We start from the raw sequence: 144,179 nt of genomic DNA, 5'->3' as shown, positions 1-144,179 counted from the left end.
TCCACACGCTAGGCTTCTGAGGAAACTACAAAGCCATGGGATTGAAGGGGATATACTACGATGGATAGCAAATTGGCTGGAAAACAGATTGCAGAGGGTAAGCATAAATGGAAAGTTCTCGGACTGGGAAAATGTGACAAGCGGTGTGCCCCAAGGCTCAGTTCTTGGACCCATATTATTCAATATATTCATAAATGACCTGGAAGAGGAAACCACGAGTAATATAATCAAGTTCGCAGATGACACGAAACTATGTCGACCAGTTGGATCACATAAGGACATTGAAGAACTCCAGAGAGATCTGAACCAGCTAGAAAAATGGGCAGAAAAGTGGCAGATGAAGTTTAATGTAGACAAATGCAAAGTGATGCATCTGGGTACGAAAAACAAGGAACATGATTATATAATGTTAGGTGTGACATTGGGCAAAAGCGAACAAGAAAAGGACCTGGGGGTACTGATAGACAGGACCCTGAAGCCATCGGCACAATGCGCAGCGGCAGCAAAGAAAGCAAACAGGATGTTGGGCATGATAAAAAAGGGTATTACAAGTAGATCGGCAGAAGTCATCATGCCTCTTTACAGAGCAATGGTCAGACCACACCTGGAGTACTGTGTCCAACACTGGTCTCCTTACCTAAAGAAGGATATAACTCTGCTGGAGAGGGTGCAGAGGCGAGCCACGAAGCTAGTAAAAGGTATTGAGAATTTGAGCTACAAAGAACGCCTCGTAAAACTAGGATTGTTCACCCTCGAGAAGAGAAGGCTGCGAGGGGATATGATAGAGACTTTCAAAATACTAAAAGGTTTTGACATAATAGAACAAGAAGCATCATTACTGACGTTGTCAAATGTGACTCGGACGAGAGGCCATAGACTAAAATTGAGGGGCGACAAGCCCAGGACTAATGTCAGAAAGTTCTGTTTTACACAGCGAGTGGTGGACGCTTGGAATGCTCTCCCGGAGGAGGTGGTGACGGAAATCTCCATTATGGGATTCAAGTGCAGGTTGGACGCACACCTGCTTGCAAATCACATTGAGGGATACGGGAAAACAGGGTCTTCATCAGGGAACACCTAGGACGTAAACAGGGAACACCTGGATTGGCCTCCGCGTGTGCGGGTCACCGAACTGGATGGACCAATGGTCTGATTCGGTGGAGGCATTTCTTATGTTCTTATGTTCTAATAGTTAGGCTTTGCAGTTTTTGTAAGTGTATCATCCCTTAACCATGACTTGGCAATTGACATTAGAACAGCGTTGCAAAATTGCCGCTTGCATCTGAAGGTTGCTGAAAGTTATCGAAAATTGAGGTGCTCACATGGAGGTATACAACTAGTCTTCGGGGCGTTGGAACGTGATGGCAAGCCTAGCAAGTAAAACTGCAACAACTTTTGTTGATGCTAAGAATATGAATAAACTCAGTTTCTTGTGTAATTTTTAAGAATTTATTAAAAATGTGTAGTGACTTTTGGGATACCCTGTACATGCATTTTCATCCCACACCCACAGGAAGGACAATCTTTACATAAAAACTAAGATTTCAAAATCAAATTTTTGCTTTCTCTCTCTGGTGAAGGAAACCAAGAGAGTGGCTCTTACCGAAATCATATCTTCAGAATCCTCACAAAACTTTAGTTTCATCTGATACTTTAACAAAGCATCATCCGGCTTGTAGTCTTCATTCACTACTCTTACATACCCTTTTATTAAACTGCGATAGCAGTTTTTAGCGCGGGGAGCCGCGCAGAATGCCCCGTGCTACTCCCTATGCTCATAGAGTTCCCATGAGTGTTGGGAGCAGCTCCTGGCGCTAAAAATTGCTAGCACAGTTTAATAAAAGGAGGCCTTAATTTAGTAGGAATATTAAAACTTTCACGCAACATAATTTGGTCTGCCTGAGGAAATGTCAACACTGCCTTAGAGAGTGTGTGGAAAAGAGGGTCTCAAGTGCAATTAAATGAGCATGAGAAAAATTATAGTGCACAAGTTTGAAAGGCAAACCAAAGTTATCCGTGATCCTAGAGCAGGGGTAGAGTCTTGATTAATATTTTTCTCCGATTAAAATCTTACTTAGATGACATCCATTCAGGCTGTTAGTGCCTCTAGGACAGGGGTAGGGAACTCCGGTCCCCGAGAGCCGTATTCCAGTCGGGTTTTCAGGATTTCCCCAATGAATATACATTGAAAGCAGTGCATGCAGATAGATATCATGCATATTCATTGGGGAAATCCTGAAAACCCGACTGGAATACGGCTCTCGAGGACCAGAGTTCCCTACCCCTGTCCTAGAGGCACTAACAGCCTGAATGGATGTCATCTAAGTAAGATTTTAATCGGAGAAAAATATTAATCAAGACTCTATATTATACTTCTTTCAACTTCTCCACTGTATCTTTAGAAAAAGTACACAGTTGAGTCACAGTGCCTTACAACATCAGACGAGTCACAACTTTCCAAACATCAGCTGAGGAAACCCCTTCATTGGGGGGATGACTTTGTTCTAATATCCATCACAGCATCAGGAATAGACTGTTTTGGGGTTTGGGACTGCACTCGGCTCTAAACTGGAAGATAATGTGATGGAGGCTTCATCTAAACCAGATGGAGAGCCCTCTGAGGAAACATGAGGAAAGCCCAACAGGTAGCAGGAAAAGATTTTAAATCAGAAACCAGTTGGAGAGCCCTCCGAGCAGTGACTTAGTAAGGGGGGGGAGGGCGGTCTGCCCCAGGCACCATCTTGGTGAGGGCGCCAGCACCCCTCTTCCTCCTTCCATGGGCATGCCTTGGAAGACCCCTAAACCATAATTCTATCGTTTGACCAACAACTCTAACCTGTTGCTCATGCCAGCGTCAGCTGTCCCTCTGACATCACTTCTGGGTCCCGGGCCTAGGAAGTGACATCAGAGGGAGAGCTAATGCCAATGCGAGCAGTGTGTTGGTGATGCGACTCGTGTTGGGGAAGTTAAAAGAGGTACGGGGTAGGGAAGGGGTGCGCATATGCAGCAGGGGGTGGGGGAGGGGTGTCACCACCCTGGGCGCCTCTCACCCTCGCTACGCCACTGCCTCTGAGGAAACATGAAGAAAGCCCAAAAGGTAACAGGAAGTGGGAGAGGAGATCTTAAACCAGAACTTAAAAACCTTACATCAGGAGAAGTGTGATCTGTAATATTAACATCAGTACCAGATGTTTCAACTACATCTGAATGTCTGTCCATGTGTCCTACCACCTCCAGGGACAGCACCAGTGGCGTAGCGAGGATAGGAGGTGCCCAGAGCGGTGGTGCCCCCCCCATGCCCTCCTCTTCCTCCCCCTTCACCCGCTCTTCCTGTGCCAATCCTTGCGCCCTCCTCTCCACCCCCAAGCCACACTTTCGCCTTTCCCTTCCCACCCCCTGTACCTTTAAATCTTTGCCAGCGCAAGCAGCTTCTCTGGCCTGCTGTTCGTGCTAGCCCTGGATTCCCCTCTGAAGTCGCTTCCTGGCCCTTGACCTGGAAGTGATTTCAGAGGGAGCCATGCCAGAGCAAGCAGCAGATTAAAGTAGTTGCTTGCACTGGCAATGATTTTAAAGAAGAACGTGGGGGTGGAGAAGGGAGGGCGCGAGTGTGGCGTGGGGACGGAGAGGTGCCAGCACTCCCACCAAGAAGGCACCCGGGGTGATCCGCCCCATCCCCCTCTTACTACGCCAATGGACAGCACAACTCGATTTTTCCTTTATCCATAGTTTATATACTCAGTGAGAGAAAAAGTGCCTTCATGGATATGTTAATCACTCAAGTTTCAAGTTTTAATAAAATTTGATGGATCGCTTAATTGCACTCCTTTGGGTTCTGAAAGAGTAGGATCTTCCTCTTGTCTGCCCCTTCTGATGTGTGCCCACAGTCATGTGCCACAGCACAGTAGTTGTTTCAATAGATCCAGGATGCTTCCTGATGGTTAGAAGGTGCAGCTCAAAACTCATGCTATACCACCTCACAAGGGACCAGAGCTCCATATTCTCCTAGTTTGGAGGAAACTATGCTCTTCACTCCTCAACTGCTCCTGGGTGTGGCAATTGTTTAAACAGATCCAGATGTCTTCAGATGACATTGCAAGGTGCCACTTGAAGCTCTCACTACACCAGCTCATAGAGGACCACAGCTCCAAGTTTTCCTGGCTTCCAGGACTTGATATTTGTTTGAATAGATCCAGGATATCTAGATTTTCAGCAGACAGTTGACAAAGTGCCCCATGAATGACTCCTGATAAAATGAAAGTCCCGGGGAAAAAAGGCAGTGTCCTACTGTGGATTAAGAACTGGTTAAAAGTTAAAAAACAGAAAGCAGAGTTAAATGGTCAATATATAAGAGATATATGGAGCCCAATTAACCCTTGAAAAAGCCCTTTCCTTCCCTTCTGCTTCCCCCTAGCCCTCACAATTCAGAACAGCCCTTCCCAGTTCCGACTTTCTTTTTTGTCCTATGTTATTCCGCCTCATCAGCCCCCCTCTAATTCCCTACATGAGAACTATGTTCTGGCTCCCCCTTTTGTCCTGGGTGTCTGTCATAATTAGATTGTAAGCTCTTTTGAGCAGGGACCGACTCCAATTAATTTATTTATTTAGATTTCTATCCCAGCTCAGAACATGTTACAAAAGGACATGCATAGTGTAGGGAAAGGACATAAGGCTAAAGACAGGGACTACAGAACTAAAAAAAAAGGAAGAGAGGATACCTATAGAAGCATACAAGGGGATAGTTTTCTAACTATATAGGGATGAGAGGTTAAAGAATGTAGCTTTCAAAGGGGTCAGTTTACCAGGAGTCACTTCACTCAGTATCATTGGCAAAAAGGAAGGTCTTTGTTGCTCTCCGAAAGGCCGTTAGTAAGTCCAGTGACCTGATCTGAGTAGGCAATTGGTTCCATAGGCGAGGGATAAAGTGGCTATATGTACAGCACTGCGTGTGCTTAGTAGTGCTATAGAAATAAATTATTGTTGATACCACCAGAATGTCATCTCAACCCTCCCCCCATGGTCTATAGGTCCCCCAAGCCTACTATAGCTCCCTAGTGGTCCAATGGGGGTGATGGAGGTCAGGAGCAAAGCCCACTTGTTTCTGCCCCTTGGTGGCTGCCTGAAGAAAATGGCTATTATGGCTGTCGAGATCTGATGTGATAAAACTTGATTTTGGAGCTAAGGAATATCCAGTAAGCTGGTCCCAATTTGTTACATGTGGTACAGGTATTGTTGCTGCCAATATTTAAAAGTCGTTGAATTTTGATTATCTAGCTATTTTCTTACTACCGTGTTTCCCCAAAAATAAGACAGTGTCTTAAATTAATTTTGGATCCAAAAAATGCATTGGGGCTTATTTTCTGGGATGTTTTATTTTTTTCATGTACAACAATCATCTCTTCCTTCCTCTCCTCCACCCCAATTCTTCCTCTTTCCTTTCTCCCCCTCCCCCAAATGCAGCATCTGTCCTCCCCTCTCACCCATCCCCTTGTGCAGCATCTTTCTATCCCTCCCACCCATCCCCCAGTGCAGCAGAACCCCACCGACCCTCCCACCATGAGACTGACATACCTCCGTTCCAAGGCCTCCAAAAACAGCAGCGGGGCAGCGCTCTAAATGGGCTGCTTCGCAGTCTTCCCCGTCAGGGCCGGGCCTTCCCTCTGCAGCATCTTTCTTTACCTCCCTCCCATCCCCCTGTGCAGCAGAACTCCACTGACCCTCCCACTGTGATGAGGCATTGGAAAAGCCCCAGCAGGGAAGACCATGAAGCAGCTCGTTCAGAGTGCTGCTGCTTTAGGAGGCCTCGGAGCGGAGGTATGTTGGATCTCACCGGGTTGGGGGTTGCTGAATTGACGAGTCCCATTTTTTCAACGAATCAGGCAGTTCTAGTGTCAAGGACGGAGTTGGGGAGTGTCGGGGACATTTGGGGAGGGCCTTCAGGGGTTAATCTTATCTAGGGCTTATTTTGGGGATAGATCTTATTTTCAGGGAAACAGGGTATCTGCATTTTGCTAATGAAACAGTTTGTTAAAAATCAGTGTATGTCTATCAGTATGTTTAATCTTATAAACAATGATATAGCTTCTGCAGCTCGCAGTTACACAAAAGGCTATTGTGAGATTTATTTATTTTCTTAGTTACAGTATTAGCCCTTGCTATTAGTTCTTTGATGATGTAATCATTGCCACTGCTGTGTGGAAAACACCTAGTTTAGCAATTAAAGTTTCTAATGTTTTAACTTAGGTTATGTCAAAATCCAACATTTTATTCCTGATGTATTATTTTTTTAATTTTTCTCTAGCAATTATCTCTATTAAATACTGTGTTAGTTTTAAGTAGAGGCCTTAGAGTTCTTATACCCATCAGGGCGCCTCCAACACAGCAAGAGTTATAGAGTTACAGTTCCAGAAGTTACAAAGTAATACTTTTAAAACTAATAGGAGGAAATATTTTTTTCACTCAGAGAATAATTAAGCTCTGCAATGCGTTGCTAGAGAATGTGGTAAGAGTGGTTAATGTAGCTGGTCTCAAAAAAGTTTGGACAAGTTCCTGGAGAAAAAGTCCATAAATTGCTGTTGAGATAAACATAGGAGAGAGCACTGTTGCCCTGGATTAGTGGCATGGAATGCTGCTATTTGGGGTTTTGCCAGGTACTATTTGGGTTTTTAGCCAGGTACTTGTGATTAGAGATTGACATGGGTACTTATGCTTAGAGAATGACACGGGTAACCCACTGGAACGGGGGGGGGGGGGGGGGCGGGGAAATCAACTGCTTGCTGCGGGTACAGGGATAAGGACATTCATCGCCCCATGGAGAGGTGAATGGCCTTGTCTCTTTCCACCCCTCTGGGTGAGCAGCCACTCTCTCTCCCTATCGCGAGTCAAACAGTTCCCTACCCTTGCACCCAGTGCGTTCACTGCCACCGCCAGAGATCCCATTTATAAACAGGCCTCCTTCCTGCCCTCCAGCTGCATGTCCTCCTCCACTGAAGCCATCCCGGAAGACTTCCCTCTGATGTCAGAGCTGATGTTGGAGGGAAGCCTTCCGGGTCAGCAGGGGATCCCAGTTATCTCACTCAACAATACTCCTTCCAGTTGGGCCGCTCCTTCCTGCCTTCAGCCATACTTGTTGTTTGCAGGGATGCGCTGCGGGCAGTGGCTCTTGCATGCTGTATGTGGCTGACCTGGAAGCCATCTCTCCTGACATCAGAGAGATGGCTTCTGGGTCAGCCACGTGCAAGAGCCTGTGCCCGCAACACGTCCCTGCAAATAAGTACGGCTGAAGGCAGGAAGGAGCAGCCCAGCTCGAAGGAGGTAAGTACTCCTACGCTCATAGGAATTCTAGCTCGTGCTAAAAATCTCTAGTGCAGATTGATAAAAGGGGCCCTATATTAGGTGCAGATCAGCCTTATTCTGTAACACTGCACACAAATCCAGGAATGCCTCAACCTGCCCATGGCCCTGCCCCCTTTTTAGATCTGTGCAAAAAAAAGAAAATTAAGTATGTATCTTTATAAAGTAGTAATTATAAAGATGCACATGTAACTTTCAATTATGGCCAATTAGCACCAATAATTGAATGTTGGCACCTGATTATCAGAGCTAATTGGCTCATTATGTAATTAAATTACACACATAAATTAGGCCCGCGCCTAAATCTGTACATTCAATTTTGAGCACCTTATATAGAAAGAGCGAAGAACTGATACTGTGTAAAGCAAGTAGTATGGCTTCATATTGCACACTTTAATCACACAGCTATGGGTCTCATTTTCAAAAGAGAAAAACATCCAGAAAGTGGCATAAAGGAGCAGATGGACATTTTTCTCGCCAAACCCAATTTGCTATTTTTGTAGTCTATATTGTAGATGGATATCTATGCTGTTGATCAGTAGTTCGTCTAAATCTCAAGGGGCGTGGTGTGAACAGGACTAGAGTGTGTTTATGACTTGGACATTTTTTTCTGCCATAATCAAATATTTAAGAATACATCCAGGGCACAGTTTGGACGCTTGGGGGCCAAGACTTGTTTTAATAACAAAAAAAGTGTCAAAAAGGTGCCGTAACTGACCATGACTCCTCCCCCCCCCCCCCCCCACACACACACACACACTGCAGTGGTCACTGATCCCCTCTCACCTCTCAAAGATGGGAATGAAATAGTACATACTTGCCTATATGACATGAACAGGTAAATCCAGACATCTGGTAACCCTACACCACTGATGATATCCCTGTCCTCAGAGCGATCTTCATTGACCACTTCCCTTTGTCCCCTTCCATAGACATAGAGCTCCCCCTGGTGACAAAATTGTGATCTTAGCAAGGTAACGGAGATACTGGAGCTCCAGAGACTCTGGCACAGTACAAAAATGCAAAAAAGAACTCCAAAATAAGAGAAAAAAGTGCTATGGGCTCAGCATGTTGCTGCAGGGGGACCAAACACAGGAAATTAACAGAACTGTGATTTATTACTTTGTGGTTGTGTGAGTGTGAATGAACTTGGGGACATGTAGAGGAATAGAATAAAGACAATATGAAAAATAATTAGTGACAGGCAGCATTGGAAGCCAAAGTTTGCAGTTATATTGAATGGAAACTTCTTGTAAAGGACTTGTGTTGTTGCAAGGGCTGAACATAAGCAGAAATATCATGAAGAGAAAAACCAACCATTAGTTCAGTAGAGGAAATGGCAAAAGACTGAAAACATCTCAGGGAGATTTCTGGTCATAAAAATAGAAAAACGTAAAAAAACTAATTTGATGAACTGAGAGAGGTTGTTACTTTAAATAGAGAAAAGTGTAACTGTTAGCATCACAGTTGGGTTTTTTGTGCATAAAAGGAAACATTTAAGAGACAAGAAATCAATTGCTGAAGCTGAAATTATTTGGGAACTTAAAAATAGGTGAATTAAACTGAGAATACATATAAAATAAAAACAAGTGACAGAATTCAAACAGCCATTTATGTTAAAAACCAGGACTGTGGAGTCAGTACACCAAACCTTTGACTCTCTGACACCTAAGAACATAAGAATTGCCATACTGGGACAGACTGAAGGACCATGATGCCATGTTTCCAACAGTGCCCAAACCCAGGTCCCAAGTACCTAGCTAGATCCCAAGCAGTAAACCAGATTTTATGTTGCTTATTCTAGGAATAAGCAGTGGATTTTACCAAGCCATCTCAATAATGGCCTATGGACTTCTCTTTTAGGAAATTATCCAAACCTTTTTAAAACCCCGCTAAGCTAACTGATTTCACCACATTCTCCAGCAACGAATCCCAGAGTTTAATTACACATTGCGTGAAGAAATATTGTCTCCAGTTTATTTCAAATCTACTACTTAGTAGCTTCATCGCATGTTCCCTAGTCCTGGTATTTTTGGAAAGAGTAAACAAGTGATTCACATTAGAGAATGACACGGTGAAAAAATTAGTCCCCGTCACCGCCCCGTCCCCGTCTCACCATCCCCGTCACCGCCCCGTCCCCGTCTCACCATCCTCTTCACCGCCCCGTCACCGCCACTGCCACCCCATTCACCGCCCCATCACCGCCACTGCAATCCCATTCACTTTTCTTTATTTACGTATAAGGGAAACATTCTTTAAAACTTAGTTAAATATTAGTTAATAACTATACAAAAACAAAACACGCAGAGAAAAAATTAATTAATATAAATTCTCAAAACTGACACATTTTGATCACTAAATTTAAAATTGTTATTTTTCATACAGTTTTTCAATCACTAATCTTCCACCACCCCTGGGGCTAGCAATGCAAAAACAAACACGACATGTACTTTAAATGCTTACAAAGTCCCACCTCTTTACTAGAGATCTTACTGAGCTCCTTCAAACCCCCAAGCTCCCATCCCATACACCTCATTTGGGCCAAAAGGGTTTCCGAAAGTACTTTAGCCCAAAGAATGTAGGGCCTCCCTTTAGGTACAATTATTCCAAGGAACCCCAATGGCCAAAATTAGAACCCATGAAGGGACACAGAGCGTAGAAGTCTGCTTGGTGTTCTCTTTAAGTCTCAACTACTGGAGTTGCCATTGAAGCATATTCTAATCTGTCTTGCCATACATGAGACGCACACTGTAGAAATCTGCCTGACTTTGTTCTAATGTTCCAACTACTGAAATTGCTGTTGAAGCCCTATCTAACACATCCTAATCTGTCTTACCACACATGGAACAAAGACCATAGAAGTCTGTTCAACACTGGCCTTACTGTAGTTCCTCACAGCCAGAGTCGCTGTATAAGCAGTGCTGCAAGTCTCCCCTCCCCCCAGCGATCACGGCAGGAGGGCACCCAACCCCTCCTGTAGACCCCCCCAACGGCCCTCCCGACAATCGCAGCAGAAGGGTACCCAACCCCTCCTGCCGGTCCTCCCAATTGCCTCCCCTAAGATCGCCAGCAGGAGGGTACCCAACCCCTCCTGCTGGACCCCCCCCCCAACGAACCCTCCCACCCCGGAACCCCCTTAGTCTTACTTTCCAAGTTGGACCGGACGGCTCCTCACCCGTATGGCCAGCAGGCTTGCCTCCGTCCAAATGAGGCGGGCCCGCCCCTACCCTGCCCAACCCACAGGATCCTAGGGCCTGATTGGTCTAGGCACCTAAAGCCACTCCCGCTATAGGAAGGGCCTTAGGTGCTTGGGCCAATCAGGCCCTAGGATCCTGTGGGTTAGGCAGGGGAGGGGAGGGGCAGGCCCGCCTCATTTGGACGGAGGCAGGCCTGCTGGCCAGACGAGCGAGGAGCTGTCCGGTCCAACTTGGAAAGTAAGACTAAGGGGGTTCCGGGGTGGGAGGGTTCGTTGGGGGGGGGGGTCCAGCAGGGGGGGTTGGGTACCCTCCTGCCGGCGATCTTAGGGGAGGCCATTGGGAGGACCGGCAGGAGGGGTTGGGTACCCTTCTGCTGCGATTGGCAGGAAGGGTTGATCTGACAAATGAGGAGCACGGTGAAACACAGGTAAATAGCGGTTCCTAGAAGGGGGTACATTGGCCCGCGGGGACAAACCTGTTCACCGTTTCCGCGGTCGGTGAATGGCCTTGTCCCCGTCACCGCAGCGACTGCTAGTTTTCTTCCCCGTTTTCGGCGGTGACCCGCGGCTTAAATGCGGTGGCCGCGGGTAAACCGTCACCGTATCATTCTCTAATTCACATCTCCCCTTTCCACTCTACTCAGTATTTTATAGACCTCTTATCAGATCTGAATTACACGAACTGGTCGACAAAATTGAGGACCTTGAGAATCAAGCCTGCCAAAACAATTTGTGGATCTGGGGAGTCCCAGACATGAGTTAATATAAAGATGTGATGACTAATTTAGCCAAATGTTTGCTACAGGACAATAACTTGCAGCTGGGCATTGAGAGGGCGCACAGAGCCCTGGGCCTGAAGACATCGAACCAGCCCCAAGATATTGTGGTCTGCCTTCAAAATTTTGCGCTCAAAGAGTGAGTCCTTCGCAGAGGTCAGGAACTGGGATCCCTTCAATGGAATGGGCACCATGTGAAACTATCAGGACCTTGCATCTAGTACACTGCTGAAAAGAAAAATGTTTCGGGAGGTGACCTGGGCATTGACGCGAGCCAATGTGTGGTACTGCTGGACATTCTTACAGGGCTGCTGGACAGTCTTGCAGGGCCCTCGGTAACCAGAGGACACTCGCTGAAAATCAGGGGAGGGAAATTTCAAGGTGATGCTAGGAAGTACTTCTTCACCGAAAGGGTGGTCGATCATTGGAACGAGCTGCCTCAGCAGGTGATTGAGGCCAACAGCATGTCAGATTTTAAGAGAAAATGGGATATTCACGTGGGATCTATAGGGGAGTAAAAGTCAGGGAGTGGGACATTGGTATGGGCAGACTCGATGGGCTATGGCCCTTTTCTGCCGTCAATTTCTATGTTTCTATGTTTCCCATTTGGATTGCTGAACACCTTGAATGGGGTTCCTAGACGAGTCGCCACTGTTGGAGAAGCCTGGGACTTGCTCACTAAAGAGGGACTCGAGATCCCTGCAAATTCTACTGGTGAGGGGCCCCAGCAGTCTATTCAACAATGCTTGTCAGCTACAGATAGCAGCATATGGATCGTAGATAGGGACCACCTGTGCGTACACTGCTCTGACAGCCTCGTCTGTGGGCCCTCCCTTCATCTTGAACTATCAAGCGTGGATACTGGACTTGGATTATCTACACCCAGTTGTGCCTTCTCATGGTGGCTGTCCTGACAGTTGGATGAGACTATAGTTTACAGTCCCATAAGTTCGAACTATAAACTGAGAGGCGTGAATGGGACTTGGTGGGGATTAGCGTGAGCTAAATGCTAACGTGCCCATTATAGTCTATGGACGCATTGGCACATGCTAAATCAATTAGCACGTGCTAAATCGGTTAGTGCGCACTAAATCGGCTAGCACGCCTTAGTAAAAGAGGGGGTATGTTTTGGGGGGCAATTATGGATGTCTTCAGGGGTTTGTTTCCACGGGGGCGCACTCAGTCTATGCTTGTTGATGGTCGCCACTCTTTGGGATGGCCTTACGTGTTTGAGGGGTATCAGGGACATTGTATGTGTTGTCCTCAACAAATTGGGGTGATCCTGGGATGAATACCCTTATAGTAGGGTGGATATCTGTACATGTGTGTGTTACTGTGTTTTTGGCTACTGAAGATGTTTGTTTCCTGTTAGTATGGTAGGAGATCTGGTTGATTCCACTGGAAGGGTTGTGTGGGAGGGGGTGGACGGCTGGACTAGGGAAGGAGGGGAGTTGGGAGAGGAGGGGGTGAGGGATTAACATAGTTTTCACAGGCAGATAACTCTACTTCCACTTTGATAGATGACGGGTTTCAAGGTTGTTTGTTAGGAAGTTGAATTCCCTCCCACAAACATACAGCCTTGTTTACAGAGCTAGTGTCTACAAGTGGAGGTATGCTTCTTGCAAGAATCCCATCTCCCCATAGATAATTTTACCTGTGGGACTCTAGATTCCCCTTGATGTATTGAGCATCCACTGGGGATTCCAAAAAGAGAGGGGTGGGTATTCTGTTTGCCAAGACCCTGCCACTAGAGCAGTGCCTCGCAAACTTTTTCGAACCGGGGCACACTAAACCTAGTGTCCCCAGCTTGAGACATCTAGAAGTATGCTGATGTCAGCGCGCCACTGTCAGCGCATGCACAAAGGCCCTTCAAATGGGCCTTGCACAGAAAGATCTACGCTGGAGAGAAGACAGGCAGAAAGACCCATGCTGGAGAAAAGACCGGCAGAGAGAAGAGGTGCCAACATCGGGAGATTGATTACAAGATGTGCCTCTCTTCGCGAGAGGCACGTCCTATAGATAGTTAACCGACGCCGGCACCTCTCCTCTTCCCCAGTGTACTGCGGCACACCAGAAATCTCAGGAGGCACACAGTTTGCAACACACTGCACTAGAAGTTAAGATGGTGGTTCGAGACTCTCAGGTCCATTATATTTTAGTGGTGGGGGGTTCTCCAGGGTCGCACCTATACCTTTGCTAATCTTTATGCGCCAAATAAGAGGAAAGGGGGACTTCTTTCATGAGATGACATCTAAGACACTGCAATACAAAGAGGGCTTGCAGATCGTTGTGGGAGATCTGAATATGACACACTTTCTAATCTTAGACAATTCTGCTTCCATCAAGGCACATTCTTTTAGATGTGTGGCTTCTTCATGTGCCAAAGCTAGAGAAACTGGGCCTCTTCTCCCTTGAGAAGAGAAGACTGAGAGGGGACATGCTTGAAACATTAAAGATATTGAAGGGAACAGACTTAGTAGATAAAGACAGGATGTTCACCCTCTCCAAGATAGAGAGAACGAGAGGGCACTCTCTAGAGTTAAAAGGGGATAGATTCCGTACAAATGTAAGGAAGTTCTTCTTCACCCAGAGAGTGGTAGAAAACTGGAATGCTCTTCTGGAGGCTGTTATAGGGGAAAACACCCTCCAGGGATTCAAGACAAAATTAGACAAGTTCCTGCTGAACCAGAACATACGCAGGTAAAGCTAGACTTGGGGCACTGGTCTTTGACCTAAGGGCCGCCGCGGGAGCAGACTGCTGGGCACGATGGACCACTGGTATGACCCAACAGCGACAATTCTTATGTTCTTATCTTTATGTTGGGGGTGAATCTTCAAAACTGCCCACATGGATGAAAACTCCATAGATACTTTCTTTTTTTTCTTAATAATTCTTTATTTATTGATTTTAACATTTGACAATTTTCAAATTTCAAATCAAAAGAAAAAATACAATGTATCCACAATCAAACATAGAATTCAAATTTAGGAATTTAAACAAAATATTACAAAGTATAGTTAGTCCACCATTTAAGTGGAAGCAGAGCTAATGATAGGCTGAAATTTTTAAACAGATAAGCAAATAAAAAAAAGGAAAATCAAGATGCGGTCTAATTGCTCTTAAACAATTCTTCCTGAGCTATCTGAGAGCCAGCCATAATTAATCAAGAATTACTCTTAGTAGAAATAAATTTAGATAACTGCTATGGCTCATAGAAGATGTGTCTGTCCTCCTTATATACCAATAAACATTTATAGGGAATTAGAGAACAAAAGTTGCCCCCAACTGAGTAACCTGTAGTCTCAAAATAAGAAACTGTTTTCGTCTTTTCTGGGTAAGGCGAGATACATCAGGAAACATTCTGATAGTATTAGTCAAAAATGGAACATCTTTATATTTAAAAAAACAGCTTTAACTCTACTCTATCAGAATCAATAGCACAGGCGGAATAGAAATCACTAATGTAATAGCAAATTGTACCATCAATGTAGCAGAGACCTGACTCTAATTCCGACTTAAGGAAATTAGTTAAATCCAACTATCAGCAGATAAATTCTGCTGGTTTGGATTTTGACGCTTAACTCTCTTGGGAAGGTAATATATCTTAGAGAGAGGTAGATAAGAGGTTTCTGGCACCTTCAGAATCTCACTCATATCTTTTAAACAACTAAAGCAGTTATTGGGAAAACTTTTGGGAAATTAATGATCCGCAGATTACTTCTCCTTATGGAATTTTCCAACATTGCTTGTTTGAAATGTAAGCTCGCACTGTCTTTAGCCCAAGTTAAAGCTTGCACTTCCAAAGTTTTCATCCGAGTTTCCAAATCATCAGATTTATTTTGCAAAACTGTTACTTTATTTTTAAGTTCCAGATTTTCTGAAAGTACCTTAGTGCATTGAGTAGAAAGTTGCTGTATTTGGTTCCCCAGTGAGACTTGCAATAGCATTCCAAATTGATTACCTCGGGTCTCTGTAGGGGAGAAAACTCAGTTCTAGGAGCCCCTGTTGCAAACAAAGTATCTGTATCCACAGTAGCTACCATAGAATTTTCATGAGCCGGCCGTGCTCCCCCCACTGATCGCTGTGATGACAAATCAACCAGCTCCTCCTGCCTCAAACCAGAGCCAGATCCCCACTCTGCATAACCAGCAAGAGTACGTCCCGGGCTGACGCCTCTTCCGCTGCCGGGTTGGTGGACTGCGCTCATCTGGGGACAGAGTAGCACCCTCAAAGGAAAACTCCTGCGCCCGTTCTCCAGCCGAGGAAGTTCCCGGTTGTGGTGTTCGCAAGCCATGCTCGAGGAAGAAGTCCATTGGGCTGGTCTGCAGCATAGTTTCATCCGGGAAGACCCGGAACTTCAATTTCCTCTTTACCATCTGGTAAGTAGTGAAAGATTCTAAGAATAACTGCGATGGCATCCTCCCGAAGACCAAAGACCACCATCTTGGTCAAGCTCCTCCATAGATACTTTCAACTGTGGGATTTGCTCCAAAATTAAGATAAAAGCCAAGTCATTTGAACTGCTTTTTTGCAGGAATGTTTACCTTTGAAAATAATGTGGAGTAGCCTAGTAGTTAGAGCATTAGGCTGACAATCAGGGATGACTACTTCAAATCCTGATGCCTGCTCCTTGTGATTTTGGGCAAGTTACTTAACTCTCCATTGCCTCAGGTACAAATTTAGATTGTACCATCTAGGGACAGGGAAATTCTTGTTTATTAGGATTTATTAAACATCTTTATGAAGAGATTTGCCTAAGGTAGGGTTGCCAGATTTCCTCTATGAAAAAAAGTGGACACCTGGTCCCGCCCCATTCACATAAAAGGTCCCCAGATACACATCTCACCAAACCCCCTTACATTGTATGATGAGCCCTCCAAATCCACCCAAAACCTATTGAATCCAATTGAACATCACACCAATAATCCTTATGCCTGCAGATGTCACTTATATGTAGGTACAGTGGGATTAGGGTGAGTTTGGAAGATTCATATATCACACCACACATGTAGTAGTTAGAGTGGAATATGGGCCTGTGTTCCCAACTCCATAGTTCATAACATTGACCACCAGACAACTCAAGAAGCTTGCTTGCTGCTCTACTAGGACTGGCCATAACATCTGAAGCTGTCATACAGGCAGAAACGTACTGTTTTATTCACAGCTTTGGGGAGTAGGAGAAGGTCATTGACCACTAGGAGAGTACAGTGGGGTCATGCCTTCATTTCTCCAGTGGTCAGTTTGGGCACTTTTTTGGCACTTATTCGTTAAAAAACAAGTTTAACCTCAAATGTTGAAATTCTACTCTACAACAGTGGTCTCAAACTCGCAGCCCATGGGCCGCATGTGGCCTTCCAGGTACTATTTTGAGGCCCTCGGTATGTTACCATTGTTCTGGAACATTGCCCGCCTTGATGAAGACTACCCCAACTTTGTTGGTTGGCCTGAGAACTTTCCAGTGGCACCTCATATATAGATCTAGATCCAATGGCACACAAATGTCAGTAGGGGTTAATATTCAGCCAGCAGCAGTCAGCAATTTCCTAGGCATTGAATATCTAGGTTTATACAGCTAGCTGTCTCTTATGCAGTTAAGTGCAAGACTCAGCACTTAACCACACAAGCAGCACCACATAAAGATAGGACCTGCTTTTATGTGGTTCTATTTAGGCGGTTAACCTGGCCAATTATGAACTGAATGTCAGCACTTAACCATCCAAGTATGGACTCCATCTTGGAACATTCCAAAAATAGCTGGTTTTTAGTTTAGAAAGAACCAGTTATTTTCAGCAACATTAACTGAAAATTACCGGTTTATCCGGAATTGGCAATCTAACAAGCCAGGAGCCATTTCTGGCCAGTTAAACCTGCGTATTTAAGTTTTCAAGTCAATTTCCATACATAAATATATGCAGTTAAACCCAGTAAAATTATGCAGGAAAGGTAGTACAAAACTTCCAATCAATTACAAGAAAAAATGTACACTTTTCAGAAAGAGTGTATACTGTTTGCAAAATGTGAATACTGTTTGTGAAAAGAGTACCTTCTTTCAAAAGAGCACGTACTATTATAATTATTTAAAATGTTGATTTTTTTGGTGTTATTTTGTGCAAAAAAATGTATGACAAACAAATGCATATTTCTAACATTCAAGGAGAGACCAAGAAATAAAAGCAAGAGTCAAGGAACAAAACTATTCAGTAGTACAAAAGAGCCTCTAACTAAATAGTCCACACCATTCTCTGGATCCTATAAAGAGAGCTCAAATCTGCGTGTCCAAATTTAGGTGCGATCCTGAGATACGTATGCAATTAACTTAGGTAATGAGTTAATTAAGGTTAATAATTGGGCATCAAGAATCAATTATTGCACTCACATCATGCCATGCACTATTTTATAAAACTGCATGCCCAAATCCCATAGTGTGCAACCCAAAGGAGGCATGGCCATTGGAATAGTATGGGTGGGTCAGGAGCATCCCAGAAATTTGAGCATAGTGTTATATGAGGGTGAATCAAAAACTAAAGGCAATTGTTAAATTATGCATAACCGGAACAGAGCTAGTGAAATGCAACATATGTACTCGTACATTGCCTGTTGGATAGTTTGTCCATGCACAGTGCAGCACTTGGCCTTTAGCTGTGTGACAGCCATGAGGTCAGAAACATGGATGCTCCATTACAAGATTGCACCATCGAAGAACAACGTGCAAAAGTGCGCTTTCTTTGGGCAATGGAGTGAAACTTGTGGAAATTCACCATCGAATACTGATTCAGTACAGACACAGCACCATGAATCAACGAAAGGTTTACGAGTGGATTAAAAGGTTTAATGCGGGAAGAACTGATGTAACCAACGAAGGTCATACTGGTTGTCCATCAACATCGCGCACACAAGAGCACACCGACAGGGCAGATGTCTTGATTAGAGAAGACCAAAAGATAACGGTGTCTCAATTGGCTGCAAATTTGGATATCAGCTATGGGTCTGCACTTTCCATAATGCATGATAACTTGCAATATTGGAAAGTCTGCAGACAATGGTTTCCCAAGCAGTATACTATCTGCACAAGCAACAGCATGTGGAGGTTGCGACCCAGTTCCTGAGAAAATATGAAGAAGATCCGAGTGTTCTGGAGAGAATTGTCACCAGCGACGAGACATGGGTGCATCCCTGTAACCTGGAAAGCATAAGACAAAGCATGATGAAGTAAAGGAATTGGTGCTCACCTGGCTTCGGGAACAGCCAAAAAACATCTTCTCTGCAGGAATGCAGAAGTTAACTGAACGATACAACAAATGCTTCCCCCATGTCTGTCTCAACAGCAGTCTATGGACTTTTCCTCCAGGAACTTGCCCAAACCTTTTTAAAAACCTGCTACATTAACCACTCTTATCACATTTTCTGGTAACGCGTTCCAGAGTTAACTATTCTCTAAGTAAAAAATTATTTCCTCCTATTGGTTTTAAAAGTATTACTCTGTAACTTCTTCGAGTGTCCCCTAGTCTTTGTAAATCTTGATGCAGTAAAAAATTGATCCACTTGTACCCGTTCTACACCATTCAGGATTTTGTAGACTTCAATCTTATTTCCCCTCAGCCATCTCTTTTCAAAGCTGAAGAATCCTAACCTCTTTAGTCTTTCCTCATACGTGAGGAATTCCATCCCCTTTATCATCTTGGTTGCTCTTCTTTGAAACTTTTCTAGTGCTGCAATATCTTTTTTGAGATAAGGAGACCAGAACTGAATGCAATACTCAAGGTGAGGTTGCACCATTGAGCAATACAGAGGCATTATAACATTTTTAGTCATGTTTACCATCCCTTTTCTAATAATTCCTAGCATCTTGTTTGTTTTTTTCGCCGCTGCTGCATATTGGGTGGAATCAGCTCATGTGAGTTTTGTATGAACAGTGAAAGCAACAGAACAGTCTGCTGAGGATCTATCAAAAAAATTATATTTGTTAAAAAAATATCATAGGGAAAGCTGTTATGAAGACAGGCATGTATTGTTTCATTCAGATCTTTGTGGGTGGGAAGGGGTCATTGACCACTGGGGGAGAGGGGGGTTATGACTTAATTCCTCCAGTGGCCATCTGCTTAGTTTGAGTACCTTTTTGGCGCTTAAACGCCTTTAAAACAGGTCTGGCTCCGGATGTCTAAATGGCGTCTTGGACAACTTGGTAAATGCTCATCACTTAAGACATCCAAACGTTAAGCATATCTTAAGTCCACCCATATCAAGCCTCTAACACCCCCCCCCCCTTAAACTTTGGATGCACTGCATACAAAAAGCTTATCAACACGCCTTACTAGCACAGAAAGCTCTTCTGATGCACAAAAGTGTTCTCTATGGCGGCCAATCATTCTCATAGTAGCCACTGAGAACTATATAAATGCATTACAAGGAGCTCATTAGTATTCTAATTAGCTTTCCTTGCAATGCACAAACGGGAACTCCCTCCATTTCCACAGAATCAGGGCCAACATTTTTTTGGCAGCTCTGGAGCTGCCAGTAGCTGCTGTGTATGTGTTGTGTGAGGCATAAAACATAAACATCAGCTGCACCCATGTAAAGGGGGGAGATAGTTCCTGCTATCCCTGTCAGCTCAACTGAGCAGGGGAAGCCCCGATCAACTGAGCCGCAGGACTCCCCAAAGCCAGCAGCGGCTGTAAGGCATTCACTCAGCTATTCAGGGGCATCCCCTGCCACTCAGCTATTAAGGGGCTTCTATTGCTGGCTCAGCTGACCGCAGCTCCAAAGCTGCGATCAGCTCAACTGACAAGAGAAGGCCTGAACAGCTGAATGCCAGGGAAGTCATGATTGGCAGCTTCAAGGGAGTCCTGCCAGCTCAGCTGATCAGGGGTTCTCCTGCCACAATCAGATGAGCTAACAGGGAGAGCAGGCCTCCTTCCCCTAAAGCCCTCTCTCCCATTGATCCCTCCAGTTATCTCAAGCAAGCAAGCCCCTATCCCCCTTCCCACCAAGCCCCCCCACCCACCCAAACAAAACTTAGTGGTCTAGTGGGCTGGGTCGGGTCAGATTTCCCCATCTCAAAGAACCTCCCCCCCATCTGACTGAATGGGTCAGGACCCCCTGACACCCCCCCCTGTACTGTTGTGTTGAAGATCGGCAAGAGGGATGCCCACTCCCTCCTCCCTCAAGGCCCACTTCAAAATAATGGCCCTGCAGCTTAGTTGATTGGGGCTTCCCTTGCTCAGCTTAGCTGGTATGGAGAGCAAGAGCTGGTTGAAAAAAAAAAAAAGGGTGCAGCTATTGTGCGTGTATTACATATGCAAAACAGCTGCACCCATTAAAAAAACAACAACAATGAGTCTGCAGCTGAACCAGCGGCTCCTGCTCTCCCTTCCAGTTCAGCTGATCATAGTTCTGGAGCTGCAATCAACTGAACTGGCAGGGAGAGCAGAGGCTGCTGGTTTAGCTGCAGGAAATGGAGCTAACATGAGGGATTGGGGGAAGGGGAGGAAGAGCTGTGTCTAGCAATTGCTCATCTGAGCATGCACCATGCAGTTCCTCCCCTTTTTACCAGGGCTGCTCCACACAAATAGAAACATAGAAACATGACGGCAGATAAAGGTCAAATGGCCCATCTAGTCTGCCCATCCGCAGTAACCATTATCTCTTTCTCTCTCTCAGAGATCCCAGGTGCCTATTCCAGGCCCTCTGGAATTCAGACATAGTCTCTGTTTCTACCACCTCTTCCAGGAGACTGTTCCACGTTATCTACCACCCTTTCCGTAAAAAAGTATTTCCTAAGATTATTCCGGAGCCTATCACCTCTTAACTTCATCCTATGCCCTCTCATTGCAGAGTTTCCTTTCAATTGAAAGAGACTCGACTCATGCACATTTATATTACATAGGTATTTAAATGTCTCTATAATATCTCCCTCTCCCGTCTTTCTTCCAAAGTATACAGATTGAGATCTTTAAGTCTGTCCCCATATGCCTTATCATGAAGACCACACACCATTTTAGTAGCCCTCCTCTGGACCGACTCCATCCTTTGTATATCTTTTTGAAGGTGTGGCCTCCAGAATTGTACACAATATTCTAAATGAGGTCTCACCAGAGTCTTATACAAGGGCATCAATACCTCCTCTTACCCCTCCCTATGCAACTTAGCATCCTTCTAGCTTTCATCTTTTCATTCTGTTTGGCCACTTTAAGATCATCACATACAATCACACCCAAGTCCTGCTCGTCCGTCATGCACATAAGTTCTTCACCCCTAAACTATACCATTCCCTCAGGTTTTTGCAGCCCAAATGCATGATCTTACATTTCTTAGCATTAAATTTTAGCTGCCAAATTTCAGACCATTCTTCAAGGTTCGCAAGGTCTTTCTTCATGTTATTCACACCATCCGGCATGTCTACTCTATTGCAGATTTTGGTATCATCCACAAAGAGGCAAATCTTACCCGACAACCCTTCAGCAATATCATTTATAAAAATGTTAAAAAGAACAAACCCAAGAATAGAACCTTGAGGAACACCACTGGTAACATCCCCTTCCTCAGAGCGATCTCCACTGACCACTACTCTCTGTCGTCTTTTACTCAATCAGTTCCTGACCCATGCTATTCGTGCAGAGCATCAACCACTATGGAAAAATCGCTCCCACCATGGTATTTTTTACTGTGATGTCAGAGTTTTGTGCATCTTGCCCTCAGTGGGAGATGCACAAAAGTCTGCCATGCACATAAGACTAATTGTATTACTGTCTTACTTGAATAGCAGTTCAGCCTCTGATGCACACAAGGGTTCTTGGGGGCTTTTACTAATTGCTGTAGCAGCCACTGAGAACTCTATGCAGATGTATTACATGAAGCTCATTAATATTTAAATGAGCACTCCTTGTAGTGCTCAAAGGGGAACACCCACCCCCTTATGTATAAAATTTACCGGCAGGTCTGGAGCTGCCGGTAGCTGTTTGTGCATGTATTCCGTGGGACACACGCTCTCACAACACATGCACAACTACTGTATTCATAAACAAACAAACAAACAAAAAAAAGAAAGCTGAGTTGGCAGGGAGAGATTACTGATTAGTTCCTCCCCCCCCTTTTACTGAACTACTCTGCACAAATAGCATGCATATGATTTGCGTGCTATTTGTACTGAGCATCACCCCCTATAGAAAAATTGCTCCCAATCTGGTACTTTTTATCATGTTGCCAGAGCTTTCTACATCAGGCTCTCAATTAAAAACATCCTTCCCTTACAACTGCCTCTCAATGGCTTTCATAGAAATATAGAAACATGATGGCAGATAAATGCCAAATGGCCAATCCAGTCTACCCATCTACAGTAACCATTATCTCTTCCTCTCTTTAAGAGATCCCAGGTGCCTATCCCAGGCCCTCTTGAATTCAGACACAGTCTCTGTCTCCACCACCTCTTCTGGGAGACTGTTCTATGCATCGACCACCAGAGTCTTATACAGGGGCATCAATACCTCCTTTTTCCTACTGGCCAAACCTCTCCCTATGCACACTAACATCCTTCTAGTTTTCACCATCACCTTTTCAACCTGTTTGACAACCTTAAAATCACACCCAAGTCCTGCTCTTCTGTCATGCATATAAGTTCATCACCCCTAAACTGCACTGTTCCCTCGGATTTTGGCAACCAAACACGTGACCTTGCATTTCTTAGCATTAAATTTTAGCTGCCAAATTTCAGACCATTCTTCAAGCTTTGCTAGGTCTTTCTTCATGTTATTCACAGCATCCTGGGTGCCTACTCTATTGCAGATTTTGGTATCATCCACAAAGAGGTGAATCTTACACAACAGCCCTGCAGCAATATTGTTTATAAAAATATTAAAAAGAACAGGCCAAAGAACAGAACTTTGAGGCACACCACTGGTAACATATCTTTCCACAGAGCGATCTCCAATGATCACTACCCTCTGTTGTCTTCCACTCAACCAGTTCTTGACCAAGCCTAGTTCTTGATCCAACCCGTCACTTTGGGGCCCATCCCGAGGGCACTCAGTTTATTTATTAGACGTCTGTGTGGAACACTTTCATAGTTTTCTAAACATTTTCTAAAATCTAAATACACCACATCTAGTGCACTCCCTCTATCCAATTCTCTGGTCACTCAGTCAAAGAAATTGATCAGATTTGTCTGACAAGACCTACCTCTAGTGAATCCATGTTGCCTCCATAGGATTCCAGAAACTTCACCATTCTCAGTTTTAAAAGCATTTCCATTAATTTGCTTACCACAGAAGTCAGATTTACCGGCCTGTAATTTCCTACTTCTTCCTTACTTCCACTTTTGTAGAGAGGGACCACATCCGCCCTCTCCAGTCCTCCGGTACCACTCCTGACTCTAGAGACTCACTGAAAAGGTCAGTCAGCAGAGCCACCAGAACTTCTCTAAGTTCCTTCAGCACTCTTGGATGTACATCGCTTTGGCTACTTTTATTTTAGCTAGCTCCTCACAAACACAACCCTCTGAAAATCGATCAGGGTCTACCACTCCTCCATCCTTATTCATGTTTGTCTTCTGTGGTCCCGCTCCAGGTGCTTCAGCCATAAACACAGAATAGAAATATTTGTTAAGCAATTCAGTCTTTTCTTTATCAGCTTCTATATTTCTCCCCTTCACCTTTGAGTCTTACAATGCCACTTTTGCACTTCTTCCTATCACTAATATATATTAAAAAATGTCATCTCTCCATTTTACCATGTCAGCTATTTTTTCTTCCATTTGTATCTTTGCTTTCCTAACTTCTCGAGCAACCTCTCTTAACTTTTCTAGATATTTTTGCCTGTCTTCCTCTTTCTGTGATCTTTTGTAGTTTATGAAAGCTAACCTCTTATTCCTTACCTTTTGAGAACCAAAGCAGCTTTCTTCTCCTGGTATACTGCGTCCAGCACTGGTCGCCGTACATGAAGAAGGAAAAAGTACTACTCAAAAGGGTCCAGAGAAGAGCAACTAAAATGATTAAGGGGCTGGAGGAGTTGCCTTACAGTGAGAGATTAGAGAAACTGGGCCTCTTCTCCATTGAAAAGAGGAGACTGAGAGGGAACATGATCAAAACATTCAAAATAATGAAGGCAATAGACTTAGTAGATAAAGACAGGTTGTTCACCCTTTCCAAGGTAGGGAGAACGAGAGGGCACTCTCTTAAGTTAAAAGGGGAGGAGTGTGTGGCGTAGTGGTTAAATCTACAGCCTTAGCACCCTGGGGTTGTAGGGGCAATCCCATGCTGCTCCTTGTGACCCTGGGCAAGTCACTTAATCCCCCCAATGCCCCAGATACATTAGGTAGATTGTGAGCTGGGACAGACAGGCAAAAATGCTTGAGTACCTGAATAAATTAATAACCGTTCTGAGCTCCCTTGGGAGAACAGTATAGAAAATTGAATAAATAAATAAATAGATTCCGTACAAATGTAAGGAAGTTCTTTTTCACCCAGAGAGCTCTTCCAGAAGCTGTTATAGGGGAAAACACCCTCCAGGGATTCAAGACAAAGTTAGACAAGTTCCTGCTAAGTGAAGGCATATGTAACTATCATACCTTAGGCAAACTTCCAGTGATTCATTTCTCACGTCCACTTTTCCTTGCACTGTATTTTTCTGTTGTGTTGTTATTTTTTCTTTTAAATTATTACTTCTGAATGAAGAAACCACTGTTAAAAAAGTCACACCTTATATGTTTGCAAGATCTAAAATGAAACCAGCTCTGTGAAAGAATTCCTGCTTTTCTTGTAGTCCGAAAACAGTAGTATGGTGCATCTCTAGAAACAGTAATTTAGTTCTAGTCCAATGTACAGAACTTCAGGAACAAGAAATTTATATCTTTCTTGAACAATGATTAAAGTACATGGTAGAAACAATGCATTTTCCCCATCTGAGGCATATGTTTTATACCAAACAGACACTCAGCATAGCTACATTTCTTCAAACCGTAAAAAAAAGGTTTCACAATCCAGTATTATTTTGTCTGAAAATTTTATTTGTTTTCTGAACACCCCTTCAAAAAAGACATCTCTGCTTCAGGTGCTGCACAGGTGTCGAAGATAAGATTTTTTTTAAAAAAGATCTAAATTAGTAATCTCAATTCTGTAAGAACTTGAGAAAAGAAATGGAACAACAACAAAAAAAAAGAAACAGGACACATGTGAGAAACTGTTTCATGCAATGTCAGGCAAGATAAGGAAAGTCACTCCTAATCACACGTTTGAAACACCAATCGTCCAAAAATAAAAGGGAAAATAAAAAGAAAAGGACTCTGTAGTAAATCTGTACATTCAAATACATTTGGGATCTACATCTAAGTTACATTATTTAATAGTATATACACTTAAGCCCCATTTATAATATCTTATGGAAAGCCTTCATTCAAACCCCAACAAAACAAGAAGATGATGTAGGACTAACTTGAGGGAACAAAAAAAGATTAATCACAGACATTCAGTTAAAATATTTGTTTTCTTTCAGTTTCATCAAGACCTCAAAATGCTGAAGAAAATCAAGAGGTTTCTTGGTTTTCCACCTGTATGTTAACCTGCAAGACAAAGGACAGGCCTCTTTGCCTTCCCCACACACTTCCCCTCTCTTTGGATGGATCAATGCCCATTTTCAACATGTGGCAGAACACTCATTTCTGCTCATCTAAAGATAAATAAGTGGGAAGCTGGTCCATAAAAAGGTGGATACATTACACACAGAAGGGCTTTCTTTTTAATTTTTTTTTCTTTTTATATATTTTTTAAACAAAAATGGGCTTGGGGAAGAGTGGATAACCCCCCAAATTGAAAAACACCCAGAAGGCAAACAAACACAAGTGATTTGACAAGGGCAATGAGACTACAAGAGAGGCCATACCTGGGCAGGAATTCTATCTGGTACAGAAATGCTGCAACTCAAGATGACTACTATTCAGCCAGCTGTAATAGACAAGAATCTTCCCCCTCTTTTTTTTATTAAATGAAACAGATGCTTTAAATAAACTGTTTGTCCTCTTCACTGAAGAGAGCTAGTCTATTCAACTAGATTTTTGGGGGGGAAGGTTAGCCATGTATTTTAACAATCCCTACTAAATACATTCCAAGCATTTGCTGTGAACAGATGGAGAAAGCTGACAGGAAGAACTTAAAGGTCAATGGAACTGACACTACTTTAAGTCATCCAGAATTTGGTGACCCACACGTTACCCAGTTTTAAGACCATCTCTTTCCTTTTCATTGTGCAAGTTTCCACCCTCCCCTCCATAAAAAGCAGTAACTCATTCCAAGTTCCCAGTCTTCCTCTGGTATTCTTAATCAATTTTCACATTAGTGTAGATTTTCCGGACAAAGGCACTTGTTCCCATGTAACCGATGGCCCCTGTGAAGAAAGTATATTGTTTCAGGCAAAATCCTTCACTGTACAGAAGAGAGAATGACTCCTGGAGCCTATTGGACTCTCAATATACTGTAATTAGGACATAGAGCGAGCCAATTTGCTTTAGCAGAAAAAGAAGCATTTCTTCTTGGGTCACAACGAACAGCAAATGGCAGAATTGCCAGTATAGCTTCTTTATTAATTTTTTTTTTTCAAATAAGATCAAGAAACAATATTTAATACAGACACAAATATTCTTTGATGAAATACAGATACAATATTATCAAAAGAAAATTAGACACCATTAGAGAAGATTTTCCAACAAATGTTTTGTAAAGCCATCACTCCTATAAACGGAAGATTGCTGTAGCTGTGAATTATAATCATATAGCAAATTTTTAATGCAAAATTGATTATTTTTTTTAACCTTTGGGTTCATTTCTATCCCTTCACTTTTTCTTCTTTATTTTTTTGCTGTTTCATTTTATTTTTTCAAATTCCATATTGTCTTTTGCACTTTTGAACATAAAAATAGCCAATGGTCCATCTAGCTCAGTATCTTGTTTCCACAGTGGCCAATCCAGGTCACAAGCACTTGGCAGAAACCCAAACAGTGGCAACATTCCATGCTACTGATCTCAGGGCAAGCAGTGGCTTCCCCCAGACTATGGACTTTTCCTCCAGGAACCATTTTTAAACCCATCTACGTTCCACAGCTTAACTATTCTTTGAGTGAAAAATATTTCCTCCTACTGGTTTTAAAAGTATTTCCCTGTAACTTCATTGTAATTTTTGATGGAGTAAAAAAATAAAATAAAAAAATAATAATAATAAAAAAAAATATCGATTCACTTGTACACCTTCAGGATTTTAGACTTCAATCATATCTCCCCTCAGCTATCTCTTTTCCAAGCTAAAGAGCCTTAACCTCTTTAGAGAATTTCTCATATGAAAGTTCTCATCTTTTTTCTCTTTTCCTTTCCAAACCAACTATTCCTCTCTAACCTTCTCACCCTCGCTCCTTTCACCAATTCAATCACAACCTTTACCATCATTTCTGTAGCTAAGCTCCCCTCAACTAGTGCTGCCCATCTCCCTGTGCAACTCTTCCTGATCGACTCCCCCCACCCCCCTTACCATGAGACCTTTCAGGCCTTCCAAAGCAGCAGCAGCAGAGACAGGCTGCTCGCAGCTGCCAACCAGGGATTCCCTCTACCGCATCATTGGTGACGTGGCAGAGGGAAGGCCCCTAGCAGGGCAGGCCAAGAGTAGCCTGTTCAGAGTGCTGCCTCTGCCCAATGGACACCACCATTGCTGGAGCCGCTTTAGGAGGCCTAGAGGTATTATCAGGACTCACTGAATTGGTGAGTCCAATTTTTCAAGCAAACGAATCAATTCAAATCGATTCACCGAAGTGAATTGAGCAGCACTACCCTCAACCTCACTTCTAATTTTTCAAGCAAACGAATCAATTCAAATCGATTCACCGAAGTGTATTGGTGAATTGAGCAGCACTACCCTCAACCTCACTTCTCCAAACCCTTCTTTCTAGCTCCACAACAATCCTCCAATTCTCTTAACTCTGGACTGCAGCACCCAAACTTTCACTGCTCTCAATTAAAAAGTGGCGGTAGGTGAATATTTCCATCTGGCCAGTTGGAAACATATCAGTACATAATAGAGTCAGAGTAAGCTCTGCACCCTCTTTTCAATTTAGGCAGGGAGAAGGCAGGACAGGGGGTTGTCAGCCTTATTTATTTTTAAATCAAACAAGTGGGAAAGGAACTTGGGGATCGATGCAATAAAGAGTGCTCAGATTTTGGACAGGGTTAGCATTGCTTTATCACAGTTTTGTGGATGCAGAAAGAAGTTTTACGCACAAGCTAACTCTGCACAAAGCCTTGAGCACATTTTTTAAATGATAATAAGGCCTATTCACTTTTCAGCATAGATGCAGAGAAGTGTGCTGAAGAGTGAAAGCCCAAATATGACACCGGGGCCTTAATGGTAAAGTCAGAGGAGACAAATAGAACCCACATCTTGGTCCTGGCACTTCATTACAGATCACCCTTTGGTCCAAAGGCCTCCAAGTTCACCCATCCTTCTCCCTAAAATGGAAACTGAAAAGTCCCCGGTAGTTTAGTGGACCCCAACGCCCCCCTCCATGCACCTGGAAGGTAGGAATTATGCTCATCATTTTCTGCCTCTGCACCATCTTGCAAAATAATGGTGTTTGGCCCTATACTGTGTATCCTTAGATGCATGTACTATACCAGGTCAGTCAGACAAATAAGGGCATTTTGCATTATTTGGCATTCATACCATCAAGAAAAGAAAAGTTGTATAACTAAATACTTTTAGTAATGGTCTCACCTGATGGAATGGTTTATCAAAGGAGTTTAGAAAGAAACGGATAAAACATTTTGTAATACGATCACAGAAAATATCTGATTGGGGGCTATTTATAAAATTTATTAGGGCATAAGTTTTACACATTTTATTTATGAGATTAAATGTGCTATTAGTTTTGTGTAAATTTATGAATTTTGTAAAATAGAATAAAGTAACTGTTGCCATTTGTGTTATATAAGATTTTTTTAAAAAATTCTTTATTTATCATTTTAAACATATATCAACAAGATTCACTCTTAATACAGAAACACGGAAGAAACAAATCAGGGAAAATTATCCCACATTTTTAATAATATGAAAAGAATTAGTATATAAGATTTTAAATAATGTATAAAAATTAAGCACATATACTGAACTTACCACACATTATTCCCAAGGCTGTGCTGAATACTGCCATATAGCCAAAATAAAATGATGTCTGAAATAGGCCATACATCCTAAAAAGGATACAGCAAAAATAACAGGTCAGTGATAAGTAGTTAGCTTGTAACAACATAGCTGAGGGGAATAAAGAGTTATCTCTGTTGTATGACCCTTGGGTAGTGAACTAAGGGGAGGAATATAATTAACTAAATATACAGTGTTATTATCTAAGTCAGGGATAGCAGCTCTTTTAGACAACAGTAAAATCCCTCGATAGAACAAATTTCCAGTTCAAATCCCATTGATCCCGTTACTGAATCAGGATGAAATAGCATAGGTCATAACACCGAGACATTATACTGAACATACATGAAAATTTAGGAATACTGGCAGTCTCCTCTGGCACTTTATGCCTAATTTGTATAGAAACTTTAGGGAAGAACAGTGATGGATGCTGATGTCAGCAATCTTCTCATACTCTCTCTGTTATGCATGCAACCCTAGGTGAAAACAGACCAGTGAGAGAGCTGGTAATCTCTTCTCATACTGCCTATATCTTGCTCAAGGCTGCAGATCTACAAAGCTGGCAGTCTCTTCTAATACTATATACCTCACTCATCTGTATGGTTCCAGTGCTAAGAGCCAGGTTACTAGGTGTGTAAGTACAATGTTCAACAGCAAATGCCTCAACTGCTGCTTAACAAATACTCAATATTTAGCCCATCTTTCCGATAACTCCCAGAATGAGTTACAAAGTTAAACATGCATCATCAAATAGAAAAAAACAAATAACTTTACAAACAAAATCATAAAAACATCAAATCATTTAAAATGTTGCTACCAGTGGTGTAGTAAGAGAGATGGGGGAGTGCGGATCACTGTGTTGACTTGGTGGGGATGTTGGCACCTCCCCTCTGCCCCCTCCCTCTTTGTCCCCGTTGCCTTGACATCGCCGGGCTCCCCTTTACCTCTTTTCAACTTCACTGGCATCGAGCAGGCTATCCTATATGCTGTTCACGCTGGCCTTGTCTTTCCTTTGACTTCACTTTATGTACACAGGGCCAGGAAGTGACATCAGAAGGAAGCCTCAGCCGGTGCGAGCAGTAATTATTCTAGCCTGCTTGCTGCTGACAAAGATGAGAAAGAGGTACGAGGGGAGGGCGCAATGCGTTAATTTTGGGGCAAAGGGTGTGGCGATGTTGGGCCAGCGGGGAGACAAGCACGGGGTGGTGATGCTGGGCACCTCCACTTCAGGTGCTAACTTCCCTTGCTACCCACTGGCACCTACTATGATTATATCTAATACCCAAAAATAGAGTCTAAAACTTACAAGTTATGCCACATATCCACCCTTAAGTTCAACATGCTTGGCACATCATGTCTGAAGTTCCTATAACCCGTCCCAAAAATACTCTGATTACTGAAATACTGCTCTGCTGCTGCATTCACCTCCGAATTACTCGAAAATCATTACCCTTTCAAACTCATTATTAGATTTGGAAACAGAAAATAGATGAGCAAGATCTGGCGAGTATGGTGCATGGTCTATGCACTGAAACTCTGTGTCAAAACCTCCATCGTTTTGCCAGCCTTGTGAGCAGGTGCATTTTCTTGTAAAAAGAGAACTCCATTCTGCAGCTTTCCTCTCCTTTTTTCTTTCAATGACTCCTTTAATCGCCACAGCAATATTCTGCATTAACTGTTTAGCCACTTGGAAGATAGCCTGTCATTACAACACCTTCCTGATCCCAAAACACTTTGGCCATGACCTTTCCTGCTGACTTTTGGGTTTTGAATTTCCTTAGCCTTGGAGAACCTAAGTGCCGTCACTGCATGGACTGTTGTTCTGTCTCAGGATCATAGTGGTGTAACCACGTTTCAACAGTAAGTAGTCATTCCAAAAAGTTGGCACCACCTTGCTGAAAATGCTGCAAAATCAACTTGGAAGTGTCCACTCGATGTCGTTTCTTGCAGGGCTACGGAGTTGGAAGCAATTTTTGGGTTACTGGAGTCAAAGAATATGTGCCGACTCCAACTCCGACTCCTAACAGAGTTAAATTACATGTCATGCAAATATTATAATGTTTAAATTTCTTATTTCACAGATTATAAGTTGATTAACCCATTTTTTTCAGGATATGTTTTACTTTTAGAATAAATTTAGATATAAAGTTCTTTGATTACAAAATATAATACATTTTATATTTATATTAGTGAAAGTGCAACCTAGAGAATGACACAGGGACAAAGTTTGTGTCTATCCCCTCAAATTTTGTGTCTGTCTCCACCTCGTCTCCACAAACTCTTGTCTGATTCCATCTGAACAAGCCTCGAATAGTTATGATTTTATACTGAAATTATTTTATTAAAGTATAAAAAGAAATAACATTCTGTACAACTGTAATTTTATAAATCACAAATACAGAACAAGGATCAACAAAGTCCTTGTCTTCTCTTTCCCTCACAAATATCCACTCCACTATCAGGACAACTGAACAAGTCAAATTACTACAAAATGCTGTATAGAAAAATCATGCTAACAGAATACATCGATTACCCATTAGACATATGCCAAATCCATAACAGCTGACCAAAAATGATAAACAAATTAAACCAAAATCTCAAGAAGCCACACCTTGCATGTAGTACACCAAAATAGATATATAAATAAAGGAGTCGGAGTAGAGATACGATTAATAAAGGAGTCGAAGGTTTTTTGTACCGACTCCACAGCCCTGGTTTCTCGTCAGTATTCAAACATTTGGGCACCCACTTGGCTGACAGCTTCTGTCTTCTTGTGGATTTTACACCCTTTTCCCTAGATATCTGTAGTGTCTCAGAAATTGTTTTAGCTGATATTCGTGGATCTGCCAAAAGGAGATTATGTTCTTACCCTGAGAAGATCTTTTCCAGTAGATAGTTGATACATTCTAGAATATAGGGTTATTTCCCTTTAACCGCATGGACTGTAGAACATAACCTTTCCAGGTTTTCCACTCCGCCTCTAGAGTACTTCACAGGCTAGCTTAGCTCCTTCTATCAGCCAGTACCCAAGCATGAAAGGACACTCACATCTGTAGAGGCACCTGTAACGACAGGCTAAACATTGTTCTGCTCAAAACAACTAAACATCATCCGTAACCGCCAACATAGGCGTCAAAGGAGCACAGGAACTATTCCCAAAACAGGGTGAACATATGTACAACTACCTCCCAGTCCCTAAGGGCTGACCGGTCTCTACAAAACAAGTTGGTAACAAAGGAGACTGAAATGAGACAAGGAAATCTGCAAACAGGTATGGCAAGGACAGGGCGGGGAGTCTAGAATGTCTCACCTTATCTACTGGAAAAGATTTTCCAGAGTAAGTACATAATCTTTTCCAGTGCAATAAGTGAGACATTCTGGACCAGTGTTCTTCAACCTTTTCACACCCATGGACTGGCAGAAATAAAATAATTATTTTGTGGAGCAGCAAACCCCTAAGACTGAAATTTAAAAAAAACATTTCCACCCTGTCTCCGCGAGCTTGGTCCCAGCAAACCTTCTGATCCCATCCGCACAAGCCTCAGTTATTATTTTATATTGAATGTATTTTATTAAAGTATAAAAAGAAACAATATTCTGTACAATTGTCATTTTATAAACACAAATATACAGAGCAAGGACCAACAAAACCCCTGTCTCCCCTCCCCTTTACATATATCCCCTATACTATCAAGAAAACTGAACAAGCCAAATTATTACAGAATGCTAACAGAATACTGCAGTCACACATGACAGGAATAATGTTAGGGGAATGCCCCTGGTCAGAGAGAGCCCTAAGTCAGCTGGAAGTTAAAGATGCACTGCCTGGGCTTTGCAGTCCCCAATTATGTCTCTAGCAGGATATATAGTTCAAATCTGATATATTCTAATGACAAAATAGAAATAAAATGATTTTTTTCTACCTTTTGCTGTCTCTGGTTTCTGCTTTCATCTTCTTTTCACTCTTTTCCTTCCAGCATCTGCCCTGTCTCTTCAATCGAGCATCTACCCGTTCCATCCACTGTCTGCCCCTTCCAGAAACTGTCTGTCTCCCCCTGCCATCTCTCCTCTAGACCCCCCCTTTAGTCTGGCATCCATCATCTTCCCTCTGTTCCCTCATGGTCTGGCATCTTTCTCCTTTCATCTCTCTTTCCCTCCCCCCTGTGGTTTTTAGCATTTCTCTTCTCATTTCCTCCACTCAGATCTGATATCTCTGTCTCCTTCCCGTTCTCTGGAATCTCTCTCTTTACTTTTCTTCCCTGGTCTTCTTTCTTTATTTTCTGCCTCCGTCTAAATTAAATTCTTTCTTACTATGCAGTCCTCAGTTTCCCTCTTTTCACTGTGTCTACCCACAGCATGCCACCCTTTTCCTTCATCCCTCCACTATCTCACTTACTCTATCTTCTTCCCCCATATGTCCTTTTACTTTATTCCTCCTTCCATCCAGTATGTGTTCTCTTTCACCACTTCCATTCAGCATTTGCTCTCCCTTCTCCCCACTTCCATCATTTGCCCTCTTCTCTCTCCCCCTTCTCCCCACTTCCATCACCTGCCCCTTCTGTCTCTTTCCCCCTACTTCCATCATCAGCCCCCTTCTCTCAATCTCTCCATCCAGCACAGGCCCATTTCTCTCCCTTCCTCTCACCTTTCTTTCCGATTTTGGCAACAGCCCCCCCCCCCACCCTGATGACACTCAAGATCGGCAACGGGCTTCCTTCTCCCCCGGCATCAACAGCACTACAAATCGGCAATGCGGTGCTTAGTCCAAAGCTTCTCTCTGACTCGCACTGCCTGGGCGGAAATAGGAAGCTGCGTCAGAGGGGAAGCTTTGGGCTGAGCACTGAGTTGCCGATTTGAACTGCTGTTGATGTCCAGGGAGGAGGAGGCCCGTTGCCGATCTTGAATTGAAGGGGGGGGGGAGGGGGCCCAATGCTGATGCCGCCCATCGCTGTTTCAGCCCAGACGCTGCTGATGGCCCCAATCGCTGGCCCTGCGTGGACCGGCAGGAATTTTCTGCGGACCGGCGGTTGAAGAACACTGTTCTAGACCGTAGGGAAGTACAAAAGCAGTCCCCCAGAGAGTCAGAGTGGGCTTGCTGCGCCAGCCTATAAGACTGAGGATCCGAAAGCTGAATCCAGTCTGGCAGTTATATTCACTCTGTAAAACTGGGTAAACATGTGATGAGATGACCATATCGCCGGCCTGCAAATCTCTTCAGGAGAAACCGATTGCGCTTCGGCCCACGAGGAAGCCACATTTCTAGTAAAATGTGCTTTAACAGAAACAGAAGATTGTTTTCCCGCCAGAATGTAAGTGGAAGAAATGGCCCTATGGATCCACCTGGAGATCGTGGCCTTAGAAGCGGGAGTACCTCACTGAATTGATTGCGTCAGCACAAAACAAATGGTCAGAAAGGTGAAAATCGTTAGTGACCTCCAGGTAACGCAGCAGAACTCTGTGCACGTCCAACCTTTTCAGGAGACTTTCTTGATGTTTGGAACCTGTTGGCTGAAAACAGGCAAACACACCTCCTGATTGACATGGAACGCTGACACCACCTTAGGCAAAAACGAAGGAACAGTCCGGAGCGAAACTCCCGTCTCTGAAGTTCGAAGGGAAGGGTCTCGCACCTGCAGCTTGGACACCCTATGGGTAGACGTGATGGTGACCAGAAAAACAATCTTGATTGTAAGATCCTGAAGTGAAGCATCATGAAGAGGCTCAAAAGGAGCTTTGGCAAGGTCCGACACTACCACATTAAGGTCCCAGGCCGGGAACGGATTTTTAACAGGTTGCTGGACCCGAAGAGCTCCTTTCAAAAAAACGAGCAACATCTGGATGCACCGCTAACGAGGACTGGCTATCCTGAGATCAGAAACAAGATAGACTGGCCACCTGGACTCTTAAAGACGCCAGTGATGACCTTATCCAGACCAGCCTGAAGAAAGGCAAGGACTCGCGATTAAAGAGCTGAAAAAGGGTCCACCTGATTCTGGTTACACCAATGTTTGAAGATGCTTCACACCTTAGCGTAGGCGGACACTGTGGATGACTTCTTAGATTTGAAGAGAGTAGCGATCACAAGCTCTGAATAGCCTCTACGTTCTAAGGCCGAACGCTCAAGAGCCAAGCTGCAAGAGCAAAGCGACCCGGATCTTCCATGGCCCTGAGTAAGGTGGTCCATGTAGGCACTCAGGCGCAGACTGTGTCCTACCCGCAGGCACATCATATCTGCGTACCAAGGTCTTCTCAGCCAGTTGAGAGCCACTAGACTGACGTGGCCTGGATGAGTCGCAATTCTTTGAAGAACCCTGCTTCTCACCAGCCAGGGTAGAAAGACGTAGAGAAGAACATCCGGTGGCCACGGCTGTATGAGAGCATTGAGCCCTACGTTTCTGGGCTTGAATCTGCGGCTGACGAAGCATGGCACTTTCTTGTTTTGTGCTGTGGCCATTAGATAGAGATGGGGTTGTCCCTAACATCTCATAATTGCCTGAAACGCCGGAAGTGACTGGGCCCACGCACCCATATCCAGATTCTGATAACTGAGGAAGTCCGCTTGAATGTTGTCCACTCCAGCCACAAGGAACGCCGTCAGTGCTAGACGATGACGTTCCGCCCAAAGTAACAGAAGCCGGGCCTCCTGAGCCAAGGGAGATCTCTTGGTACCTTCCTGTCGATTGACATATGCCACTGCTGTCGCATTGTTGGAAAAAACTTGAACAACTCGCCCTTCCAGATGCGTCTGCAATGTTCTCAGGACTAGACGAATGGCCCAGAGCTCCAGTAGGTTGATGGACCACTTCTGTTTTAGAGTGCCGCTTCTGATGGCTCTTGATATCAAGAAGACTGCTAAGATATGTTACATCTGGACAACTAACACACGAAAAGAAAATCCAACGGAATCTGCAGTAAACAAACAGCAAGCAAAAACAAAAACAAAAACTGCAGACCATGTGCAAAATGTAGGCACTGTTTATTACAATATTAATGCAGTATGGTAAATATAACACCTTATTACCAACCAGTGGACCCAACACGGTCCTTGCTTCAGACAGGGGTCCGTGGTGGATAAGGTATATACAAACCGCATTGACCAAATCAAACAAATGCTGCATTGTACTTTGGAGCCGGAACGGCATTTGTTTGATTTGGTCAATGTGGTTTGTATATACCTTATCCACCACGGACCCCTGAGGAAGATGTTGTCCGAAACACGGACCGGGTTGGGTCCACTGGTTGGTAATAAGGTTAATAGGATAATGGCATTTATCTAGTTAACACTGGGCTAACTGAACTCACGCTTTAGTGTTGCCAAATTTGTTGGTTTCCTTAATTCCTGTCTGTTCATTATGAATAAGTGGATGGTAGTATAGCTCCCACTATTATTCTCCTTCCTTTCAAATTATAAGGATTCCACATTGCTGTTTCCTGCAGAATTTTTATTGTGTTTGATTCAATCCCTTTAACACATAATGCCATCCCTTCCTCCAATTTGATCCACCCTATCACTAAATTTGTATTTTGGTTATCATAGTGTCCCACTGGTTATCCTTCTTTCACCAAGGCTCCGAGAAGCCTATTATATTTACCTTTTCTTTTAGGGCTCATTTTACAAAGGTGTGCTAGCGTTTTTAGCGCACGCACTGGATTAGCAAAACTGCCGGCTGCTCAAGAGGAGGCGGTAGCGGCTAGTGCGCGCTAAAACTGCTAGCGTGCCTTTGTAAAAGGAGCCCTTAGTGTTACATACTCTGTCTCATCTTATTTTTTAGGTTTCTAGCATATGTATAGCATTTTAAAGTGTCTGTAAATATCTGTAATAAATGGGCCCACTTCCTAAGCCCAACTGTTTTTTTTTTAGCTAGCCTCTTTATTCTTTCCCATTCTGCTGCAATGAGGGAGCCATCAAATGTAGCCTCCAGTATCTTTCATGTTTTCTGTTATATTCCCTTCACTTATGGTGGCAGCAGCAGCAGAATCCCGCATAAGCAAAGGCCTGACTCCCTCTATGATACAAAATAATCGCTCATGAACAGTCTCAAATTTGATCAGATTGAAGGTCATAATATAAAATTTATTTATATACCATAATTCAGTGTGGTTAACAAAATAAGACAACTAAGTAAATTACAGTGAAATATAAATCAGTTTTCCAAAAATGTACATATAAACAAGCTTTCAAGAGTTTCCTAAAAGAACACAGCATTAACTATCATGAGACCAACTAGCGTTTTAAACCCAATTAAATTTTAACAGAATAGAACAAATTTTAAAACAGGGTAATACTTACTTGGTTTTGAAGAAGTAATAATAAAAGGAGTACATGTAAACATAGATTGAAGTGGAAGCAGCCGAAAGAAAACTCGTCCATTGCCTGGAAGAATACATGTCTGTTTATTGCATATTCAGTAAGAAGTCTGGTGAATGTACAGAACATGAGGTACACTTCTTCATCTTATATCAAAATATACTGTACCTTAAGGTATATGCCCCAAATGCTAAAACTCTCATCTCATTGCAATAACACTCTTCCATTCCACTTCTGAATAGGTTACCAGCAATGACATTCTTTGTGTTATTAACAGAAATGCAGTCTTTCATCATCATCTGACTAGAGCTGAATGTGTTAAATGTGCTGACTCCAGGGCACAATATTCAAAAAACTCCTTTGTCTTACCCTAGGGCATTTTAGCTGCAAGAACACATCCCCCTTCCTATCACAAAACATAGTACATCTGTGCTAGCAATTTTCCCATTCTACCATACAATATGTTACGAGATCCATAACATTATCCTTTAATGCTTCTAGAATGGCATTTAAATTTTGGACCTATGTCTAAGTTGTTTGCAAGGGTAACTCTGCTCTTACCATCGGTAATCTTCAGCATTAAGCAGGAAGTACGTGCAAACAATAGTGACGCAGACTGTCACAATGCACAGTATCACCAGCACTAACATCATGAAGCCATACACATAGTAGATCTTGTATGCCCAGAAAGAAGTGAAAATGAAATACCTACAAAAAATGCAATCAGGAAAATTGAAATGTCAAAATACAATTCTGCTGTATTAATACCGATACAGGAATGACATGCAGCAAGGATACACATCAGATATCTGTGCTTAGCGTTGAAATGCAAATTTATCACATGAGCTGATCTTGCCATAAAGGCTTCTAACATGCTTCAATACTGTCAGAAAAGTAGCACCTCACCATGCCTTTCCAAATACAGATTAACAAGGAAAACAAAGTTACTCACTTGTAGCAGGTATGGTCTGAGGATAGTAGGATGCATATGTTTACAGTTGGGTGATATCATCTAATGAAGCCCACCAGAACACTCCCCAGCTTATTTTCCAGATGCCTTTGGAAATGTTGCACCGTGAATGTATGCATCTGCCCGCTTGCTGATGTCATGCAGGACCTACCGTAATCAGCCTAATATGTATAGCAGTGTTTCTCAATTTCTTCAAGCCAAACAACCCCTAAGTTGAAAAAATTTCAAACAAGTACCCCCGAGCTCCAATCAGCTCTGGCAGATGTATATTTCAAAACTGACAAATTTTAATCAAGAAATAGAAAATAAAAGTAATTTTTCCTATCGTTTGTCAACTGGTCATTTTATTTCTCTAAACATGAAGGTCATCACACGTATGTGGTGACCTCTACCTTCTCTTAACACTCTTGCTAGGGACTCCTCTGTGCCATTCTCTCTTCTCCTCTGCTATGCAGCCCTCTCCTCTGTAAAGTATACCAAAGTCTATACTGTCACACACTATACCCCTTACAAGTTCTTTCCACCAGATCCTCAGCGGCACCACTTTGAGCTCAAAAACTTTCACTGCCCAAAGCTTTACATGTCATATCTAGAGAAGGGGATCAAAGGATCACCACTCCTTTCCTAGAGCAATTAGCACCGTGGGTCATAAAGAAGAATCATTTTGAATACAATGGGGTTTTCTACCAGCAAATCCAAGAGGTGGTGATGGGGGCTACATTTGCCCCCTCAGTAGTCCCTTTATATGTAGAGTGTTTTGAAGCTGATGAGGTGTATCCATTTGAATTCTTTAACAACGTAATGTTATGAAAGCGTTACCTGGACAATATTTTTTTCTTGTAGGAGGGTTCTGAACAGGGCCTGAGGGATTTTGTAGAATGGATTAACACCAGGGATCCCAATTTACAATTACTTATAGTTTACATAAAATTGAATTTTTGGATATGAAAATCAGTAAACAAGGCTCACAATCGGGTACATGCCTATTCAAGAAACCAGTAGCTCAAAACACCTTATTACATTTTTCCAGTTAGTCAGTTTTTAAGATTAAGAAGGGTGTGCTCATCCCTCCATGACTTTAAAATTGCAGTGGGAAATTTAGAGCAGAGCTTTAGGGCTAGGGATTAACTGGCTAGAGCAATTAGACGGGCATACCTACGTGCAAGAAATGCCAACAGGGACCTACTCCTTCAGGAGAGAAAATAATCAATTGAGTTGGATAGGCAGATGTGTGTTACCATATTCAGAAGGGGCTAAAGAAATGATAGCTCTGATTAAAAAGTACTGGCATGTCCTCCAGCTCCATAAGGTGTTTCCAGAAGTTCCTATATTTGTCTTTAAAAGAGGTAGAACAATTGGGCAGTTTTTTAACCATCAAAAATTCAGTAGAGAGGTAGATAAAACTCAGGGCACCCTACGAGTTGTGGTAGATGCCAGTGGTGTGCCAGCAACTTGGAGGGTCATCACTGGAAGGATCCTCAAACAGGGAGGATCGTGCAAGCAAGGACCCATACAAATTGTCAGTCAGCAGTAGTATATGTTTTGGTTTGCCCCTGCAGTTTAGCATATGTGGGTCGGAAGATGCGCCCTATTCAATTTAGGTTGAATGAGCACACATCTCATATTAACACTGATTCTATGCAGGCTCCCATTGTCCAGCATTGTCTGGAGAAAAATTATACCACACAACAATTAAGATAGAGAATAATTGACAGTATAAATGTGGGGAGGGAGGGAGGTAATTTGGAGGATAGGTTAAACTTTAAGGAGCAGTGCTGTATATATTATCTTAATACAGTTTCTCCGCATGGATTGAATGCGGAGTTGGAAACCACTGGGATGAGGGCCTCTATTTTTAGTTAGTGGTAATAATAATAATAATAATAATTTTATTCTTATATACCGCCAAAGCCATGGTAGTTCGAGGTGGTTTACAAGAAGAGCTGGACAATCAGCGAAAAATAATTACAGTGACATAAACAAGTACAAGTGGAGAGGGCGGATACAAGTTGAGTGGGAGTAAGTCAGAGTGATAGACAAAGAGTAGAGGCGCCGTGTAAATGTAGGAGGCATACATGGTAAGGCATTAAGAGTTCTTGGTTACAAATCGGTTGAACGGGTTTGTTTTAACTAGTTTTCTAAAGTTAAGATAGGATGAGGCATGCTTAATGATGTTACCCAGCCAACCGTTCTGTTTGCCTGCCTGGAAGGCAAGAGTTCTGCCCAGATATCTCTTGAATCGGCAGGCCTTTAATGTTGGGTGGCTAAACATGTGTACCCTGCGAGTAGGCCTGGTGGAACAGTCCAAGTTGAAGTGGGAAACCAGATAAATGGGGGCCAAACCTTGAATGGATTTGAAACATAGACAGGCAAATTTGAACAGTACTCTTGCTTCCAGGAGCAGCCAGTGAAGTTTTTGGTAGTAGAGGGTTATATGTTCCCATTTTTTTATACCAAAAATCAGTCGAACTGCTGAATTTTGTATGATTCGGAGTCTTTGGATGGTTTTCTTGAAGGACCCTAGATAAATGATGTTGCAATAGTCAAATAGGCTTAAAATGGAAGATTGCACCAGTAAGCGGAATGATGCTGCATCAAAGTACTTTCTGATGGTTCTTAGTTTCCACAATGTTGAGAAGCCTTTTCTAACCAGTAATTCAGTATGAACATCTAGAGTGAGGTAGCGGTCCAGCGTCACTCCCAGAATTTTTATGGTGTCAGTAATAGGAAAGATCTGGCCGTTCAAGGAAATTGAGGTATCTTTTATTTTGTCATTCGGACTCGCCAGGAAGAATTTGGTTTTTTCTGAGTTGAGTTTGAGTTTGGCCATCCAAGATTCGATTTGCTTTAAAGTTGATGCCATGTGGTTCTTGGTCTCAGAAGTCAGACTTGTTAGGGGAAGAACTATGGTGATGTTGTCAGCATAGATATAGAATTTGACTTTTAAGCTTTGCAGCAGATTTCCCAAAGAGGCTAGGTAAATGTTAAACAGAGTGGGGGATAGGAGGGAGCCCTGTGGGACTCCGCATGGGTTTACCCAGCTGGCGGATAGATTATTATCGGTACAGACTCGGTAAGAACGTGTAGTCAAGAAACCTCAAAACCATTTTAACACATTACCCGAGAGACCAATAGACTCCAGACAATCAATTAGGATGGTATGATCGACTAAGTCGAAGGCGCTACTCAAGTCTAGCTGCAGGATTAATGCGCTTGTACCCTGGCTGAATAAGTTCAGGAGGGAATCTAGCAATGAGGCAGTAACTGTTTCCGTGCTGAACCCGGATCGAAAACCTGATTGGTTGTCATGTAATATGTTGTGTTTGTCCAGGTACGTTTACCAAACCTTCCATAAGCTTTACAAATAAGGGAATGCTCGCAATGGGTCTGTAATTCGATGTAATGGCGGGGGAGCTCCCGATGCTGAGGACGTGCAAGTTACGCATGCTTTGGCTGACGGGTCCCTTACCTATTTAAACTGTAAAGATGCCGACACCGCCATCTCCAATGATCATGTGGAACTGGCATTAATTCATTAGGTAAGTGGGGAGATAGGCTTTTGAATTTTGGGAACTTGAGGTGCCCTGTATTTGATTCCAAAGTTGAATACTTAGATAATAAGGAATGAGAACTGGACGCTTGGTTTTGTTTTTCTAGGGGTCAGACCTTGAAAAAGCATTTGGTGAAACATGTAGGTTCAAGTATCCCTAGCCAGAGACCACAAAGCTAAATATTCGCTTTAAAGCTATTAAGTGAATATAACACAGTTTAGAAATAATTCTCACACCTAATAAGAATGGTAAGAGATCCGGTGATGATATAAGAACATAAGAAGTTGCCTCCGCTGAGGCAGACCAGAGGTCCATCTCGCCCAGCGGTCCGCTCCCGCGGCAGCCCATCAGGCCCACTGCCTGAGTAGTAGTCTAAACCTATCTATACCCCTCAATCCTTTTGTCTTCTAGGAATCTATCCAAACCTTCTTTGAAGCCATTTAACGTGCTCCTGTCTACCACAGCCTCTGGAAGCACGTTCCATGTATCCACCACCCTCTGAGTGAAAAAGAACTTCCTAGCATTTGTTCTAAACCTGTCCCCTTTCAATTTTTCCGAGTGCCCCCTTGTACTTGTGGTTCCCCATAATTTGAAAAATCTGTCCCTGTCTACTTTTTCTATGCCCTTCAGGATCTTGAAGGTTTCTATCATGTCTCCTCTAAGTCTCCGCTTCTCCAAAGAGAAAAGTCCTAACTGTTTCAATCTGTCAGTATATGGGAGATTTTCCATACCCTTTATCAGTTTAGTTGCTCTTCTCTGGACTCCCTCAAGTACCGCCATGTCCTTCTTGAGGTACGGCGACCAGTACTGGACACAGTACTCCAGATGCGGCCGCACCATTGCACGATACAGTGGCAGGATGACTTCCTTCGTCCTGGTCGTGATACCCTTCTTAATGATACCCAACATTTTGTTTGCTTTCCTTGAGGCTGTGGCACACTGCGCCGACGCCATCAGTGTTGTGTCTACCATCACTCCCAGGTCTCTTTCAAGGTTACTGACCCCTAGTAGTGATTCCCCCATTTTGTAAGTGAACATCGGGTTCTTTTTCCCCACGTGCATGACCTTGCATTTCCCTATGTTGAAGCATTTGCCATTTTTCGGCCCACTTTTCTAGTGTCGTTAGATCATTTTGGAGATCTTCGCAGTCTTCCGTGGTTTTAACCCTGCTGTATAGTTTGGTGTCATCTGCAAATTTAATGACCTCACATTTTGTTCCCGCCTCTAGGTCGTTTATGTAGATATTGAACAGGAGTGGTCCCAGCATCGACCCCTGCGGAACTCCGCTCGCGACCCATTTCCAGTCTGAGTAATGGCCCTTTACACCAACCCTCTGCTTCCTGTTCACCAGTCAGTTTTTGATCCATCGGTGGACTACGTAAAGTTTTGGGCAGTGAAAGTGTCTGAGCCCCAAGAGGTGCCACCGAGGATCTGGTGGAAAGAACTTGCAAGGGTATAGTGTGTGACAGTATAGACTTTAGTACGTTGAAGGACAAATACTTTATGAGAGTAATACCCTTTTAAAGAATTTTGGTGTGTACATCAATGGAATTGGCCCTCTCCTCTGTGACACACTCACTCTCTCCCCCTGCCATGTGGCTGTCTATACGCTCTCCTCCCCCTGCACCATTCTGCATAGAGATACTGCAATGACTGATAAGAATTTTGTGAACACCCTGGATGCTGACATAAGGCCAAAAGATAGTATGGAATATTGAAACTAGTGTTTACATACTTGAAATCTCAGCTAATTCCTGTGCCTTGGATGTATCAGTATGTGGGTATAATCATCCTTCAAGTCCACAAAGCACAACTAATCTCCTTTTTGAATCATTTGGGAAAGAGGGAAACTTTGCTGAATTTTTGTTTGCTTAGATATTAGTTCAGGACTCCTCATTTCTTTTGTGATCAAAAAAATCCCTTTTCTCTTTCCCATGGTGGAACACATTTGATCACTTTAGCCTGTAAGCCCGGAGATTTCCTTGGTATGCAATTCCTGATGCAGAAAGCTCAACCTTGATGCCCTTGATGGGCAATTTGGGTGAATCCTTTCAAACTGCAGACTGTAACTTATCTGGACTATTTTTAGAACCCACTGGTTTGAGGTTATAAGAAACCACCTTGCATAAAAAAATACAGCCTCCCTCCTAGTACTATATCATCCAGGATAGTTACAGAGACTGAAGCTAGGTTCTTCTAGAGCCATTCAAAAGCTCACCCCTTGTTTTGACTGGGAAGCTGACTGGAGTTTCTGGGCCCTCTACTATCTCAGGCAAGAGTAAAGTTTCTAAGTCATATGGGAAGCAGGAATCTATAATTTGCTTGCAAGAGTAATAGAACCTCTGTAGTTAAGTGTTTCTTTTTTTTTTTAAATACTTGTACAGTTTATTTCCTTAACAAATCCAGCCCAATGATTTTTTTTGTTAGAAAAATACCATCATTCTTTGTTAACCTGAGGATACAGTCATCTGAATCTCCCATTCTACAGATAGCTCCATGAACAGCACTGGTCTTGAACTGTCCATTGAATCTACCCATGTTCTTATCGACTTCAGCCACATTTATCTGGATAGAAGCATGATCCTTAGCTCCAATAATTCTACTGTTAGCAGAGCATTTACGAGGGACATACAAGTCCACAAATTCCCCAGCATAGTTTTCTATGTTGTATCTTATCTGCAGTCCTACAGTGCTCTCTCTCAATACAAATGGCTGATACAAAAGTTGAGTGCTTCTTAATGAGGTCAGCAGCCTCTTACACCTTTGTCCCCACTGCAGAGGCTCTGGACACTCTTATCAAAAATATCGCAGGTTGCCCTGATCATATATTTTCCACAAACCTGCTCTTTGGATACTAGCTAACAGGTCTTATGCCAGTGAACTCGTCCACATTATGCACAACATTCTGCAAGAACATGCTCATTAAGAGCTGGGTAAGCTATGCAGGATGTAAGCATATAGCAATCTGAAAAACCCTTTTTCCTAAAATACTTTAGTCTTCATCTCTCTTCCCAGGGGCACCAAGGAGTGAGTCTTCATCTCCTAGCCCATTTGAGAGCAGATTTTACCATCATGGAATGAGGTAGCTGAGGTTTCTCAAATCCTGAAACCTTCTGTACTCTCTATATACAGTAAACCTACTTGTTAACTCGCTATACAGAAATCGGGGTAGGTCCCCCACACCTTCATTTGAATTAGTTTTAGAATTCTGTACACAGCTACTGTCACAGCCTTTGAGTGATCAAACTGAAGGATGTGCAAGGTCTCTGCCCTGGGCTCATCCTCAGTTTCCAAATTAAATGGGACAGACTTGGCCATCTGCTGTACAAAATCAAAGGAAAAGAACTCCTCAGGGGAAGATGTCCTCATGTGGTGGGAAGGATCTTCAGGAAGACCAAAGGACCCCCCCCCCCCCCTCCTTCAAGAATGCTCCTAGTGCTTTCTCAGATGTCTAGCAGTGTTCAGAGTCTGGCTCACATAAGTACTCCCTTGGAAAGATGAGTCTGTGTTTGCCTCAAACAAATGACCTCATGGTCAGGTCTTAGAAGCTTTGGATGAGTCTCATTTAAAATACAAGTGTTAAAATACAGTTGCCCTAATGTGCTTTATCTTTCCTCTTTTCTTTCAAATAACTGTAGTTTCAACCACCTGCCCTCACTTTCTTTTCGTTGTTTTAAATTTTTTCCTTCACAAACCTCACCCTCTTTCACTTAATGTTTTAGACTATAAGCCGCCCAGAAGGTTCGCCCGTGAAGCAGGGTAGCAAACACTGAATAAACTTGGAGGCATCAGGGCCTCCAGCCATTGGGGAAGCTTCCATCCTCTGAAGGGCTGGAGATCAACATAAGAGCGGTGTGCACTTAACCTCAAAACACAATCTGAAATTACATATAGCTGGATGGGGGAAAGACCTCAGAAATCTTTGTAGAGATTAATGTTGAAAAATCTCAGCAAATTAAGTAAACGTTTCTTTCATTGATCATAAAAACAACTAGAGCTACTTTTATGTAATTTTTAAAGTGCTCTAATTCTTGCACATACTATGTTCACTATATTTTCCTAACAAGTATAATTTATACCTCAATTTCATTTCCAAACTTTTCTAATCAAGCATATGAGCAATGCTGGCTAAAAAACTGTTTCCAGTTCAAAGCGATTCTACTTATAATCAATACTGAGTGCAAAAAGTTAAGCTATCCTAGCTCGGGTCTAAAGCTCATATATTTATATGATTAATAAAGTTTGGAACTGGAATTTTGGGAGGGTTTCTTTTTTATGACTAATGAAAGAAAGGTTAATCTCTTCTAAGATTTAATGTCTTTCTTCCAACCAGCTATATGCTGACCTTAATACAATCGTAATTTCAGAATGAAAAATAATCATTGCTCAAAAACCAATCTGACTGCCTTCTGATTTTCAATAGTAGCATGTACTGATCCCAATGCCCTTGAAGGCCTCAGTGTCAACGCACTAACTGCACACAGAGAATGGATCTTAAGGATGGACTGTTCCGCCAGCAGACTCAGATTCAATGCCATCACAGCCATAGTTTCTTACCATGCAGGAGGCAATCCATGTGTTCTTTGAATATGCCCAAAAGACGCTTCTTAAGAGGTACCACTGAAAGACTAGGGCTCAAACAGCGTGGTTACATCCTTCAGAGACATCCAAGTATATCGTGTGCAAGGTCTGGGCTCACTGGAGGCCAACTCACTACATCTGATATCAAAAAGGGGGCTTTGAGGGCACCAGTAACTTTAGTGCCTCAATACTCTTGGCCCTACTTAACTTAAGGGCACGGTGCACGAAGCACAAAACCTGTATGTACCCAGGTTCAGGAAAGGGTGCAAAAAAAATCGAACCAAAAACCCGGCGTGGATAACAAATGCGGTGAGAAAGGCGATAAGAGACAAGAAAACATAATTTAGAAAATGGAAAAAGGACCAAACAAAGGACAACCAGAAGGAACACAAAAGGCACCAAAAGGACTGTCACCGAGAGGTTAGGAAAGCAAAAAGAGAATATGAGGAGAGGCTGGCGGGGGAAGCAAGAAACTTCAAACCATTCTTCAGGTATGTGAAGGGGAAACAACCAGCCAGGGAGGAAGTGGGACCGTTAGACGATGGAGACAGAAAGGAAGTAGTAAAGGAGGAAAAAGAGATAGCTGACAGGTTAAACAAGTTCTTCTCGTCAGTCTTCACGAGAGAGGACACATCCAACATCCCAGAACCCGAGGAGCACATAAACGGAAACCCTGATGAGAAGCTAGTCCAACTAGAGGTAAACAAAGAGGATGTTCTCAGAAAGATAGACAGACTGAAGAGCGACAAATCACCAGGTCCGGACGGCATCCACCCAAGGGTATTAAAAGAACTGAGAAACGAAATAGCAGATACACTAAGCCAAATATGTAACTTATCCTTAAAAACTGGGGAGATCCCAGAAGACTGGAAAATAGCCAATGTCACGCCCATCTTTAAGAAGGGATCAAGGGGTGACCCGGGAAACTACAGGCCGGTGAGCTTGACCTCGGTTCCGGGAAAGATGATGGAAGCACTAATCAAGGACGTAATCTGCGAATACATAGAAGGCAATGGACAACTGAAGGCGAGCCAGCACAGCTTCTGCAAGGGAAGATCGTGCCTCACGAACTTACTGTATTTCTTTGAGAGAATAAACAACCAGGTGGATAAAGGGGAATCCATAGACATCATTTACCTTGACTTCCAAAAAGCCTTCGATAAGGTACCTCATGAAAGACTACTTAAGAAGCTGTGGAGCCACGGGGTGCAGGGGGATATCCACCGATGGATCAAACACTGGCTGGCAGGCAGGAAGCAGAGGGTTGGAGTAAAGGGCCATTACTCAGACTGGCAATGGGTCACGAGTGGAGTTCCACAGGGGTCGGTGCTGGGACCAATCCTGTTCAATATATTCATCAACGACCTGGAGACGGGGACGACATGTGAGGTTATCAAATTTGCTGATGACACCAAGCTTTGCAGCAGGGTTAGAAACACGGAAGACTGTGAGGTCCTGCAAAGAGACCTAACAAGACTGGAAGAGTGGGCAAAAAAATGACAAATGAGTTTTAATATAGAGAAATGTAAGGTCATGCATGTAGGGAAGAAGAACCCGATGTTCAGCTACAAAATGGGGGGATCACTGCTAGGGGTAAGCAACCTTGAAAGAGACCTGGGGGTGATGGTGGACACAACATTGAAAGCATCAACTCAGTGCGCAACGGCCTCAAAGAAAGCGAACAGAATGTTGGGTATCATTAAAAAGGGTATCACGACCAGGACGAAGGAAATCATCATGCCGCTGTATCGTGCAATGGTGCACCCACATCTGGAGTACTGTGTCCAATACTGGTCGCCGTACCTCAAGAAGGACATGGCAGTACTCGAGGGGGTCCAGAGGAGAGCAACTAAATTGATAAAAGGTATGGAAAACTATTCGTATGTTGACAGGTTGAAGATGCTGGGGCTCTTCTCCCTGGAAAAGCGGAGACTTAGAGGAGACATGATAGAAACCTTCAAAATCCTGAGGGGCATAGAGAAAGTGGACAGGGACAGATTTTTCAGTCTGTGGGAAACCACTAACACAAGGGGTCACTCGGAAAAATTGAGAGGGGACAGGTTTAGAACAAATGCTAGGAGGTTCTTTTTTACCCAGAGGGTGGTGGACACATGGAACGCGCTTCCGGAGGTTGTGATAGCCCAGAGCACATTGCAGGGTTTCAAGGAAGGTTTAGACAAGTTCCTAAAAGAAAAGGGGATTGAGGGTTACAGATAAAAAAGAAGAGGTAGGTTACAGAAACGGACAGGAACCACATTACAGGTCATAGACCTGACGGGCCGCCGCGAGAGCGGACCGCTGGGCGCGATGGACCAATGGTCTGACCCAGTGGTGGCAACTTCTTATGTTCTTAACATGCTTCAAGGGGGAGCAATGTCTATGTGCCTTGGCCTCTGCTCAACATCCCCCCATCTGCATCCCTCAGCACCAAGGACAAATACTTCCTCTTCCTTGTCAGGGAATCAGAGAATGCCCAATCCCAATGACCTTTATTGATGCTCAATATTGAGGGAGGTTGAGATCTTCTTGATGTAAATATATTTCCAGTGTCCCAATGTAGCTCCCGGAGCCAGAAGATCAGTGTTCTTGTTGCAGACTTCAATGGACTGGACTTCTCAGCACCAAAAATCCTTTTGCCTCACTTCTCATGACCTTCGATGCTTCTCCCTGACATCTGCAAACACAGTCTACAAGACATGATTGGATCCCAGGCACCAGTTATGGGTATCCATAATAGACATGTTCCTATTACACCGAGTACACTTCTTAAAGCCACTTGGATATTTCTGCAGACACACATAGGAGAAAATAGCCACAAACTCCTCGGTTGTGAAAAAAATACCCAGCTTGAGACCTAAGAGGACCTGGTGGGTTGTGGAAAAGAAAACAAAAATTAAAAAGGGCCAAAAATCCTAAGGAGAACTACCGGGAATTGAAGCTTCATGTGGCAGTGACAGGACTTAGCAGCACAACAACGGAGATGACCAAAAGACAGTGTGTAGCCATGTTTCTTCAAAGGCTTTTATTAACTCTACTAACCATGCTGTGAAGGAGTAGTGCTGTTGAATCTACAATTGAATGCTGTCACAACTGTTAACCATTCACAGGATTGTGCTATTTCAGTCCCTCAATAGGTTCTTTACTAGATATTATGAACATTACATAAATCTGTGCATCCAATAAATATGCACATCTGGGTTTTCATTTAGGCCTCCTGATGAAGGCAACATAGCCAAAACACAACCTCTGTCTTTAATAGTTGTGCTCTTATGTGAATTGCTGTTCATAAAAGCGTCTGAAGAAACCTTCTGCCCAATGTGTGGCAGCGGTCAAGAAAGCAAACAAGATGCTAGGAATTATTAGAAAAGGGATGGTAAACAAGACAAAGAAAAGTTCTAATGCTTTTGTATCGCTCAATGGTGCGACCTCATCTTGAGTATTTGTTCAGTACTAGTCTCCTGATCTTAAAAAAAGATATAGCGGCACTAGAAAAGTCCATAAACTGCTGTTGAGACAGACGTGGGAGAAATAACTGCTTGCCCTGGATCGATGGCATGGAATGCTGCTACTATTTGGGTTTTTGTCAGATACTTGTGACTTGGATTGGCCTCCATGAAGATGGGACACTGGGCTAGATGGACCATTGTTCTGATCCAGAAAGGCTATTCTTATGTTCTTATACCTCCTGGTTAAACACTGATTTTTGGTCATCTCTGCTGTTGTGCTGATTGATATTGTATCTATACGCAAAGTCATATCTAACAAAATATTTGTAACCCGCCTAGAGCTCTATTTTGAGAATTTGGCAGGATATAAGACCAAAGCATAGCACAGAATTCTAACTGTGGAGATTCCCCCCCCCCACCCCTTTTTTCACTTTTCAGTGATAGGACTTATATATGATCGCAGTCAAAATTTGAAGAGAAATCACTTCACAAAGAAATCTCAAGTGCAAGCTGAAGGAGGGCTAATAAGCATATCTGTACTGTTCCATGGAAAGAATGAAATTGACCAGGTCTCGTGCAACAGTAGCAGGTGGGAAGACGTGGACATGTGCAGTATAATGCTTTCAAAAGCTTCAGGAAAATAAGATGGTGAGCGTTGCTGTGTGGGCTACATTGGACACCCAGCTATATGAATATGATATCCTGCTTGTCCTTAGAGAAATAAATATACTAACTTTACTGTGCTTTAACAAGTTGTATTCAAATTAAAGTATGTATGCTTACTGCTCTGTTCTTATTACCATCTTCATAAGAGGAATTTAAATGAATTTGGATGTTCTGCTGCTTTATATATGTTTATATAAATACAGTACAATGAGCTGTATAGTTTTTAACCTGTCATTACTGGATAGGAAAAAGGATATATTAATCCCCTTTTCTTAAACTGCCCATACTGTACAAAACAAAAAACACTTACATTTCAATAAAAATAGATCCAAAGGGTAAAATTCCTCCTAGGCACACAATCACAGCTGGCTCCATGAACCTGCAGAAACAGCACAGAAAACAGCTTCTTAATGCATTACTATTTACCGTAGTTTCCTATTCAATATTACCCAATTTTGAGTCTTTCTACATAGATGACTTCATTTGCACAGAAAGAGGGAGGAAACAATTCACTCTCTGTACCATCCTTAAGTAACTTTTATTTTATTCTTGGGGTTCTTGGAGAGGAGCCAGCTTTATATGGATTATGTTGGTAGAAGTGAAAATTTTTGGACAATGCAATACTCCCCTGAAGTAGCCTTGTAGGAGAAACAGAAAGACTTTTCTGTTGGGACACGAACTGAGGAATCTTTGGAACCATCTTGTTTTTCCAGATGAGTAAATGTTTTTTTCTCTTATTGTTGGCATTATTTTCAGGCTTCTACTACTACTACTTACACCTGTGAAGTTGAGCTGTTGCCCTCGTTAAATTTTTGGTTAGCTTGGTTCCGGTTCACACTGAAAAACAGATCATTAATACTGCTGACTGGGCTCACACGGAAAAAGTTTGAAAAAAGAAAAGAGTTTTTGATAAAACGTATGAATGAGAATCATTTAAATGTACACGGAGTTTTTTTATGAACCCGTGATGATGTGAGTTGGCTCAGGCACTTGTGTAGTCCTGGCCTCTCACAATTGAGGTTCATTTTTCTCCGTTGTCTTATATTTATATTATTTTTCATATGTTGTTTTACTGAGAGTGTGTAGCCTGAAGGTCTTTGTTCAATGTGGTGTGAATGATGTCCAGCTACTAAAATTTGATTTCAATAAGTTCTTGTATACATTTTGGTCTTCTTCAAGTTGACCATAGACCTAGACTCTACAGGATTGACAAGATGGTCTGAACCACTCTCCACTTCCTCCCACGAGGGTTTTCTGATAAGCAAGTCATCCTGGTAAGAGTGGACCAGCCAATCAAATTAATGGAGGTGAGCCACGACTACAACTATCACCTTGGTGAAGGTCCAGGGAGCTGTAGCCAAACCGAACAAGACAGCCTTGAATTGAAAATGCTGCTCCAGGACATGAAACCAAAGGAAGTGCCTGTGATCTGGAAATTTTGGGATGTGGAGATATGCCTCCATCCAGCCAAATACTGCCAGGAACTTCCCTGGCTGCACTGAGGAAATAAACGACCGGAGAGTCTCATTATATAAATGAGGCACTTTGAGAGCCACATTGACGTACTTGAGGTCCAGGATGGGCCTCCAATCCTGAGCCTTTCCTGGGCACGATGAAGTATACAGAGTATTTGCAGAGCCCAAGTCTGTGGTTGGAACCCGCTCAACTGCCCGAATGTCCAGCAACCTTTGAACAGTCGCCTGAACCTGGACTGCTTTCTCTGATCTGCCAACAGGCGAGTCCACGAACCAGTCAGAGAGAGGACGAGTGAACTCCAACTTGCTTAACACAGGCAGATGGTCGCTCTTTAGTTGATGCAGAAGGCACTGCAGCGCCACCGACAGGTTTGCCAGAGCTAGTTCACAAAGTCAGGCCTAAAGGGCATAGAGGACCAAGAACCCTTTTCAAGGAGGGTTAGAGCTTTCTTTTAGCTTTGGGGCATTAGAACCTTTATTAGGCACTGGTGCTGCCTCACAGGACCCCAAGAGGGTAAAACTGTCACCTATCATCCCAACAGTCATTTGGCAGCATTAATAAGGTGGTCAGAGGCTGAACCCAAGGTTTTTGCCTCCCCAGCATGCACTGCGGCACACATGGCATATGGTTACTCCGTTGGGTACCCAACCGTCACAAACATCGAATGAATTCATGTCATTGGAGCATGAGGACTTAATCTCTGGTGATTAGAATCAAAAACAAGGCTTTTTGAAGAAGTTTAAGAACTTAGAATTCAAATAGAGAAAAATCCAAGATGGCTGCCTCCAGGATTTCCTGCTAAAATTCCTCCAGAGAACCTTAAAAACCAGTGATCTTAGAATTTCTGGGGTGGGGGAAACAAGGCTACAACAAAATATAACCTCAAAACCCACAATTTAACCCCCAAACTGCCCTGTGGGCTGTGACAGCCCTACTCCCAGACCAGATGCTGGGAAGATGTGCTACAGCCTGCCACAGCAACTCTCAGGGCAGCTAGAATTAGGAGAGGACCTCTGCCACCAGGAAAGCTGCTTCTTCTTTTTTTTTTTATATACCATTTTATGAAAAAGAACAAAAATATGAGTTTCAGATACAAAACAAACAATATAGACACTGCAGCAAAGACAATAAGCTTTGACAAACCAACCACCAAAGACCCCACCTACCCATCCCACCCCACAGCAACATTCTGGAATCTGTAAGCCAGAAGAAATACAGTGCAGACAATAACGAGAGGCCTAGGAAAATTGCCTCTTCTGACTCTTCAGCTGCCAATCGGGCCACAGCCAGACTAAGCCTCAACCCCTGGGACCAAAAACCAAACACCGTGAAGGGGGGGGGAAGTGCAGCCGATTATTGTGCATGCTCTGAAGAAAAGCAGTTGGTGCCCATATAGCCTGCACTAGCACTCCTGATCAAGTCAAGGAGTGAGCAACAGCAGGAGAAACCCCTGAGCTCCACAGTTCAAGCAGACTGGCTGAGCAGTTCCCCACAGGATCCACATGTCAGTTGCAGGCTGAAGTCTGCTCCTCTCAAGAAGGCTAGGCAGTCACTGGAGCTTAACAGAACACAAAATTGTGTGAAAAACTGCAAAAATCATATGAAAAACAAAAAAGAAGACCAAGCAGATCAAAGTTGCTCCTCCAGGCTTGCTTACAGAAGAAATAATTGATTGAATGCAGCAGAGAGCAGGGGGGAGGAGGAGGAGGAGGTACTGAAAACAGTGATCTGTATCTCTTGCACCGGACTTGCGGGAGCAGATGCAAGACCCTTGGTTCAGCATACCATCCCTATTGCACTGGAAAAGTAGTTTTGTAATGGGTACCTATTTAGGTGCCAAGAAAGTGCCCATTTGGAGCCTATACCATAACGGAACATACTGTATATACTCGAATATAACCCAAGATTTTGGGGTCAAAAAAATGGACCAAAAATGGGGGTCTTGCTTTATATTTGGGTCAGTGCCTATACGTCCTCCTCCCAGACCTGTTGCAGGCCCCCACCAGACCTACTGTAAGACCTGGTGGTCCAGCAGTAGGCCAGGACAGGAGGTAACCCTCCTGCCTCCTGTCCCAGCCAACTTTTAACAATTCTCACATTCCTCCCATCTCCTCAAAATGGTACCTTAAAAGTCCCTGGTGGTCCAAAGGTGAACCGGAGCAAAATCATCAGTTGATATTCAAGTATATACAGTAAGTGCCTAACTTCATTTATAGAATACTATATTAGCAGTGCCAATGTGTGTATAAGTTTAAGCATGGCTACTTACACTAGCCATAGAGCTGGTGTAATTAGTGCCTACACTGCTAAAAAGAAATTGTAATTTTCTATAATTTAGACAGTTTAGTAGTGTGCATCCCACCCATCTTCCACTTAGATTCCGCTCATGTATATGTCTGTCAAATTACACAGCATTGTATTTAGGTGTCAATAGAAAATGACACGGGAGACAAATTTTTTCCCATCCCTGTGGGAACTCAATTCTCCGTCCCCGCAAGTTCTTTTTCTGTCCCTGCCCCGTTCCTGCTAGCTCTGACTTAATCTGCACAAGCCTCAAACACTTTAAAAATCATGGGTTTGAGGCTTGTAAGGTTAAGGCTGAGCTTACAGGAATGGGACAGGGACGGCGACAAAACTTGAAGGGATGGGACGGGGCGGGGAAATTGAGTTCCTGCGTCATTCTCTAGGTGCCATGTTGTATTATACTACAGTCAGAATATTGGCATTTATGCACCCCACTTAGAAGGAAAAAAAAAGTTACATGAAAAACTTCCAGTCTATAAAATTCACAATTTGTCACGAGTCAAGGAAAAACTTACTCCTGCTCCATCAGCAACTCCATTTTAGATTACAGAACTGTCAAATGAGCTAAACTGAGAAGCAAGTGATGTAGCAACAGAGTATAGGCTCTGTTTCTCTCATTATTTAGTGCTATAATTTAACCAATTAAATCTTCAATGCCATCTCAGCCTCGATGGCTAGTGAAATGGGCTAGACCAGCTATTTCTCAATGCACAAAAACAGACAATAGTTACCATTTCTTTTCTGGAATAGGTCGAGGAACAGCATTGACACGACAAGGAAAGTTGGGCTGCCCCGACAGGTTTCTGCCCAGAATTGTCCCAACAAGATTCAATGGAAGAATAACAAAGAAACAAATACAACATACAGCAACCTATAAACAAGGAATAATAATGAGTTTAGAAGGGGGACAACCATAAAATATTTGAATTTAATAGCATTAGTAATCACGAGCAATCTGTCTTGTAAAGTAATAGTAGAAAAATTAACACCCTCAGTCTTACGTTATATACAACTTTTTTTTTAATGAAAAACTGGTTTTAGAGCCATTTCATTTCCAGACAAGAATGTTCTTCAGGGTTAAAGCATAACTAAAACAGTTTTATATACCATCCAAATCAACCAGAACTCTCCATAGTGACTCTACTACCAACCCATTAGCGTCATATTCATAATGTAAATCAAGATTTACTTTATTCAAATTTCTTAGTGCATCATACTTTCTATATTTTAGCTCACTAGAAAGCAATGTTGTTTACCTTCAAATGGGGTTCTCTGTAGATAGGGCAATGCATTCACACTAAACTAAGTTCCCACACTGCCTCAGTTTCTCTCATCCTCTGTAGTCCATAATAAAGCTAAAGCTAAATAGGAACTTTTATTTTTTTAAGGAAATGGGGCAGAGGTGAGTATGGCTGTATTTCCCTGCTGTCTACAGAGAATCCGTACCAAAGAGTCCAGGTCCTCATCAAGAGGAAACTGTTCCCCATAAAAAAATCATCGTCCTAAGAGACACTCGGCCGCTTAGACAAGAGAGGAGGAGGCAGAGACGAAAACAGCACTAAGGGGGGCCAAATCGGAGTAGACGCAGAGGGAACCCCCCTGCCCACCGGGGCAGAAGCAAGACCCCTGGCCCCCTGAAGATAAGCCTTACATGAGGCAAAAACAAAATCAGAGGAATGACCCCAATGGGATTCACTGCCAAAGCAGAGGACCCAGCAGAAACCTGTCCCTGTCTCTCCAATACAGGGGGAAGGCCACCTGAGGCTGCAGACAAAATGCTGACAATCTCCACTTCCCCCTGCTCTCTGCTGCCCAGACTGATCTCTGCTGCCCCGACTCTGGATCTCTGCCGCCCTACCTGCTGTGCGAGCCCACGGGTTTAAAGCAGGGCTGCACTATGGTGTGTTCCAGAACACACCGCAGTGCAGCCCCGTTTAAAACCCGTGGGTTCACACTGCAGGGAAGGTGGAGGAGAGCAGGAGAGTCGGGGCGGGTTAAGGCCTAGTAGGATTTACATTTTCTGGCTGATTGACCCCTCTCCCTGCCTGCAAAAGTGTCTTCCTTGCATGGAGAGAGCATGCGCAGACCATCGACAAGCAAAGAGATGGTCTGCGTATGCGTCGGGATTACTCAGTAGCGATCCCTGTGGTCGGTGGGGGACATTCCTCCAATCGCCCCCATTTAAATATTCTCTCTTCATGAATTGGTCAGCCTGCTGCAGATCAGCCATGGAGAGGCAGGTTAGTGAATCTAGCCCTATGTCTTTTGATCTTTTGAGCCAAACTTCTATCCAATATCCAAAAGATCATCTCCTATACAGGGTATGTTAGAGAGTCAATCTTGTACACTGACTTCTATGTCTGAAATTCTCAGCCAAGCTTGTCTACGCATGGCAACAGAGACTGCCAAGATACAAGAGTATGTCAAAAGCATCAAAAGTGGAATGTACCATGTATTTTCTAGTCTCTAGGAGATCTATGGTCAGATGCTGGCAATCATTCAGATTTTCTGATGTTATATATGGATCAAAAGATTATTGACGAGTAATTTCATATAAAATAATAGAAGTTGTAGTTTAATATTCTATTATGTGGAATCTTTGAACACTCTGTGCCCAAACTTATTTAGTGTTCTGTTTTCTCTGCCTGGTAAAGTACTTGCATAAGTTTGGGAACTATTAGCTGCAGCGATAGATCCCACCATCCCCAGATCCACCATCTCTCCTTTTCTCTATACTAACCTTTCATCCAGCATTTCTCCCTTCTTCTCCACCACTCCAAGGTCTATCATCTCTCCCTTTCTCTTCCCAACTGTCCTCCTAACCAGTGTCCCTATCTGCTTTCCTGCACACTACCCCCTAGGGTCCAACTTCTCTTCCTTTCTTTTCCCTCCCTCCATCCCATTGTCCACCATCTCTATCCCTCTCCTCTGTTTTCAGACCCATTATTTCTTCCCCTCCACCTCCCTCCATCAGTCCGGCATATGCTCCTCTCTGGACCCTCCCTCCGTGTACTTCTAATAGCTACACTAGGGCCCCCCCAAAGGTCAGCATGCTTCCCCCTTCTCTCCACCATCATCCAGCGTCCCCTTGGTCTCATTTTAAAAACTAATTACAACCTGCAGAAGATCGCCAGGGCACTTTCCCTCTGCCGTGGTCTGTCTCAGACTAAAACAGGACTTTAGGACAGAGGAGGGGTGGGACTGCGGCAGAGGGAAAGTGCACCAGAGATCCTCCACAGGCCATAGTTTTTAAAGTGAGACCAGGAGGCGAATCAGGCAGCACTAACTTGCGGGTCCAGCCAGATTCCCTTTCTCCCTGCTACTGGCACAAACCTTGCAGAGTGAGCCATTGAATACAGGCTCTCTCGACAATGCTCGTGGCCTTCCCTCTGCCGGGCTCCTCCTTATGATGCAACTTCCTTTCTTTGCAAAAAAAGGAAGCTGTGCCATAAGGAGGAGCCTGGCAGAGGGAAGGCTATAAGCATCATTGAGAGAGTCTGTTTAGAGATCAGCTCGCTCTGCAAGATGTTTGCTAACGGCAGGGAGGGAAGCCTGCTGGAGCTACCGGATCCACAAGTGAGGGGGGTGGGCTGGAGCCGCTGGACCCATGAGCGAGGGGGAGGAGGGGGCTGGAGTCACCTGACCCACAAGGAGAGGGCCTGGAACCAAGTTCCCCTGATGCAGGTGTCAATGTCGTCTGAACCAGTGTCGATCGACGGTGTTGAAGCTGATCCAAAAAATTTTTTCAAACTGCAATTTCCTGACCTTAAGCGACCTCTTCTGCAACTGAGAAAAGAGCATGCAAGAAGTATCCCAATGTTGAGGACCTAGACACTGGTTACACTAGTTATGTGGATCTTTGTCTGTAAGGAAAAATCGCTGATGTGAGATCAAAGACTCAATGGTCCAGGGAGATCAAGTAGGTAGTAATCCGAAAATGAGTAGGTAGTAATCCGAAAATGAGTAGTCATTCCTGGCCTGAGAAGAAGTTGAAAAGTGCCCGCAGACTCAAAACTAAAAGTAATTAAAATTAAAAATTTTTATATGTAATAAAGGAAAACAGAAATAAATGAAAAAATGATGGGAAGGCACAAAATATATACAGAAAATACATGTACAAAATACGTGCATATAGAGAACTCTGCGGAAAACTAAGAACTGATGGTCCCGCAAGCCTAGAACATTTTTTTTCCTTTTTAACTGCATTTATATTTGATTTCTATGTCTATTTTCTCCTTATCACAGGTGATTAGAAATAGTATTATGTAACACGAACTATGAAGAGTTCTTGTTGGTCTGAATAGTATATAAAAGGCTGCAATTTTGCAAGACTGGTCTAGAAACAAAAAAGCTGTTATAAAATAAATTTTTCCATTCATAAAAAGGCACGTATATAAAATATATCTAATCAAATATGCTGATTTTATCCAGTATCTTCTGCATCTCATTTGGATTATAAAAATAAATCACTTATTTCATTTACCTTCTACTACAAAATTATCTTTATCAACAGAAAACATATCTTCTGAACAAAATGTGCATTCCTCATTTACAGAAATACAAACCACAGAATTACTTTCCAGGTTAGAGCAGCAGTACAATGATAACTGGATCAGAGGAAATTCCTTGCTGCTTTTCAGCATATAATTACTGCAATATACTAAAGTATCTCTAGTCACTTCTCAGTTTTAAATCCATCACCTGCAAACATGCTAGATACTGCTTGTAACACATATCTTCATCATCTGTTCCCATACCCTATACAATTTAATACTGCATGTATTTATACCACATGCTTCTCTTAATCCTGAGGTGATACTGTGTATTTATTTAAAAAGCACAGAATGGTTTATAATTCAATATTTCAGAGATAGGCACAGGGCTAATAAGCAGACTATAGTTGTGAGACCAATACATGCAATTTTTACACTCTTAAGAATAACAAGCTCAGTTATTGAAAACCAGCTCATAACTGATATTGGGATGAAGCCCAGAGGGCTATATGCTTTCCATTCCCCATTAGAGAGAGAATCATCTCTAGAATGTTTAGGTAAAATGTATAACTAAAACAAAAACGGGGGAAAAATACCTTTTCTATTGGACTAACTTAATGTAGTTTATGATTAGCTTTCAAAGGATATTTTAGGATGTTTTAGAAAGCAACACATTTTTGTATTTAAGCTTAAATGAGATGTTCTCTTTTTTCTTGAATATTATCATAATTATGCAACAAGCCGCAGATACAGTCAGTCATACAGAAATCTGCGATTAAACTAAAGTATAGGAAGAGAAGCAAGAGCCCGCTGCTTTTCTGCTCTTTATTACTACCATACATTTCCCAGTTGTCCTCTGGAAGCTAGCCTCTTCCTAGCCTTTCACTCACCATGGTTCCAAAGGGAATGGCCCTGGAAGCATGATAATAGATTGCAATGAAGTTTATGAAGAAGGCAGTGCCGCACACCATAGCAGGGATGAGGAAAGCACCAACAAACATCTGCTTAATCCACCTTCTTCCTGTGGGACAACATAAAACAAGTTAGGCTTTCCATGCTTTTCATTTGTTGATATTTTTGTAATCATCATATGCAAAAAATAGCTCACATGAACAAAAGATATTTTTGCTTATCTCAACACCTCCATTCTTCATCAGCTCAGTTTTTATGAATTAAAGTCATGCATAAAGGTGTAGTCCAACTTCATCCACCCAATTTTTTATAAACATAATCTTTGTCATTTCAGAAAATATCTTTTTTACTGAAAGTCATAATCTGAACTATGTTTGCTAGGTACATATCTCAATAGAGCTGAAACGCGGAGGAGTAGAAAAACGCTCTCACAGAAGAAGCCTCAAAGGAATAGTTATCAGAAGTAGGTTCCTATTTTGTTTACCTTGTTAGCAGAACCTTAGTTTTATAACTCATAATATAATGTAGTTGATGTCTTAATTGTTAAACCACCCAAACCCTTTGATATTTGGAGGGTTACAAATGAATAAAATAGAATAGAATGCATAAAAAAAAATCAGCTTTCCAGGCCATAACACTTTATTCAACTCATTGCCTCATAATTCAACAGATTTCTATTAAACTATTATTGTCCTATTATCTTTCCACACTCTTCCTCTCCTTTTCCAAATCTCCCCACTCTCCCTTTCTTTACCCATTGCAATTTCATTGCTTTAGCATCTTAAGAGAATCTTTTTCCTCATTCATTTGAGCAGGAATGGTGTTCAATGCTTAGTACTGTCATATAAGGACCATTTAAAATGAAATCCACTATGTACCTTTTCCAACAGGTGCCATCTCTGCACCTAGAACAAAGCAGTTGATTGGTGCAGTGGCCCAATGAAATTCATGAAAAACATTTTTTTTCTTTTTAAGACAAGTACATCTTGAAAGAGAAACAAGTTTCCCAACAGGACAAGAACAGCTCTATATAAGTGGAGGTGTGGCCTAGTGGTTAGAACTGCTTTCTCAGCACCTTGAGGTTGTGATTTCTATCCCAGCCTGCTCCATGTGACTCTGGCCAAGTCACTTAATCCCTCCATTACCCCAGGTACCACAGATTGTGAGCCCGCTGGGACAGTTGGGAGAATACTGAAGAGTATCTGATTATTATTCAGTGTATTGTAAACCGCTTTGGGAGAATCTCTTCATGAACAAGGTGGTTAATAAATCCCAATAAATATTGGGCTGTCTTTTGGGTCTATGACACAGAATGCTACATAAACTCTTTGAGACAGAAGTGGCAGAATTTCTCTGTTTGGATATTGTGGGGATAGAAATTTAAAAACTTGGTTTCTCTCACATAACCAGTAGAAGAAAGGTAGAGTTTATGCCCCATGTACAAGTCATTGGTGAGGTCCCACTTGGAGTACTGTATTCAGTACTGGAGGTCATAACTTGCTATGGATGTGAAGCAGTCCAGAGGAAGGCAATAAAAATGATATTGCGCCAAAAGTTGTACAAAGAAGAGACTAAAGACAGAGAACAGAAGGGACAGAGGAGATGATACAGATATTATGGTTGTCCAGAAAAGACTAAAGTTGGAAAAACTGTGCAAAATTGAAGTTTTTTACATGGATTTGATTGTGCTTGGTCAGAAAATAATTACATTTTTTTAAAGCCCATCTTGGGGTCTCTCAAAGCCACTGATTATATAAAGTTCAGATTTTCTTAAAATTTGCTATTATTTTTGCTTAATAGAGCAAATTTCTTGGCATTGTAGATATATTTGTAGCTATATTGTAGTATGTTTTCACACTCAGTAATGATACATTGATAAAAAAGAGAATATGTATTTACCCTGGTAAACTCTATTCCTCCAATCCCCCCAAGGGCCAACAGGCATCCAAGAATCAACTTGGAGAAGCATAAACAGACTGAAACAGTAGACAGGCGCAGGAAGGTCTGGGCAGGAGTCTAGAATGTCTAATCTATCTACTGGAAAAGAGCTTACCGGGGAAAGTACATAATCTCTTTTTCCTGTGCAACCAAACATCTGCTTCCAGTGCAATAGGTTATACCGGGCCATGGTACGCCCCACCTGGAATACTGTGTCCAACACTGGTTGCCGTACTTGAAAAAGGACATAGTACTACTCGAAAGGGTCCAGAGAAGAGCAACAAAAATGGTTAAGGGATTGGGGGAGTTGCCGTACAACGAGAGGCTAGAGAAACTGGGCCTCTTTTCCCTTGAGAAGAGAAGACTGAGAGGGCACATGATCAAAACATTCAAGATATTGAAGAAATTGACTTAGTAGAGAAAGAGAGACTGTTCACCCTCTGCAAGGTGAAGAGAATGAGAGGGCACTCGCTAAAATTAGAAGGGAAAAGATTCTGTACAAATGTAAGGAAGTTCTTCACCCAGAGTGTAGTAAAAATCTGGAACGCTCTTTCAGAGGCTGTTATAAGGGAAAGCACCCTTCAGGGATTCAAGAAAAGGTTGGATAAGTTCCTACTGGAACATAACATACGCAGGTAAGTCTAGACTCAAATAGGGCACTGGTCTTTGACCTAAGGGCTGCCGCGTGAGCGGACTGCTGGGCACGATGGACCATTGGTCTGACCCAGCAGCAGCAAATCTTATGTTCTTATGGGACGTACAAAAGCAGTCCCCAAAAAGCTAGGGCGCCTTGCTGCGCTGACCCTTAAGACCAAGGACACCAAGGCAGATTCCTGTCTTGCCACCACAACCATTGTGGGAAACTCGGCAAACATGGGAAGAAAATACCACATTGCCGCCCTGCAAACTACCACAGGGGAGACAACTCCAGCTGCAGCCCACAAAGCCGCCATATTCCTGGTAGAATGCGCCTTGACGGAAACAGGGGACTGTTTCCCAGAAAGAATGTAGGATGATGAAATGGCCATGAGCCATGAAAACTAGAGCGACCAGAACACCTGAAGGGTTTGAGTCTGCTATCAGACAGAGTCTTAGGGTGACAGTCCATCACTGAATCCATGAGGCTGTCCAGATCTTTGCCAAACAATAGCTGTTCCTTAAAAGGCTGAGCGCAGTTGGCCCCTCCTTTTTTAAGGAGGAGCTCTGGTAGATGACATCGGGGGTGGGCGGAGCTCCCTCTCACCGATGTCCCTTGCTCTCTCCTGCCTTCTCTTGCTCCTTCTTCCCCTCTGCTGTTCTCTTCTCTACATTACATATGCCATACCTGTGCTGGAATTTATCAAACCACCCTTTACTGGCCTGATTGTGACTTTCCCTTTTCTTCAAGTTATCAAACAAAGACTTTGCCTTTCCACTTATCAAAAGTCTATAGGAATTCTCTTATAGCAATCCTGCACTCACATAAATGCTGCAGTTTCCACACAAGAGAGAGAAAGCTATCTCGCACAATATGTAATGTCTTCACACCTGCAGGTGTAGCTGCAGCAACAGCTTCATGGATTGGCTTTTCCTTCTTCTTTATGTACCTAACAGATTCATTAATACCACAATGCCGAGCAACAACGGAGACTGACTTTATTCTACAAAGCATATCCAATAATTTAACCTTTTCTGGTAAGGGCTTTACTTTTTTTTCCCTCTTGGGAACACTAGGAGCCTTATACTTTGAAGCCATACTGCGAATATGGAGAGAGACCTGACTTGGTCCTGAAGGAGAGGCAATACCAGATATGGGTAGTGTGTATATCTGGTGTAGCTGCTGCAAAACATACATTCACACTCTTCTCCGATGATAGTGTTTGTTAAACTCTTCTCTCTGCACCCCTTTCTCTGACGCTGCCATTTACCCGACCACACTAACAAAAAGCAGAGTTTTTTCTCAGCACTCCAAAATGTTGTCATTTTTTTTTTTTTTGGGGGGGGGGGCGGAGTCAGCAAGATGAAAACCACAAATAATCAAAGTCACGAGTGCCGAACCCACAAATATGGAGGGAGAAGTGTAATAATACTCCAAGCCATAGAAAAAGAAAAGGTTTTCTTCTGCTACACCAGTAATTCCTATAGTGCTAGTAGATTTAAAAAATGAACAGCCACTGCTTCATGGAGATTATAACCTGTGCCTTCACAGCACATACCTTCACTAGATGTAAATTTTGACAAATGGTCATGACTAAGAGCAGCAATACTGCTTTATTAATGAAAATATTTAAAAACACTGGATATAGAGCAGAGTTGCCTTATTTACATGTCAAGAAGCAAAAGATAAATATTTTCAAACATAAAATGTTACCTCCTTGTCTTGCATAAAGACTTCCTCCAAAATATCCATTCACAGGTGATGTAGCAGCATAGACAAATATAGCAGTGCTAAGCATGGATCCTCTCCTGAAACAAAAGCAGAAACAGCATAATACCCTGCCCAAAAAAACCCAACTAGATAAAAAAATGTGTAAAGTAGTTAAATAGTGAATACGTATTCCAATGTAAATCATATGTTTAAACATTACAAGTTTCCAGGATTTCTAAGGTCAAATTGCCGTAGAACCCAATTTAGTTGTTCTGAAAGCTCACAAAAGTATTATAAACTCAGGTACTTTATAGATCTTGAACAGCATCTTAACCAGAAAATTTAGAATGCATCTGTTTACCTTGAATCACACTTCTGAAAACTGATGTAAAGAAAAATTAAAAATGGAAAACTCTTGGAAAGTAGTAGGATAGCTGCCTGAATCAGGGAAAATTTTTTTGATTTGATCTGACCTATTGAATCGATTTTTCGATTCGATTTTCCTGCCCAATCTGGTGGGGTTTTTCCTGGCGGGTTTATTTTGTGACCTTTCCACCCCCTCCCCAACCCCACGCTGACGCTGTGGTGTAAACAAAAAAGTCGTTTCCTTTTTCTGTTAGGTCCTAGTTCATGCTCGCTAACACCAGCTCTGGCAGGATGCACATTTCAAATCTGACATATTGTAATCAAGGAAAAAAATAATTTTATTTTCTATGAAATCGATGAAGAAATGGAAGCCGAGATGAAGCGAGAATGCAAAAGCGGTAACACAGTTATTATGGGAGACTTCAACTACCCTGGGATAGACTGGAGTCTTGGAAGCTCAAGATGCGCTAGGGAGACAGACTTTCTGGAGACTGTACAAGATTGCTTCTTGGAGCAGCTTGTTAGAGAACCGACGAGAGGAAATGCCACTCTGGATCTAATCCTAAATGGGCTAAAGGGACCTGCAAAGGAAGTGGAAGTAGTGGGACCGTTGGGAAACAGCGATCATAATATGAAAGGAAAGAGAACCATAGCGACAACTTTTAACTTCAGGAAGGGAAACTACGAAGCAATGGGAAGAATGGTAAAGAAGAAACTTAAGAACACTTCCAAAAAATGGCATACGGTAGAACATGCCTGGTCCTTTTTCAAGGACACGGTGAGCGAGGCGCAAAATCTGTATATCCCCAGATTCAGAAAAGGGTGCAACAAGAGTTGAACAAAAGACCCGGCGTGGATAACTAAAATAGTGAAGGAAGCGATAGGCAATAAGAAAAACTCATTCAGAAAATGGAAAAAGGACAAATCTGAGGGAAACTGGAAAGAGCACAGAAAGTATCAAAAAGAATGTCACCGTGTGGTTCGAAAAGCCAAAAAAGAGTATGAAGAGAGGCTAGCCAGGGAAGCACGAAATTTCAAGCCGTTCTTTAGATATATTAAAGGGAAACAGCCGGCTAGGGAGGAGGTGGGACCACTGGACGACGGAGACCGGAAGGGAGCGGTGAGGGAAGAGAAAGAGGTCGCAGAAAGACTTAACAGGTTCTTTTCGTCTGTATTTACAAGCGAAGACACAGCCAACATACCGGAACCTGAACAAATCTTCAAGAGAAATCAAGCACAGAAGTTAACATCCATGGAAGTGAGCCTTGATGATGTACGCAGGCAGATAGAAAAACTAAAAACTGACAAATCGCCGGGTCCGGATGGAATCCATCCAAGGGTTCTGAAGGAACTAAAGGAGGAAATAGCGGAACTACTGCAGCAAATTTGCAACCTATCTCTGAAAACAGGTGTGATTCCGGAGGATTGGAAGATAGCCAACGTTACGCCCATCTTTAAAAAGGGATCAAGAGGTGACCCGGGAAACTACAGACCGGTGAGTCTGACCTCAGTTCCGGGGAAAATGGCGGAAGCACTGATAAAAGAAAACATCAATGAACATTTTGAAAGAAACGAACTTCTGATAACCAGCCAACATGGTTTCTGCAGGGGAAGGTCATGCCTGACTAACTTACTGCACTTCTTCGAAGGAATTAACAAACAGATGGACAGAGGAGACCCCATAGACATCATATACCTAGATTTCCAGAAAGCCTTTGACAAGGTGCCTCATGAACGTCTACTCAGGAAACTGAAGAACCATGGGGTGGACGGAGACGTGCATAGATGGATCGGAAATTGGTTAGAAGGTAGGAAACAGAGGGTAGGGGTGAAGGGCCACTACTCAGACTGGAGAAAGGTCACGAGTGGTGTTCCGCAGGGCTCGGTGCTCGGGCCACTGCTTTTTAACGTATTCATAAATGATCTAGAAACAGGGACGAAGTGTGAGATAATAAAATTTGCAGACGACACCAAACTATTTAGTGGAGCTCGGACAAAGGAGGACTGCGAAGAATTGCAAAGAGACTTGGACAAACTAGGGGAATGGGTGGAGAGATGGCAGATGAAATTCAATGTTGAGAAGTGTAAAGTTTTGCATGTGGGAAGCAAAAACCCGAGGTATAATTATGCAATGGGAGGGATGTTATTGAATGAGAGTACCCAAGAAAGGGACTTGGGGGTGATGGTGGACATGACAATGAAGCCGACAGCACAGTGTGCAGCGGCTGCTAAGAGAGCGAATAGAATGCTAGGTATAATCAAGAAGGGTATTACAACTAGAACGAAAGAAGTTATCCTGCCGCTGTATCAGGCAATGGTGCGTCCACATCTTGAGTACTGCGTCCAGTATTGGTCACCGTACCTTAAGAAGGATATGGCATTACTCGAGAGAGTTCAGAGGAGAGCGACAAGACTGATTAAGGGGATGGAAAGCCTTTCATATGCTGAGAGATTGAATAAACTGGGACTCTTTTCCCTGGAAAAGAGAAGATTAAGAGGGGATATGATAGAGACTTACAAGATCATGAAGGGCATAGAGAGAGTAGAGAGGGACAGATTCTTCAAACTTTCAGAAAATAAAAAAAACAAGAGGGCATTCGGAAAAGTTGAAAGGGGGCAAATTCAAAACAAATGCTAGGAAGTTCTTCTTTACACAACGTGTGGTGGACACCTGGAATGCAATTCCAGAGGACGTTATAGGGCAGAGTACGGTACTGGGGTTTAAGAAAGGATTGGACAAATTCCTGCTGGAAAAGGGGATAGAGGGGTATAGATAGAAATTTACTGCACAGGTCTTGAACCTGTTGGGCCGCCGCGTGAGCGGACTGCTGGGCGCGATGGACCTCAGGTTTGACCCAGCGGAGGCATTTCTTATGTTCTTATGTTTTTATTTTACCTTCTGCTACCATATCCAACATTTGTTTCTTTCCCACTATCTACCATCTCTCTAGCCTTTCTGCCCCTCCCCCTCTTCAACCTCACGTTGACACTGTGGTATATACCAGTTTTCTTCAACCTTTTTACACCTATGAACCTGCAGAAATAAAAATTATTTTGTGGACGGCACCTACAAAGACTGAGATAAAAAAAAAACGTCTCCGTGAGCTCGGTCCCTGCAAACTATCTGATCCCATCCGCACAGGCCTCAAATAGTTATGATTTGATATTGAACGTATTTTATTAAAGTATAAAAAGAAACAATATTCTGTATAATTGTCATTTTATAAATACAAATAATACAGAGCAAGGATCAACAAACCCCCTGTCTCCCCTCCTCTTCACATATATCCCCTCTACTATCAAGAAAACTGAATAAGCCAAATTATTACAGAATGCTACAAAGAAACATCATGCTAACAGAATACCGCAGTCACACATGATGGGAATAGTGTTAGTGAAGTGCCCCCTGGTCAGAGAGAGCCCTAAGCCAGCTGTAAGCTAAAGAAGCACTGCCTGGGCTTTGCAGTCCTCGGTTATGTTTAACACCAGCTCTAGCAGGATACATATTTCAGATCTGATATATTCTCCACCTTAAAATTTTATTGATTTTATGAACAAAATAAAACAGTCAAATTACAGAAGTAAAAAGTACAAAGGTCCATGAGAAAGAGTACAGCAACCTAACAAAATAGGTAATGTACAACCAATATTCTACTTCTGAAAAACCCATGATTAATCAACCAAAACTACGAAGAGGAACAGGGGAAGAGCAGCTCTCAGTACTTGTCTGCAGTAGTGTTAGCGCAGCGATTCACTTCGGCAGCCTTGGGGCTTTTGATGGGTTGCACCCGCCTCTGAAGAAAAGAGGAAGTTGCATCATCAGAGGCGGCCAGTGACTCATCAAAAGCCCCAAGGCTGCCGAAGTGAATCGCTGTGCTGTTGCTACAGGCAAGTACTGAGAGCGGAGGGGAGGAAACCTTGATCTCACCGGCAAGAAATTTTTGCACATCAATCTTGCCGGCCCTGCACAAACTGGCAGGAAATTTCTGAAGACCAGCATCAGTCCATGGACTGGCAGTTGAAGAACACTGGTGTAAACAAAAAAAAGTTTTCTCCTCTCTCTGTTAGGTCCTAACTCATCTCGCTAACACCAGCTCTGGCAGGATACACATTTCAAATCTGACATATTGTAATCACAGAAAAAAAAAAATTTTATTTTCTAATTTATCTTCCATTGCCATATCCAACATTTGTTTCTTTCCCACTGTTTACCATCTCTCTCTCTCTCTCTTTTGTGCCCTGGGTAAAACATCACTATTCCCCTCCATGCAGCATCTTTCCACTCCTCCCTCCATTATCACGTGCAACATTTCTTTCTTCCCATGCACCAACTCTCCTTTCCCTCCACCCTATATCCAACATTTCTCCATCTCTCTTCTCCATGCATGTCCCTCTCCCTTCCACCATATGCAGGATTTTTCCTTCTCACCCCTCACTACCTCTTCTCTCCCATCCTCTCCTCCACCCCAACAATACTTCCTCTCTTCTCTCTACCCCTAGGTGTAGCATCTTTCCTCCCCTCCCATCTCCCTGAGCAGCAACTTTCTTCTCCTCCTACCCATTCCCCTGTGTAGCATCTCCCCATCCCTCTGTGCAGCAGTACCCCCACCGACTCTCCCATTGCGAGATCTGACATACCCCTGAGGTCTCCTAAAGCAGCAGCGGTGGATGGTCAGCAATAGCATCTCTCTGAACAGGTTACTTGTGGCCTGCCCTGCTAGGGCTTCCCTCTGCCACATCATCAGTGACACAGCAGAGGGAAGCTCCTGTGAGGCAGGCCACAGAGCAGCCTGTTCAAAGCAATGCCGCTGCTGACCATTCACCGCTGCTGCTGCTTTAGGAGGTCTCAAAATTATGTCAGATCTCACCAGGGGGTGTGTTGGTTGCTGAATTGGTGTGTCCAATTTTCTCAGACAACGAATCGATTCACTGAAGTGAATTGGGCAGCACTAATAGCCACTGCTATCGCTGGAATCCATAATGCATGATCCAACTAGGAGAGACACACATGGAATTAGACTCCACAGAGAACCCCTATCCAAAAGAGGGGGGGGGAACAAACAAGCTCATTTAACTTCATACCAGCAATTCCCAAACTGTGGGCTGCAACTCCAAATAAGGTCACACACATGGAAAAATAATACAGCTGACACCTCGTGGTTAGCTGAGGTACACAGCCAGCCACATGCATACAGTGCTGAGCAGGAATATAGTTGCTCCCTAGTGCTGTCCCCCCGCCCTTTCATCATATCTGCTGCTAGCAACTCAGAGGACTGAAAAGCAAGGAGGAGGTACTGACATTCACTACCACTGCCAGCCTGGGTCTGCTCTGCTTTTCCCTCATCACCAATTGCTGTTAATTTAGGTCTCCTCTTACTCTTTTCAATGCCAATTACTGCCACCAGCCCGCACTTCCTCTCCTCTCTCACAGCTGATCACTTCCACTAGCTCAGACCTACTGCTCCTCCTCTATCTCCTTGTCCATAATGATACTGGCATCCACTGGCCAAGAGAGAGATTGCCCAAGTCATCTCTCTTCTGACAGCTCTGATAGGGCAGAGTGGGACAATTTTTGAAGGGACTCGTTGGAAGAGTTTCAAATTGACAGGAGGGCAATAGAAAGAGAACTTGAGCTTAGGAAAAAGAAGTATGTCATCCTGGGAGGCAGAGAAAGTAGATGAGCCTGGTGGAAATGAACCTAGGGGAGAGAAACTAAGAGTAGATGAGTCTTGAGTGAGTGAAACAAAAGGGAATGAACTTATCATGGTGGCCAAGAGAGGGGAACTGAGTTTGCAGAGGTGAGCACTAGTGATCTGTTAGATGCATCTGCACAGAAGACAAAAAACAATTAAATGTATGAATCTTTATGCTTAAAAATGAAATCTTTTCATTACCAAGAGTACTTGCACCTTTCTGGCCAAAGGAAATTTTGTTATTTAAAATAGAATTCAAATCATGATCATGGAACTCTCTTCCTATAGATCTGAGATTGAAGCCTCATTGAAAAATTTACGGTTTCCCTTAAAACATATTTAGATAGTCATTCGATATTAAGGGTTAGATATTTACTTTTTCTTTTAGTTTGTTCATATTCACACCAGAGCAGGTGGATTTTCACTTCAGGCTTCTCAGGCTATATCAGTTTAGTCTTTACTGAAGAACTGTTGTGCTATTTATAACCCTATACTTTGGTGTCACTTATTACTGTACTACATGGTCGAGCATCTTGGCTGTGTGTATTTTTCCAGTTAGATTAATTTAAAAAAAGTAAGTCACCTTAATATCACAAATTGAAAAGGCAGTATAAAACTGACAGACAGAAATCAAGCAATAAATCAATCTCCTGCCTTTCTTTCCTATGAATATGGACTAGTGATCAAAAGCATTTATGATGCTGATAGTAAGTGCTAATCACTTAGATGCTGATTTTTTTGAAAACCTGTTGATATAGCACAGTTACTTACCGTAACAGGTGTTATCCAGGGACAGCAGGCAGATATTCTTGACTGATGGGTGACGGCACCGACGGAGCCCCGGTACGGACAATTTTAGAATGATTGCACTCTAAGAACTTGGAAAGTTCTAGCAGGCTGCACCGCGCACGCGCGAGTGCCTTCCCGCCCGATGGAGGCGCGCGGTCCCCAGTTAGGATAAGTCAGCTAAGAAGCCTACCCGGGGAGGAGGGTGGGACGCAAGAATATCTGCCTGCTGTCCCTGGATAACACCTGTTACGGTAAGTAACTGTGCTTTATCCCAGGACAAGCAGGCAGCATATTCTTGACTGATGGGTGACCTCCAAGCTAACAAAAAGAGGGATGGAGGGAAGGTTGGCCATTAGGAAAACAAATTGGCCGAAGTGTCCATCCCGTCTGGAGAAAGCATCCAGACAATAGTGAGATGTAAAAGTATGAACTGAGGACCAAGTAGCAGCCTTGCAGATTTCCTCAATAGGAGTGGAGCGGAGGAAAGCTACAGATGCTGCCATAGCTCGAACTCTATGGGCCGTGACAGAACCTTCCAGTGTCAGTCCGGTCTGAGCATAACAGAATGAAATGCACGCTGCAAGCCAATTTGACAACGTACGTTTAGAAACAGGATGTCCCAATTTATTCGGATCAAAGGACAGAAAGAGTTGGGGAGTTGATCTGTGGGGCTTAGTACGCTCTAAATAGTAAGCTAGAGCCCGCTTACAGTCCAAAGTATGCAGAGCCTGTTCTCCAGAATGAGAGTGAGGTTTCGGAAAGAAGACAGGCAGAACAATGGATTGGTTGAGATGGAATTCAGAGACAACCTTAGGGAGAAACTTTGGATGCGTACGCAGAACCACCTTGTCATGATGAAAGAATGTAAAAGGTGGATCAGCAACTAGTGCATGTAGCTCACTGGCAGAGGTAAGAGCAATAAGGAAAAGTACCTTCCAAGTGAGAAACTTGAAAGGAGCGGTAGCCAAAGGTTCAAAAGGAGGCTTCATTAAGGCGGAAAGAACCACATTGAGATCCCAGATTACAGGAGGGGCTTTGAGAGGTTGTTTCACATTGAAAAGACCCCGCATGAACCTGGACACCAAGGGATGAGCCGAGAGAAGTTTTCCATGAACTGGCTCATGAAAAGCAGCAATAGCACTGAGGTGGACTCTGATGGAAGTAGACTTGAGGCCAGAGTCAGACAAAGAAAGAAGATAATCTAATAAGGTCTCCACTGCAAGGGAAGTGGGATCATGATGATGAAGAAGACACCAGGAAGAAAACCGTGTCCACTTCTGATGGTAACATTGCAGAGTGGCCGGTTTCCTGGAGGCATCCAGAATGGAACGAACGGGCTGAGACAAAAGAGTATCATGAGAAGTCAGCCCGAGAGAAACCAAGCTGTCAGGTGCAGAGACGGAAGGTTGGGATGCAGAAGGGTCTCCTGATGTTGCGTAAGCAGAGAAGGAAACAGTGGAAGAAGAAAAGGCTCCCTGGAACTGAGCTGAAGTAGAAGGGAGAACCAATGTTGTCTGGGCCACCATGGAGCAATCAGAATCATGGTGGCTCGTTCCCTCTTGAGCTTGAACAAGGTTCGTAACATGAGAGGCAGAGGAGGGAAAGCGTACAGGAACAGATTGGACCAATCGAGGAGAAATGCATCCGCTGCCAGACGGTGAGGAGAGTAGAGTCTGGAGCAGAATAGGGGCAGCTGGTGATTGTGAGGAGCTGCAAAGAGGTCTATCTGAGGAGTGCCCCACTGAGCGAAGATGGACTGTAGAGTTACAGGATCGAGTGTCCACTCGTGAGGTTGGAGAATTCTGCTGAGCTTGTCCGCTAAGGAATTCTGTTCTCCCTGAATGTAGATAGCTTTCAGGAATAGTTGGTGATCTGTGGCCCAAGCCCAAATCTTCTGGGCTTCCTGGCACAAGAGGCGAGAGCCTGTCCCACCCTGCTTGTTGATGTAGTACATTGCAACTTGATTGTCTGTGCACAGCAGGAGGACCTGAGGAAAGAGAAGATGTTGGAAGGCCTTGAGGGCATAAAACATTGCTCTGAGTTCCAGGAAATTGATGTGATGTTTCATTTCCTGGGCTGTCCAAAGTCCTTGAGTTTGGAATTCGTTCAAATGAGCTCCCCAGGCATAAGGGGAGGTGTCGGTGGTGATGACAAGTTGATGAGGAGGTAGATGAAACAGAAGACCTCTGGAGAGATTTGAGGATATCAACCACCATTGTAGAGACTGACGAAGAGATGATGTCACAGATATGTGTCGTGAGCAAGGATCTGTTGCTTGGGACCACTGGGTAGCTAGGGTCCATTGAGGAGTGTGCAGGTGAAGACGTGCGAGGGGTGTGACATGAACTGTGGAGGCCATGTGACCCAAGAGTATCATCATTTGCTTGGCCGAGATGGAACGTTGTGGAAGCATCTGCTGACATAGAGATTGAAGAGTTTGAAGACGGTTGGATGGCAGGAATGCTCTCATGAGGACTGTGTCCAGCACCGCTCCAATGAATTGAAGTCTCTGAGTGGGGATGAGATGAGATTTGGGTAGATTGATCTCGAACCCCAGAAGCTGTAGAAACAGGATGGTTTGGTTAGTGGCCAGGAGCACTGTTTGAGATGAATTGGCCTTGATTAACCAATCGTCCAGATAAGGAAAGACTTGAAGGTGGTGAGAGCGTAGAAAGGCAGCCACCACAATGAGACATTTGGTGAACACTCTTGGAGAGGAGGCAAGACCGAAGGGCAGCACCTTGTATTGGTAATGACAATGATTGATCATGAAGCGGAGGTACTGTCTGGAGGCCAGATTGACCGGAATGTGAGTGTATGCCTCTTTGAGATCGAGGGAGCATAGCCAGTTGCTTTGAAGGAGAAGAGGATAAAGAGTTGCCAGAGAAAGCATCTTGAATTTCTCTTTGACCAAGCATTTGTTGAGATCGCGAAGATCTAGGATGGGTCTGAGATCCCCTGTTTTTTTGGGGATCAGAAAATAACGGGAGTAGAATCCCTGCCCCTTCTGATCTAGAGGAACTTCCTCTATGGCATTGAGGAGGAGGAGGGATTGAACCTCCTGAAGAAGGAGAGAAGACTGAGAGGTGTTCAAAGCAGACTTTCTTGGCAGACTTTGTGCAGGACGTGTCTGAAAGTTGAGAGAGTAGCCGTGGCGGATGATGTTGAGGACCCACTGATCCGATGTGATGTTCTCCCAACTGCTGGTGTAACAAGAAAGACGTCCTCCTATGGGTCGAGGGAGATGGGCAGATGGTGGAATACTGGCTATGCTTTGGAGAACCACGTCAAAAGGGTTGGGTAGACTTTTGTGGTGGAGGAGGCTTCACCTGTTGCTGCTGGGCTGGCCTAGGTGGTTGTCGCTGTTGTTGGCGCTGACGTCTAGGCTGTTGAGTAGCTGGTGGCAAGGGGCGGGCAGCATAGCGGCGCTGGTAGGCAGATTGTTGGCGAAAAGGCCGAGCAGGTGGAGTCTTTTTCTTAGTCTTCAGGAGAGTATCCCACGGAGTCTCATGGGCAGACAGCTTTTGTGTAGTGGAATCCATGGACTCTCCAAAGAGCTCATCACCCAAGCAGGGAGCATTTGCTAGGCGGTCCTGATGATTTACATCGAGCTCTGAGACTCTGAGCCATGCCAACCGACACATGGCAACAGATATAGCCGTAGCCCTAGAAGTCAATTCAAAAGTGTCATAAATTGAACTAACTAGGAATTTCCGTAACTGGAGAAGAGAGGAAGAACAGGCATGAAAAGCAGATTTCTTGCGGTCAGGGAGGTACTTTTCAAAAGCAGCCATATTTTGAATGAGGTGCTTTAAATAAAATGAAAAATGGAAAGCGTAGTTCCCTGACCTATTGGCTAACATGGCATTCTGATACAAACGTTTGCCAAATTTGTCCATGGCTTTTCCTTCTCTGCCAGGAGGGACTGAGGCATATACACTAGCTCCCGCTGATTTCTTAAGTGTGGATTCTACCAAAAGAGACTCATGCGGGAGCTGAGGTTTGTCAAAACCAGGGATAGGGATAACCTTGTATAAGGAGTCCAATTTACGAGGAGCTCCTGGTACAGTTAGGGGAGTCTCTAAATTTTTAAAGAAAGTCTCTCGTAAGATGTCATGGAGAGGAAGTTTGAGAAATTCCCTTGGAGGCTGGTCAAAGTCCAGAGCATCAAGGAATGCTTTGGATTTCTTCGATTCAGCCTCCAAGGGAATAGAAAGAGATTCACACATCTCTTTTAAGAAAGAAGTAAAAGATGTGGAATCATGTTTAGAAGAGGGATCAGCAACAAGTTGATCCTCTTCATCAGAGGAACACTCATCCTCAGACAGAAAGGGCTCTTCAGAATCACCCCACAAATCAGGGTCCCGAATCTGAGAGCCACGGTCTCGAGACTCCGGAGTGGAGGGTTCCAGGTGTCGGGTTTTGCGCGCCGACTTACCCGACCTCATAGATACGGTACCAGGAGATGTGACCTGCTGCGTTGGTACCGAGGTCTGCACCGCCTGGTGTTGAGCTCTCGGTTCCGGTGCTAAGATTGGCATCGAAGTCGAGGAAGCAGTGTGACCCGGTACCGACAAAGTGGATGCCGATAAAAGAGGGCGCTCCACTGTCGGTACCGGTGGCTCAGACCGGACAGGGACTGGAAGGCTCGGTGTCAAAAGTGCGGGAAGGAGTTGTTGCAACTGCTCCTTAAGTTGCACTTGCAGGACAGCAGCAATCTGCTCGTCCAGCGAAGGCACCGGTACCGCCTTTTTCTTCTGCGGTACCTGTGGTGCCGCTCTACGCTCCGAGGATGAGGACCCCGATGTCGAGGGGCTCACCTCAATAGGAGCGGAGCGCTTCCGTGGACGCCTCGAGGTCGGCAGGATTGGACTCGCTGCTACTGAGACCGGAGGACGCTCCAACGGGGAAGGCTTCTTAGCCGGCTTACCTGCAGGGTGTGACGCTGGTGCGGTATTGCGCGGTGTCGACGAAGTAGGTGCCGACTGAGATGGGGCCGATGTCGGTGCTGGTGCTGCGGAATCAGACATCTCGGCGCCGAATAACAACCGCTGTTGGATCTGGCGATTTTTTAGAGTTCTCTTCTTTAAAGTCGCGCAGCGGGTGCAGGTGGACGCTCGATGGTCAGGACCAAGACACTGCAGACACCAGTTGTGCGGGTCTGTCAGTGAAATTGGTCGAGCGCACCGCTGGCACTTTTTAAACCCAGGTTGAGGGGGCATGAAAGTGAAAACGGCTTCTGCCAAATCGAAGGCCGAGGCCTCGATGATGGCAACAGGCCCCGCCGGGGCGAAGCGAAAGAAATGAAGAAAAAAATGAAAGTATTTTTTTTTTTTTTTAAACTAAAGAAAAGAAAAGAAATAAAGAAAACTTTATTTCCAAAAGGGGTTTACGCGAGCGGAAAGGGCAATTACAAAAAACTCTTTCAATGGCCATTGAAAGAAACGCGTCTTCTTAGCTCCGCGGAAACTAAGAAATTGGGGACCGCGCGCCTCCGTCGGGCGGGAAGGCACTCGCGCGTGCGCGGTGCGGCCTGCTAGAACTTTCCAAGTTCTTAGAGTGCAATCACTCTAAAATTGTCTGTACCGGGGCTCCGTCGGTGCCGTCACCCATCAGTCAAGAATATGCTGCCTGCTTGTCCTGGGATAATTACAGTATATGAGTGTTCTCCCCAGAAATTTTTTCCAGCCGGGTGGCATGAAAAAGTAGCCGGGTGGGGCGGGACGGGGAAATTTGGTGGTGGGGAAAATTAAGGGCTCCTTTTACTAAGCTGCAATAGCGTTTTTAGCGCATGCAGAATTGCCGCGCTACACGGCTAGAACTTACGCCAGCTCAATGCTGGCATTAGCGTCTAGCACGTGCGGCAATTCTGCGCGAGCTAAGCGCATGGTAAAACCGCTATCACAGCTTAGTAAAAGGAGCCCTAAATGTGTACTATTTGTATTAGTTAATTATTTAGTTATTTTCCAATGCTCAATATGGCAGCCTTTCTTAAGGTTTGACATTTGTTCCATAATTTTTTATTAAGTTTAAGAAGTATCCAATTCTAGAAGTGAATAATTAGATATTTGCCCTCTTTCAAATGGTATAGAGCAGCGTCTCTCAAACTTTTTTAACTCCGGCACACTAAAAGGAGCAAATTTTTTTTGTGGCACACTAAATGCAGCAAATAGTTTTCATGGCTGGAAAAAATTTCTGAGGAGAACACTGTTGCCTTTAGTTTTCAAGGTCTAATCACGTCAAAGACTGATGCTTATCTGGGCAATTGTATAATAAAAAGAATGGATAAGATAACACGAGAAGTGAAATTGTCATGAATCAGAGGGATACATACCCTGTAGGTCCTAAAAGCAGGCTTGTGGATTAGATATAAACTATGAAGGCAGTGGTGTACCTAGCATATGTGACACCCGAGGCTCATCATTTTTTTACACCCCCCCACATCTGTATGAAAAACATGATTTTCAGTAACAATCCACACATCACACAAGAGTGTACCTAGGAAAAGGCAGCATCTTACATACTGCAGTGAGCAATACAACATCAATACACCCATTGTAAAACTAAACAAGCCAGTCTAGTACAGATCAATCCTACACAGTCAATCCTAACTGAAAACCATGTCTTTCGAACACACAGAACACGGAAAACACCTTCGCCTAGTATGGAATATGTAATCACAAACTAACCCCTCTCCCTTTTACAAAACTATAATGTGGTTTTTAGCCATGGTGGTAACAGCTCAGACTCTCATAGAATTCTGAGCAATTACCACCATTACCGGTGCTAATAAAACGCTCTACAGTTTTGTAAAAGGGGGGATAAAATAGAAAAACGTAGACAAAGGTTACCGTATTTTCTCGCATATAAAGCGCGCGTTATATGTGGTTTTTACATACCGCGCATACCTTTGCGCGTTATACGCGTGAGCGCGTTGTACAAATTTTTTTTACATAGTTCCCCCCACCCCCTGACGTCCGATTCACCCCCACGCAGGACCGCTCGTACCCCCACCCCGAAGGACCGCTCGCACCCCCACCCCGAAGGACCGCTCGCAAGCACTCCCACCCGCACCCGCACCCCCAGCCTGAAGGACCGCTCCCACCCCCACAGCCTCCCGACCCCCCCCCATCATGTAGAAACTCCTACCGGTGTCCTGCTGCTTCCTCTTGGCGGTCCTGGCCCTTCTGTGAGCCCTGTGCCTGCTGCTTCTTCCAGCGGTCCCGTCCTTTCTCCGACGTCAAGCCCTCTTGCCCCGCCGACTCCCCGACACGATCGGGGCAAGAGGGAGCTCAAGCCCTTTTGCCCCAGCCAACCGCGGCACCCCCGACACGATCGGGGCAAGAGGGAGCTCAAGCCCTCTTGCCCCAGCAAACCGCGGCACCCCCGACACGATCGGGGCAAGAGGGAGCTCAAGCCCTCTTGCCCCCCCAACTCCCCAACAATATCGGGCCAGGAGTGAGCCCAAGTCCTCCTGGCCCTGGCGACCTCCCCCCGCTAGTTATTCAGGCCAGGAGGGAGCCCAAACCCTCCTGGCCACGGCGACCCCCTACCCCAACCCCGCACTACATTACAGGCAGAAGGGATCCCAGGCCCTCCTGCCCTCGACGCATACACCCTCCCCCCAACGACCGCCCCCCCCAAGAACCTCCGACCGCCCCCCCTCAGCCGACCCGCGACCCCCCTGGCCGACCCCCACGACACCCACACCCCCCTTCTCCGTATCTTTGTGTAGTTGGCCGGACAGACGGGAGCCAAACCCGCCTGTTCAGCAGGCAGCCAACGACGGAATGAGGCCGGATTGGCCCATCCGTCCCAAAGCTCCGCCTACTGGTGGGGCCTAAGGCGCCTGGGCCAATCAGAATAGGCCCGGGAGCCTTAGGTCCCTCCTGGGGGCGGGGCCTGAGGTACATGGGCCCAACCCGACCATGTGCCCAAGCTCCCGCCCCCAGGAGGGACCTAAGGCTCCCGGGCTTATTCTGATTGGCCCAGGCGCCTTAGGCCCCACCAGTAGGCGGAGCTTTGGGACGGATGGGCCAATCCGGCCTCATTTCGTCGGCTGCCTGCCGGACAGGCGGGTTTGGCTCCCGTCTGTCCGGCCAACTACACAAAGGTAGGGGGATGGGGGTGTCGTGGGGGTCGGCCAGGGGGGTTGCGGGTCGGCTGGGGGGGCGGTCGGAGTTTCTTGGGGTGGGGGCGGTCGTTGGGGGAGGGGGGGTTTGCGTCGAGGACAGGAGGCCCTGGGATCCCTCCTGCCCGTAATGTAGTGCGGGGTTGGGGTAGGGGGTCGCCGTGGCCAGGAGGGTTTGGGCTCCCTCCTGGCCCGAACAACTAGCGGGGGGGGGGGTCGCCAGGGCCAGAAGGACTTGGGCTCCCTCCCTTCCCGAAATTGTTGGGGAGTTGGGGAGTCGGCGGGGCAAGAGGGCTTGGGCTCCCTTTTGCCCCGATCGTGTCGGGGAGTCGGGGGGGCTAGAGGGCTTGAGCTCCCTCTTGCCCCGATCGTGTCGGGGGTGCCGCAGTTGGCTGGGGCAAGAGGGCTTGAGCTCCCTCTTGCCCCGATCGTGTCGGGGAGTTGGCGTGCAAGAGGGCTTGACGTCAGAGAAAGGGCGGGACCGCCAAGAGGAAGCAGCAGGACACCGGTAGGAGCTTCTACATGATGGGGGGGGGGGTCGGGAGGCTGTGGGGGTGCGGGTGCGTACGAGCGGTCCTTCGGGGTGGGAGTGCGAGCGGTCCTGCGGGGGGGGGGGTGAATCGGACGTCGGGGGGGGGGGCATCATGCTTTCAGGGTGGGGACAGGACTTCAAGGGGGAGAGGTGAGTCGGGGCGGGCAAATGAGAGTCGGGGTGGCCAGAGGAGAGTTGGGGCGGGCGACGGGAGAGTCGGGCAGCATGCGCGGTATACGGGTGTGCGCGGTATACAAAAATTTCTGTACATAAATGTGTGTTTTCCGCGCGCTATACCCGTGTGCGTTTTTTACACGGGTGCGCGTTATCTACGTGAAAATACGGTAAATTGAACCACCAAGAAGCTGGACTCTGTATACAATGCAACACCACAGAAACAGCGATGCATCTCCCCTAAAGCAAAAAAATAAATAGAATTTTTTTCTACATTGTCTTCTCTGGTTTCTGCTTTCCTCATAGTCTTGTCACTCTCTTCCTTTCATCTACTGTCTACCCTCTCTCTGCCCCTTCTATATGGCATCTTCTCTCCTTGTATTCCCCTTCAATCTCTCCCTTCACCCCTATTATTATGGCATCCATCTTTTCCCCTTCCCTCCTCCAATGGTCTGGCATCTCTCTCCTGTTCTTCCCTTCCCTCTCCCACATGCCCATGGTCTGGTATTTCACTCTCTCCTCTCCCTTCCCCCCACTTCCATCAGCATCTGCCCCCTTTCTCTCTCTCCAACCCAATTCCATACAGTATCCTTCCCCCTTATGTCTCTCTCTCCTTTCCCTGCACACCAATTCCATCAGCATCTGCCCCCTTTCACTCCCTCCACCACCATTCCATACCACCCAAACCCCCCTTTTTCTCTCTCTACCACCCTTCTATGCTCCTCTCTCCCTCCAAACCAGCAAGGTCCCATGATGACTGCTTCTGTTGCCTCTGCCTCTGGAAGATATAAGTGATGTTGGAGGGGGTGGGCCGGCAGACGCAGGGAGTTGTGGCAAGGTTCCGCAATGACTGCAGCTGCCAGTCCATCCCTTCCGATGCCACTTACGTCTTCCGGAGGCAGAGGCGGCAAATGCAGTCATCGCAGGAACTTCCTGCACTTCAGTGTGGCTGCCGACTCTGCTTCAGAATAAGTACGGCAGCCGCACTGAGGTGCAGGTGCCATTTAGAGCAGCTTGGAAGGTTCTGGATCCAGCCGGCTGTGTACCCCCCTAAGGCTGGCACCCGGGGCAGTCTGCCACTGTATGAGGGGACAAAAAATAATAAAAAGAATGGATAACTTGACCGATTTAGACATGTCATACTATAACCACAAAAATATGTCATAAAATGTAATTCTAAACTCCAGACTCCAGACGAAAAGCAGACTATAGAAAGGAAACCAGAAAAGACAGGGTAGATGAAAAGTGAAACCTTGGAAAGATCTAAATTATTGTTCAAATGAGCTTCTATTAAAACCAAAGAATAAAACCACAGCACTCGGGAAAATAAAAAAGGGAGAGTAAAATGGACTTAACAAAAAGGTCTCTGCAGTGATGAGATAAACTCATACGCAGAATAAATGTGAACACGCGACAGTGGGGCTATGATATTTGATCTGTTGAAAGAGGCGCCAAAAAAGTGTCGGCAGTGGATTGAATGCACACTGATAGGGGAGGGGCATCGGGCTGTTAAAAAAGGTTGCTTTAATAAATAAATGAAAATACTGGTGAAAAACTAAATAAAAAACCAAAACCATGATAAAATGCCGAATCTGACTGCAAGTGGTAGTGAAAGTAGCATAAGGCACCCGTAGTACTGTTAGTGCCAGAGCTGCTTAGAATAAAGAACCGTGCTGTACATGAGGAGAAAAAAAGAAAGAATGAGGTGATAAGATGTAAAGTGCTGGCCCCTCACTGCACCACTTGATAAAACTAAGGAGCGATGTTCTAGAGCAGGGGTGCCCACACTTTTTGGGCTTGCGAGCTACTTTTAAAATGACCAAGTCAAAATGATCTACCAACAATAAAATTTAAAAAAAACACAAAGCACACTACGCATAGAAAATGTTAATTATCATTCCTATTCCGGGGTTTTTCAAAGAGGTCAAAGCAGATGACTCTATGCACTGTCACCTCAGTAACAACCATATAAAAATAGACAAATATACCCCCTCCCTTTTTACTAAACCACGATTGCAGTTTTTAGCGCAGGGAGCTGCGCTGAATGCCCAGCGCTGCTCTCGACGCTCATAGTCTCCCTGCGCTAAAAATCTCTATTGCGGTTTAGTAAAAGGGGACCTTAGTGTAAAATATAGACAGCAGATATAAATTCAGACACATTTTGATCACTAAATTTAAAATAAAATCATTTTTCCTATCTTGTCTGGTGATTTCATGAGTTTCTGGTTGCACTTTCTTCTTCTGACTGTGCATCCAATCTTTCTTCCCTTCTTTTAGCCTGTATGCTTCCTCTCCTCCAGACCTCATTCCCTCCCCCAACTTTTCCTTCCTCTCTCCCTGACCTTTCTTTCTCTCTGCCTCCCTTTCTTTTTTTCCTGTTTCTCTTCTTTCCTTCTGTCTCCCTGCCTGCCTTTTTTCTTTCTTTCTCCCTGCCCTCCCCCAAGCCACTGCCACTGCCATCGGGGACCAGGCCCCAAACCGCCACCAATAACAGGCCCGAAAGCCGACGTCGCCCCCAAACTCTCCCTGCTTCGGACTACCAGCATTCCTCTCCCCGACGTCAATTCTGCCGTCAGGGAGAGGAAGGCTGATCGGCCCAAGATCGCGATCGACCTATTGGGGGAAATGCTGCTGGGTCCTGCCTTCGTGAAAACAGAAAGTAGGCAGGACCCGGCAACAAGAAGAGCAAATGCTTCACTAACCTGTCTCCCACCTTAGCCTGTAGCGAACGCTTGCTTCAAGGCTCTCAACATGTGCGTGCCGGCCTCCCTTCTCCCCCCCCCCCGGACATAACTTCCGGTTTCGGAGGGAAGAGAAGGGAAGCCGGCACGCACACTTTAGAGCCCCGGAGCATAAGTTCGCTACGGGCTGAAATCTCCAAGGCGGGGTTTTTTTTATGTTCAGCAGCAGCGGCAGCAACAGCAGATGATAGCCGGGCGGTCGTCTAAATTAGCTGGGCGGATCGCCCAGCTAAAAGGCCCTAGGGAGAACACTGGTATATGCCCAAAAGATATCCATTTAAGTTTCTATATGGCCAAAGTTATGCAATCTCTCAACTGGAACAACATATGTTGAATTCCAAGCAGGGACTCTAGATCATTTATTATATTTTTGTCCCTGTATTATGGCCTTTTGGAAATCAATTTGGTCTCAAATTAATTGCTTATTAGAAAACCATGTAGCTCTATCATATGATACAATTCTATTTGGAACGTCCATGAGAATAAAAAGTCAAATTTCATCAAGCAATAACAAAGTTTTATTAATAATGACAGGAGTTGCCATTCAGCATATCACCAGAAACTGGAAAAATTACACCAGACTTAATTTCACTTTCTGGTGGAATTCATTGTGCCATATATACAAAATGGAAAAAACAATTGCTATACAAAAAGGGAATTATAATAATTTTAAAAAAATTTAGGGGCCATTGATAACATATTGTAATGATTAGACACCTTTTTACACTAAAAGTATAATTATAACATTGGGAAAGGGGGATATATAGTTATATTATTGGTTTTAATCAACATTTTTGAATATAACATGTATGATATGCTTGATTTACAATATTTGTGGAAAGGGAGGGTGGGGGAGGGGTTTAATTTATGTATTTAAGAAGATAATAGAAAATAATTTCGAGTGATCTGTATGATTCAATTGATGTATTATTGTACACTTGATGTAAGATAGAAAAATGAATAAAGAATTGGACAAAAAAAAAAAAAAAGAATTCCAAACACAGGCCTAAGAGCAGCAAAATTCAACCATTCTCTAACTTATGCATTCAAGTCTGAAGCAGCAGGAAATAAAACTTTGCATGGATAAGTTATACATTTAAGGTTATGCTGGTATTTTCAGTTTTCAAGCTTCAACACACAAACTAATTGAAAACCCATATAAGGTTATATAGATCAGTGGTTCCCAACCCTATCCTGGAGGACCACCAGGCCAATCAGGCAAGTCCTAATGAATATGCATGAGAGAGATTTACATATAATGGAAATTACAGGCATGCAAATCTGCTCCATGCAAATTCATTAGGGCTATCCTGAAAACCCAATTCGCCTGGTGGTCCTCCAGGACAGGGTTGGGAACCACTGATATAGATAACATGCCCATATAACTATGCATGTTAGCCTTCCCACAGAATATTGACCTTGCTGTACCTAAATAGATCACCAAAATATGTTATACTTCTGAAATTGGACAAAGGGCTAGATTCACTAACCTCCGATTCATGTCCGTTTGCATGCAGGCCGCCAAATACACTAAAGGCCTGCATGCAAATGGAGACGATCGTTGGCATGCCCCCAGCCAACTGCACGGATCACTAAAGCAGTGACAGGAGAAACAGCCTCCTGTCACTGATGTCAGGGCTTCTGCTGGCTTTTTTAATTCTATTTTTTAATCGGGCAGATATTTTGCATGTTTTACACATGCAAAATATGTGCCTGATTAAAAAAAAAAAAAAAAATTTAACCTCTTCCCCCTCCCATCAAGTGCCCTAAACACCCCTCCCTCCCTGAACCCTCCAAAAATTTGCCCTGCAGCCGCCGCCGCTTAAAATTATGGCAGGAGGGTTCCCACTCCCTCCTGCCATCGGTCCCATCTACCCACCCAAAAACTAACTGCAGGAGGGATGCAAACTCCCTCCTGCTACCCTCCCCTGGACGCCCCCTCCCCGTACTTTTAATGAAGCAGGAAGGGTGCTCAATCCCTCTTGCTCCAATGCCTCCCGCGACGACTCTGAGGCTGTACGCCCGGATTGGCTCAGGTGCCTCGGGCTCCTCCCTTGGGAGAAGCCTGAGGCGCCTCAGCCAATCAGGGACTTCCTTAGGTACTCCAATCAGGGACTTCCTTAGGTACCCACTAAGGAAGTCCCTGATTGGCTGAGGCGCCTCAGGCCCCTCCCAAAGTTGAAGCCCGAGGTGCCTGAGCCAATCAGGGCCTTAGGCCCCGCCCCATGCATCACATGATGCACCAGACTCGTCATGGGAGGCATTAGAGCAGGAGAGATTGAGCACCCCTCCCAATCCATTAAAAGGTAAGGGGAGGGGGGTGGCAGGAGGGAGTTAGCATCCCTCCTGCAGTTTGTTTTTGAAGGGGCATCTATGCGGGGGGCGGTAACAGCACAGGGGGGCATCGACGTGGGAGAGGCTTCAGCGCCGGGGGGGTTAAAACCATGGGCTGGCAATGCATTTTACAGAATATATAAAAAAGAAAGAATGAGCCCATGGTTTTAAAGGGTAGGAGAATCGGTAAAAAATGAAGCGACTGGTCCTCAGCAGTCGCTTCACTTCGGATCGGCAAACCCAATCAGTCTTGTTTCTTCTGTTTAGTGAATCGCATCCCTGCCTACTCTGCATGTGTTTCTCCTCATTTGCATGAATGAATTGGAAGCGGATCGCAGGAGAGGTTAGTGAATTGGGCCGGAGGGAAATCGGGTCGCAAACCGATCGGTACATGATCGGTTTGCTTAGTGAATCTAGCCCAGTCATTTCAGGAATGTGACACAGTCTGCAAAGTTCTGATACAACTAAGAAAAATAAATGAAGTAAACTGTACATTTAGCAACTTCATATTTCTAGCCCAAGCTCAAATGGGTTTCTAGCTAACAAAACATTAAGACAATAAAACTGTCTATTTTGGAAAGTCTAATCTAATCTTCTATTTGTGTGTCGCACATACCTATTCAGGCTCTAGGCGACATTCAGAGAGAGGTTGAAAGGGGATCAGGAGGAGGGAATAAAAGGGGGCTGTGAAAGGGGGGAGGGGGCGAGAAATCATTGTTGTCTAGGAGCTTCATCTAGAGAAAGAGGTGGAAAGATTCATTTCTGAGAAGTCAAGTAGGTTCAGCTGTCAAAGAGGAAGGTTTCAGTTTTTTCCAGAATATTGTATGTTTAGTTTCTTTTCTGATCATTTCTGGCAGGTTATTCCAGGTTTTTACTCCTATGAATGCAAGCATGGAGTGGAACAAGCGTCTGTAATGGAGATTTTTTGTGGCAGGTAGATTTAACTGTATTCTTTTTATGAGTCTCCTAGAGGTAGACCAGACTATTGAGAATAGTTGGGTGAGAGGAAAGTGTCTTTTGATTTACTTTTAGAAAGCATAACTTAATAGGATTATTCTGATACAGGAAACAAAAAAGAGACTGGATAGATTAACAAATTTGGAATGGCGCTATAAAGGAAGGAGACATGCATGCATCTGCACTTACTCGGTGTATAAATCCTCAATCATTGCAACAACGATGACTATAAGGGAGACTGAAAAAATCTGGCACCCAGAGCCAATAAGTGAGGAGAACATCAAAGGATGGCTGGAAGGTCTGAAGACATCTCCATGCACTTGTTTCCACCCATACTCATCACCAAGATCACGATCCTGCAAGGCACAAAGAAAGCCAATTACACCAGAATTCTGTTCTCCTTCACTATTTACTGTTCCTTTGGCAGCTTGAACATGCAATAGATGTTTACACTGTCTCATTAGTAGTTGTGAGCAAATTTTTACATCTACTTGGTGACAAGGAAATACTACAATATAACTTCAGTTGAATCTACCCAATTGTCTCAGTTACTTCAAGAGCTACTAAACAGACTGAGAAGCAAATATGACTCATTAAATTTGCATGATGACATTTATAGACAGAGGTACATATAAAATATCTTAACCTCCAATAGATTTTTAAGAAAATCTTTTAGTACAACACCAGCTCACCATATCATCCATCTCCTCCTCTTTGCTGTATCGTGCATAGTCTTTCCGCAAAGTTCTCATCAGAATCATTGACACCAACCCCACAAGGAATATCACCATCATAAAGGAATTGAAAATAGAAAACCAATGTATCTATGACAAAATATAAAGTAACAGAAAATGGTTGGCCAAATTGCATGTTTTAAAATGCTAGCAAATGTTGCATTGTAATGTTATGTTACTTTGAGTAAACCATTTTTGGATTGCACTAAAAACTATGCTTTACTGTGTGTGTTTGGAAGAAGTGGTATCACAATGCTATGTAAAAATAAATTACACACAATTAAGAAAAGCATTTTGGTATGAAAAGGTGACCTATGTTATAAAATAATTTGTAAACAACCATGATGGCAGGGTTTACTAGCCCTTTTAACTATCCATCTGAAAACGGCTTGCAAGTTTAAGCAAGAATCAGAGCAGTTCACAATGACAAACATATTTTCATGAGCTCTAAGTACCATATTTTTTGGACCATAAGACGCACCACCTGTAGAGGAGGAAAAACCAAGAAAAAAAAATTGGTTCAGAATTTTTTTCCTCCTCTACATGTAGGTGCCTCTGGTGCTGCGAAGCCCAAAGCCGCCCGCAGCCACCAGAAGCCTGAAGCCGCCTGCAGCCCCCACCCAGTACTTTTTTAGTGGCAGTAGTCCAGTGCGGTCTCCTGGACAGCTGCCTGTGTCTTTAGAAGAGTGACGCACAACGCAAGAGCGTGAACTTTGCACTTCCTCCCTGGTCCTGCGTCGCTCTGTGATTGGCTGCAGTCAGTAACTTACTACACCAATCACATAGCGGTGCAACCAGGCAGGAAGCGCAAAGGTCACACTGCTGCGTTGTGCGTCGCTCTTCTAAGACACAGGCAGCCGTCCAGGAGACCATGCTGGACCACCGCCTCTTAAAAAGGTACCGGGGGGGGGGAGGGCCCAGTGTATTCAGACCATAAGACCCACCCCCTTTTTGGGGGTGGAAAAAGTGCATCTTTTGATCCAAAAAATACAGTAATCAACTAGTCAGAGCTCAACAAGTGTCAGAAGCAGCTCACTAAGAAAAGGAACTGGTTGGTTTATTAGAGTTCAGGAACCTAAATGAAAGGATCCGATCAATCCCAGGCACTCTTAACATATGCCCTGTGAGGTGCTAAGATCAAACACACTAACAAAGATTGACTACTGCTTAGACAGCTAAATCAGGGAGGAGTGCAAATGAATATTTCCTAATATATGATTGTTTATTGAAACCTTTAAAATCAATGTAGAGTTCAGAACATGAACTCGCAGACTTTGAGCATGCGCTAATGCTCAAGGCCCAGCAGAAGAGGAGGCCGATCTTCGGGCCCAATTGTGGTGGTGGGGTGCCGGATCGCGGGGAGGGGGAAGGTGCCGGATCGCGGGGGGCACTCGTAAATCCGGCACCGAGGCGCTGATTTTGCAAATGTTTTGCTTGTCTTACAAAACACTCACAAACTGGTGCACTCGTAAACTGAGGTACCACTATATTTTCAATTTAGCTCCCTCTTTATCTAAATGTTATTACTATCTATCCTCAACATATCCCTTACATTTAATCAAGAGTAAGGTAATCTCAGATAAATAGCCTGAATCATGTATTACCAAATAAATTATTTTACAAGATACATACTCTATGTTGGAAGAAGGATGGGTCCAAGTATTTGTCAAACCGATCTTCAAATTTCACATCGGACTTCTTCCATTTCACCTAAATAAACCAATATTTGAACTGTTAGGGAATCGTATGGCAAGGCTAAGGCAAGTAAGAGATTGCACAGGTTTACTGTGTTCTCTCTTAGAACAAAGAAAAAAGGAGGAAAAACTGATTCACCTCCACCCCTCCAGGGACAGGAAAAAGAAAAAGGATTTTTAGTTTCACAGTAAAATCTTTGAGAGCCTGATCCATATCTGTGCAGGAGTTCAAACAGAAAAAGATAGTAGGTCATGAGGGCACCACCATACATCTCAGGAAGACCTTTTTTTTTTTTACACACGCAAGTTAATCTTGTCCTGCTTGTCAATGTAGAGAAAGAGGCTTTTAGGAACTGTTGAGACATTTATTTCACTCAAAATGTTATTACCCACAAACTATTTAGCTGAAGCAATTCTTTTCAGTATTAATGATTTAGCTTTTAGGGATCACAAGCATAGGGAGAGAATAGTGATACTAAAATATGTTATGACAGCCTAACTGGTGTTTAGGTGCATTCACTGAGTGTCTGAATATATTTGGCAAAGTGGATTCAGAAGTTTGTTCCGTCTTTCATAACTGCTGGATAGAGAAGTCCATATCTTGCTCCTAGTGCCCTTAATTGAGGTCTTAAATCCAGTAGTTGTTTTCTTTTAAGGGCAGTTTCTCTGGCAAAATCCGGAACAATATGTATGCGTGCATCCTGACATCTTAAATTTTTATTCTCTTTAGCCAGCTGACAGATTTCAACCACGTTAAAGGAGGGAGGGTGGGAGGGGGTAAGGTTTTTATTCTCTTTGTCATAAATTATAAATAATTTATCATAATAGATGTTATTCTTATGTGACAATAACAAAATGAAGGGAGGGAAGAGGATTCATAATTAAATAATAATTGATAAAATCATTACAGTTTATATGATATGTAAAATCATAATAAGGATACTATAAGATATGTTTTATATAAAGTACATTATAGATATATCAAGTGTATTGTTAAAATAATTGTATGAAAATTTATGACACTTGTTGTTATATGAAAAAATCAATAAAAAACTTAAAACAAAGAAGTTTGTTCCATCTAGGGGCCTTTGAGTTTCCCTTCACTAATCAGTGCATTCATCCTCTACTAGGCATCATGGGTTAATATGTTGCCTCTGCATATTACCTCTTATGCACTCCAGATATGGCTCTTTATAACAATACTAGTCTTTAAGCCCGTTACATTAACGGGTGCTAGAATAGATGTGTGTGTCTGTCTTTCTTTCTTTCTCTCCCCTTGGCCGCTGTCTGTCTGTCTATGTTTATTTGTTTTTCTCTCCTTGGACACTGGCTGTCTCTCCTGAATGTCTTCCTTTCTGTCTGTCTCACTGGCCCCCTGTGTGTCATTCTTTGTGTTTGTGTCCTTGTGTCAATCCCCCGCCCCCCCCCAGAGCAAAGCTGTCTGCCCCCAGCATACCCCTTTCCCTCTCCCTGACCCCCTTGTGTCTTCCCCCTCCCCCCCCGAGCAAAGCTGTCTACCCCCCAGCACACCTCTGCAACAAAAGCATCCCCCTGTACCTGCAGCACTGGCATGATACCCTTCAGCCAATCGTGAGTGCTCAAAGCGCAACAGGGATCGGGGCCTGCAGCTTCTTCGGCGTCGGTGAGGAAAGAGAGGTTGGCCCAACTCTCCACAGGGGCTTTGGGGACAGTCTTGTGCGGCTCGAAGCCCTCCTCCCAGCAGCACCCCATACTGCCTTCCTCCCGCCGCCCAGAATAGATGTCTGTATGTCTGGGGGGTTTTTATTTGTCTCTCTCTCCTTGGACGCTGTCTGTCTGTCATTCTTTGTGTCTGTGTCTCTCCCTGGTCCCCTGTCTGTCCGTCTTTCTTTCTGTCTGTCTCCCTGGCCCCCCTGCTTGCCAAAGCAGCCCCCTTTCCCTCTCCCTCTGTTCTGCAATGCCTACCTGCTCCGTGGCCCCCTTCTGTTCCTCCCCCACCTGATTGCTGTCTGCCCCCAGCACACCCCTCCCCCCAAAGCAGCCCCCTTTCCCTCTCCCCCTGTTCTGCAATGCCTACCTGCTCCATGGCCCCTTTCTGTTCCCCCCTCCATGATTGCTATCTGCACTCAGCACAACTCTCCCACCAAAACAGCCCCCTTTCCTGCCTGCTCCATGGCCCTTCTTTTTCCTCTTCCCCTCCGTCCAGTCACCGCTGCCATTCCTATTTAAAACGGCCTGCTGAGATTCGCGGCCGGCTGTAGCGAACCTCGCAGGCCGCTGTTCACCTCAGTAGCATGTTCCCTCTGACGCGATCACGTCAGAGGGAACGTGCTACCATGTGGAGAGTGGCCTGCGAGGTTCGCTACAGCCGGCCGCGAACCTCAGCAGGCCGTTTTAAATAGGAATGGCAGCGGTGACTGGAGGGAGGGAAAGAACAGGAGCGGTAGCGGTTGTTGCGGGAGGGGGTGAGTCGGTGACGTGCAGGCCGCTGTGAACAGAAGCGGTAGTGGCGGCAGGACCATGAGCTCTCCTCCCGCCATCCGCTGCCAGAGCCGCTCCTGTTGCCCGATGCAGCTAACTTGCGCATACGCCTCAAGCCGCAGTCAAGGCTGGGGACTCGCGCATGCGCACTCCTGCGGCCACAGACCTACAGCACACGGAACACGCAAATAGGACTGCGCATGCGCGGCTAGCTCTTTATTATATTAGATAAGTGTTGAGGCAAGCATTAACAGTGAATCTGACATATTAAGATCTTCTCTAACATAACTGGCAAAGGGCAAGGTTCATTAATGTCAAGATATGCACAAAATTAATATGAAAAACCACAAAAAACAGGGAGGAATGGAGGGAGGTATAGTACAAAGATTCAAAAATATCACTCCAAAACAAAAGCACCAATACAAGCCAAGAAAGCTAGCTTATTACTTAAGCGAAAGAAAAGCCTCAGACAAACGGAGAGGTGTACCCACACTCTTCCACCAAAGCATCATAGCCAAAAAAACCTTTCGCACCAGTTTAAAGTTAGCAGGTGGGAGCAAAAAATAGCCGAGAATGATTAATGGTAAAAACCACTGAAGACAAATAGGCCAGGCCGACGATCGTTTCGTGGCCGGTAACCACTGCTTCAGGGCCTTAGCGCCAAATCCAGGCTATCAGTACGCAGATCCTAACTGCTGCTTTCAACCAAAATTAATGTGAGACATTACCCCCAAGAAACCTGACAGTAATGAGTAAATTCTAAGACAGTCTGCTGCCTATGTAGGACTTCAGAAAACTAGGGCCCCAATGCACATATGCTCCAAAACCACAGTAAAAAAATATATGCATGCTATTCGTGCGGTGCAGCTCTGGTAAAAAGGGGAGGAACTGTGTCTGGCGCTTACTCAGATACTAGCACAACTCCATCCCAATTGCTAGCACAGCAACTTCCTCTCCATCCCTCCTGTCAGGCTAAAAAAGTAAACCATTTCTCCTGCTACTGCTGTTTCTCCCTGCCAGCTCCTCTGATCACAGCAGGGGAATCCCCGATCGGCTGAGCTGGCAGGACTCCCCGAAGCTGCCAATCAGCGGCTTTGGCTTCCCCTGCTGGCTCAGCTGCTATCAACTGACCTGGCAGGGGAAGTTCCAAACAGCTGATTGCCAAGGGAAACACCGAAGCCCCCTCTCCCTCCTTCCGAGTCCCATCCAACAAAACTCCCCAGTGGTCTAATGGGACCCTTGACGCCCCCTCCCCCTTCTGCCAAGGCCCCCCAACCTACAAAACTCCCTGGTGGTCTAGTGGAACCTCTGACACCTCCTTCTCCCCAGTAAAGGACATTTTTGGTTTTATTTTAATGGGCTCAGATGTTGTGAATGAAAGATTAGGTTACTTACCTCTGCTAATCTTCTTTTTTGTAAATAGCCTCTAGAATCTACACCAATGGGTAATCAACCTCTTCCAGCCTGGACATCGAAGGGATACTTGAAACCAATTTGCAGCCTCTCCCTCTGTGTACATCTACTGCCACCTAGCCCAGGATATCCAGTGAGTGCCCAAGCCAAGTAGAGCTATAGCACAAAAGAAAAGAGAGAGGGGGGAATGGGGAATTCCCCGCTACATATCAAATCTGCTCATGAACAACAATGGTATAACAATATATTTGAACATTAAACAAATTGCAAACAGCATAAATTTGAATAAAAGAGACAGCCTGAGGTCAGAAAGGGCAACCACCTAGGGACCCCTCTAACCTTATTTAGAAGGATGAAGTATGGGATTCTCAGCGAGGCTGGTGAAAGACAGAAATCCAGCTTACCAGTTACTGGCAGGTGACCTGCGAATCGAACATAATAGAGGAGCGGATGTGTAGATTCCAGAGGCTATTTACAAGAATATTAGCAGAGCTAAGTAACCTAGTCTTTCGTTCTTGTACAATAACCTCTGGAATCTACACCTGTGGGACAAATCAAAGCAGTCCCAGCACATTAGGGAGGGTCTGATGAGCTACCCGCCAGGACTGAAGTCCCAAAAGCTGCATCTTGCTTTGCCGCCACATCAAGTTGGTAGAACTTTGTGAAAGTATGTAGAGAGGCCCAAGTGGCCGCCCTACAAATCTCCTTGGAGACTGGACTGCCAACAGGGCCTGAATGGAACTCCTTGATTTTCCTGGGCTCCGGAAGGAACACCTGGTTCCTGGCTGTGTGGAACCGGACTCCCAGGTACTCCAAGTCCTGCTTCGGTTCGAGATAGCTCTTCTTCATGTTGATCACCCAGCCCAGACATTCCAGCAGGTGCACCACTTGATGAACGGCCCTGCAGCCCTCCTCTAGAGAAGAGGCCCTGATCAGCCAGTCGTCTAGGTACGGATGGACTAAGACACCCTAAGAACGCAGGGGAGCAACCACCACCACCATGATCTTGGTGAAGGCTCTGGGCATAGAGGCAAGACTGAAGGGCAGAGCCGCAAATTGGAAATACTGCCCCATCACATGGAAGTGCAGGAATCTCCTGTGTTCCTGAAAAATTGGCATGTGGAGGTATGCTCCCGTGAGGTCCAACGAGGCCAAGAACTCTCCGGGCGCCACTGCCGCTATGACCGAATGCACCGTTTCAATCCAGAAATGGGGAACTCGCAGGAAAGCATTCACCACCTTCAGATACAGAATAGGTCTCCAATCTTCAGGGCCTTTCTTTGGCACGATGAAGTATATGGAGTATCTCCCCGAGCCCAAATGTATTTTTGGGACCGGCTCTATTACAACCAAATCTAGCCCGCACACGCCGGGCTTTCTCCGGATGTCTTGTGGGGGAAACCAGGAAGAAATCTGAAGGGGGGGGTCGGTAAAAGTCCAGCCGGAGATCCTCTCTGAGAACCCACTGGTCCAAAGTCACACACTGCCACTCTGGTAGGCAGGCCGAAAGCCGCCTCCCCAACCCGAGGGAGAGGCATCAGGCTTGCTTCTTAGGAGGGGCTGGAGGACTTTTGTAGGAGGACTGTGGCCGGGAAGGCCTCCAAAACGAGGTCTGAACTGAGCACCGAAGCACTGGCCAGTTGCTTGGGGTGCGGCATAGCGTACTGATGAGGGCGCCTGAAGGGACAAAAATTTGTACATCCCGAACCCCGTGCCAGGCGAGGCTTCGACCTGGGAAGCACCTTGAGTTTCCAGTCCTGAACACTGGCCATAGGATCATCCAGACCCTGGCCAAACAAGAGCAAACCTTTGAAAGGAAACCTGCTCAGCGTAGCCTTGGAAGAAGAGTCACCACTGGCGAATCCACAACATTCACCTTGCGGACACTGAATAAGCTCCTAGCTTAGCAAAAACCTTCATCATATCATAGAGGGCATCCGCTAGATAAGTCATCCCGGAAACAAGGAAGTCTAGGTCCCGAAGGACAACCTCCTCGGGATCTTGGCGCAGTCTGGTGTAACACGCATGGGCAACAAAGGAGATGGCAGCTGTAGCCCTCACTCCTGTTGCTGCGGAATCGAAAAGATGCTTGAGGACGAAATCCACTCACCTGTCTTGAACATCCTTCAGGACAACCCTTCCAACCGAGGGAAAAGAAGTGCGCTTAGTGACCTGCACCACAGCTGAATAAACTTTCCGCAGAGCCAGACGTTTGGTAAATTACGGAGCCTTGGAATACAAACGTGCCATAGCCCTAGGACATTTAAGGGGATCCTCCGGAGACTCCCAGACCTCTGAGAGAATTCTAACCAAATCCAGATTATCTGGAAAGGAAGTGGAGAGCAGACGCTGATCACTCATGATGGAACATTTTGCCTGTTTCTGCTGGTCTGAATTCAGGTTCAGAGTCTTAGGGACTCAGAAATAAGATCAAGCAAGTGGCTAGTCTTAAATAGCCTGCGCACAGTTGGGTTACCCCAAGATCTTGAGACCCACTGGCAGGGGGATCCTGAAGATCTGCGAGATTAGCCACATAGATGGACGCCTCAGAAGCAATTTGCGACAGCAAAGGGAAAGAAACCGAGGGAGAAGCGATGGCGGGGACCGCCCTTCTGCTCTCTGGCGTCCCTGAAATAGAACACAGAGACCTGTTGGAATCCAGAGGAAGCACAGACCCTGCTGCACTGGATTCTGAGTGGAAGCAGCAGGCGCAGCCTTTCTATTCAGAAAGGCCCGATATAGCACATCTATAAATTCAGCGGGAAAAAAGTTACTGACGGCATGAGCCGCTCCCGTGCCTCAGTTTTAGAGTACTTAGCAGATTTGTGAGACTTTCCCCTGGAACTGCGCTTGCATTTCACGGAAGCGCTTTCCGCACCATCTTTGGATGGTCCGGACGCTTCATTCGTGTCACCGGTCGAATTGGCAGAATGCGGAGCCTCTCCAGAGAAGGTGAGCATGGAATTTGCACATGGTTCACACCCCTTGTGGGCCATGGTACACATGAAGCACGGCTGCAAATCTGTAGCCATCCGCCGCATTTATGACAAGAATCCATGCCATCCTGTCCTGAGGAGGCCATCTGTGAAATTTGGAGTGAAAATGGAGCTCCTAAGGTCAAAAAAATACACTTTTAAAAGTTTTAAAGAAAATCCAAGATGGCCACCATGGGTGCCAATTTTGCCCTACAACAGCCCAGGAAAATCACAGGAAACCCAGAAAAACAGTGATTTAGCAATTTTACAGAGGTAGGGCATGCAGAGAAACCACCTAAACCCCCTTTTTAAGACCCCCCAAAATCGCTAAGCCAGCATGCACACAGACACTTACAGAGGCAGGAGCTGCACAAAACAGAATGGCAGACAAGCACCAGAGCAATACCCACACCAAGAATAGATCAAATAAGGAGAACTTTTAGAAAATAAAAAAAATCACGAGTAGAAAAAATAGACCCTACAGCTCAGGCTGTAGGAATGTAACTGGATATCCTGGGCTAGGTTGCAGAAGATGTACAAAGAGAGAGGGGCTGGAAATTGGTTTCAAGTATCCCTACAGTGTTCAGGCTGGAAGAGGTTGATTACCCACTGGTGTAGATTCCAGAGGTTATTGTACAAGATTATGTTGTGTGCTCACACAACACACGCACAGCAGCTACAACAGCTCCAGAGCTGCTGGAAAATTTCAGCACCGATTATTCAGTGCATCGCTAGGAGAGCTCATTTAAATACTAATGAGCTCCTAGTGAAGCATTTGCATTTGGTTCTTGGTAGCAACTACAAAGATCGGTAGCAGCCACTGAGAACCTTTTTCTGCATCGGGAAGAGAGCTTTCTGTGGCACTAAGACTGCTTTAATAAGTCTTACTGCCATGGAAAGCTTTTGTGCATCAGAACCTAGTGCAATACAGCCATAAAAGGGATAAGGCTACAATGTTATCTTAATTAGACAACAGCTTGAAAGTCAGAAAAATAAAAATCTAGAAAGGAAAATCAAAAGTCACTCCTTCCAGTACTCACAGAATAGGACATCTGGATCTTAGTATTTGGTACCAGTTTGACCTTGCCTTCACTTGTCAGATTCACATCCACAATTCTCTCACCATTGAAGCCAATCTCAAGCTTCTTGTATGTCCAGAGATAGTAATCCTCTCCATTCTCATCAGCTTCTCCCACAATACCTGTTCAGAGAAAATATACACAATGAGGTGAAAAAAAAGCACAGTTACTTACCGTAACAGTTGTTATTCAGGGACAGCAGGCAGATATTCTCAACAGTGGTTGACGTCACCGACGGAGCCCCGCAGCGGACAGCTTCACAAGCAGACTTGCTTGAAGATCTTTGTAGGAGCTTATGAGTGCTGCACTGCGCATGCGCGAGTGCCTTCCCGCCCGAGTGAGGGCGCGTGTCTCCTGTGAGATACCTCAGTTCAGATAGCTAGCTAAGAAGCCAACCAGGGAAGGAGGGTGGGTTGTGAGAATATCTGCCTGCTGTCCCTGGATAACAACTGTTAAGGTAAGTAACTGTGCTTTATCCCAGGAAGGGGAAGGGGAATGGACTTTGAATAGGCCAAGTCTATTATTTATATATTTATATAAAATAATTGAAATAAGTAAATAGTTGGGAAATAGTACTTGGAATCATGAAGAATCCCACCACCTGTATCTATTGATAAGGGTGGATATCTGAATTCCTAAGATGTACTATTGTAAAGAAACTGGACTAAGAAAGAACTTATAAAACATTGATATATTATCCCAGGACAAGCAGCAGCATATTCTCAACAGTGGGTGACCTCCAAGCTAAGCATAGTGGGATGGAGGGAGAGTTGGCAAGTTATGAGAAAAGATTTTGTAAAACAGACTGGCCAAAATGGCCATCCCTTCTGGAGAAAGTATCCAGACAGTAATGAGGTGAATGTATGAACTGAGGATCAAGTGGCAGCCTTGCAGATTTCCTTAATAGGAGTTGATCAGAGGAAAGCTACAGACGCCGCCATTGCTCGAACTCTGTGGCCCGTGACTCAACCCTGCAGAGGGAGACCAGCCTGAGCATAGCAGAAAGAGATGCAAGCAGCCATCCAGTTGGATATGGTTCGCTTCAAGACAGGATGTCCCAACTTATTTGGATCGAAGGAGATGAAAAGTTGTGGGGCTGTTCTGTGAGGTTAAGTGCATTGCAAGTAGAAAGCTAAGGCACGCTTACAGTCCAAAGTATGGAATGCCACTTCTCCAGGGTGAGAATGAGGCTTTGGAAAAAATACCGGAAGAACAATAGATTGATAGATGTGAAATTCTGAAACAACTTTAGGCAAGAATTTTGGATGAGTACAGAGGACTACCTTGTCATGGTGGAAAACTGTGAAAGGTAGATCTGCAACTAAAGCTTGTAACTCACTGACTCTTCGAGCAGACGTGAGGGCAATCAGGAAAACTACTTTCCAGGTAAGGTACTTGAGATGAGCCTTATCAATTGGTTCAAATAGAGGCTTCATCAATTGAGCCAGGACAACATTGAGATCTCAGCCCACTGGAGGTGGTTTGAGCGGTGGATGAACATTAAAAAGTCCTTTCATAAAGCGGGAAACCACAGGGTGTGCAGACAGAGTTTTTCCATCAAGAGGTTGATGAAAAGCAGCAATTGCACTGAGATGAACTCGGAAAGATGTTGACTGAAGGCCAGACTGTGATAAGTGAAGTAAATAATCCAAAACAGAAGCCAAGGAGGTAGACATTGGCTCCATATAGCGAGTGGAACACCAAGCAGAAAAACTAGTCCATTTCTGGCCGTAACACTGCCTAGTGGATGGCTTTCTGGAAGCTACCAAAATATCCTGTACAGACTGAGAAAACTGTAGAGAGTCTGTTAGGTTGAAAGGTACCAAGCTGTTAAGTGTAGAGATTGTAGCAAGCTGTTAAGTGTAGGGATGTAGCAAGGACCCTTGATTCTGAGTAAGCAGAGAAGGAAAAACTGGCAGAAGTAGAGGCTCCCTAGTGCTGAGTTGAAGTAGAAGGGAGTACCACGGTTGTCTGGGCCACCGAGGAGCTATTAGAATCATGGTGGCATGTTCTGTCTTGAGTTTGATAAGAGTTTTGAGAATCAGAGGAAATGGAGGGAAGGCATAGAGAAATTGACCCGTCCAATCTAGTAGGAAAGCATCTGCCTCGAGACGCTGGGAAGAGTATATTCGGGAGCAGAATTGAGGCAGCTTGTTGTTGAGGGGAGAGGCAAAGAGGTCTATTTGAGGAGTCCCCCATCGAGCAAATACCTGACGTAGAGGCGAGGAATTGAGTGTCCATTCGTGTGGTTGCAGAAGACGACTCAATTTGTCCGCCAGACAGTTGTATTGACCTTGAATGTAGACAGCTCTGAGAAAGATGTTGTGATGGATTGCACAATCCCACAGCTTCAGAGCTTCTTGACAAAGAGAGTTTGTTGACATAGTACATGGCGACTTGGGTGTCCATCCAGACAAGGACTACCTTGTCATGAAGAAGGTGATGAAAAGCTTTGAGAGCATTGAAAATCACTCTGAGTTCCAACAGATTGATGTGACAAAGACGGTCCGCAGGAGACCAATGACCTTGGTACGGAGACCGTCTAGATGGGCTCCCCATGCATAGGTTGACGAGTCTGTTGTGAAAACCTTCTGATGAGGGAGAATGTGGAACAGAAAATCTCTGGAAAGATTGGAAGAGAGTATCCACCAGTGGAGAGACTGCTTCAACAAAGGAGTTATTGTAATTTGTTGAGAAACCGGGTCGGTAACTTGTTGCCACTGAGATGCCAGGGTCCACTGAGGTATGTGAACTGTAGTAGCCATGTGACCGAGCAGAACCATCATTTGTCTTGCTGAAATTGATGTGAGATGAGACACTTGATGGCAAATGCGAATGAAGGTATCCCGTCGTGGTGGAAGTAAAAACGCTCTGAGCTGGACAGTGTCCAGAGTGGCCCCAATGAACTGAAGAGACTGAGATGGGGTTAACTGGGATTTTGGAAAGTTGACTTCGAACCCCAGACATTGGAGGAATATAATAGTCTGTTGGGTCGCTGCAGTAACCCCTTGTTGAGAGGGGGCTTTGATGAGCCAGTCGTCCAGGTACGGAAAAACTTGAAGACCCTGGATACGGAGGGCTGCAGCCACCACCACCAGACACTTCGTGAAGACTCTGGGTGATGAGGTGAGTCCGAAAGGAAGAATTATGTATTGGAGATGAAGATTCCCCACTCGGAATCGTAGATATTTGCGAGAGGCTGGATGAATTGTAAGCCTCTTTGAAATCCAGAGAGCATAGCCATTCTCCCTGATTCATCAGGGAATATAAGGTTGGTAAAGAAAGCATCCGAAACTTCTCTTTGACTAGAAATTTGTTGAGGGCTCTGAGGTCCAGAATGGGTCACAAATCGCCCGTCTTCTTTGGAACTAGAAAATAACGGGAATAAAAGCCCATGTTCCATTGGTTCAGAGGAATTTCCTCGACAGCTCAAAGGCGAAGGGCCTGAGCTTCCTGAAGTAGAAGGGGAAATTGCAACGAATTGGAATTACACTCTCTTGGAGGGCGATCTGTAGGCACCTGAAGAAAGTGAAGAGAGTATCCCTCCCGAAGGATGGTGAGAACCCAGAGATTTGAGGTGATCATCTCCCACTGGTGATAAAAATGGTGAAGATGACCCCCTATGGGCAGAAGAGAATTCTGATGCAAGGAGGTTGGTATGCTCAGACTGGGAATGTCAAAAAGACTGAGCAGGTTTAGTCGCAGCAGGAGTTTGAGCCTTCTGCTGTCGTCGTTGCTGTGGAGGCCTTCTAGCGGAGGCCTGGAGAAAGCTGGTGTCGGTTTTTGAGGATAACGACGTGGTGGTTGCTTGTATGGGCGAGCAGGAGGAGTCTTGGGCTTTGGCCAAATCAAGAAAGCAAAAGAGTGCTCATGTTCAGAGAGGCGCTTTGTAGCAGCTTCAATAGAATCATCAAAGAGTTTATTCCCCTGGCAAGGCAAGTTCGCTAGACGGTCCTGCAAATTAGGATCCACATCAACAATGCGGAGCCAGGCGAGACGGCGCATGGCCACTGCAAAGGCAGAAACTCTAGAAGAAAGCTCAAAAGCATCAAATGTGGCTTGCAGCATGAAGAGTCTAAGTTGAGACAGAGTTCTGATGATCTGTTTAAATTCAGGAAGACTTTGTTCCTCAAGAGCCGGGTAGAATTTAGGCATCAATTTGAGGAAATGATTAAAATAAGTCATGAAAATGTAGTTATAATTAAGAATTCTGTTAGTCATCATGGAATTCTGGTATAATCTACGGCCAAACTTGTCCATGGTACGGCCCTCCCTGCCTGGAGGGACCGCAGCGTAAAGCTTAGATGGATGAGCTTTCTTTAAAAAGATTCCACAACCAAAGACTGGTGGGACAATTGAGATTTCTCAAAGCCTTTGCAAGGTACTGTGTGATACCTAGATTCCAGCTTGGATGGAATGGCTGTAATGGAATAAGGAGTTTCCATATTCCTTAAGAAAGTTTGCTTCAATACTGGAGTCATAGGAAGTCTCAATGTCTCCTTGGGTGGATGAGGCAACTCCATGTCGGCCAAGTATTCAGGGGTATACTTGGAATCAGAGTGGAGATCCAGCTGAAGAGCTTTTCCCATGTCGAAGACGAACCTGGCAAAAGAGGCAGACTTCAAGGTCGAGGCACCTTCAGGAGAAGGAGTGCGAGACTGAGGGACTACCTAATAGGAAGAAGAAGCCTCTCTGGAATACTGAGAAGGAAGCTCAGAGTCCAGGCGCACAGTGATTGAAGAAGCTGCACTATCTGCGTGAGGAGAAGTTAGTGAGTGTTTGCGCTTCAAAAACCTCGATGGTGAAGTCCCCGGGGTTCGAGGGACAGAGTGGGTCGAGGCAGGAGGAGAAGGCTCTCTCGGAGCAGGTCTCGATGGAGGAGTCTTCGACCTCGATGGAGTACGAGGAGAAGCAGCCGGTGTAATAGCCTTGCGAGACTTATGTTTAGATTTAGTAGAAGTCTTGGTAGCCTTGGATAAACGAGGCATAGAAGACTCAGTATCTGCAGAAGGAGAGGGTTTCTGCTGTAGAAAAGTCTCCTGAGGAAGCTTGGAAGCGAGATGCCTCGAATGCCTCGAGCGATGCCTTAATCGAGGTGGAGGAGACTGTGTCCAAGGAGTAGGTGAAAAGTCACTGGATGAGAACTGGCGAGACTTCCGAGGCTTGCCTCGAGGTGCTTCTACAGGAGTCTCAGACTTCTGCTCAGGCTGGCTCGTAAGAAGCAGGGTCGAGGACGGGAGGAGATGAGCCATGACCGAGGAGATCTGAGTGGTCAGAATGGCCTTCAACATGTCCTCGAACATAAGCACCGAGACAAAGGGATCAGGTCTCGAAGGTGCAGCAGTGCACTCCAAGGAGGGTGACCTTGAGGAGGAGTATTCCCGATGCTTGGAGGCACGCTTAGCTGGAGGTCTAGAAGAGGCTGGCAGGACCGTAGATATGGCCTGGGATGCCTGGGACTCTGGAGGCTTCTTAGGAGTAGTACCTGAAGGAGACAGGAGACTTACCCGTCGAAGCCTTCAAGACCGAAGATGTTGAGGTCGAGGCCTTGGTGGAGGCAGAAGCTGGCGTCGAGGTCGAGGATTTAGATGTCGAGGCCGTCCCCAAAGCCAAGGTCGAGACATTCTCAGGCGGTTGGTCCATAGTGCCAAAAAGTTGGAGAAGCTTGGCACGGCATCAAAGAAGGGCTCGAGGTTGAAGGGTAGCACAGCGCGAACAAGCGTCGGGGCAATGTTCAGGACCCAAACAAGCAATACACCGACTATGAGGATCGGTGATTGAAATGGTCTTGTTGCACTGGTTACACTTTTTGAACCTGGTAAGAGGCCGGGACATAGAAAAAACAAAGGCTGACGTATCAAACGAGGTGAGTGGCCAGGCCTAGGCCGCTGGCTGGAAAAGAAACAAAAAACAGATTTAAAGTTTTACATTTTTTTTTTAACAAACGAATCCGAAAGGAAAACGCGAGCACAGCGACTTAATAAAAATAAAAAAGCCGCGGTGAGAGAAGGCAACGAAGGCTGCAGAGCTGAAGAGAAGAGGACTTCTTGGCTCCGTGGAAAACTTTGAACTGAGGTACCTCACAGGAGACGCGTGCCCTCACTCGGGCGGGAAAGCTCTCGCGCATGCGCAGTGCAGCACTCGTAAGCTCTTACAAAGATCTTCAAGCAAGTCTCTTGCGAGGCTGTCCGATGCGGGGCTCCGTCGGTGACGTCACCCACTGTTGAGAATATGCTGCCTGCTTGTCCTAGGATAAAAAATATTACTTGGCTGGTTTATTCCCTCTGACTCTCCCCCATTAGTTTCCTTTTCCACAAAGTTACAAAGCATTATTTAGTTTGAACACTGAGGAACTATTGTAATAATGTGTTATAGATTTTGCACACAATTTTGTGTACTCAACTCTTTACTCAAGGTGCCCCCTCACCTCCGACTTCTTCACTTTCTCCCCAGACTATGGCTGAGCACTTCTACAACAAGGTTCACAAGATTAACTTTTGAGTTTTAAACCGAATCGCCTCCTCCGCCGACCCTCTGTTGACCCCTGCCACCTTCTCTTCCTCCTCTGAAATCACTGAAGAAGAAGCTACATGTTTTCTTTTCTCTTCCAAACTCACTACCTGTTCTGCAGATCTCATCCCCACCCATATACTGATCACCATCTCTTCTACTATCATCCCCTCTACCTGCTGATTCCTCAACCTATAGGTCAAACATGCCATAGTTACACCACTCTTCTAAAACCTCTTGCTGGACCCTACCTGCTCCTTCAATTATCACCCCGTCTCCTTCCTCCTCCTTTTTATCCAAGCTACTTGAATGTTCTTGTTCACTGCTGTTGTCCTGACTGTCATTCATCTCAAGCTATTCTCAACCCGCTTCAATTGAGTTTTCTACAGAATGCCCTCGTTAGTCTCTAGTGACCTGCTCCTGGCCAAATCCAAATGCTTTTACTCCATCCTCAACCTCCTTATCTATCTGCAGTGTTTGACACTGTACAATGGGGTGTTGAAAAGTTCTCAGCCCAATCAAAAAGGAAATGACATGGAGCCTTGAAACTTACAAGTTATTCTACATATTGTGGCAGGCAATATTCTGGGAGCACTGGAGCACAAAGGGCAAAGCCAAATCCGAGAAATGTAGTGTCTGCCCCAGCACAGTAACTTAGAATTAAAACAAAAAAACAAAAAACAGTGCCTAAACCCAGATCTAGTAAGGTTGTCCCTTATAAGCCAGAACAGTCACTGGAAGGAATTTTTCCTGATACTAATGTCTATTTACTCTTTCAAAAGCAAGCTTCCAGCATGTTACAGAAGGGATAAGAAACACCAATTATCTCAAAAAGCACTAAGCCAAGGGATAGTGTAAGAAAAAATGAACACATACTACTAAGCAACTTTCCTTTCTGAGCACACTGCCAAGATCTTCATCCAAACTCTCATCACCTCTCGCCTAGACTACTGTAACTTGCCTCTCATAGGTCTTCCACTAAGCCGTCTCTCTCTCTCTCTCCTTCAATCTGTTCAGAATTCTGCTGCATGCCACATATTCCACCTGTGTCCTTATGCTCACGTTACCCCTCTCCTCGAGTCACTTCACTGCCTCCCTGTCCACATACAGTTCAAACTCCTCTTATTGACGTACAAGTGTATTCACTCTGAAATTCCTCAGTATCACTTCTATCTCTCCCTATACTCCGCCCCAGGAACTCTGTTCATTGGGCGAGTCTCTCATTGGTACCCTTCTCCTCTACTGCAAACTCCTGACTCCATCCTTTCTACCTTGCTGAGCCATATGCCTGGAACAACCTGCCTGACTCGGGACATCGGGCTCAGTCTCTGGCAGTATTCAAATCCATGCTGAAAGCCCACTTTTTTGAAGCTGCATTTAAGTCAATTTCAAGTTTATTGGTGCTTGATATACTTATAACAACCTAAGTGGTTTACATTAAAACATTTTTTTTAAAGCTAAGTCCTAACTCAACCAACTTCTAAGCACCCATAGCTGTTTGCCATTCCTTCTATAGTCCCCTACCCTATCCACCTCATCATTCCCCTAGGAATTCTCTACCTGAGCAGAATGTATGGATTCACCCTTTTTGACCTATGTGTCTGTCATAATTAGATTTTAAGCTCTTTTAAGTAGGGACTGTCTCTTGTATGTTCAGTGTACAGCACTGTGTGCATCTAATAATGGTACAGAAATAAAAATAAATAGTAGTTGTGCTTCCATGAGCACCCTCCGTTAAAATGAGTCTTCCACATGAACCATGTGAAAGACTTGATCCAACATCAACATACAGCTAATTTAAATCCTATGGTAATGAAGATGGGAAAATTATATTCTTACCTGTTAATTCTCTTTCCTTTAGACACAGCAGATGAATCCAGAGACTAGTGGGGATAGTACACATCTACCAGCAGGTGGAGATAGAGAAACTGATTAACAGGTGGTTCTATTGGCTGACACTCCTCCTGTATCTTCAGTATTGCTTCTTGCCCAAGCAATCGGAACCAGTAATATGTTTAGCATGTAAAAAAATTTATTTCCCATAACAAATTTCAAAGGTAAAAATACTGAATAGAACTAGCAACCATAATACAACTTCTGAAAGATCCAAAATACAACTGACAGCAAATAACTATAAAGGGCGGGGCTCTGGATTCATCTGCTGCGTCTAAAGGAAAGAAAATTAACAGGTAAGAACATAATTTTTCCTTCCTTAGCAACAGCAGCAGATGAATCCAGAGACTAATGGGATGTAGCAAAGCAATCCTCAATGAGGGTGGGAATCAAACACTGGCTGCATCATAATCAAAGCAGCAAAAGCAACCTGCAGGCGAGCCGCCCCAACTAACCGGTAACAGGTAGAGAAGGTATTCTTGGAAGACCAAGTAGGTGCTTGACAAAACCCCTTTAAGTGAAAACCATCGCTCTGGTTGAATGGGCATGAAGGTCTTCCGGCAATCGCTTCCCTGTCATCCAGTAAGCGGAAGCAATGGCCTGCTTGAACCCTCGAGCGATAAACACTTTAGATGCTGCCATACCCTTATTGCGTATTGCAAATAATACAAAGAGATGATTTGAACTTCAAAAGGCGATGGAAACCTGCATCTAGTGTAGAAGCAAGCTACCATTTCTTCAGAAACGCAGTGAAGAGAAGCACGTCTCCCCCAGCCTTCCTTTCAGAAATCAGGAAGAAAGGAGAGTGGCTGCTATGAAATGATAAAACCATCTTAGGTAAAAACAATGGAAAAAGCGTAACTGATATTCCAGAATCCCTGGAGAACCAGGCCTGTAACTCAAAAACCCCACCGGGCTGGAGCCATGGCCATAAGAAACAGTGTTGTCAACGTCACATCTTTTACAGTGTCATTAGACCTAAGTTCAAACGAGATCTTTTTATAACTCCCATTAACTAACCTAAAACTGTATTTTTTTAGGAACTGAAATACAGAAGACTGAGAAGCAAGCAAAGAGAGAGACACCTGGCCCCTGTAACACTGAATGGTTTCCATTTGAAACGGAAGGGAAGTCTACGCTAAGTCCTTGGCTACACCCTTGTGCCAAAAAGAAAGAATATAAGACAGAAAAGTCAAGAAGGGCAAAATACATTGAAAATTACTGAAGAATCAAAAAATCCTATATATGCTAACATAATCCGGAGATGTAGATGTCTGTTTTACCTAAAGAAAAGTGGCAATAATGTGCTCCGAATAAACCTAATGTCTGAGCCGTGACTTCCCAGAAATAGGCTGTAATGGCAAAGAGGAACGAATTTCCATGTTTATCAACCACTGGATGAGCAAATCTGGAGGCACCGAGAACCACAATGGCTCACCCAGTGACAAACCCCTCAGATCTGCATACCATGGATACTGTGGCAAATTTGGAGCTACCAGGATCATCCTGCCATGAAAGCGAGCTATGAGATGAAACACATCTGAAATCGTCGGTCCAGGGAGACACTTAAAGAAGAGTACCCAGAGACCAGAGCTAACTTGTCTACTCCCTCTGACTACCACTCCCAGCGTCTGCTGAAGAACCTATGAAGCTTACATTTGGAGACGAGAACAAGAAATCTAGTTCTAAGAAATCTCCTGTCTACACCATAAACTGGACCGCCTGAGCGAACAGTTTCCGGAATGTATAAGATTCCTGATGAAAAAGTCAGTCTAAAGACTTTTCCTGTCTGGCAATGTGAGCCGCCGAGAAAAGAGGATGATGATCCACCGAAGCAGAACTATTGCCTCTACCGGCAACTGAGGAAATCGCGTGACTCCGTGGCTGTTGAAAAAATGCCACCGCCATGACCCTGTTCTAAAAGACCCTCATTGGACAGTCCAGAAGGACGGTCTGAAATGCCTGGAGCACTAGCCAGATTGTCCATAATTCCATAAGATTGAGCAAGCAGTAGTACTCCTTCTGAGACCAGACTCTTTGTTCCGAGTTTTGAAGGTACTGAGACCCCAAACCCAACAGACCGGCATGCATGTTGATTATGAGACAGTGCATCGAAAATCATGGCATGACTTTGAACAGGTTGATTTGCTGCATCATCAACTTATACTAGCTATTCTTGATGAGGCCAATAGATACTACCATTGCAGCGTTCAGATACCAGGAGCTACCGGAACAGAAGCAACTGCTGCAGCGTTTTTATGATAAAGCGAGCTCAAGGTCCCACTTTCAGAGTTGCTACCATGGATCCTAGAACCTGTACATAATCCCATACTCTGGGTCTGGATAAGTGAAGAAGGCGAACCTGAGACTGTAACTAGTCGTTCCGGTCTTTGGAAATAAACACATTCCCCACCTTCATGTTGAACAACACCCCGAGAAGTTCCAAAGATTAGAACAGGATAAGAGTCCTTTGAAAATTTGAAGATCCACCTGAAAGATTGTGGAATAGAATTACACATTTGTTTCATGGTGAAACTGTGCTGTCTGGAAGATGGCCAAATGAATCGATCAATCAAAAATGATGTACCCAAATTCCCTCTTTGTAACAAAACACCATCACTACCATCAGCACCTTTGAAACAGTTCAGGGAGTGATGACTAGATCAAATGGCATCTGTTGAAACTTATAGAGGTGGCCAAGGATGTCACATCAAAGATACCGCTGATGTGATGGACCTATGAAGATATTTTAACTTTGAGAAACTAACTGACCTGTATGAGATGCGGCAGCTGTCCGACTGATCCCCCCTTTCTTGGGCACTAGGAAGTAAATTTAATAACTTCTTTTGCCCCTTTGTTCTGGAGGAACTGGAACTACTATCCCGAGTTCCAGCAACCTCGGACCAACATCACCTTTGGCTGCTCAATACACAGCGAGTCAAAGAAAGAATCAGGAAAGGGAGAGGAGAATTCAAAGTTGCAATGAAGCTGCATAATATCTAAAGGTCATTGATCGGACATCCTCTCATCCCTCCTCTGCTAGAAACTTAATGAGCTGTCAGAGAGTCAAGACCCCTGCCGAATGACACACAGGAAGTCGGGGAATTGGCTGGATGAGAGTTGTAAGCTCTGGATGAAAGTAATGAACTGTTCTGTGCAAACTCCAATTTTACGGTGTAAGAAGGAAGCGAAGAAGGAGAAGAATACGGTCAATCAGAACAATACAGCTTGGAATTCTGAAAACAGGGTCGGGACGGGTAGGAGTTCAAATAACTCCACCTAAGCTTCTCGAAAAACCAACTGCTCCTAAAGTAAAAAGTAGAAACTGCATACAGCGCCCCTTAGCAAAATATATATACTTGAATGTCTGTAAGATAAGACTCCCTTTCCGAAAGAGAAACTTTAGGGACAATTCCAACTAACATATACCCTCCCCCCCTCCCTGAGACATGTCTAGTTCATGGCTTTGAGGTGAAATGAATGCTCGCATAACTATGCAGACAGGGAAAATACATGTGGGGCTGCATAGTACATGCCAGGAGAAGATGGTTGCCTCAGATGTCTGCTTGATATACTGCAAAACACAGACCCTGCATTGCTTCAGAAATAAATAAAACCCAGTCCTGCTCGCTGGAAAAGGCAAGGTGCCACCAGGCTCCACCATTCCACCACTATAGTGCATCCCAACAGGAAATCTAGCACTCTGGAAGTATGAATTATTTCTATAGCGCTACCAGACACCTGCAGCGCTGCATCAAGACACACAGAAGGAGGAAATTAAACAATATGCATAATCCTCACCATACAGGGACCCAGGGAGATATCCGAACCAAGACCCGGGTATCTCCTGCCGTGACGTCCCTCAGCAGCGATTTGCCTGCTGCTGACTCAGTGCAGGAACAAGCTGCAACTGAACAGCCAAGCATCTAATAATTCTCCCTCTCTAGTGTCCTCAGGCAACTTAGGATAACTCCCATGCTAGAAAAAAAGTGGTTATGCACTAAAAAAAAAATAACAAAATTCGCTGCTCCAACACCACTAGAAAATATAACCCGCAATTTCAAATTCAAAAAAGAAATACTGTACTCACAACCTTGTTGACAGTGCCGGTAAATGCCGGTTGCTGAGCACTATGAGGGCAGAAATGCTGTATAATTGTATAGTAAATGTGGTTCAGATGTCAGGGAAGTTGCTCATTCTGCACTGCTTTGTTAAACACTGCGATGAGAATCTCTTTAAGACAACCAATGTTGAGAAGAGAAATGTACCCATTAGACAATAGATATTTTTAAAATATTTTAATTGTGAATCACTGATTTTTTGTAAATAAAAAAAAAAGGGCAGTATATCAAATTTTATTAAACGAAGAATAGAAATACATAGTAACATAGTAGATGATGGCAGATAAAGACCCAAATGGTCTATCTAATCTGCCCAACCTGATTCAATCTAAAAATTTGTTGGGGGGGGGTTCTTCTCATCCTTAGCTATTTCTGGCTCCCAACCACATGCAAGAACGAAGCATCACGATAAAGAATGGAAATTTTCATGTGTCTGCAAACAATTAGGATAACCTAACACAAAGGAGAGAGCTAAATAGGGAGCCCACAGATCCAGCAGAGCAAAATCCAGTATAACTGAGCAATAGAGGAGACTGAATAAGCTGTCCGACTACTAAGAACATGGAATGGGAACAGCAAGCCAGAGTCTCAAGACAGGTGTGAGGGTCTGAAAAAAGATGTGGCTAGGAGAGGTTGAGCTCTCCCACTAGCTACTACAAGGGGGTGCTGAAAAGTTCTCAGCCCAACCAAGAAGCGAATGACATGGCAACATAAAACTTACAAGTTATTTCACCTTTTCACCCCTAAATTCAACACACTTCCAAAAAATACTCTTGCGTCGTCCTTTCAAATTCTTTTTAAGGTTTGGAAACAGAAAATAGTCAGATGGAGCAAGATCTGGTGATTAGGGTGGATGGTCTATGCACTGAAACACCAATTGCATTAAAACATTCTTCGTTTTGCCAGCCTTGCAAGCAGGTACATTGTCTTGCAATAATAGAACTCCTTTCCGTAGCTTCCTGCTCCTTTTTTCTCCAATGCCTTTTTTAATCGGCACAGCAAGTTACAGTAGTATTCTGCTTTAACTGTTTGGCCCCTTGGAAGATAGTCAGTCATTACAACATCTTCCTAATCCCAAAGCACTGGCCATGACCTTTCCTACTGACTTTTGGGTCTCAATTTCTTTGGCCTTGGAGAACCTGGACTATTGTGAGTCTTTTTTACATATATTTTTATCTAATTAATATTTAGTACATTTGCTTAAAGTAATAAACATTGACAAGTGAGGAATATAGCCTAATGGTTAGTGCTGTAGACTGAGAACATGGGGAACTGGGTTTGACTCCCTCTGCAGCTCCTTATGACCCTGGGCATGTCACTTAACCCTCCGTTGCTCCAGATACATAACTTAGATTGTAAGCAGACTAGTGACAGAAAAAATACTTGCATATAGTATATGTAAACATGACCCTTTCCCCTCTTTATGTTTTAGAGGACCTGCCATGAAGCAGATTAGGCTCTAGTCCAGTTGTTTCTCCGCTTTGAACCGAAAGGTAATAGCGGAATAGAAATCTGTAATGTAATAACATGAACTTTTGACCTTTAAAAATTTGGACCTGATGGTAAAATTATGTTCTCACCTGTTAATTTTCTTTCCTTTAGAAGCAGCAGATGAATCCAGACAAGTGGGAATAGCTCACATCGACCAGCAGGTGGAGATAGAGAAACTGATTAACCGTTGGCCTTATAGCCCGGTATTCTCTCTGTCCATTCAGTTATGCTCCTTGCCCAAGCATCCCGAGATAGGAGAATGAGCATCATAAAAAACTTCTTTCCAGTATCAAATGCAACAATGAGACATTACTGAATACAACTACCAACAATAACCCAATTGGAAAAGAAACAAAGACTGCCCCCGAACACCTATATAGATATTGAAGTTAAAGGGTGGGGCTCTGGATTCATCTGCTGCTTCTAAAGGAAAGAAAATTAACAGGTGAGAACATAATTTTACCTTCCTTAGCAAAGCAGCAGATGAATCCAGACAAGTGGGATGTAGCAAAGCAAAACTCAAATCGGGTGGGAAGCTAATGCCGCCTCCGCAATCACTGAAGCGCCAAAACTAACCTCCTCACGGGCTGCCACATCTAACCGGTAATGCTTTGAAAAGGTATTTCCCGACGACCAAGTAGCCGCCCTGCAAATCTCCTCCAAGGAAAGACCCCCGGACTCCGCCCATGACGTAGCTAAAGCCCGAGTTGAATGAGCACGAAGTTGCTCTGGCACTTGCTTCCCTGTCAACAAATAAGCCGAAGCAATCGTCTCCTTGACCCAACGCGCAATGGAAGCTTTCGACGCGGCCATTCCTTTGTTTTTCCCCGCGAACAATACAAAGAGGTGATCCGACCGACGAAAGTCGTTAGTCACCCCCAAATAATGTAGAATCATCTGACGCACATCCAGGAGACGCAACAACGAGTACTGCTTCCCCCAATCTTCCTTCCGAAAGGCCGGGAGGAATAAACACTGGTTCATATGAAATGAAGACACCACTTTCGGCAAGAAGGACGGTACCGTTCGAACCGATACACCAGCATCCGAAATCCGCAAAAAAGGATCCCTACAAGATAGCGCCTGCAATTCAGACACCTGTCTTGCCGAAGCCATAGCCACCAAAAACACTGTTTTCAAAGTGACATCTTTTAGCGTAGCCATGGATAAAGGCTCAAAAGGCACCATTCGTAACCTCCCAAGGACCAGCTTAAGACTCCATGAGGGACACGGTCTCTTCACAGGAGGTCTGATATGGTGAACTCCTTTTAAAAATTGGACTACGTCGGGCTGTGATGCCAGCGCCAAACGAGAAATCCGGCCCCTGTAACAAGCAATGGCCGCTACCTGAACCTTCAGAGAATTATAGGCCAACCCTTTCGCTACTCCCTCTTGCAGAAAGGAAAGAATAGCCGATAAAGACGCCCGAAAGGGCGAAATCCCGTGCCTCCCACACCACGAGTCAAAAACTTTCCAGACTCTAGCATAGGAGGTCGACGTGGAAATCTTCTTTGCTTGAAGAAGCGTGGCAATAACCTGCTCCGAATAACCTCTATTCCTCAGCCGCGACCGTTCAATAGCCAGGCCGTAAGACCAAAGTGGGACGGATCTTCTATGGAGATTGGACCCTGAGTTAGTAAGTCCCGAGTCACCTGAAATTTTAAACGATCGCCCGCATATAGCTGCATCAGATCCGCGTACCACAGACGACGTGGCCAATCTGGAGCTACCAGGATCACCTGTCCCTGAAAGAGAGCGATGCGTTGTAATACTCGACTTATCATCGGCCAAGGAGGAAATATGTATAGGAGGGAATTTGGAGGCCAAGGGAGAGTCAACGCGTCTACCCCCTCCGAGTTCGGTTCCTTGCGTCTGCTGAAGAACCGAGGCAGCTTTGCATTGCGAGACGAGGCCATGAGATCTATCTCCGGGAGCCCCCACTTTAGGACTAGCATATCGAACGCCTGAGCGGACAGCTCCCACTCCCCTGGATCGAGACGATTTCTGCTGAGGAAGTCTGCCTGAATATTTTCGTGACCCGCAATGTATGCCGCCGAGAGGAGAGGAACATGCATCTCTGCCCATTGAAACAGCATCATTGCCTTCTTGGCTAACTGAGGACTCCGGGTACCCCCCTGCCGATTGATATACGCCACCGCTGTGACGCTGTCCGAAAAGATCCTGGTTGGACGGTCCTGAATTCTGGACTGAAATGCCAGAAGCGCCAGCCTGATAGCCCTCAACTCCAGCATATTGATCGACCACTGGGCCTCTACCGAGGACCAAACCCCTTGGATCGATGCTTGGAGGCACTGAGCCCCCCAGCCCCGAAGACTGGCATCTGTCGTGATTACGACCCAATCCGGTGTCGCTAATGGCATGCCCCGAAAAAGATTGAACTCGTTGAGCCACCACTGCATGCTGGAAGCCGCTCGAGGAGTCCACTGGAGACACTGATCGTAATCCTGGGACGCCGGGGACCACCGTGAAAGAAGAGACATTTGCAACGGTCTCATGTGGAACCGAGCCCAGGGTACCACCTCTAGAGCCGCCACCATCGAGCCTAGAACCTGTACATAATCCCAAACCCGAGGTCTCGGGGATTCGAGAAGTAGACGAACCTGAGACTGTAACTTTTCTCCCCGCTCTCGGGGTAGAAACACCTTTCCCTGACAAGTATCGAACATCACCCCTAAATGCACTAAGGATTGGGACGGGGACAGCGAACTCTTGGGAAGGTTGATGATCCACCCCAAAGACTGAAGGAGAGAAATCACTCTCTGAGTCATCGACAAACTTTCCTGCCTTGAAGAGGCGCGGATCAACCAATCGTCTAGGTAAGGGTGAACTCGAATCCCCTCCTTGCGGAGACATGCTGCCACAACCACCATCACCTTTGAAAAAGTGCGAGGAGCTGTCGCCAGACCAAAGGGCATCGCCCGAAATTGATAATGCCGGCCTAGGATCGCAAACCGCAGAAACCTCTGATGCGGGGGCCAAATCGGAATGTGGAGGTACGCCTCCTTGAGATCGAGGGAAGTGAGGAACTCCCCCGGCCTCACTGCCGCAATGACAGACCGAACTGTCTCCATCCGAAAATGACGGATACTGAGAAATTCGTTGACTCGTTTGAGATCCAGCACCGGTCTGAACGACCCCCCTTTCTTTGGCACAATGAAGTAAATGGAATATCTGCCGAGGCCCACTTCTTCCTGTGGCACCGGCACCACCGCCCCCAGATCCAAAAGTACCTGAAGAGTCATTCGTACCGAGTCCCTTTTGGTTACCCCATTGCATGGGGACACCAAGAAAGAATCGGCGACGGGAGAGAAGAACTCTAACTTGTAACCGTCTCGAATAATTTCTAGCACCCACTGATCCGACGTGATATTGGCCCACTCCGCTACAAAAGCCGACAGTCTTCCCCCTAAGGGAATAGCGGAGGGAGCCAAGACCCCGTCATTGTGAAGATCGATTTGCTGGGGCACGGGCTGACTGAGCTGAAGGAGGTTTTGCTGCACGAAAGGAACTTTTCTGCGGAAACCTAGGCCTTGAAGAAGGGAAGGAACCATACGTGGACCTAAAACCCGGTTTACCTGTCCGATATCGAACACGCTGTCTCGAGGTGGCGGATTTCAACGGGGGTCTAGGCCTATCTTCCGGCAACCGTTGGGTTTTGGTATCCCCAAATTCCTTAACTAATTTATCTAAATCTTCCCCAAAAAGCAAACGGCCTTTAAAAGGGAGCTTTATGAGCCGGAGTTTAGACGCTGCATCTGCCGCCCAATTACGGAGCCATAAAGACCTACGAGAAACCACCGCAAGAGACATTTGTTTTGAGGAAGCCCGAATAATATCATATAAAGCATCTGCTAAATATGCCAGACCTGATTCCAAATCAGCCAGTTCTACTGGAACCGAACCTCCAGACTCCATTAAATTATCAGTCATTAACTGAGACCACTGCAGACACGCTCGTGCCGCATATGAACTACAAATCGCGGCCTGTAGAGTGACCGCAGCTACCTCGAAGGACATTTTCAGAGAAGATTCAATCTTCCTGTCCTGAGTATCCTTTAAAGCAACTCCCCCTTCAACCGGTAAGGTAGTCTTTTTGGTAACTGCGGCCACCAGCGCGTCAACCCTGGGTAATTGAAATTTCTCAAGTTCATTCTGAGCAACTGGGTACAATAGCCGCATGGCCTTTGCTACCCTCAGACTTGCCTCCGGCGTGTCCCACTGCGCCGTGATAAGCTCCTGCATAGCCTCATGCACTGGGAAGGACCTGGGTGGCTTTCGCGTCCCTGTCATAAGGGGATTGGCGGAACCAGAATTAGCAGCATCATCTTGCGAGATGTTTAAGCCTTGCAACGCTTTAGAAATTAATGAAGAAAGTTCTTCCCTATGAAAAAGACGTAGAGCGGACGGATCATCTACTTCCCTACCCGGGGGATCTTCCAAGTCCAATACCTCACCCTCTTCAAGGGAGTCCGGAAGAGATAACGGGGAGAATGGAATAGTATCTCCCTCATCCGCGGCTGCGAGTCTGCGCTTTTTTGCTACCCGTGAGTTCCCGGGAGAAACCGCAAGAACCGCAGCCGCACACAAAGGTTTGCTAGCAAAACCAGAAGTGGAAGTAGATGGAACCGGACGCTCCGACATACTCATAGGCACCGGCTGAGCAGGCTGAGAGCCCTGTAACATAAAAGCTCGGTGCATTAACATAACAAACTCTGGCGAAAATGAAGTTAGCCCAAATCCAGCCAACCCAGTCTGATCTGAACAGAGGAGCGGACCCGCGGCTCCCAGCGTCCCTGACGCCACTACCTCCGCTGGCTTCCCCTCCTCCGTCCCAGTAGTTTGTTGTCTGGCCGACTCAACCGCGAGGGAAGGGGAAATCACTTGCGCTTCCCCAACGCGGGAATGAGCCACTTCTGCTGCCTGAGAAGCCTCTGCTGGTGTATCTGAACACCCGGCTGAGCACAGACCTAGCAGTGTCCTTCGCTTACCACAGCGAGAACACCGCTTTGCAGCTTCTGCCGCCATTCTTTTTGCTCGTTTACAAACCCGCCCTCAACTCGCGACCCCGACCCGCCCTTGGTCGACGTTGCAACTCGTGTCGGATGGCCGGAACGCGGAGCGGGGAGACAAAAAATAGCAGAAGTACTCACCCCCAAAACGCGACTTCTAAAACGCGAAGTTATGGCTGGCAGTTGAAATTATAGCTGACCAAACAGGAACAGCACAGCACTAACAGGCTCTGTCTTTTTTTTATTTTTTTTTTTATACTGGAAAGAAGACAGCAGAGCCCAATGAATCCCTCAATCCTCCGGAGGGTAGGGTGGAGAAGGGACCTGGGAGGGCCCAGGTGTTACCCCTAAAGCCGGCACCGATCAGCCAGGCACCCCTGTCTAGCAGAAGAGAGCTAGTCTCAACAGCAGACTCAAGTCGCTCACAAATGCACCCGGCACAGCCAAAATCCAGGAGCTAGAGGACTAGCTCACATTCCTGCTGGGAGATAGAGCAAACTGAATGGACAGAGAGAATACCGGGCTATAAGGCCAACGGTTAATCAGTTTCTCTATCTCCACCTGCTGGTCGATGTGAGCTATTCCCACTTGTCTGGATTCATCTGCTGCTTTGCTAAGGAAATAATACTTATAGGAAGATATGAGGAAGATTTTGAATGTCTGAAAAAATGGGCCAGTGAATAACATAACAGCTTTATGGGCAAAGAATGTATTGTTCCAATAAATATAAGCTGTTTCTGATGGTTCCCCAAAAAATGTCAAAACTGAAGTCAGGGCTACCAGTCTGAAATCTCCCAAATCACCCTGGATCCCTTTTCAAAAGTCGACATAACATTAGCTGCCCTCCAATCTTCAGGGACTATAGACAATTTTAGCAATAGGTTACAGATAACTAACAGCAGATTAGCAATTTCAGATTTGACACCTGGAATCAGCCAGATCAGGAGCCAATAACCAAGTACCAAGGAAGGGCTGCACCATCCATCCACCAACCGCAGAGACAGAATTAGGCTTTCCTCTATTGGAATTAAGCTCTACAGTTATGCAGATGACATTACAATAGTAATTCGGATTGTAGCTTTCTCAAAGGATACTTTACAATTCATACTCACTATTTTAAAACTGTAGAAACATGGATGAAAGATTTCAGACTGAAACTTAATCCAGACAAAACAAAATTTTCCCTGGCTTCTCCTTCAAATAAGATCAAGGATTCTATAAATTTGAATGGGATAACGTATTCCATTCTACCAGTTATTAAAATTTTGGGAATCCACTTTGATCAAAATTTATCATTTGATATTCACATTAACACTTGTTAGAAAATGCTTTCTGTTATGGAAGCTTCAAACAAAGGCCATATTTTGACCTTTCTTCCTTTAGGCTATTGATAGTCACTTATTATAAGCACTTTAGATTACTGTAACATCCTTTATTTGTCAATCTGTAAGAAAAACATCAAGAGGTTGTAAGTTATTCAAAATACCGCTATTTGATATTCAGTCTGAATAAATTCAACCATGTGACAAAATATTACCAAAAATTGCACTGGCTGCCAATTGAGGTAAGAATATTGTTTAAGTTTGGTTGTATATGTTTAAGTCTTTACATGGTCTTTTACCTAGTTATTTTCTTGACCACTTTGAATTTGTTAATAGAAAACGCCCTACATGGGGTTTCGCAGATATTTGACTTTCCATCTATTAAGGGATAGAATCATTTACAAATGATTCTTTGGCAGAATTCTCTCTTATTGGGCTGGTATATGGGATAAACATCTTGGTAATTTTATATCAAGTTCCAACACCTATCTGGCATTTAGAAAAATGTTAAAAACAAACTTGTTTGGTAAATATTTTAACTAATGGATTGTAATTCACTGTGAATGTCCAGTATCTATACTCTGTAAACTACACAGAATTGAGAGGTAGCTGCGGTATACAATTGTGCATATGACCAGTCTGATCTCTAGAATAAGCTCTGTTATTGTCTACTGCAGTGGTTCCCAAACCCTGTCCTGGGGGACCCCCAGCAAGTCGGGTTTTCAAGATATCCCTAATGAATATGCATGAGAGAGATTTGCATACCTGTCGCTTCCATTATATGCAAATCTCTCTCATGCATATTCATTAGGGATATCTTGAAAACCCGACTGGCTGGGGGTCCCCAAGGACAGGGTTTGGGAACCACTGGTCTACTGTAACCTATTTGTTGTCATGACTAGTCTGTTTTCAAACGATTGTGAATGTCTACTTGTAACCCGTTCTGAGCTTCTGGGAGAATGGGATAGAAATTGAAATAAATAAATATTGTTATGTTAGAACAGTGGTAGGGAACTCCGGTCCTCGAGAGCCGTATTCCAGTCGGGTTTTCAGGAGTTCCCCAATGAATATGCATTGAAAGCAGTGCTTGCAAATAGATCTCATGCATATTCATTGGGGAAATCCTGAAAACCCGACTGGATTGTGGCCCTCGAGGACCGGAGTTCCCTATCCTTGTGTTAGAACATAATGAACATTCTATGACTGCACTATTTCTTTAGGTGGCAATTTCTCTTTTTTGCTCTGTCTCCTCCTTCCACTGGTAGAGGGACATAACCCATTTGGTCTGGTATGAGAAGGAAGTAAATAATTTTTCCTAGACATCAAAAGGCCCTGAGTCTATAATCCTGCTAAGTTGACAGCCTAAGCTTGATAAATCCATTGAGAAACATCTATTGAGGAAAAATTAACAATAGATCTTTTGTAGAATTGGAAAAAAACAACCACAAAAGATAAGGAGCTCTTCAATAAAAACATACATGATTCTGAGATCTCTAATTGGCATGATGCCAAGACTTCAAAATTCTTTACAACATGTATTACTGTTTCATTCTAACTAATCATTTCTATAGCGCTACTACTAGATGTACACAGCGCTGTACACAATACATGCAGGTACCTTTGTCCTTAGTGGGTTCAAAATCTAAGTTGTGTACCTGGAGCAATGGAGGATTAAGTGACTTTCCCTGTCTCATATGATTCAAGTACTATGCAGGTCACAAGATCCAGCATTCTTAACAGGCAGAGCAAAGGGGAACTTCAGTCCCGCTGGCATCATTTTGGCTAATGCATTACTGGAGAAGCAGCCACTCAAAACTGCTTGGGCCAAATTCTATAAACGGCATCCCGATTGTAGGCGGCCAACTGCTGCCTAACCAGCCAACAGGGACGCATGTTTAAAAAAAAAAAAAAACATCCCGAGGCAGTCCATCTATATTGTAGGCGCCTCCAGGAGCCTAGGGAGGCACATAGGTCTGCCTAAGGCTAGGCGTGGGTGTGCCTTCGCCCAGAAGTAGCCTAGGCGGCCCTACACGCCTCTCTAGGACTGCGGTAGGCGCCTACATTTCAAGCACATACAGTCGCTGAGTTTATCATGGCAAGGGATCTTCCTGCAGTGATAGGTTTAGTGGCTGTGGCAACCTGTTCCCCTCTCCCCACTGCGAAAACTACAGGTAGGAGGGATGCCTAGTCCCTCCTACTGAACCCCTCCCAAACATTGCCAGCAGGAGGGATGCCCAGTCCCTCCTACTGGAACCCCTCCCAAACATTGCCAGCAGGAGGGATGCCCATTCACTCCTGCTGGAACCCCTCCCAAACATTGTCGGCAGGAGGGATGCCCAGTCACCCCCCCCCCAGTCTCTCCTGCCAGATCCCCCTCCCCGAAAATCACTGGCATTTCCCCACCCTCTAAACTCACCTCCTCTGGACCCCCCTCCTCCACACCCCTATCTATAATAATAAAACCCTAGAGCACGCATGCGCTCTTGAAACTTCGTGATTCCTGGCGCCGTGAAGTGTGCTTCTGTGCCAGTCCTCACGGCGCCTACGCTAGCTGGAGGCGTGTGACTGGCTGTGGCGACGGCACGGGGCACTGTCTGACCTGCTGGACGCTTCACGTGCGGGAGCATGGAGATTGGGTCCGGGGAAGAGGAAGGTTTGTTGTGCGCTGAAAGGGTAAGGGAGCCGGCCACAAACAAATATGCTGCTGCACAGAGGGGTGGGGGGAGGGGAGGGAAATGCTGCTGCACAGGGAAATGGAGGGGGGAGGGAATTGCTGCTGCTGCACAGGGAAGTTAGGTTGGGGGAGAGGGAAAGGGGCCAGGGAGCAATCTTGGTTTGCTTTGGGGGGAGACAGAAGGGGGCCACGGAGAAAGACAGACAGACAAAGGGGGTCAGGGAGAGAGACAGACAGACAAAGGGGGCCAGGGAGAGCCATAGACAGAACGAATGACAGACAGACAGCGTCCAAAGAGAGAGAGACAAAGAAAACAAAACAGACAGACAGACATCTGCTCTAGCACCCATTAATGTAACGGGCTTAAAGACTAGTCTTATAATAATTCTTCCTGCCTCCAGCCAGCTGGCCCACCTTCGCAAAAATGGCGGATATGCCCCTTCCCGGTGCATCGTGGGATGCACTGGGGAGGTGCCTTAGGCCCTGATTGGCCCAGGTGCTTAAGGCACCTCCCTTTAGAAGTCTTTGACAAGCATAAAACAGTTAGATATACAGTGGTATTCAAATTATTGAACATAATGCAAAATGCAAATATTGCATATCATACTGCTAAGCATTCCTAACTTTGAGGTGAATTTGTACATTTATGACCGTGGCATTGCAAAACCAAAAGGCATTTATCTTAGAGTAAAACTTTTTCTTTCAAAAAGTATTGCTTTTAGGAAGATATAGGCAGATTTTTGTTTATAAACTAACTCTGAAAATTGACAAATTTCAGCCCCTGTCTCAAAGATAGCAAATTTGAAGGAATGTTATGATGAAGCTATTTATGCAAAATTGCTGCAAATTTGAGAGTGTAGTGTCCAATGCAAGGATAATCTATAATAAAATCTGGTCTGTATTTACTCTTGCTCAAGCAATACCAGCTGATAACCTGGTCAAAATCTGTTGCAACAAACTGCAACAAATTTCTGGGCACACTCATTCATTCAATTTTCTATACCGTTCTCCCAGGAGAGCTCAGAACGGTTTACATGAGTTTATTCAGGTACTCAAGCATTTTTCCCTGTCTGTCCCAGTGGGCTCACAATCTACCTAATGTACCTTGGGCGAGGGGGGGATTAAGTGACTTGACCAGGGTCACAAGGAGCAGCATGGGTTTGAACCCACAACCCCTGGGTGCTGAGGCTGTAGCTTTAACCACTGCACCACACACTATGAGCAAAATTTTCAGGTGGACTTTAGTATCCATGATGCTCACACCAGCATCATTGCAACTATCACAAAAAAAAGTTATGCTGGACTACCAAAAATTAGCACTCGACCAATTATTTTCAATTTTATAAGCAACAAAAATGTCACTGTGCATAATGCTGCCAACATCCAGCCAGACAAGTGGGTCTAGCTCAGTGACTACTGTAGTTAGGAATCTAAAATCTTAGGATAATTTTCTTAGTACTCTGACTATTCTATGTGCAAATTTTGAACAGAATCTGAAACATAATGGAATGACCCAAAGTGCAGAACTGATCTTGCTCCTAGAACAAGCCTACCTCACAAGCAGACAGAAATGCACACATACAAGACACAAAGTGAGAGGAATTTTAAGTTTACTGGAAAAAATACTAAAAGCACCGTCTCACTAAATCATTCCAAATAGCTCACAAAGTTTTGGGAGCCATGTGCTTCTTCTCATTTCTTGTGCTCAAATGAGACAACTTATAAGTCACCGAGCAGGACACATGTAGGAGAACTTAACAGTAGAACAAGATTTACAACAAAAAATGTAAAAGGTAAAGGCCATGCTACTTACCCCATATTGGTAAGTCATCAATATACATCTGGTACCAATAATGGTTCTTTATTGCATACACAAAAGCATCTCGCCTGAGTTTATCCAAGTCAATTTCACAGTAAGTTGTCTGCATTACATCATCTGTGTGAATGAAATCACCATATTTAAATTTAACATATTAAAATGGAACATAAGTATGATTATGAATAAGATGCCTTTATGAAAAATTGCACTTTAATAAGTAGAGATATCTAACATGATAAATACAAATTTTCTACTGTCAAGTTTTGTCCAAAATTAAATTATCCAAGGGAAGAAAATGTGGAAAAATAAGGCATTAGCCCAAATTTTAGGACATGGCAAATTTTTTTTTCCTTGTCACAATTTTCCTTGTTTTGTTGTTATTCTTTCTAACCTAATAGAATGTTGGAAATAAATTATAAATGATAAAAAATAAAAGCCTGTGGATGATGATGTTCTAAAAAGATGATTTATTTATTTCTTCTTCCCAAAAAAAAAATAAAAAAAAATACAAATATAATAGTCCACATGTGTAGTCCCACCAAACCCTACATAGTCAGTGTTTCGGCAAACACGCCTTCCTCAGGGGTCCTAAGGGAAATATGATCATATATGAAAAACAGTACTGTAAAATCACCTTAATATAGTGATTAGGTGACTGAGGTGCAAAATGAATGCATACTGAAAGTGTGAGTGAATGGCCTTAGTTCTTCAATATTTACTATTATTTTCTGATTCTAGATCCTCTGTGTTCATCCCAAGCTTTTTTGAACTCTGTCACCGTTTTCCTCTCCATGATGTGATATCTAATTTGTACTTATCTTGTGCTGCTCTTACAATGTAGTCGTAACACTTAAAAATCAGGCAAGTATCCTCCTGCTCAGAGATGATCCCTTAAGACAAAACACTAAGAGGCTGACTCTGCAAACAAGCATCCCGAATGTAGGTGGCAGTAGGCATCCTACCACCATCTGGCAGTCATTCGATACTACTACTACTATTTATCATTTCTATAACACTGAAAAGCATACATGGCGCTGTACATTTAACATGCTTAGAAGAGCTTACAATCTAATTTGGACAGACAGGACATATAGGGTTGGGGAGTTTCTTGAAGAGAGAATGATAGGCTAGACATAGAAATATGATGGCAGATAGAAGCCAAATGGCCCATCTATTCTGCACATCTGCAGACACAGGTAACTTTATGGTGACTCACTTTTGGACTATGTGTTGGCATTGTTTAGTAGGGGTCGGGGGCATTGATATTGCAATTTGATCTAAGCAAGGCATTTGATCTGGTGGATCATGATATTAGGCACGTTAAAAAAAAATCAAACAACTCCTTGAAGCAGGATGCCAAGGGGATAAATAGGGCCCAGTGGCAGAAGGGAATGGACATCCCTCCTACTGACTGAATGTGGGGGTGGGAGCGTTTGGGGTGTTAGGCAATAGGGAGTGGGCATCCCTCCTGCCGTGCGGATGTGGATGTCGGGGGGGGGGGAGCCCTTTGCCGCTGCCAGCTCAGCTAATTGGAGCAGGGGTATTTTCACCCCCGATCAGCTGAGCCAGCAGGATTCCACGAAGCTGCGGTTTGGGGAATCCTGCCAGCTTAGCTGATGTGGAATTCCTTTGCTGTGATCAGCTGATGGCAAGGGTTCCCTCGCAAAGATAGGTAGCCGCATCGCCTATCTTTGTGATCAGGCAGGAACAATGGCACCGGTTAGAGAATTGAGGGATAAGGTGTCTGTTCTTTAAGACAGACGCGATTCTGTATAGGACGCGATTCTCAGCTGCTTCTTAGGCGGTTGCCAAGACAAGCATCCTATACAGGATCAGCACCTAAATGTCCTGTCTGTCCAATTAGACTGTAAACTGAGCAGGGACCATCTATTGCATGTTGATTGTACAGTGCTGCATATGCTTTTCAGTTCTATAGAAATGATAAATAGTAGTGGTTAATTTATGTGCACTTTGTGCGCTTCAACAGACAGATCCATGGATCCATAGAGATCCGCTTCTTTTTTTCCTTCTAATGCTATCATAACCATATATTGGTGTACCTGTGACAGAATCTGGGCGCCTAGATACCATTATAGAAAAGCATCTTACTACCTAAAAAAGGGATGCCCAGTTATAGAATTGCCCCATACTATTTATACCAACATGTAGATATCAGTGTTTTTGCTCTAAGATTAGGGGAAAAATTGGATTCTACTTAGTGTAAGATATTTGTTCTCTCTCATATTTAGGAAATCGGTTCCTCACAGAATCGTACCTTTGAATTTGATATCCAAACCACTGAACTCCAGCTCTACTCCCTGCAGAGCTTCTCCTAGTGTCTCATGGTAGTGGCTAATGCTTTTCTTACTCCCCACACAGAAGGGAAGAGAAAAATATTTATATGTTTCTTGTCGATTATGATATGGTCCCACTGTATTCATCCACAAAACAACTTCCTCTTTATCATGATACTGAAAAAGAATGGAAACATAATCAGAAGATAAACCTAACCAGAATAGAGTTACTACTATATATTAAAATTGAATCCTAATTTGCCCAATACAATGCCACATTTTGATGTTTCTTAGTTAGGAAACATGACCTGGCTTATGCTCAGTTTTGATGCTCCAAGCCCATGCAGCAGCATTAAAAAAAAAAAAAAATTCAATAGTGCAATACATAAATATGTCACATATAATAAGTCAATATAAACACATTTAACTTACAGATATTCATAACCATCCATTTTCACCCACCTAATGATAATTTAATAAAAACACAGAAACAGATTCTCCAATAACCTTACCCTATTCAATTAGTCATATCTTTCCATCCTCCCATCCAACCCAAGTGTAAATATTCAAAGATTAAATTATGACAGAAATAACCACCCCCTCTCCCTCCCACTCTTCCATTGATGTGTACAAAAATAAACAAAAACCTAACTCACAAAGACCTACTGGTATATAAGAAATAAATTACATTACATTACATATAGTAAGGTAATATAGGATGTCAACAGGCCCAAACCAATTTTTGCAGCAGCATTATTTTGATGTTCTCTAAAGATAACCCTTGTGTTTTAAAATAAAGAACAATTGGTTTTTAAAAAGATAAAAAGCACCTGATTAAAAAAATCATAATTACCCAATGTTGAACAAAAAAAAATATTCAATGTGTACAGCAGATCAACAAGGTGTACCAAGGGGTCACAGAAATGAAGAAATTTCCAGATGTGTAACAGGCTTTTGCTTTAACTCTGGAAATCATCATGTTTGTGCCAAGTATATGGACATAACCAGCCTGTGTGATTAAGTGAACTTACTTACTTCAGAGAAAAACTCTAGCACAAATTTACAAGACCCCCAAAAGAACAGGAAACCACTTCCTTTGGGAAACTAGATGACCAAATTAATTAATCCTGATTATGTGATGCTGATTTAGTTTTAAACCAATTATGCCCTTCAGATTATGGGGTTTTTTCTCAAAGGCCCAACAAAGTAAAATAGGAGGTAATCTCTTGATTTTAGTGAAAAAGGATGTCTTTTACTCAAAAAGAATTTGTGATGATGATTCGTAAAGCTTTATTATTGGTTTCTAGTTTTTTTTTAGTGTTTTATTACGTTATTGTCCCCCTTGGAGTACTTAAATCACATTGTCTAATAGGATAATCAAGATATTAGGGGAAAAATCCAGCTCATGTTGACAAAAGTTTAAACTACATAAGGGGAGAGACAGGTGGAAGCTAAGTGACACAGGCTACTACCCAAAACAATCACATTAAGTGTAGAAGTTACCAAGGTGTGGAAAAGTTGTAATTCTCATTAAATGATTTCTGTTAATCAGCTTTGAACCCAATTGCTGGGAGTTGGCGGACTAATCACATCGCAACGTTTGGTGATTCTCATAGTAAATCAAGGTGGAGTACAAGCCCATCAACAGTAACCTCTGTGGTAAACAAATAAGGCTGCTGTGAGCCATCTTACAAGCAGTGCTATTAAACCATTCCAGCAGCATCAGGTTACCCCCCCCCCCAACCCCACCATTACAAACTCTGTCCAACAAGGCCTCTCTAAGCCAATTGGCCCCCAATCTAAGCCCCCCCATCCAGAAAGATACTCTGATCTCACCCAATTATAATACCGTGTTTCCTCGAAAATAAGCTCTACCCTGAAAATAAGCCCTAGCAGGATTTTCAGGGTAGGTCTAAATATAAGCCCTAGTCCCAGGATTCGCCGGCAGTTCCCCTTCCCTCCCTCCCATCCCTTGTGCAGCAAACCCTTGAGTAAGCACCACCCCCTCCCCCCTACACCCACCAGGCAGCTGAACCCCTATCCTTCCTTCCCTCCCATCCGAACCCCACCGACCGCGAGCGAGCCCTACTACATACCTCCCTAAGCAGCGTTGGGCCGGCAGCACTCTAAACAGGCTGCTTCAGCCTGTCTGCCCATGAATGAACTCTGCCGCATTACTGATGACATCATCAGTAACGCAGCAGAGTGAATTCATGGGCGGACAAGGCCGAAGCAGCCTGTTTAGAGTACTGCCGGCCCGACGCTGCTTAGGGAGGTATGTAGGGCTCACTCACGGTCGGCAGGGTTCGGATAGGGAGGGAGGGAAGGATGGGAGTTTGGCTGTGGGGGCAGGTATATCTATAAAAGAATAAATAAATTAAAAAAGAAAGGGGAAATCCTGAATCTGATACTGGACAAAAGTATTTTAAATGTTCAGGAAGATGATTAACGGACTCAAGTAAACAAAGATGTGGTTTAATATAAAAACAAACAGTAACGAAGATCAGTGTCTTGGACCTCAAGAGAACTAACCAACTGGCATGCCCAAGATTAAGATCAGCTTTGTAACAGTAAACTAAAAGAAGCTAATATGTATGTAGGAAAGTAAATTAAAGAGGAAACAGACCAATAGGGTTTTCAAAGATGACAGCTGAACAGAAAAAGGGGAAAAAAACAACAACTAGAAGTCAAAAAGGAACAAGAGATTTCAGAAAGCAGAGAACAGGAAAAAGCAAATCTGGGAAAAAATTAAGAAAACTATCAAGGTCATAATGACACAACATTGTTCAAACAGAAGGAAAACAATAGCTAGGGCTATAAAGCACTTTTCAAGTTGTATCAATGAATATAGAAGTGCAGAGATGAAATGGGACTGAAACAGAGCAATATAAAGGAGGATCGTGTGAAGAATGACAAGGAAAAGGATAAACAAAAACAGATGTTTGGTCAATGTTCACAGAAGGTAGAATTAGAAGAGGAGCAATGACCAGCACTAACCAACAACAGGGATATACTGGTAGAGGGATAAACAATAAAATACTACATTTACAGAAGATAAAGAGTTTTCCAAAACTAGCAAAACTGAACATGAACAAGACAGTAGGACCCAGGAGCAGCAGAACGCCTTTTTGTTTGAGGGTGCCCAAGCTCCAACCCAGACTTCACCCCCATAATAATAGTAGTACTAATTGTGTTGGACTTTGGATTGGATTTATTATTTAGTTTAAGGTGAGTCTGCCCCGCCATCCTACAAAGTAAAATTTTGGAACTAGCAGTTTAAGTGGGATAGAGTCCACTGAAGATGACCCCCACACTGGATAGCCAGTGGAAGCATCTCCCACAGATATGTGCAAGAAAGTTGAGGATTTAAATGTTATCAGACAGACAAAAGTTCCTCATGAGAGGCTCCTGAGAAAATTAAAGAGTCATGGGATAGGAAGCAATGTTAAATTGTGGATTAAGAATTGATTACCACAAGGCAACAAAAAAAACTTTTTCGGAATCATCTGGGCAGCACATTTTTCTAAATCAGTATTTCATGTTGATTTCAGATCTGTTATTAGGTTTTTTTCAGTCACGAAAACTTTTAAAGTTATGCCTAATGTTAATTTATAGCGTTTTAGCATAAAGGGTTTTAAGAATTGCAGCATCAACTTAAAGAAATGTTGCAGTATCTCCAGTCCAAAGTCAAATAAGCACACAGCATAGCATAATTATACTGGACTGTGTCACTTAGCAACCAATATTTCTTCAAAAATGCTTAGAGTACGATTTATTTTTGTGAGTTGTGTCTGGATTGTCAAGGCACAACATCTGCAGTAGTCGGCCATCATACTCTCATTCCAGAAACCTTAGCAGCAACATTCCATTAACTGAATATCCTGGTGAAAACGTTCTCCTTGCTCATCACTCACCATACCAAGATTTTCCATAAAAAAGTCAAGATGTGAGTGCAATAAGTATAATTTTAATGACATGCTACAGCCAAATTTCTGACATGAGTCAAGGAGATTCTGAACTCCTTCCTTGTATGAAGGAAGACTTATGGTTGCCCTGAAAGTTTTCCACTAAACACTTGAATGCCTCCCAAGCTTCTCAGCTGCTGAGAGTGATTGCTTAAAATCTTCATCCTGCATAATGGGACTTGGATCTGTGGGCCTATAAATATCCCTTCCTTCAGTTTTGCAGTGCTGATTTGGGGAAATTTCTTAACAATATATTGTAAAGCTGATGAGTTTGCTTTACCCATAACCTTTTCCAGGTTCTTCATCTACCCCAGCATGATATGAAGAGGTGGAAGAACTATTTTAAGAGAATCCACCAATGGCATAAATTTCACACTGCTTGTCCCTGGGTTACAGTTATCCCTCAGCTGCCAGACATGCTTGATATAATGTTCAGCTGTAGATCTGATATCCCACAAGCACAGGAAATAGCAGTATTTAGTGAATCCTCCTTACATTCCCATTAGCCATGCCAATGACCATCAGATCACGACAGATGTTCCTGCTTCTTGTAAATTCTTCATATTCTCATAAGACTCCTTTAGATGAGCAGAATGGGCAATTGGTATACTTAGTTTGGAATTTTCATTGTGCAGTAACACTGCCTTCAAGCTTCTCTGTGAAGAATCAATGAAGAGATGCCATTCATCTGGACAATGCACTTGTGACAAACTGTTGAAGAGCTGGTTGATGTCATGATAAAAGCACAATGAGCCATTTACAGTGAAGAATGTTAAGTTACGATTCCTTTTTCTGTAAGCAAGTGCTTTTGCTTAAGCCTTGAAGCAAGAAGTTCTGCTTTTTCTTTTGAAAGATTTAGATCACGAATAAGATCATTGAGCTCAGCTTGTGTAAAGGTCTCTGATTCTGAATCTTTATCATTTACATCAGGATCAGGTAATTCTGGATTGTGACCAGCTGCTGCATCATCATCATCATCATAATCCTCATCATGTTGCACAGAAGCAAGTCCATCTTGTGGAGGTACAGGGACTGGCAGTGAGTCATCATGAGGAACAGCAGAATCCAGAGTATGATATATAATTCTGTGCTTAGTTTTAGCAATCTTTAATATGGTCTCACGGTTCCTTCCATATCATTGGGATTGCAAATGGCATCACTGCCTTTCGTCGATTGAGCCAGTTACGAAGTCCATTGGAACAACTGGTAGAGATGAGATGTGGAGCCCAAGACTTATCCTGGTCACCCAGTGGACAGCAAAAGTACAATTTGTATACCTTCTTCAGATCTAGGGTAATTGGGTGACACTGTGCTTTTGTCATGAATGAAACACAGACATTAACAGAAACTAGATGATTAGTACAATGTCTTGCCATGATAAAGACTGATATTAATCACCATAAATAATGCCTGTAGCAAAAATAAAAAACAGACAACTGTCGTTAACCCTCCTTATACGTTCATCCTATAAACGCTTGATAAATCACCCAATTAACGTTTATAATTATATATAGAGCTTCATCACAAAAATATGATGTGCTAGTCAAAAAACTAAACAGATTTGAAATCAGCATGAAAAAACTACAAAACCCACTCAACATTAACTCTGATGAAAATGATGTGTTGACCTGTGTTATCGGACAGAAATCAGAGGGTAGGGTTAAATGGCCATTTTTCTCAATGGAGGAGAGTAAATAATGGTGTGCTGCGAACCAGTGCTATTTAACTTATTTATACATTTGGAAATTGGAACAACCAGTGAAGTGATTAAATTTGCAAATGATACTGAGAAGCAGGGAAGCCACTGCTGCTCTCTGAAATTCTTGCAACAGACTCCAAAACAAAATTGCCACAGAAACTTGCAAAAAGACCATCAAAAAGGCAAAAATGGTCAAGGGTTCCAAGAGTGGTAGAAGAACCGCAAACACCACAAAAGTTAAATCAACAGCTGGCGTTGAAAAGACAAAAGCTTAAATGTGAATGACTTTAAAAATTTTGTGAAGTATAGGTACCCTCAGTGTGAGGGGTCAGTGACGGGAGCACTGCTCCAACGCTTCACACAACAAGGTGGTGCCTTAAAGACCACCACCTACACACCATCATGGGGTACCTATGTGTGTTTTAAATCAAAGTAACACTACCACCATCAAAAACAGTGTAAAATAAACACAGGTGAAAACAGTTACAACAACCACTCTGGGAACTCCCCAGCCAACTCCCAAAAAAAGTAAAGACAGCACAACTTAGCTACAGTGAATCTTCATCCAATGTCCAGGGGAAGTAGGACACTGCTAACTCACCAGATTCACAAAACGGCCCACTGTATGTTTTTCCCCTCGATCGCCCATTTTCCGATTTGACCGTGCAAATTTATAAATCCCTATGCAAAATAGCCAAGATATTAAGAACATAAGCAATGTCTCTGCTGGGTCGATACATTAACATTTGCTTGGCTATTTTGCATCAGGTTTTACGATCCTAAAACCCAACTGCTGTAGACCTGTTGGTAACTGTGTTACTGACAGCTCTGTCGAGGTGTTTTTTTTTAATGGCAGATATTTTGCATGTATTACACATGCAAAATATTTATCCCATGAAAAAAAAAATCCCCCCGCCGCTGCAGGCCTTCCCTAATGACCCGCTGACAATCGTGTGCTACCCCTCCCCCGACAATTGATTGGCTCAGGCGCCTCGGGCTCCTCCCTTGGTAGGGGCCTGTGCCAATCAGGGATTTATTTAGGCTCCTCCCTAAGGAAGTCCCTGATTGGCTCAGACACCTCCCTGTGCATCACATGATGCACTGGGGAGGGGCATAAGGCCCGCTTTGCGCAGAGAGCGGTCAGCGGAGGAGCAAGAGGGACTGAACACCCCTCCTGCTCCTGACTTAAAGGTACAGGGGGGGAGAGGCGACGGTAAGAGGGAGTGGGCATTCCTCCTACCATATCCATGCAGGGGGGAGCGTCTGGTGGCAGGAGGGAGTGGGCATCCCTCTTTCCATTTTTTTGGTTTTGGGGAGGGAGAGAGGGGGTGCTTTGTCGGGGGAGGGGAGGTTTTCACTGGGCAGATATTTTACGCGTGTAATACATGCAAAATATCTGGGCCATTAAAAGAAATTGAAAAAACACACGGCAGAAGCCCTGACAGCAGTGACATGCATGTAAACTCGCTAATGAATCACTTGCTGTTTGAAAATTGGCCAGATAATCAGCCAACAATGAGTGATTTGCTATCTTTAGTGAATCTGGGCCTTAGCCCTCCAATGAAATAGGTATAAAACTTAAATTGTAAACTACGAGATTAATTTGCATGAACTGCTTCCATTGTATGCAAATCAATCTCATGCATATTCACTGTGGAAATCTTGAAAACCCGACTAGATTGTGTCCCTCAAGGACCATGATTACCCATCCCTGCTCTAGAGCGACAGAGAAATAGCTACAATACTTGAATGTAACTTGTCTTAAGCTATTAATGAGAAAGGTGTGATCTAAATCCAAAATCCAATACCAGACATACTGTGAAGTAATATAAAACACTATAAATGTCAATCAGAACTTATAGAGCAATTCTACCATACCAAAATAGCAGTAACTTCCACGAGTCACAAACATCTACTTAGAAACACTGCACCACAAACATTGCAATGAATACTAGTCCTATAATAAAACCCTAAGCGCATATGCGCACTTAGGGTTCGTGTTCCCTGCCACCGTGGTCTCTGCTTCCGTGCCGAATTCGATTTTCGAACACAGAGGCAGGGAATACGCTGGTGACTCCCCCCTCCCTCACCGACCACTGCTTCTCCTCCTCTTCAAAGCAGCCTGCTGGGGATCGCTGCCGGCTGTAGTGAACCTCGCAGACCACTCTCCACCTCGGTAGCACGTAAGAGGGAACGTGCTACCGAGGTGAAGAGCAGCCTGCAAGGTTTGCTACAGCCGGCCGTGATCCTCAGCAGGCTGCTTTGAAGAGGAGCAGGCCAGAAGACACCAGGAAACCGGGATGGAGGGAGGGTAAGAACGGGAACAATACAGGCAGGCAGGGGGCCAGGGAAATGGGGCTGCTTTGGGGGAAGGGGTTTGCTGGGGTGCAGACAGCAATCATGCTTTACTCTGGGAGGGGAGGGGGGAAGAAGAGGGCCAAGGAGCAGGCAGGCATGGCACAACGGGGGGGCCAGGGAGAGAGGGAAAGGGGGCGGCTTTGGTGGGAGGGGTATGTTGGGGGCCAGACAGCAATCATGCTTTGCTCTGGAAGGGGGGGGACAGAAGGGGGCCACGGATCAGGCAGGCATGGCACAACAGGGGGCCAGGGGGAGAGGGAAAGGGGAATGACAGACAGACAGGGGGCTAGGGAGAGACACAGACAGAAAGAATGACAGACAGACAGGGGGACAGAGCGACAGACAGAAAGGAAGACAGCCAGCATCCAAGGAGAGAGAGACAAAGAAAAAAAAAGACAGACAACAGCCAAGGAGAAAGAGAGGGAGAAAGACAGACAGACACACATATCTATTCTAGCACCCGTTAATGTAACGGGCTTAAAGATTAGTTACTCAATAAACCCATCAGAAAATCAAAGAAGCCAGATTAGTATAGATCCATCCTGCACAGTTAATGCTAAAAGAAAACCTCTCCTCCTCCGCATCCAGCGTCTGCCCCTTTCTTTTTCCCCCAGTTCTCCCTCATCCACCATCTGTCTCTCCAACTCATCCATCTGTCCTTCCTCTTTCCCCCTACATCCTGTTTCTGCCCCCTTTCTTCCGCTCTCCCACATCTAGCATCTACCCTTTTGTGAACACAGAAAACCAAACAAACCATGGGGATGCACTGTTCCTCCTTGTGGCTGCCAGCTCTGCCCCAGAACTAGAAGTGCTATCAGAGGTGGGCGGGACCAGCAGTCGCAAGGAGGAATAGTTAGGCCCCATGGTTTGTTTGTTTTTTCTGTGTTCAGCAGCAGCAGGGGCATCGTTACGATGGTGGATTTTTAGGTGTGCCATGGCACCTGTGGTTCCCCCCCCCATTTCGACACCTATGGTAGGACCACATGACATTCATCGCAACTGATTTCTGTACAGTCACTCTTTAATAAAAAGAGTGATCCCAAAACACTGGAAGCATTATATCCTTTTTCATAAAAATGAAAACAGAGGAGGTTTGCAAGTTTGACCTCACTGGATAAATTAATAGGTAGAAAGTCAGTAACCACCCAGACAATTCCCACCTGGACAATTCCCATCTAAGTCAATTCTTACCTGAATATTCTCCACCTCACCCCCCCCCCCCCAGTATTACCTTAAAAAACTGTTCTGCTCTGTAATAGCGCTATAGAAATGATAAACAATAGCACTGCTCTGGTCATGACTGTGCTATGTGCAGTTCCTGAGGGTTAGGGGGAGACCCAAAGTATGTGCAGCCCCCAAGTGTTAGCGTTAGGGGGAGAACCCAAGTGCTATTGTAAGGGTTATTTTTTTTTTTGTGAAATGGGTATGGTTTTGCATTTTTTATTATTTAGTATATGTCTGATCATGGAGGGGAACTGTCTATCATCAGTGGGTGGGAACTGTCCGGTAGGAATTGACCTAGGTGGTAATTTTCCAACTGGGCAATTTGTCAGTGGGACCTGTCCACGTGGTTACTGACCTAGAACCAAATTAATGGAATCAATATTAAAGAACAGGAGAGAAGTGAAATAGAATACTAAATTGTCTTAAATCTTGCAGAATCCACAATAGTATGCTTTTACTAAATGGAATATCTTTGATTAGATGACCCAAGAATTAGACTGAAGTTTTCATTAGCTATGATAATATACTTAGCAAAACTTCCTATCAATGAATGTGTTACTCCATGATATCACACCAACATGTTGCTAATTCCTGTGATAATTAATCATGAAATTTAGTCCACAATATTTGAGACCAAGTAAAGGAAATAAAACAAAGGGGAAAAAACTCCAAACAACTTTTCAATACAAGAGAGCAGTGACAAGAGTACAAATCGGAAGCTGGTTCATTTTAAATTATAGGAGAGGCTATTGGTCTAATCATTACTCATTCCCGTTTTTTGGCCACAATAAAGTCTAACAATTGCTTAGGTTCAAAAAAGAGATAATTTTTTCCACTTAGTCACAAAACATTTTGCAGGAAATTTCAATATGAAAGATGCCCCTGAGGCTTGGACTGTACCTTAATTTTCATACTTACTTCAATACATAAGCCCAAATGCATGGACTGAGTAAAATTAACAGGTGAGGTTATTTTCTTTTAAACTTTCTATTCTATTAATATCTTGAGAACCTGGTTGCCTATACCTACAAAACCTGTTAGAGGGGTCTTCATATAAGATATTCTGTAGTCACGTTCTCTGTGTTAGACTGTATGATTTTTCTGTTGTTTGACTGTGACAGTATAAGGAAAGTGACTGACTGTGCTATAGTGATTCAGTAGAGGAAATGAGACAAGCCTATAAAACAGCTTTTAGGCTGAGTTTTTAGCAGGGATTGAAAAATAAGCTCCCTTATTTGCTTTAGGATTCTAGCAAGAACTGATCTTTCTGTTCCTGAAGTGCAGGAGTTAACCCCTGCTATGAAGAAGTAATAGCACATTGCTGGAGGGAGCACATTGCTGAGTTGAGGTGATGGCATGAGTCCACACGGAACACCATTAGGCCAATCCATGTCAATTGTACAAGTGGTTCCCACCTTACCATCTTCAATTTTAATGAAACTTGGCATGTAGATATTCTAACTTATGGCACTAAGCCTTGCAAAGTTTCAACACCTAAAACCTGAAATTCATGTAGTAAGAGGTGCCTGAGTAGAGGCCTTAAAATTTTTCTGCGTATCGTAGGAAACAAATGGGCAACTTCAAGGGCCTCCTGTACACAGAGTATTGCTAACATCATCTCGAAATTTAGTTTACTGGTGCAACTTTTTGAACTTAATAAGATTTTAGAGTTTCAAAAGTCTAGGCTAAGTGCATGCCTCAATGTCAAAGTTAGCCAAAAACTCAATTCACTAATTTTGGGCTTCATCTTTGGGGTGCCATAGATTTGTAACAAATTTAAGTGGCGACTTCTTGCTTTGTACACCTGCTCAACTATGATGTTGTTTAGATATGTCTATTTTATAAGTGGTAATTGCAGGAAAACATGATTATATGTATGTGATTTGGAAACTGCATAGTTTTATGAGGTATATACATTTTTAAATAAATAAATGAAAATTTCAAGGCCTACTTTCATTTTTTTTGCAAATATATTGTAAGTCAAACAGAGCAGCAAAAATATTTTACCCATTTTTGAAGCCTTGTATTTCAGCTTTGACACCAGAAATCACTTTGGCTCAAAAAGCTTTGGATAGAGCAACTTTTTCTCTACCAGATATCAAATTTTCAGGAGGGTGTTTTTTGTATATGGAAGAAATTTGCAATATAACTTAAGATCCAGTACAATGATATGTGTATGTAAGTATAAAATTATAAATTTACCTTATAACGTTCTTTTGTTTTGAAACTGAAGTCAGTTAGTACATTTTTACCAACTCAGACTCCACAGCCCTGGTTACATGCGTAACTATTCATAGTAAGTATTAAATAAATTGAGTGCACAAAATCCATAGTATGCAACTGCAAGGGGTGTGGACTTGGGAGTATAGGTGGGTTAGGGGTGTGCTAACACTTACCGGTATGTGCTTAGGATATAGAATATTGTTAGTTACGTGCCTGATAACACCTAGATGTGAGCCTTTGTACCAGCCATTGAGCTAACATATACTTGTGCCTAAAGTTATGGTACTTTAGATCCAGAACAAAAATTTAATGCCGAATATCAGTAGGAGTTGGAGGAGGCAAAGGTTTGGTGTACTCAACAGTGAATTTACCCCGACAGCATGCTACCACAGCTTTGTAAAAGAGTCCTTAAGAACATTAGAGAGAAGCAGAATTTGAACCCTGGTTTTCTTGGCTCTCAGTCTATTGTTATAACCACTTAGAAACTCCTCCACTAACAGGCCAATATTAACATGATAAAACTAACACAGATTATTGGAGAAGGATATGGCTCCAATTAACACAGTACACTGAATACATAATTTTCCTCAAGTTTATGTAGTACAATGTTCTTCAACCTTTTGACACCTATGGACCAGCGGAAATAAAATAATTATTTTGCGAACCGAAGTCATAAGAACATAAGCATTGCCTCTGCTGGGTCAGACCCGAGGTCCATCGCGCCCAGCAGTCCGCTCACGCGGCAGCCCAACAGGTCCAGGACCTGCACAGTAATCTTCAATCTATACCCTTCTATCCCCTTTTCCAGCAGGAAAATGTCCAATCCTTTCTTGAACCCCAGTACCGTACTCTGCCCTATTATGTCCTCTGGAAGCGCATTCCAGGTGTCTACCACACGTTGGGTAAAGAAAAACTTCCTAGCATTTGTTTTGAATCTGTCCCCTTTCAACTTCTCCAAATGCCCTCTTGTTCTTTTATTTTTCGAAAGTTTGAAGAATCTGTCCCTCTCTACTCTCTCTATGCCCTTCAAGATCTTGTACGTCTCTATCATATCCCCTCTAAGTCTCCTCTTCTCCAGGGAAAAGAGTCCCAGTTTCTCCAATCTCTCAGCGTATGAAAGATTTTCCATCCCTTTTATCAGACGTGTCGCTCTCCTCTGAACCCTCTCTAGTAACGCCATGTCTTTCATAAGGTACGGCGACCAATATTGGATGCAGTACTCCAGATGCGGGTGCACCATCGCCCGATACAACGGCAGGATAACTTCTTTCGTTCTGGTAGTAATACCCTTCTTGATTATACCTAGCATTCTATTCGCTCTCTTAGTGGCCACTGCGCACTGTGCCGTCGGCTTCATTGTCATGTCCACCATTACCCCCAAGTCCCTTTCTTGGGTACTCTCTTTCACTAATATCCCTCCCATCGTATAGTTGTACCTCGGGTTTCTGCTTCCTACATGTAATACTTTACATTTCTCAACATTGAACTTCATCTGCCATCTCGTCGCCCATTCTCCTAGTTTGTTCAAGTCCCTTTGCAATTCTTCGCAGTCCTCTTTAGTCCGAGCTCCACTAAATAGTTTGGTGTCGTCTGCAAATTTTATTATCTCACAGTTCGTTCCCGATTCTAGATCATTTAGGAATATATTAAATTGCAGCGGCCCAAGCACCGAGCCCTGCGGGACCCCACTCGTTACCCTCTTCCAGTCCGAGTAGTGGCCCTTTACTCCTATCCTCTGTTTCCTACCCGCCAACCAGTTTCTGATCCATCTATGTACGCCTCCTTCCACCCCATGGTTCTTAAGTTTCCGGAGTAGGCACCTTGTCAAAGGCTTTTTTGAAATCTAGATATGATGTCTATGGGGTCTCCATTGTCCATCCGTTTGTTAATTCCTTCGAAGTGCAATAAGTTCGTTAGGCACAATCTCCCCTTGCAGAAACCATGTTGGCTGGTTATCAGAAGTTCGTTTCTTTCAAAACACTGGGCTAAGTCGTGCCCATCTCCACCCCGGACCCAGACCCCATAATAGTACTAATTGTAACACCATTTTTCCCTTCATTTTTCATATATTTATACACACACACACATAATATAATTGTATTAACAACACATAATGGTTAACCACAAAATTAAACTACACAAAGCACACTGTATGCTTCTCAATATTCATTCCTACCAGAAAACAGATAACCCCATACAATATTTACAAACAAACCCTAAGATGCAAGACTCTGCAAGCAGTATAACCCCAGAGGAAAAGAAACAAATGCATTTCTTCCTGAACAGACAGCAGATGTAAATCAATCACTAAATAAAAAAATAAAAGCATTCCACCTACCGTTGTTGTCTCTCTCCCTCCATGCTGTACTTTGCCTTCTCTGCCCCCCCCCCCCCGATGTTATCTTTGGGCCAGGTTTACAGTGCGATCAATGAGGATATATTCGGGCCGGCTCCCTGAGTGCTGCATTGCACAAAGCTGTGGGCAGCGTGTCCCACGCCTCATCTGGAAGCCTTCCCTCTGACGTTGCGATGTCAGAGAGAAGGCTTCAGGTTCAGGCGCAGGCCGCACGTAGGAGCCTTTTCCCACGGCTTTGTGCACTGCAGCACTCAGGAAGCCGGCCCGAAGACGCCGCGTTAATCGCACCGTGGACCGGCAGCTGAAGAACACTGTCTTGGGCTCAATGGACGTGCCGGCCTTGTGGACTGGTAGAAAATTTCTGCGGACTGGCGATTAAAGAACACAGATGTAGTACAAACTTCATATTGGTCTAAAATCGTTATTACAGCCATAAGTCAGCCCAGACCTGTCAACAAAATTATGGCAAGAAAAAAAAAAAATGGCAAGATAAGACGAGATGCTGTGGTGATAGGTTCTAGGGCATGGAAGATGACCCCGGTCCCAATTATTTATATGACTGAATAATCCCTTAAACTAGAGAAAGAGCTAAAGAAAAGTGCTAAACATGAAAAAATCTCATCTCTATAGCCCTGAGGACACAGAATTGGAATCAAAGGCTTGTGCTTATCTTTCATTTTAATGAAGGAGAAAAACAAAAGTACTCTAAAGCGAGAAAAAGAAAGAAGTTAACCCTAGATTCCCAGTTCTCATTTTTTTCTGAATTATATCTCCACCCGCGGCCCGCACTAAACCGAAGTCCAAATTTTCATACTTCGATTTTAACTCGGCCCCCAACCTGGCCCTGGCGAGCTGTTACCGGCTAGGCCAGAAACCGTGTCCTTACCGTGTGCTGGTGCTCATCGGCCCTGCCGAGGGACAACAGAAGCAGCATGCACAGCCCAAACAACTCCGGCTTCATGCTAGCAGGGAGTACCGGGCGCCGCGAGAGGCTGCGGGCAGAGCAGCAGTTTGCAGTGGGGAAACTGTCAACGCCTCGGTCCCCAGCCCTCGCCACCGTTCACCACCGGGTCCCGGAGAGCGGCCTACACTCGGGATTCGGAGGCTAGGCACGCCTTTCCCACTTCGAGGGGCCGCAGTGCCCCGGGTGCCTCCCGTCCCTCAGGCTGCGGCCTCCCTGGTCTCCAGGGTTCCTTGACTCCGGTCCCTCAAGCCACACACCACTCTCTTCCCAGGGCTCCGGATCTTCCGCTGCCACTCAGCCACGTCATCCAGCCACGGAGAAGGAGCCGGAAGTACCTCACCTGCCCCCGGCCCTCACACACCGGAAGTGCCTCACCTGCTCCCTGCCCGGATAAGCCGGAAGTGCCGAGGTAACACGTTCAATGAGTGGTGGTGACCCATCGTCAGAAGCAGTTTTGCTATTCTTTCTTTTTATCACTTCATGTACGACAGCGCGCAAACATTGCCGTGTTATAAAAACGTATTAATTTTGAAAGGCTAAAAACAGAGAGACACTGAGCGACTTTGGTATTTACGCAAGGATTGGGAGAAAGACGGTCTTAAGAGCTGGGAAGTAAAGAAAAGCTATGGCTGACAAGTTGTATATACAGAACTGATATTTTTAAGGGGCCAAGAATAACATGGATTACACTAGGCATTATGGTCTGAGTTATGCTATTGTAGCCAATCATCTGTTAGATCGTAGTAAGATGTCAAGTCTCTCTTAGGAGTGTATCACTCATTTGAAGGCTCTTTCACTATCGCACACTTTGAACCCCCTTCTCTTCTAAAAACCTCCATGCTTATGCAGTATCCCTAACCACTACTTTCCTGAGCCCATCAGTAAGAAAAAATAAAAATCTGAGACTCCCACTGCCCCAGCTCTTTTCCCTTCACCTGCAAGCACACACCCTGTGAAATCTGTGCCTATACTTTAGCCACTGAGTGGAGAGCAATTTTCAACCCAGAGAATTTATGCAGGCTAACTTTGGCAAATTCCTTTCAAAATTGCCCACAGTGGCTATATCTTCCAGAAATAAATATTTTATGCAGCTCTCAGAAAAGAACAAAAGCTTGATCACTTTAAGAGCAGCTTAAAGTCCTTTTTATTTAAAGATGCCTTTCACACTTAAGTATCAAATGTATGATGTTTCTTTTTAAAGAAACACACACCTCAGGAGGCATCAGAAATTCTCCCTGTTAGCCCTTTATGTGCTTCCATAGTCTGTTTTCTTTTCTATAACTATTGTAGTTCAACCCTTTCCCCTACTGTATGATGTTGGTCCTTTACGGTTTGTTATATATTCTTATTTTATATAATGTACCCTGTTTTTAAATTGTACTCACTTAGAAGTATTATAAGCGATACAATCGAAGAATCCAAGATGGCTGCAGTCTATGCGATCAGGCAACATGCATCCGACTGAAGCTCTCAGTTTACCTGCTCTTTGGCTGGCGACAGTTATTTTCAGCCTAATTGTGCTTTTCATTTGGACGCGATGCCGAAGAGGAGAGGCCGGAGCGCTGCTGGTGCCTCGCGGCGTTCCGGAGGCCCAACTCTCGACAATATTGAAGATTTGCTCTGGAGGATGCAGGGAGTTACGTCCATGACTCCGGAAGCTAGCTCGTTGAGGATCCTGGGTGTGAGCAAGACCAAAGGGATTTCTCTTGGGCCTGACACCACCCTTAGCCCAGAGATTAGAGCACCACCTCCTCCACCACAGTCTGACAGTTCTCGCAGGGGCCAGGAAACCCCGAAGGAAGGGGTGGTACTATCCCCAGAGGCAGACGATTCAACAGTGGTGGTGGAAATGGAGATCCCAGTTCAGGTAATCTTTGAAGAAGATTCTTTGGGAATTACACCAGTAGGAGGAGGATTGATTCAGAAGGAACATAGCCCAGGATTTTTTCTAAGGAAGGTGAGAGACTATGTACTTCAGTACAAGCTTCTTTTTGGGATAGGCCTGCTGAGGTGACCTTAGAAGCCCTTTGGGACCTAGTAGCAAATTTTGGGAAGATAAGTAGCCCCAATTTCCAACAAATTGAAAATAAATTGAGTTACCATTCAGAAGAGTTAGAAAAAATAAAATTGGATATGATTTCTTCTAATAATTTGCTTCAAAAGACTCAGCAGGATATGGTTTCAGTAAAACAACTCCAAGAGACTATAATTAAAAATAATTTGAATCTTAGAAGAAAAGTAGAGTCATTAGAGAACCAGGCGCATATTAACAACTTGAGACTGATAAACTTTCCAAGAGTAACTATGGTTACATCCTGAGATATGCTTTGGAGATACTTAATAGAAATATTGGAAGTCCCGGAAGGGAACTTACCACTATTCTCTCAAGTCTATTATCTCCCCAGTAAAATTTTAGCCACTGAGTGGAGAGCAATTTTCAACCCAGAGAACTTTGGCAAATTCCTTTCAAAATTGCCCACAGTGGCTATATCTTCCAGAAAGAAATATTTTATGCAGCTCTCAGAAAAGAACAAAAGCTTGATCGCTTTAAGAGCAGCTTAAAGTCCTTTTTATTTAACGATGCCTTTCACACTTAAGTATCAAATGTATGATGTTTCTTTTTAAAGAAACACACACCTCAGGAGGCATCAGAAATTCATCCTGAACCTACTGAAGGACAAGCATTGAATATCACTGAAATTTTGGAGAAGTCAGACACTGAGGTGGCAACACCTGCAACATTAGTTGTTACATTAGCTCTTTCTATTGATAAATCCAGGTTATTGAGACTATTTCTAAAGAATAAACAGAAGGAAGTCCTTGGTTGTAAAATTTAAATGTTCCCTGATGTTTCAAGGGAAACACAAAAATATAGGCGTGACTTTCTTCTTTTAAAACCAGGGGTCATCTCACTAGGGGTGACATTTTACTTAAGACACCCTTGTAAGTCCATTGTTCATTATCACTCAACTAAATATGTATTATTTGAGCCTCAACATTTGACCAATTTTGTGGCTATGTCCCGTCTGGACAAGGAGAAATCACAATCTTGAGCTCTAAAAGAAAAATGTAACTCCGTTCTCGAGGTATAGAAATAGCATTACTTTATTGTATTGTTTATTTCTCCCTTGCTCGCTAGTAATTTTCTCGGATCCAAAGAGGACGAGCTAATTTCAGTATGGATTTATTGTTTGATTGTAATATGCTCTGGTTAAATTTGCTCTCTGTACAAGTTTTACTTAACAATATATTGAAATCAATAAAAATACTTGAACATAAGCGATACAATCAAATTTTAAATAAACCTGAAACACATCTTTCTAAGTTTATATCCTGGATGCGTGGTCTGGAAAATCTTTCTTTTTGGGATGGTCCACTCCTAGCTTCCCTGTGACCCTGGAAGCCTACAAACATAATTTTGGGGTGTCTGATTTTTCTGCATGCACTTCTTTCCTCTGCTCCTCAATCTAGAGTCCCTAATGAGGGCAAAAACCACTCTCATTTATCTTCAAAGTAACATAGTAGATGATGACATATCACCTATAAGTCTATTCAATCTGCCCAACAAGATAAATTCGTAAGGTGTGATGTGATACTGCATATTCATACTTGATTTGTTCTTGCTATTTTCTGGGCACAGACTGTAGAAGTTTGCGAGGCATTTGCCTATCTGTTCAGTCACGATCAGGGCACAGACCATAGAAGTCTGCCCAGCACTGGCTTTGCTTCTCAATTACTAGTGTTGCCATTAAATCACCCACTAAGCTTGTTTGGTTCCATGCCTTCCATATAGGATTCCTTTTTGTTTATCCCACCCATTTTTGAAATTGGTTACCATTTTCATCTCTACTACCTCTTGCAGGAGGGCATTCCAGGCATTTACCATCCTCTCTGTGAAAAAGTACTGTGAAAAACAAGCATTAAGACCAGACAGAAAATCGATTCCACCACATTCTGGAACACAGTAGATCCAGCAATAGATTCCAACAACCCTATAGAATTCATAAATACTTGGCGGTCTCTCAGTGAATCGACCTTGAATAAACTAGCTCCACTAAAATCAAAAAATAAAATATGTAGACCATCAGACAAATGATTTGACACTGAACTCCTACAACTAAAAAGGAAATGTAGACAACTAGAAAGGGCATGGAAAAAACAGAAACAAGAACACATCAAAACAGAAAGGAGAATCCAAATCAAGCAATACAAAATCAAACTGAAGGAAAAACGAAAAGACTACTACTCCAATCTCATTGGCACCGACAAACCAGACACAAAAAAACTCTTCAACCTCGTAAGAAACCTCACCGATACCACATCATGCCTAGCCACCCAGGGAAACCAGACACCAACAGCTCCTCAATTAGCAGATTGCTTCAAAAATAAAATCATCACAATTAGAACCACATTCAATAACTCACAAAACAACATAGACGAGATACTAATAAAACCCACAACAGATGAAGCCATCTCAGCAGACAGGACCTGGACCAACTTCCCTACAACCCAATGGTCATAACGACTGGCTCTACAAAAAATACTGCAAGTCATCATGTAATTTGAACAAATGCCCACCGTACCTACTAACTACAGCTTCCACTAAATTCAAAGCTAGCTACACGCTATGGATGCAAACCACACTCAGGGAAGGCCAGTTCCCACCGGACCTTGGTGAAATTATAATTACCCCTATACTGAAAGACCTCAAAGGTCCAATAAACAACCCATCAAATTATAGACCAATCGCTTCTATCCCATTATATGTCAAAATAACAGAAGGTCTAGTAGCACAACAACTCTCCATGTACCTAGAAGCCCACAACATCCTACATCCATCTCAATCTGGATTCAGAACTAATCACAGCACAGAACCTCTACTGGTATCATTACTAGATATAGCCCGACAACACCTCAGCCTAGGAAACAGATTGCTAATCATCCAACTTGATCTCTCAGCAGCATTCGATCTAGTGGACCATCCCATACTACTCCAGATACTAGACGCTATAGGAATCTCAGGTAAAGTTCACAACTGGTTCCAAGGCTTCCTTAAAACAAGATCATATAGAGTTAAGTCAAAAGATATTCTATCTGAATCATGGTCAAATCCCTGCGGAGTACCACAAGGATCTCCCCTCTCACCCATACTATTCAACCTATTCATAGCTTCCCTAGGCACCACCCTAGATGCCCTAAACATAACTTCATTCAGCTACGCGGACGACATAACCATCCTCCTCCCCTTCGACATCCAAGACCCCATCTCCACTGGACGCCTGAAAACAACACTGGAAACAGTAGAAAAATGGATGACGAACCATAAGTTGAAGCTGAACTCGGACAAAACTAAATTCCTACTAATAGAGAAGGACAAAAAACCATCCTTAACAGAACTGGAAGTAAACTCAATCAAGTACCCAATACAGAGCTCCCTCAAAAATTCTGGGAATACAATTAGATAGATGCTGCACTATGCAGACACAAATCCACAAAATCATCCAAAAAGCATTCTTCACAATGCAAAACTTAAGAAAAATAAGAAAATTCTTTAACAAAGATCAATTCAGGATCATTGTCCAATCCCTTGTGCTTAGTATTGTGGACTACTGCAACAGCCTCTACCTACCATGCCCAATCAACACAATAAAACAACTACAGACCGTCCAGAACATAGCCCTCAG

General features: G+C 44.1%; 1 protein-coding gene across 1 annotated transcript; it reads right to left on the bottom strand.

Annotated features, from left to right (window-relative positions):
* Nucleotides 1-25,296: 25,296 nt before the first annotated feature.
* On the bottom strand, nucleotides 25,297-138,878 carry TM9SF3 (transmembrane 9 superfamily member 3). The gene is made up of 15 exons (XM_033942269.1): nucleotides 138,418-138,878; nucleotides 123,688-123,883; nucleotides 121,407-121,529; nucleotides 96,514-96,674; nucleotides 88,564-88,641; nucleotides 86,890-87,021; nucleotides 86,387-86,553; nucleotides 64,484-64,578; nucleotides 60,174-60,304; nucleotides 55,522-55,661; nucleotides 51,321-51,389; nucleotides 38,358-38,504; nucleotides 37,779-37,862; nucleotides 29,462-29,538; nucleotides 25,297-26,692 (listed from the first exon to the last, which is right to left on the bottom strand). The coding sequence occupies exons 1-15, from the start codon at nucleotides 138,490-138,492 to the stop codon at nucleotides 26,625-26,627; spliced, it is 1,743 nt and encodes a 580-aa protein (XP_033798160.1). The 5' UTR covers nucleotides 138,493-138,878; the 3' UTR covers nucleotides 25,297-26,624.
* Nucleotides 138,879-144,179: the final 5,301 nt, after the last annotated feature.

The sequence above is a fragment of the Geotrypetes seraphini genome, chromosome 4 (assembly GCF_902459505.1).
Source record: "Geotrypetes seraphini chromosome 4, aGeoSer1.1, whole genome shotgun sequence".
NCBI classification, from domain to species: Eukaryota; Metazoa; Chordata; class Amphibia; order Gymnophiona; family Dermophiidae; genus Geotrypetes; species Geotrypetes seraphini.
This window is presented reverse-complemented; position numbering and strand designations above follow the sequence as displayed.

Coding starts and splice junctions, on each gene's coding strand:
- TM9SF3 (XM_033942269.1), bottom strand. CDS start 138,492: ATGAAGCCGGAGTTGTTTGGGCTGTGCATGCTGCTTCTGTTGTCCCTC. Junction 123,884..138,417: donor CCGATGAGCACCAGCACACG/GTAAGGACACGG, acceptor ATTCTTTTTCAG/TATCATGATAAAGAGGAAGT. Junction 64,579..86,386: donor ATTGAGGATTTATACACCGA/GTAAGTGCAGAT, acceptor CTTTTGTTTCAG/GAGAGGATCCATGCTTAGCA.